The sequence below is a fragment of the Polyodon spathula genome, chromosome 1, assembly GCF_017654505.1.
Source record: "Polyodon spathula isolate WHYD16114869_AA chromosome 1, ASM1765450v1, whole genome shotgun sequence".
Taxonomy (NCBI): Eukaryota; Metazoa; Chordata; class Actinopteri; order Acipenseriformes; family Polyodontidae; genus Polyodon; species Polyodon spathula.
In genome coordinates, this window is record NC_054534.1 from 95,917,211 (window position 1) to 96,061,389 (window position 144,179).

Genomic DNA, 144,179 nt, shown 5'->3' on the forward strand with positions numbered 1-144,179 from the left:
TAATTGATGTGTTTGCTGATAGCAGTGTTAGGGTGAATTTGAAGCAAATATAGGAGGTGAATGCTGTCCGGATTCACCTGAGGTAAATCCAAACAGCAATATTGTTATTTTCTATATTATGTTGTTGTGGCTGAAGGGCTGTCACAGATGGCTTTGTGTGGTGTGTGGGTGGTGACGTCAGACCAGGAATTGAAACATAGGCCCAGGTGATACGAGGTAAACCGGCGCTGCTGCGCTCATATTTAATTTAAAATAAAAGATTTAAACAAAACACAAAACTGACACCAAAACAAAAACGGCTCGTTGGCCAAAGTAAACAATAACGACCATTTACAAAAACGAGTACCTTTGTTCTCTATGGGTAGCATTCGCTCTAGGTTCACTCTTTCTATGTTTTGTTTTAGGGACCGGACTGCTGTTAGCCATTGGTTTCTCTGTGTTTGTTTTATGTTGCTGGTTACTGACATGTTGCTTGTTGCATTGACTAAATTCCCATTGTATTGTTAACTGTGCACACACAGGTTATTTCTGCTTATATTGTTTTAATATTCCTGTGTGTGAGTTTTAGTGTTTTAATTGTTGTTCTGTTGTTGTGGGGGAGCTGTGAGAGAGCGGGCACTATTTTTATGGGGTCAGTGCTCCATAGGGGCATTGATCTAACCAATCCATTTGTATATACTTTGGGGTTTGTGGTATTTGGTTTTGGTTACACTTTAATACAGGATTGAGCACTATATGTACTTCCTTTCTTTTTGTGGATTTTTATTATTAAGTTTTATGTTAGTTTCATAGGTGGGATTGGTTGGTGATCAAGGCCTTTTGGGCAGAGGAACCAGTTAATTATAATTTGGACTCTCCCTGCTCTATCTCTCCTCTCTTTTTGTATGGGAATTAGTATTAATTAATAATTATTGTAATTATTGTCTGGAGTTTACTTTCGGTTTCGAGCCGGATTGGGTGATATTGCCCTTCATAACAGTTAATCAAGCTGACTCAAACAGCAGCAACATGACAATATTTCTATAATTACAGTTAGGGATATCATCTCAGCAACATTATATTTTGGTTTATTTGTTTCTTTGCTCATTGCAGTACTTACTGTATTTATTATTTGTTGTATTGTGGGCTGACGATGTTGATTTAAGGTATGGCTACTACTTTTTTATTCTGTTTTACCCTTTGTTGGGTTTCCATTTATTTGCGAGGGGCTTGTGTGGGGAACATTGGGGTGAAGGTGTTGTAGAACCTAGTTAAGGAGGTGCTAATCCGGTTAAGTCAGCTGGCATAGTCACCAATTGAAGCATACCCTGTCTGGGTTAAACCAGAGAGGGGTTCCGCAAACCAGAACCGCACCTCGCCAAATAAGGAAACTTCTATCTCTGAGTCCTGTCTCATGGCGTCTCAACTTTTTAACAGCTGGAGATGCAAACAATAATGACGTCACCGTGGCCCCAGCTACATGTATAGTAAAAGTTAGAAATCTTTCAGTCTTTTGTATGCATAAACTAGCAGACATTAGATGCAGAAGACTACACTTTAAAAGGTATATGCTTTGCACAGTCTAATGAATAGCTGGCTCTCATTTCATTTAACTTTTTTTTCTGATTCACCTCTATAGACATTTTTAAGTGCAATGACACTGTGGGTGCATAAATAGTCACAGGCGCAAACTTTAAATTCAGTATTACTGTATATAATTAAGTATTTTTGCAACCTTTTTAAATCCAATACAATTACTGCATGAAGGTTGTCAACAATCAGTCCTAATCTATTTGGTAGGTCTATATTTTAATTATACTAAACTACAATTAGTGTTTATTTTAATGGAAAACACGTTGTAGCTAATGCACCACACTTTTTCCTTGTCTCGTCTAACACAATATTGAAGAATGGTAATATGTCCTGAGATTATTTTTAAAGTCTATGAATTGGTCATTTAGCAGAAGCTTTTATCCAGAAGTGACTTGGGGGTGAACTATGCATCATCAACCACTGCTGTTGAGTAACTTACAATAGGACCTCAGTTTTATATCTTGATCCCAAGGATAGAGCACAAGGATGTTAAGTGATTTGCTCAGGATCGCGCACACAGTGAGTTAATGGCTGAGCTGGGGTTTGAACCAGGAACCTCCTCCTTTAACAAGCCCCTTTCTTTAACCACTGGACCACCAAGTCTGCTTGGTCTATTACATTTATTCAACTCACTGATGTGAAATTTGGTTTAAAAAGAAAGAAAAGGACAGTTATTCATTTAACACTTAAACTAGGGTCTTGTAAATATAAGTTAAGTTTAACTATACTTGTGCATTTTCCTTCTTCTTCGAAATGATTTAGGCCAATATGTTTATACCCATTTAAGCTAGTCCTAAAATAAGCTGTTATGACTGTACCACCAGTTAATTTGAAGCACATTTCTCCACACATTCGGTGGAGCCAGGGTGCTTCAGTGGAATATTAAAGGAGACTAGCTGGCCTTCACCTCTATGGGATGGACATGGCCCAGCACATTGTGGAATGTTGCTGTGCTTTCAATAGCAGCACACCATGCTCTTTCATTTAGTTTATACAAAGGAGCAGCCGATCAATAATAACAGATCGAAAAGATATTTTGCCCATACTTATAAAACATTTGTGCTGCATTTACCAAATAACAAAAGGGTTGTCTTCTATTGTGTATTTTAACTCTTGGACAATCAATAATTACAATTTAAAAACAGTATAATAATTTGAAATAACTTTTTTCAATATCATACATTTTAGAGGCACTAATGCATATAAGGTTTACTGCAATATATTGTATATATTGCAATATACTGCAATACTGTAAGAGCACAGTGAAAACCACAGGCAAGCTTTGTAGATCACAGAAATATATGGTAAAGCATAGGGAAAAAAAGGTTAAACAAAAATAAATAATAGTGTCTTGTGCAGAATGTAATTATCCACCAAATCATCTGCAATCATAAACATTGGATTGGTAAGGCAAGAGCTGAGTTGAGTTTCATTTCCCAGAATGCTCTTTTGAATTTTTGTATCACAAACTCATGCTTGCTCATTGAACAATATCAAATCCATAGCAGACGTTATGCCTCAGTTTTTAAAAATAATTAGACTATTTGCATTTACCAATTCTCATATATCTAGCAGGTTGGTGTCTCTGAATCCTAAATAACCTGACTTTGCTACAAGGCTAGGATAAATTATGTAGCTTTAATTCCATCATCACAGAAAGTCAAGGCACACGATTTGCCTGTCATCATCATCATCATAATAATAATAATAACAAGAAGAAGAAGAAGAAGAAGAAGAAGAAGAAGAAGAAGAAGAAGAAGAATACAATGATACCAAGCTGAACAATCTGAAGATACCTAACACTACCACTAAGGGTCACTCTGGAGCTGTCTTTGTTCTGTGGAACTGAAGATTTTAACACAGCAATTGTTCAATTTCTGTTCTTATTGTTTACCAACAGCATGGCTGGTGCTGATTGTAGCAAGTGTTTGAATCACTCAATGAAAATGTTAACATACTATTGAGCCCTATTCGGACAGTATAATCATAAATCCCAAAAAACTACTCACTTCTAAATCTTTTGTAGTCATTTTTGTATTACTTTAGTATAAATACATGTTAATTTGGATTCATATGTTGTTTTTTTCTGACTTTATGTGAACGAAAAGACACACATTTGCCCGTTTTACCATTGGAAATAGTGATATTTTGAAATATCACTGTCCTGGTCACAAAAGAAAAGTTTATGGGGAATAATAGCCATTTTCCATACTTTTGAGGCATAAGCAATTAGGAAATGACACTTAATACCCAGGAACAAAAAAATAAATAAATAAATAAATAATTGTTACATGGTATAATAGGTTGTGTAACTAAAAGGAAGGCCAGCAGAATCAAGGTTGTTGCAAGTGTGTTACAACGAATCCTTTAAAGATCACAGTGACCTGATTACCAGCTTTGTGAATGAGTAATGATTTTTGAATATGTTTCAACTGTATAAATCTCACTCAGTTTTGAATAACGTTATGTATATTGTACAACATTTCTGTGTTTTTCTACCAACCATATGTGCAGAATTCGTTTTTGCACAGTAATCAGTGTGAAGACACTTTTTTTTTTTGGCAATGATCATGACTTTTCTCATTTGCATAACTTTTAATAGAAGATGATAATGTGCATGTCTTGATATTTTTGTGTTGTGCACTTGTTAATGCTTTTAAGTGAAACTGAATTGTATGAATAATTATCAGTCAGTATGTCTGACAAGTATGTCTCGGATATTTCCTGTTTTGTTTTTGTTTTGTTCCGGAGAAAAACTATTTACATTCACTAGCATTTCAATTCATAAATAATAACATTTCAACTCCAAGATAATCACGGGAGGGGTTTATATGACATGAATGAAAATGAAAGGTGGAGCACATTTTGCATAGTTATGTTTCAATAAAACTGGACTAAAAACTAGTTATAAGGAGAAGCTAATAATGCATGAAAATGTCTCCTCTGAAATGTTAGTTGTGGAGGCTTGACCACCTCCAATTCCTTTCGGCAAGTTGGAGGTTGAAATCAACAGCAGTCTCTTCTCTGAACTGGCACATAACTTTTAAGACTGTTGCTTGTGGAAAATATGTACTTTGTATGTTCCTCCCAAATAAGCGCCTATTAGCCTCATATCAAGCTTATGTCTGTCTCAAACACAAATCTGACTTTCAACAGAACCACAATATACATATAGAGATGTCCAATGGTTGTCTCATGAGCTCCACAATATGCCCCAATTTAGACATGAAGCGGTATATTTTCAGTGTTTCCATAATTGTTTTATAAACTCCTATTTTATGAAAGAAGATAAGAAAATAAGCGTGTTAATGTCACAACATGAGATATAAAACACTTTGGTAGTGCTTAGTAGAACATGAAGCATATAACTCAGTTGTTTGTAAAATTAAAAGGTGTTTTATCTCTTTCACACTATATGAGTTAATTAAAGACTGGCATAAACGCTTTGAAATATGGCTTCAAATATTGCATTCACGGCAAAATGGGCTTCAAAAAACTACTGAGAAACAGACCTTTATTAGAACAGTTAAAACGCCATGCAGTTGATGTTGTGATTAAACACAGCAGTGAGGGCCCGATTTTCCACAACATAAACATACCTGAATCTAAAGTTAATCTAATGCTATTTGGGTCACGTGAAGAGGCAACCTCGGGACGGGTTTTCAAAGGGACGTGTGTGAGCCCATGAAAAAAAGTAAAATTGAAAACAAATAAAACAAATTCAAGATTCAGTCAGGCAGATAGCAGGTCGTCATAATGTGTAAATAATGTAAATAAAATCCAGGTGAAAGATTAAAATGCCCCAATCAGCAATATCAACAGAAATTATAACTCACATGTATTTTAGAATATTATTTATGCTTTTTTTTTTTTTTTTTTTTTTTTTTGGGGGGGGGGGGGGGGGGGGGGGTTCTATTTACATATTTTCTGGTTTGCCAGCCACTTCCTAGATCTATGTATGCTTTGAACACTACTTGTTTATTTAAGATTCGTAAGTCACCATAAGCAGTAATATATGTGTTCAGAATTTACGCTTGCGTACATTTTAATTGGCCAGGCGGTAGGCATGGGATCCTCTGTTATGTCTAACAGCACATCTTGCATATGAATGCATCTGAACAGAAACTTACACCTCGCCTGCGCGGATATAGAAAAGTAGTGTTCAGACGTCATTATGTGCAGCAGAATCCTGCGGGTTAACACGCCGTCAAGTCGCGTCCGCAGCACCTGCCAGTAGGGTGCCCAGAATTTCTTTATCACTGTATCAGCAACTGTGGGAGAAATAAGTCTTTCAGTCGTTTCATTGAAATACAAGCTGCGGTCTCTCTGCCTCCGACTCGCTGTTTTAATAGTATCTTTTGAAAAATATATCAAATTATTACATAGAAGGGGCAATTTCTGTCAAAGATAAATGGATCGCCCTAATTTCCGAGAATAATTTCAAACACAAACCCAGGACACCTTTTTGTTCTCGGGCGCTGTGGTGGAAATGGTTCAGAATCGCATCTGGTTAGGCTTGAAACAGAGGTTGTAGTTCGAGACCATGGGCAAAAAAGCGTGACTTTTCTTTTTGCTATAACAACGATTAAAGGAAGATATCGCATAAAACACTGATATGCAACTTTTCTGAAAGGAATCATACTACAAGTTGTTGTTTTTTCGTGGGATGCCCGTGGCTCAAATTAACGAAGATTTATTTCTGGAGTTGCGGAAGAAGCTCTGGAATATGGGCGCTAATCACTCCCACAAAACTCCAGTATTTGATGAAAATGAAGACGGTAAGGAGCTGTCCAACGTGCTGTTTTAATGCAGTGTATTTGTTGATTCCCATTGAAAGCTGTACCCTTTCATTTCACGCAAAAAACAAGACTTTTCAATACCAGTAACCGAATTTGACACGTATACATTTAAATTGTAGCTTTTTTTCTCGGTTAATTTATCAAGGAGTTACAGTTCACTGATACACGTTAGACCAGTTCTATTTATGTACTTTTTTTTTCTTATCGTAAATATAATGTAATCGTTATATTTAATGTGAACTTTACCAATTGTTGTCTAGTTTATTACAAGTGCCAGATTCTAATTTACCTGCATATCAGCTTTACAGAACAACAACACCTCTGAATCGAAGCACATTAACGTGTTTATGTCTTAGATTTAGCTTTTACACAGTATCGAAATGCTCACAGTCTCACATGCTCACCTATTTTTTGGGGGGTTGGGGGGTGGGGGGTGGGGCCGCATAATTTTCAGATGAAAAGCAATACTGGGTTTTTTGGCATATTAATTGATTGCAAATTGCTTACTTATTTGCATTTTATGTTCATATTTAGTTACGATATCTTAACCCATTGTAAACTAAAATAAATAAATATATAATACAGTTACATTTGTTAAAATCGTCAAGAGTGTCTGTAACCACATTTGAATGATGTGATCGATTTGAAGTTCATAAACCAGATGTAGCTGTTTGATGAACAGTTTTAGATTACCTTTTTAATGGTTTATAAACAGGTTACTATATATAATCAAAGTGCTTTCTTTATCCCAGGTATGTACATTTCAGGGAAAATAGATTTTGCACTTATAATGTAATTCTGCTGGAAAGTTTAATTCATACAGGTTATACCCAAATATTGGTTCTCACCATCTCTGTGGACTCTCTTATAGCTACCGCATGATATACTTTCGACCATACAGACACCAGTAACTAGCAAATTCACTGATGGCAGTAAGTCGTCCAGGTACACTAGGCAGTTCTATTGAGGGACCCCGTTCAGCATTTTTCCATTAGCTGTTTGAAGGTGTCAGGAGTGTTACACAATCCAAACAGCATGACTTTGAATTGCCAAAGCCCTCAGCCAGTGGAAAGGGCAGTCTTTGGTCAGGTTGCAGGTGCAAGTTCCACTTGTATCTGCTTTTTAAGTCCAGTGAGCTGAACCACCATGAGCCAGCAACTAGGTCCAGGGACTCATTGATGAGGGGCAGGAGGTAAGAGTCTTTATGGGTGACCTCATTCAGCCACCGGTAGTCCATGCTGCAGGTTGACTGGTGCTGTGTCCCCTGTGACAATGTTGTGGGGGAGGAGTCCGGCTCTCTTCTTCTGGCCTGGTCTCAAAGCTGTGCTGGTATTCTAGCAGCAATCCCTGCAGTTGGGCCCGCTGCTCCGGGCAAGCCACTCACAACTGTGGTTGGCTAGTACCCATGGCTTGTTCACCATAAGAGCTGAGCTTTGTTGCGGACATCTGGCAGCTGCTTGCTTCTGGGAGATGGGTTCCAAATCCTCACAAGGTCACCCCGGGGGGTTAGCTGGTTCCCCCAGTCAAGTTGGCTGCCGGTCTGACTCAAGAAATCTCAGGATGCAGGGGTCTTAACTGCAGCTACCCACACCTCATGACTCACGACATGGCCTCTGATCTGGATCTCCATCACTTCCTTCCCCCTCATTACCACCAGTTCCCTTGTCACAGTGCATATCTGGATCATGGTGCACTCCAGGCAGGCCCTCTCTCTTCCTGTTGCCTACGGGCATCATGCTTTGATCCAGTATCAGCAAAGGCTTCGATGATGATGGAGACGTGGCAGAAGTCTCACTGTCGTCCTCCCCACAATCACTGCTGGCCTGATTCAAGGTACAATCATGCTTATGAGTGGAGATGGCCCCTCTGGTGGCTGGACGTGGTCAATGTTGCTGTGGATCTGCAATGGCTTGCAGTCCCCCATCTATGCAGGCTCTGAGATTTTTCCTAATATTTGGTGGGGCTCCTGGACCCTGGATGGAGAGGCTGTAGTTCCAGCATACACGGCCCCTTAAACTGGCCCACTGGTGGTCACCGATAGTCATTGCCAGGAGCCAAGCCTGCTGTCAGTTTCAACCTTCCAGGCCTGTGCTTGGGAGCTGCTAGTTGACTCCCTGTCGTCTTGGCCATACTGCACAGTCATGCACTGGCCCAGATGCTTTCCTGTTTGCATTGTAGTCCAGCCACTGTTTGGGGGAAGAACATTAAGGGACAGAGCAGCATATCCCTGATGCAGCTCTCCAGCTAAATGGCTTTCTCATGCTCCATCTACCCCTCCCCCCAAACTACACTTGGAAATCATCACAATCCACCTTCTCTCCATATTTTGGGGGCTTGCTGATGGTTCTCCTGCTGCTGCTCTTCTCCATGGTCCCACCCGCTGCTCACAGCTCACTGTTCATCCCCACGATCCCCTCTACTGCTCACAGCTGTCTGCCCATCTCCATGGACCCCTCCACTGCTCACCTATGGCTCCCTTTCTCGTAGTGTCTGTTCTCCCGCAGCATGGTGAGGTGCTCCCTTCCACTGCCAACCTCCACCCAAGCAGTGGTGGCATGTCATTTCTGGCTGGATACACCTCTGGCTCCCTTTTCACTTTCCATGGTCACTGTTCCATCCCCCTTCTGATCACCAGTGTAATGTGGAGATGAAAAACAAACCAGGACACAGGTATGCGGCAAAACAACAAGGTCTTTATTTACAGCTCAGACAGCAAACAGTTTCAGACAATTGTCAGCGGGTCTTGCTAGCTTGCAGGCTCTCCTTAATAGCCCCACAGACATACACAGTTGAAGCATTGTAAGTGCTGTACCCAATCAGAATCCTAGCCCGATTACCTTCCCCTGTCTCTGACAGGTGCACCCCTCAGTTCTTTGTCCACATTTCCTGCAATACACTTTCTACAAGTTGTCAAGGAGGTTATGCAAGGTGGTTATGTGTAATTACTTGACCTGAGTGCTTGTAAAAAAAAAAAAAAAAATGTTGATTATAAATTTATGTTGTTATTGCCTTTTGTTATAGAGAGTAATACAATAAAATGTTGAAATGACATTAACTGTATTTGCATGGTGGCAGATGTTGGCATATAGGTGATATATTGGCTTGATATAAAACAATAGCTTTTTATTTTGTTTGCAAGCTAGTTGTTAACAGTTACACCAACAATAATATGATTAAAATCCTGTTCAAACTCCATATTTTAAGAATTGCTATCTAAAAACTTGAAAAGACCTGACTGTATTTATTAAGATTAATGCTTCTCTAAAAGCTTTCGAATACGTCTCTTATTGATTACCATCTGTTATTGATTGTTTTATCCGTAATGTTAATTGTTAAATTGACAAAAATCCCATGAACTTGACTGGTAGCCGTGAATCAATGGTATTGATTTCACCCCTGTTCCTCAAGCACCCTCAGTGGTCCAGGTTTTTGTTGCAACCATTGTCTTAAGTCTTGATTTTATTAATTAAATGTCTAGCCTTAATTAACCGCCAATTTGCCTATGTTTAAAATCTCCCACAGGGTATACATTCTTTAATAATCCTGTTTATGTTTATCAACCTTCCAATAAGTTAATTTTATTATGTATTATTACTTTAATATCATTAAAATAAAGTTTAAAGATGTCTATACAGTACAGAGGGCAGTAGGCAGTCATGAAAAATCACAGAGGCACTTACCTTGCCCTCCACCACTAAAGTATTTATAACGGAAGAACAAATATTATTACATGTTGTTTATTTAAATACAAAAGTTTAGTTAGCATTTTTTTTTTTCTGAATAAGCTACTATTAGAGAATTCTGAGTGCCCTAAATTTCAAAATTTGCAGGACCTGAGTGGTTTTACAGAGCAAATAAGTAGCTTTTTTTGCAGCATTCAACATTCAGATAAAATAAGAAATGTAGTAATTCCAGAATATTTGTTGTATATACTATATGTAGTTTTAAATCCTTATCTATCAAACGTGAATTTAACAGTAATGTCATTATCCAAACACTGAAAAGATGACTGTTTGCATACATAAAGTTTTGTGTGATATTCAACAATAAAATGAGCTAAAGCAGGTTGACAGACAGGGAGAGTTTAGCTGCGTGAGTTGTAAGCACATCACCAGACGATTCTTATAGGCTGTTTGGCTGTGTTCTGACTTATACTCATGAATATGCATTTGATTTCTATTAATGTGATTGGCCAGCTGCGAGGCTCCTTGCAAACCACAGCCCAATGAATTTGATACAACCTTCAACTCAATAATGCATTGTCTGAAATAAACTTTGAAATATCCCACTTATTCTAATGCTTCTAAATACACCTAAACGGAAATGCATTTTATTTTTCAGCAAAGCAACGTGTAAAAGGGTCTAAATAAATAATCATTAGTATGATTTTAACCGAGGCACATGCCTTGGTAAGTGCAGCTCTATTGACGTACATTAAACCATTTTTCATATTCTTTATGTTGCTGTTTATTGACTTGTCTTTTCATAAACAATTATAACTTGCTGTATTTTCATAAAATGGAGTTGTAGTTGTAATGTAACAAAAAAAAAAAAAGACGTTCTGTTGAATAACCTCAGGTTCAGTCTTCAGTGACCAGACACATATATTACTGAGGAGTTTTGTTTTTCCATTTCTGAGTACTCCAGTACTCAATAATGCAAACAATTACGCAACCCTGATTATCAGGCATTGCCTTGGTAATTGCCCACCTTGGAAAGGCAGGACCTGGGCCATAGTCAGTAAATAGTCCCTTTATTGTTATTTTAGGCACAGGTTTATTTGCCTTTTCCATGTTTGCTTTCCTGCCTTGTTTTAAAGCATTCTATCTGAAAGTTATCCAGTCAGCTACCGTGTAGCAGTGCTCTATAATGCAACTTCATAATTGGTGCGAGAAAATTCTGGGAGTCATAATATACATATGAACTTATTATAGGAGGCTGTGTGGTCCAGTGGTTAAAGAAACGGGCTTGTATCCCCTTTTCAAATCTCAGCTCAGCCACTGACTCACTGTGTGACCCTGAGCAAGTCACTTAACCTCCTTGTGCTCTGTCTTTCAGGTGAGATGTTGTTGTAAGTGACTCTGCAGCTGATGCATAGTTCACACACCCTAGTCTCGTATCTTGTAAAACACTTTGTAATGGTGGTCCACTATGAAAGGTGCTATATAAAGATTATTATTAGCAAAACAACTACACTTATAATCATGCTGTACTGTACATCTCACACTCAGAATGTGATGATAAAGCATTTTAAACATTTAAACCACAACAGGCTCTATATCAACAGATTAAGTACGGTAGTATCATAAGGTTTTCAACTGTTTTTTTAAACAGTTCTGTGGCTGCCTCTATTCAAGTTGAGAGTACTCTTTGACAAAGCAAATAAATACAGTCTCTACTTGATTAGAGGTAACCACCGCACACACATATACACATTATACTTTAGTTGTATTTTGTGGGGCACACATATTAGCTATGTTACTGTGTTGGTCTTATGTGCATGGGTGGGGGCTGTTTAACACTCATAACACCTGGCTCTTTAAGATCTCAAAATCATTACACAAGGAGAACCTGTTTCAGGATCTCGCATTGTTCTCAGATTTCAGTTGTTTATTATATTCTTGGAAAAGTGGTTTGTGAATCGGCTCTATGAAAGCTGTTAAATGAATTGAAGTGATAAACAACTCATACAAAATGACTGATCTTGACAGCTTTGGGTTTTAATAAAAAAAATACCATGAATAAGTAACTGCCTTTAGATGTATTTCATCTGGAATAATCCCTATTGTGTGTTGTCTGCTGCTAGGTCATTTAATGAAACATGAGTGGCATGAAGATCAGAGCTGTAAGTACCCACAAGTAAGGAAGGAAGGGAGGACTGTAATTAGATTTTTTTCTTTCTATTGTTATTTTAATGCTAAAAGAATATAAGGTTCTGCCACAATGCTAGAAGTCTACTTGCTGTGTTATTGTATATAATAGGACCCCATATAAAAACTGTGCTGTGCCAGGTGGGGTCTTTGTGGTGTCTGGTGGTCAGGAAGTGAATAAAAACAAGTTCTTCCATCAACCTGTTACCGTGACAGGATAAATAGGCATCATTGGAGGTTGGGGTGGCAGTAAGGCTAATGAGAAGTATGATATGGAGCATAGCACAATGTAAAAATATAACATGTGTGACTGTATTTATTGATTGAAACCTGTAGTGATCCCTTAAGAAGCATGGGAATTTTGTGGATGACTAGTCACACTAGCTCCTGTCATCCAGGCACTAGTTCCAGCCTTGCACACTGGGGGACAACCCATCCAACTGGAGTGAGAGGGGCAAGCTCAAATAATCCCTGTGGTTTGAGTTGTTTTACTGGGTTATTGTGGGTTCTCGTAAATTAGTACACGTGAGAATTAGGTACCAAGCACCATTGGTGGCTGGGTGTGACGTCAGAGATAGGACAGCATAAATAGCAGAGCTAAGCGGGAGTGACATAGTTCAGAATGGACGGGGCTATGAAGAGGATCCATGGTAGTGATACAAGGATTTCAGAGCTCCATTATATGGTATGCTATAGTGTAGGCATCTTGGCTTGGCTCCAGTGCCTGTAGTCTTTTCCAGCTGGATTAATGAACATGCGCGGTTATAGGAGATGTACAACAAACCTTGGTTGGGACTGTCATCAATTAGAATGTTTAATTTATTCCCTTATGTATTTTCTGCAGAGGGAGTTCGAATTTGATGGTTGCTGGATATCTAGTTTGATTAAAACAAGTAGATTCATATAATGTAACAGTACAATTCACAACAGGTAACAATGGAATGTTACATTGAATGGGGCTTTAGCTTTACTCTCTTGTTATTGTAGCATATGTATTTTCCCAACCAGTAGCAGAACTCATGAAATAGCATAGTCATCAAAAAATCCATTCAACCAGCGTTAGTCATTGTTTAAGAGGAAAAGATGCCCCCAGAGATGACTCATGTTTTGCAAAAATAAGAAGCTGCTATGTCTTTTTGAACACTTTCTGAGAGAGCAAAGCGCAGATACATTGGATTGCCACACCTCTGTCTGAGAGCATTTCACAACATAAGAAGAGTTGACAAGATGCAATGGCTTCTTGTGTGTGTGTGTGTGTGTGTGTTAGTGAGACCTGAAATGACCTAAAATTTGTAGTTTTTGAAATAATTTAATTAGACAATCAACAATATAGAAGACTAAAAGGAAGTAAATGGATAAATAAACTCAGTATCATGATGCCTGAAGGTTTAAATAGAAAGGAATATTAGAAAATGATTGAGTGCGAGCAGCTAATCAGCTTCCAGATCTTAGCAGACTTCTATTTTACATAGATGCCCACTGGAATGTTGAAGTGTAAATTACATTTTAAATCAATCAACGCATAAATACCGGCTTTTTCCCTTAAAATTCTAATCTACAACTACTCAGATGACATAAAAAGCTACTTAAACATACTTTCTGATGCTGGTCTAGAGACAGTGGAAATCATATCTGTGACAATTTGCAGCTACTAGACAGCAAACCAACAGGAAATACACGATTAGTCCACAATTCTGTCATCAGCTGAATCCAAACAACTCCCTCAAAACCATCCAGTCAAACTGCCAACCCTGTTTCAGTTCTTTCCGCACCAGCCAATCCACTCCCTGCCTGCTTGAATGATGTCCCCCACAAGTTTCGAGTATGTCGTTTTTCTATTCAAATTATGTTTGGGACTATTTTCCTCAGTGGAAGGTTACCCAGTGAAATATCAGAAGTTCAAGGTAAATATAGGTTTTAAAGTTTTTTTGAAAGAGAAAATGAAGAAATAAATTGTTTTCTAATAGTAATAGAGTCCTCTCGATGTGGGCTCTAACCGTGTGGTAGATGAACTTGACTTTCATTAGCACCCTCGCCTACGGCTCAGGGCGTATAACTCCAGTCGCAGTCATCTACCATACGGTAGAGCCTGCATTGACGGGCTCAATTGCTTAAGTAGATCATTACATCATCAACTACAATGTGTGGTGAATAACATCACAATCACATTAATAGATTTTAATACAAATACACGCATGTAGTTGCCATGACATCCAAAGCCTTTAAGTACATCCACTGATTGTTTTCGAGCACACTTTCCCTTGACAAAGGTATGTAAACACACTGAAATGTTTTATAGCTTTTTAAAACCCCCCAGAACATATGATTTAAAGAATTTTGATAAAAGGGATCACTATTTCAGGCATATTGTAAATGTCAGATTTCAAACAGCTTCAATCAAAAACTGGTAACTGATACAATAAATACAAGTTCTTATCGAAAAATACATTGCTTCAAAAAAGGTAGTGATAATTGTTTGTGGTAAACTTACACTGAAGTGAAAAGTTCTACTTTTTGTTAGAAAGCAAACCTTAATGCAAATAGGCAATATAGAAAATTTTAAATGCTAGAAAAGGTCAAGGTTTCAGTCTGTTGTATATTGACTTCTACAAGTTGACATAGAAGATAAGATACAAGTCCTGTGGCTTTGCCTAAAGGAAAGCTCCTTTAGTCATTCTGTCAGGTCTCTGTAGCAAAGGGTCACTGGATGAGCCCTGTCACCTCTAATTATATATAAATTGATTCTAGATTTCTCATACTGGCATCCAACTGGTTAGCTTCTTCCCTCAGTGTCAGTACTACTAGAAATAATATGTAATTAACTGAGATACCTTGTATCTCTGCATATTCACTCACAAGACATTGTTCCCTGTCGCGTTTCGCCAGCAGGAGAGATAACAATGAGTTGATCACCAGCATCAGCAGGACTTGTTGAAAAGACTTACGCCTTGATTATTTGATAAGCTGCAGTGAACCAGTTACATTAACCAGAATATATTCAATATTTTGGAGCTAGAGGGAGTCCCCTTTAGGACAGTTTTTTAATTTTTTTTTTTATTTCTGAATCATATACCTAATTTCACTCTATCGCTTTCTTTGGGATTACAAATTCTGTAAACCAGATTTAGAGAGGAAATGCAGGACCTTAAAAGATGAAAAAGAAAGATACTGAAGGAGACATTTGGTGTGCTTCGAGAAACAGTCATCCTAGCTGTTATAAAACTTTAATCAGTTTTATCTCGGAAGACAGTTTAAAATGTGACTTTGGTCCAAGGTATAACAAGCACACAACATGATTGTTCTAAAACACCTTTCCAATGAACACTGTCCATAAATGTTCTAAAACACCTATCCAATGAACACTGTCCGTAACTGTTCCAAAACACCTTTCCAATGAACACTGTCCATAACTGTTCCAAAACACCGTTTCAATGAACACTGTCCATAACTGTTCCAAAATACATGTTAGTCTTGGCATAAAAAAATAGTGAGCTTCAATTTTACATAATTTATATTATGGCCATTAAGGTGTAAATATGTTTTTGTGCAAACAATAGTATGTTAATAATAGATACAATTGTTTTGTCAACATGTTACATTTTTACCTCACCAAGCTTTGCTGAAATAAAACCTGGAATAGAAGTAAACATCGATGAGTCAAAATCAGACACAAGATCAAAGCTCGGTACCATTTAAAGATAAAATGGCCGTTAAATTATGGTTCTATCACCTGCTGTTGACAGGCTGATAAAGCCTATTCTTCACAAACCAGTCAACATTGGGGTTTGTTTCTTTCTAATCTGTTTAGGCAGATTTGATTCTGTAAATGCTCTTATAAATTAGTAATGTGAATGCTGAGACTCCCCCACGGTCCTTGCCAACTCAGATTGTCCTGAGATTTGGACAAGACCCAGTTTATTCAATCAAAGCACATTGCTGTTGTTGGTTACAATACTCAGAATACTCATGATGTATTTTAGTATTCACTTTACTCCAAAAGCTGTACATATAGACCATCTCTCATGTGTGTATTCTGGTATATGATTTTTTAATCTATCACTGCATCACATACCTAGACAGTTAGCATGATGTATTTAAGTGTAAGGGTTCTAAGACAGTATTTTACTTATAGCATTATTTATGATGCTCAGATATAGCATTGCTTGATTGAGTTGGGTATATCATAATCCAAATAACAACAGTGAAATGTCATTTTACCTAGTGGAAAAGTGGCTGGGCATTCCAAATTGGGAGAAAATAATAATTGAACACACTAAATAAATTAAAAAAAGATACATTCTTTATGAAAGTAAGAAGAAGGAAAGAAACAAATGTATATTCTGAGTCACATCACAGCAAACTCATCCAACCTTTCTAAAGAGATGGTAAACACTGCATAGTTAACTGACCTTATTTTAGCCCTGAAGTACAACATTCAAGTCAAGCAGGTGTAGTAACAGATGGAAACGTTTAATCTGTAACTTAGGTTGTTGCTAGGAGGTCTAGAAACATGAAAGAAACTTAAGACTTAAAGTCCTTGGATGACCCATGTTTATAATAAATAAACATGTATTATGATACATTAGAAGAGTATACATCGAGGTATCTTAATTCTTCATTCTGTATAATGTTTTAAAAGGCTAAGCATACACCTGTTTCAAGGTTTGACATTTAAGTTATAGTGTGTGATAATTCTGAATAAGCAGTTCTTACAAACCCTCAAGGTTATGCAAAATAGAAACCTGTGGCAGGCTGACAAGTGGATAGAGGCCCAGAGACAGTCTGCAGTTCAAAAAAATAACTATTTTATTATAAATAAACACAAAATAAACATGCACATGGGAAAAATAAAGCAATTTAAGACACAAAGACAAAAAGCAAAACTAACAAATAACAATTTCCAGGCTGGGCAATGCCTTCACTAGATTTATCAAAATTCAAAAGTCACACACAAAAAAAAACCACCAACCTGCTTCCTCAGCTCCCTCCTCCCAAATGAGAAGCAGAGGCCTCCTTTTATGTCAGGTGGCTGGGTGCTGATTGATCGTTAAGTTAATCATTTAATCAACTAATCAACCCCAGCCACCTGAACATAATAAACCCAGGCAGGTAGGGGAAATTAACCCCATCCCTGCCAATTTAAAAAGGGCAGAGCTTTGCTCTGCCACACACCTCCCCCCCATGTACAACGTACACCGGCCGCAATCGGCCAACTCCACCCCCCCCCCCAAGAGTCCAATTATGTCCCTTGGGTGGGCTGTAATGGTGGGTGGAGGTGGGTGGGGTTGATGTCGGAGCCCCCAAGCCTTCTTTGGTTGAGGGGGCCCCGGATCTCCAAGGTAGTACGGCGACGGAGGCCCAAATCCCTCTGGTGGCAGAGGCGGCAACGGCAGCGGACCCTCGGCAACCCTAGAAGACAAAAAGGAGACACCAGCAGTCCCAAGCAAAGTGCAGCAACAGGCAACCCCAGGCGATCCAAATGAGTCATCCCTGAGCAGAGTGGGCATGGCATCCCTGGGCGGTGCAAGGCAGGCATCCTTGGGCCATAGCTCATCCCTCTCTGGCTCTGGGAGCAGCGGCTCCTCCTCCCTCTCTGGCTCTGGGAGTGTCGGCTCCTCCTCCCTCTCTGGCTCTGGGAGCGGCGGCTCCTCTTCCCTCTCTAGCTCTCGGGAAGGCGGCTCACCCCTCTCTGGCTCTCCGGACAGCATCTCCACCCTCTTTGTTGGAGTGACCAGGGCATCTCCCATGTCTACCGTCAGGTAATTAACCACCATGAGGGCAACCTCTGGGAAGGACGCCGGGTGGTGTTGTTCCTCCCACTGCTCCCACCTCTCCCCATCTCGAAGCCACAGCGTGTTGATCACTATGGGGAGATCGTGGATGAGGTCTGCCTCAGGGTGCATCAACCAGTCCCAGATCTCCTGGGAAGGTGGTGAAGGTGATGGTGCTGGAGGTAGTGGGGTGGCCCCTGATGCCCGGGGTGAATACTGCACCTCTTCCTGGGCCTGATTGTAGGGGCATCCTGCCCAGTTGTGGCCGTCCTCCTCACACCGGCCACACCAGTTTGCCGGTGGCACATCTGGGCAGGACCGCCAACGATGGTCCTCCTTCCTGCACCAGGAACACCAGGGGAAGAGGCTGGCCTGGTCCTCCAGCAGTGGCTGCAGCAGCTTATATTTCTTCAGCTGCTGCTGTTGCTTTTCCTGCCTTTGCCACTGTCTGCTCTTTCCCATAAAAAAAATAAAGATTCTCCCAAAAATTCAAAAATAAAAATACTGCTATGAGCCTATAGGTGGCTCTATCCCACTGCTAACACCAAATGTGGCAGGCTGGCGAGTGGATAGAGGCCCAGAGACAGTCTGCAGTTAAAAAAAAACACTATTTTATTATAAATAAACACAAAATAAACATGCACACAGGCAAAATAAAGCAATTTAAACACAAAGACAAAAAGCAAAACTAACAAAAATAACAATTTCCAGGCTGGACAATGCCTTCACTGGATTTACCAAATTTCAAACATCACACACAAAAGTATATTTAGTATATTTTAAGTTTTTAAGTTTTCCTTAATGGCCTATAATATGGTTTTTATTTGTTTATGTTCTTTATATTCATTCTTTGTAAGGGGATTTATGAATGCCTTATTCTGTATGCAATGTGTGAAGAGCACTAAACACTGCTTTGTATTTCTGTATATGCATTTTATAAAATATTGCCAAATTTGCTGGAAATAATTCCACTGCTCTGGTAAATACCATTGTTTTGTAAAACATAATTCAATTTTAAATTCATAGTTTTGTTCATTGCCAAAGTCAATATAAGGTTAACTGAGAATCATTATGTATTCATATCGTCTGTTGATACTGTGAGTGCCTGTTAGACTAATGCACTTTTTTTTTTAGCAGATTGATGTACGTACTATTAAAATAATAGTTTATAAGATACCATAGTGCAAACTTGTTATTTAATAAAAAGAAGGGGGTTGTACTGGTAGTCCTGCATGCAGTTTCATACCCCGATTTAGACAAAAACATTGGTGTGGCATTCACTGGGCACTTTAGAAACAACACCAAAATAAAGTATACACATTTTGGTTGAACATAATGAAATTAGTTGTGGAAGTCTTAATCATATTACAGAAGAATACTGAAGCAATGTGTAATCTGGTTAAAGAGTCTTTTTTATTTCAGCTTTTTTGTTTACTCAGAATGGCTCTTTTAGCCACAAATGTTGGACATGTGAAGCCAAGTTCAAATAGTTGCTAGGAGGCTATATGTATAGAAGCATGGATTTAAGGGTGATTGACTTGTCGAAGCATCCCAGACTGTAACTGCAAAAGGAAAGGCCAATGATCTCTGTGCTGGGTGTCATTAAGGCATGAACAATGGCCTTTAAGACAACTGGATCTTTCGGTGTTAGGTGGGAAGCAAATGGTGACTGATCTGTTTGACATGTGAAAGGTGTCAGTTGCTATGCACAATAACCCACATATAAATGCAGGGGATGAGGAAGCTGACTTACAGTAACCAGAACAGCTCACATCCATTACAAAAAATGGAGAGTGTTGCCATTTTATTAGTAATGATTTAGTGCCTAATACATTTGTCACCAATATAAAACTCAACAAGCATTTCAAAGAAGCTGCTGGCGCATAGTTTACATCCTATTTTTCTTGTGATTAGTCTGTTGCTGTTTATATTAGTACTATATAGATATATATATATATATATATATATATATATATATATATATATAAGCTAGAGACTGGCACCTTGGTTATTTTTATTTGTTTTACTACTATACACACAAGAATATATTGTAATTCTGTTATACAGTAATACAAGGTGCACCAATTTCTAACAAACATTTTTAAAGACTTATTTGACGGTGAACATAGCTGCACAATGTAGTTGCTACTTGAAATTTAACAGTGATATATGTATTCTGTATAACACTGATGTGAGGCGAGAGTGTATTAAATGGAATGTCCAGACAGTAATTTATGTGTACAGAAATAAAATAATTTATTTTTATTTTCTATACACAACAAAAAGGATTAAATAACAAACGAAAAAACAAAATGGTGTGAGGGAAGGAGTGCAGGGGTGAAATCCAAAACAAACTGATGACACGTCTTTAATTTGTCTTCGTCGTGACCATAAACAAAAAAAAGACAAAAGAAATGTTAGTATTTCAAAAAAAACCGCTGCACAAAACCAGTCTCTCCCTTCACCCGTGACTCCTCCTACTTTTTCTTTCGGACCAACCCCGAACACAGTAGTACGTTCCCTTTAGTATGTAATGTCCCGCCTCTGTAGTCAGTGGAACACCAATCCCCAACTGACACGTGTCCTTATCCTTCACTTGACTCCAGTGGCTGGAATTTACATACTCGTACTTCCGCCCCTCACCAAGGTGCCGCCCCTCAAAAAGATGACTTTTGCCATGGTCACGAGATCTTGGTAAGGGAAGTCCCGAGTTGGTTTGATGCCACCTACTGTCGGGAGGCTGAATCACAGACCGAAACCCCTTTGACTCATCACATATCCCACCCCTCAGAGTGGAGCCGAAGGAACACTCGGAAACCTCTAACCCTTCCCTTTTACCTCCCTCCCGGGAAAAAAAATCAGCATTTTGATGTAACTTACCCGCACGATACCTTATTTGAAAGGCGAAGGGTTGGAGCGCCAGGTACCACCGCGTAATCCTAGCGTTTGAATCCTTCATCGTGTCTAACCACTTTAAAGAAGCGTGATCTGTGATGAGTACAAAGGGTCGTCCCAGAAGATAGTATTTTAAAGATTCCACTGCCCATTTCACTGCCAGGCATTCTTTCTCCACTACCGAATACCTCTGTTCTCTGGGCAGTAACTTCCGACTGATGTATAGTATCGGGTGTTCTATACCATCTCTCTCCTGGGACAGAACCGCCCCCAGACCAGTCTGCGATGCATCTGTCTGCAGGACGAACTCTCGGCTGAAATCCGGGCTTATTAATGCTGGGGCCTGACTCAAATTAGTTTTAATAGATTCAAAGGCTGTCTGACACTCTGCACTCCACTTAACTTTATTTGGAGCGTTCTTTTTAGTGAGATCAGTGAGAGGGGCGGCTATAGTGGAAAAGTGTGGAATAAAGCGGCGGTAATAACCAGCCAACCCTAACAGTGATCTCACCTGGGTTTTCGTGGTAGGTACCGGTGAATCCAACAAAGCCTGGACTTTTGAAACCAACGGTTTCACTCTACCCTTACCCATTATGAAACCTAAATATTTAGTTTCTTCTTTTCCAATAGCGCACTTTGCCATGTTCGCTGTGAGCCCCGCCCTCCTCAGAGACTGTAAGACGGCTTCTAATCTAGTCAAATGTTCTCTCCAGGAAGAACTATAAATGACTACATCATCGATATACGCAGCTGCATACTCTCGATGAGGTTGTAAAACCCTGTCCATTAGTCTCTGAAAAGTAGCAGGCGCTCCATGAAGTCCGAACGGCATAGTACAAAATTGAAAAAGACCCTCTGGGGTTGAAAATGCCGTTTTCTCACGAGAGGCTTTCGTTAATGGAATTTGCCAATATCCTTTCGTCAGATCCAGAGTTGAAATAAACCGAGCTTGCCCCAGTTTGTCTAAGAGTTCATCTACTCGAGGCATGGGATATGCATCAAACTTGGAGATAGCATTCACCCTCCTAAAATCGATACATAATCGTAGTGACCCATCTGGCTTGTCTATTGGTACTATTGGGCTACACCACTCACTTCGGGAAGGTTCAATTACCCCAAGTTTCAACATACACTCCACCTCCCTTCGAACAGAATCTCTCCGACTCTCTGGAATGCGATACGGTCTCTGTCTAACTCTTAGACCTGGCGGAGTGATAATAGCATGTTCGATCAAATGCGTTCTTCCAGGCACGTTAGAAAACACATCACTGAACATTTTAATTAGATTGCTTACCTCTTCACGCTGATCAGGAGTTAATTGTTCCCCCATCGGGACCTCAATTGCTGACTCTGACTCAATTGAGGGTCCAAAATCCTCTCCCTCCTGTACAGGAGATATAAAATGGACTTCCCGTTCTTTCCACGGTTTCAGGAGATTAACATGATAAATTTGACTTTCTTTCCGACGCCCAGGCTGTCGGATCTCATAATTGACTTTACCAATTGCTCGAATAACCTGAAAGGGACCCTGCCATTTAGCAAACAACTTAGATTCCGATGAGGGCAACAATAACAACACTTTATCTCCAGGTCGAAAGTTCCGAATTCTTGCATTTTTATTGTAGCTTTGTTGCTGCTTCTGCTGTGCCGCTTTGAGATTGTCATGTGCCAATCGACCGACTAATTCTAAGCGATCGCGTAACTGCAACACGTATTTTACTACATTTTTAGACTCCTTTGACTGTTCTTCCCAGCCTTCTCTTATGAGATCCAAGATACCCCGCGGCTGCCGACCGTACAAGAGCTCAAACGGGGAAAACCCCGTTGAGGATTGTGGTACCTCGCGAACTGCAAAGAGCAAGTAGGGAAGCAGTTTAGCCCAATTGCGTTTTTCTTGATCTACAAAGCGGCGCAACATATTTTTCAAAGTCTGATTAAATCGTTCAACAAGCCCATCCGTTTGTGGATGAAAAACTGAGGTTCTAATTGAACGAATTTTCAATAATTTATATAGTTGCTGAATACAGTCTGACATAAAATTAGTGCCCTGATCAGTGAGAATTTCTTTCGGGATTCCCACCCTAGAGAATATTTTTACCAATTCATTCGCTACAGCTATTGCATTCATAGAGCGTAAGGGAACAGCTTCTGGATATCTCGTTGCGTAGTCCACTACTACTAAAATATACCGATATCCTGACTCTGTTCCCTCCAGAGGGCCTACTAAATCTACACCAATCCTTTCAAACGGTACCCCAATAATTGGAAGTGGAACCAGAGGTGCGGGGCGAACTGACTTAGGGGCAGCTAATTGACATTCAGGACACTCCGATACATACTTCCGCACCAGACCATAAACCCCAGGCCAAAAAAACCGGGCCAGAATTCGTTCCTGAGTCTTTTCAGTTCCCAAATGACCTGAAAATGGAATGTCATGCGCCAATCTCATGATTTCTGACTGAAAAGGCCTAGGAACCAATAACTGTTTTACGAGCTGTCCCGTCCCGGGAGCCCGGGTTATTCTATATAATAAGTGCCCAGATACAGAAAAATGCGGAAATACCACCGGTTGTCCTTCCTGCATATCCTTCCCCTCGATATATCTAACCCGTTTCCAAGCATACTGTAACGTGGGATCATTTTGTTGTTCATATCCCAAGTCAATATCTCGGTCCCAATGGTTAGGTACACAGAGAGGAGTGTCTTTTATTACATGACCTTCCACCTCAGTAACCTCGCAGCCCCGGTTACACTGAATACCTACTCCCTTTCCTTGCCGTTTCAGCGATTGGTTTACTTTTGTGTCAGACCCCTCCCCTTGTCGTCTCAGAGTTCCCTCATATTTTTCCACCCGACGCTCTCTTTTTGTTTTTCTTGGGCGGATTTTAGGGTTAAACAGGTCGGATTGCAACGGAAAAATCTCGCCAATTGTTTTCTCCTGTTGCTTTAATTGTCCCCTGGTAGAAACTAAGACCATTTCCCGACCTAAAATACGATCAAAAAACGGCCAGTCTCTTCCCAGGAGAACAGGGTATGGTAAACATTGCGCTACAGCCACTTTAACGCAAGCTGAATAATCACCTACAATAAGTCTAACTTTAGTGGTGGGATAAACCCGAGTTTCTCCATGAATACAGGAGATAGCCACTTTACCCTGTGGCTCCCAGGCTACCCCATCCAAGAGAGCTTGCCGAATCAATGTTTGTGCACACCCAGAGTCCGCAAATGCGTAAGTACTCTTTCCCCCGACCTGTACTCTTAACTGATAAGGGCCCTCCCGACATTCCCCAGTGTTCCTACCTGTTACTGCTGACCAGGATCTTGTCGCCAGGTCCACCTTTATTACTGGACAATTCCTGGCAATGTGTCCAGGCTCATTACATTGGTAGCACACTTGGTTAGGAGGCATCAACGGAGTTAATCTGTCCTGCGAGTCCGCGACCGGCAGGTTAGGGGGATTCTCTCTCGCCCAGGATGGGGCTAACCTCGACCTCCATGGTCTGAAGGTCCGGTTACCCCCTCTGGGCTTCATTGGTTGGTTGGTCCGAGTTAGTTTAGGGGCAGGAGTGGGGTCTGACCCGGCACCTTCGTTTGCGTCTTCGTAGGCCTCCGCCAGGAGGAGGGCATCCTCGAGAGTGGTAGGTCTATTCCTCTTAATCCACTCTCGATTCCCTGGCGGTAGTATAGACGCAAACTGTTCTATAACTATTTTCTGCACCAGTTCTTGGGGTGTATGTTCTTCTGGCCGCAGCCACCGGGTGCACTGATCTAAAAGATATTGTCCCGCAACCCGGGGCCGCATCCCCTTGGACAGCTGGTATTCCCGAAAACGGCGCCGGTATGTTTCCTCCGTGATCCCGAGGCGTGAGAGAATGGCTTCTTTAACTTTAACATAGTCCCCTGCATTCGTGGCCGTCAGGGCTCGATACGCTGCCTGAGCTTCCCCTGTCAGGCAGGGTGCCAATTTCATGGCCCAGTGTTCCCTAGGCCACTCTGCAGCCTCTGCCACTCTCTCAAAAGTAATCAAGAAAGCCTCGGGATCATCTTCCGAGGTCATCTTCTGAAGATTAGGCTGAGCTGCAAACATCCGGGCAACCGCTCTCTCTGATGTTGATATTGATAGTTTTTCTACCAGCTGTCCCAAGAACTGGGCGAGCTGTTCCAGGTGCCGTGTCTCTCTCTCCTCTCGCTTCTCCTCCTGCTCCCTAAACATTGTCAAAACTGTAGCTGGATCCATTTTCACTTCTGACACCACGTGTGAGGCGAGAGTGTATTAAATGGAATGTCCAGACAGTAATTTATGTGTACAGAAATAAAATAATTTATTTTTATTTTCTATACACAACAAAAAGGATTAAATAACAAACGAAAAACAAAATGGTGTGAGGGAAGGAGTGCAGGGGTGAAATCCAAAACAAACTGATGACTCGTCTTTAATTTGTCTTCGTGGTGACCATAAACAAAAAAAAAAGACAAAAGAAATGTTAGTATTTCAAAAAAAACCCGCTGCACAAAACCAGTCTCTCCCTTCACCCGTTACTCCTCCTACTTTTTCTTTCGGACCAACCCCGAACACAGTAGTACGTTCCCTTTAGTATGTAAAGTCCCGCCTCTGTAGTCAGTGGAACAACAATCCCCAACCGACACGTGTCCTTAACCTTCACTTGACTCCAGTGGCTGGAATTTAAGTTGTCATTTTTCGCTGGTAATTCCACAGGGAGAAACACGGCAAGACTGTTTGTTCTCAATGTGTTTCGGTGAACTCTACTGGACAGACAGCAGGTACTGTAAGCTCAAAGCGTACACCTGCAAGGCTTGCCTTTCTCCTCCAAGGGTCAGTAGCTCGCAGACACCTGCCATGTGAATAGAGTAGTGCATGCATCAAACTCCATTCTCCACCTATGCATTGGTATATATACAGTATATACAACATTCTTAGCAAAATGTTACAATCTTGAGAACATTCAAACAATAATAATTTTAGACCTTTAACTTGTGAAAAAGAAAAGGATTGTCTTGTGCATCCAGTTAATTTGTTTTCCTCTGTTGAAGTTTATGAAACAATTTGCCAGGGAAAACAGAGACACATGAAAGATCTTCTGCCTACTTCACCATTTAATTCACTAACTTAAAGACTATTCCCACTTGATACCCCCTTAACATTGAACCACTACTATCTGAAGTAAAACATGTGTTTTGAGATTAAGAATTGCATTTCCAATATTATTTAAAATGCAATTATTGCTATACAAAAATATAATGCACACTTACCAAAACTCAGTCCATATCATATTTAATCAGCCGTCTGTAGCTGATACTGTAGGACAAATGCAGTGTATTTGTAACATTGTGACATCTTTCTGTTTTTCTATTTTTAGTTAACTTTGATCACTTTCAAATACTCAGAGCCATTGGAAAAGGAAGTTTTGGAAAGGTAAGTCTGAAGATTTGTGTTATTATGGGGGTTGGGGGTTGGGGGTTGGTGAGGGGGTGCTCCTCTTCAAGCAAAACGTTTCAAATGAAGCCCTGACCAGACTCAGAATATACAGTGGAAAATGTTGAAATATGAACTAAAATGGCAGCCCATTTTACAGTGAAAAAAAAAGAATGTATAAATCCAGATAAGATACATGCTGAGTGTTTCTTTATACTGCTTGGAGGAATGTCGACTGACTCCTGTTTTAATGGCTCTTCAACAGGGTGATTGTAACATTTCGCTCAGTTATTACCTTCACTGTCTAAATGTTTTGCTTCCTGACTGTGTCTATGCAAGAGAAAGGCAAAGGTCACATTAACTATTTATACACTGTGAGATGCAGCTTAAATTGTTGAAAAGAGATCCCCTGCACTGTGTCGTATGTCTTTATTGGTTGTTTTCTGTCTGTGTTTCTATTGGTTTCCTTCCAGTGCCTTAATTTGCATAATTTTATCACAGTGTTTATAATTTTATGTCTGCCTGTCTCCAACCAGGTCAACTAGCCTGTCTTCATTTCCAGTCCTGTCTCCAACCAGGTCGACTAGCCTGTCTTCATTACCAGTCCTGTGTGTTTCATTAATAAAAAAGGGCTTTGGTTTATTTAAACACTGTTTCTTCAACTTTCTTCCACCTACATATATAATACCCTTCCGTCTTCTCATAGCATGTAGATAAATCAGATTATCAGTTGATTAGGTTGTGTATGCTAAAGTTCACACACTTGAAGTTTGAAAGATTGTTTTTACCACAAAATGTTGTATATTTGCTGTTCCATTCTGATGGTTGGGTATGTAAGTGCACAGTTTTCTGTTATTTTCACGGAATCAACTGCCAATAGCTTTGCTTGCTAAGTCAACCTATATCTAGTTAGATAAATGTGTCAAATCAATTTAAAGATTCTTCTACACAATTCACACAGACACTTTAGAAGTGTTATATTATGTCTGTATTGGCAAATGATAACTCCTTGATCATAAAATGCTTGAGGATATGAAATTGTTTGAATTGTATTGATTGTGAAATTATGGATTCCTATGTGTAAGTGGAATAGACTTACCACTGACTTTTGTCCAATCTTATTTATTCTTTATTTCTACAACAATGTACAAATCACCTTTCGATTTCCGGCTATGCAACAAAGCAATAGTCAGGGGAGCTTCAGATAACTGATTCTTTCCCAAGAAGTATGTTTTTTGAGTCTCAGATCTAAGGCATATAGGGTTTGAAGAGTTTTTTGTTTGTTTTCATGTAAAATGTGTTCTTACTTTAATGATTTGACGGCCATTTTATAAATGAGTGAAAATACAAACAATTTATAAATGAGTAGCAAATACAAAAGAACACATTTATAGCTACAAAACCTAAAATACATTTTAAACCTTAGATTTATCTATACCTGTCACGGATTGCTAAAATCTTGTATATTAAAAAATAAACCTAGAATAAAAAGGGCAGGGGTTCTCTAGGGAGCCTTGAAGAGGTTTCAAGGGGTCCTCCAAAAATAAACCAGAGAATGTGCAGAAATTAACGTATTCTCATGTTGTTTAGCACGATCTCATAAAGGGTAATACAGCTATTTCAGCGGGAGCACGACAGATTAAAAAGCAGAGGGAAAATCAATGGAAACACACAAAATAAATACAAGATCTGGATACATTTTTAATTCAACCATCAGCATCAAAACAAAAAACCCACAGAATGACAATACAGAACAAGCTCAAGCGTAAGGGCTGAAGAACAGCGAGGTGGTGGTGTTGTGAGTAAAAGACGTCAAGCCGTTATTAACCCTTCAAAATTAAGGAAATACTGTATGAAGACAGCACCTTGAATTTCGGTTTTATTTGTATGAAAGTGGGGGTATACCTCAACCGCAGTGTGGAATTTATGCACAAGTACTGTCCAATGAATGTCTGAGACCCGCTAAATTACAGAGACATTTAATTGTCAAGAGTGAAATATATATATTAAAAAAGCAACATTAATTTTTTGAAGGAAAGGCTAAGGAGCTGCTTGACATATTCAGTGAAATGAATAAGATCAATAAAATTATGCACTAATTTTATTGCCCAGCATGAAAGAACTGACACATTCAGAAAGAAACTATAGCGCTGGAAAGTTTGTGTTTGTAGGCTACCAACCCCATTAGTGAGAATATTGAAGCTAAACTGCCACCCTCTATCCCATCAAAGCTGTTAGAAGAGCTCACTGACATTTCATCAGACAGCTCCCTCTGAACCAAGTTCAGTGAAATGCTGCTGGAGACATTTTGGTGTGAGTGCTCTGATGAATACAGCACTGCTTCTTCTGCAGCACTGAAAGTGTTGGTCCCATTCAGTATAACCTACTTATATGCAAAATCGGATTTTCAGCCATGACATTGATGAAAACAAAGTACTGAGCCAGGATAAACCTTGACCATGACATGTGTATGTGCTTAGCCACCTCCCCTCCAGGCCTAAAAAAACCCACCAAATAGCATAATTATACACAATAGGTGACACCATGCCATCAATGCAACCTGATGGTGCTGGATGCGGGGCTGTGTCTAAAAGCTAAGCTGAATATTGTGGAGTTTTTTTTTTTTTTTTTTTTTTTCACAAACAAGGTGTCACAGTCCTGAATTTGATGTGATGCATTTTAAGGAGAAGTAACAATGTGACCATATTTTACATCCTACCTTGTGGATTTTGAGCATGAAGTTTACTGGAACAAGAAACGTTTGGCGACAGTGGTTTTTAGGCGATTCCTGTAAGAAAGCTTTCCTCCAGAACCCTTGACTGGTCTACGTTAATTCAGAGATGGCCATGTGTATATAGATGTGTGTGTTTGTGTGTTTGAGGTGGGTTGTTGAACGGAGAATGAGAGAGAAAGAGCGGAGGAAGAAAAGTAAAACAATTTCTGCACATGCTTTTTTGGGTGGAGGTATTTGTTTTTTGTGTTTTGTTTAAAACTTTATTTTGCTCTGTGAAGGTCTTTTTTGTTTCAATAAATACTTGCTCCAGTGCTTTCCACTCACAGTATCTGTCTGTGTCTTTCTATTAACTTCCTGGTCTGGGTACATCCCTCACTCAGCGTCCATTGCCCAGAAGGGAGGATCCCAAGCATCCATCGCTCAAGAGGGGGAGGATTCAGACACACACACACACACACACACATACACACATATATATATATATATATATATATATATATATATATATATATATATATATATATATATGAATAACTTTTCTCCTGACTGTATGTTTACTACACTGGTAAGCATTTTTTGGGTGAAGATAAGTACATGCGAGACAAGTACTTGTTAGAAGTCCCGTGGTAATAGTAATTAATTTTTTGAAAACAAAAACAAAACAAAAAAACACCTGTTATACTGAACCTTTTGTAGCGGTGGTCCAGCGAATTGACCTTGTTCATCTTATATCTTTATTGGGTACATGAATCACAGGACGGTGCGCTAAAGATCTTTATTAAGTACACTGGAATGTTTCATACAGCTTTTTGACATTTGTTTAGTGTTTGTTTATCAATACTCAAGAATGCAGCCATCATTGAGGCCTGTAACTAGTTAGTATGCAAGCTTCTGCACTCTGCTGCTTGTTTATTCATAATTTGTTTCTTTTCTGTCTTCTCCTTTGACAATTAGGTATGCATTGTGCAGAAGAGAGACACCAAAAAAATGTATGCGATGAAGTACATGAATAAACAGAAATGCATTGAAAGAGATGAGGTTCGGAATGTCTTCAGGGAGCTGCAGATTATGCTAGGTCTTGAACACCCTTTCCTTGTAAATCTTTGGTAAGTAAGGACACTGTACCTTTTTAGTGCCATTAGCTCCCAAGATTTCTACCCCAGAAACTAAGACAATGCAACAATTTACAGTCAGTTATGTAATGCACACAGAAATTCTGATACCATGGGACAGAGTTTTAGAGTTTCAAACAAGTGTTTAAACTAGGAAAAGGTTTATAAACATTAATGTATACTAGATATGTTACATTATTAGTCATGCTTGCTGTCAGGTGGTTGTTTTGTTTTAAAATCCATCTTTTTTAATTTTCTTCAGGAAAAAACATATCAAGACATATGGAACATGTACCTAAAATGATCACAGCTGCCAGTGTATTAAATGGCATGAACATAACCTCTGTTTAACTTTTCCATTGAACCCTCATTAAGCATGTAATGTCCTCATTAGTACCTTTGAATGGATGGTTTGGATTGAGCAACAAAGCACTAACATAGTTTAATCAATCCCATAGGCCTGTTTGGAGAATCTAAAGGTCAACTGTACAGAAATGGCAGTGAAAAAGGATTGAGACGTTGTTGTAAATGACTCTGCAGCTGATGCACAGTTCACAAACCTTAGTCTTTGTAAGTCACCTTGGATAAAGGTGTCTGCTAAATAAATTAATAATAATAATAATCCAGCAGCATCACCTGTTAGCCTCAGGAATTATTAGTCATGGCCAGCAACAACAGTTGCCACTGGTGGTGTGTATTTATTCCATTGGTAACGAGGAGGTCCTACATGATTATTATATGTACTGTACATACATTTGCACCAACAATTGAATAGGCCCATTGTCACCCAGTAATATACCTGGAATTGACTGTTGGTGCTGAGGCTATGTTCACACTGGTTCAGTTTTGAGAGTTAGTTCAGTACTCTGTATAGTTTGATACGTTTGGTGTGAAGTGTGAAAAACAAAGTCTTCTTGGAAAACGAACCATAACAAATCCACCTAAAGCTCTCGGTCTTGGTCCGTTTGACAAATGCATCAAATCTGGTCCGCTTGCTAAATCTCAATGTGAACAACTAGTGGACTTGGTCGTTTTGCACTTCGGTAATAAACTATACAAGGAAATAAACATGTTGTGCACAGTTTAGTTTATATTCTGAGGAAACTAGTAGAGCAAGAAAAACAAAATGTTTTGGGGAACTACATTAGGGTTGTCCCAGTTTTCAGCCATGTTTTTTGTCCTGGTCAGAAACAAACATTGTTAAATCATCCCAGTTTTGCTATTGTATTCACATTTGTAGTGTATTAAACTGTATCAGTGTGGTCAGTTAACAGCAGAGTAATTTGTTAGGTTGTTTTAGCCATTAAAAAATAAAAGTTTTTCAAAAAATACTGAAATTACACAATTTTATTTAATTATTATATTTTAGATTATATATATATATATATATATATATATATATATATATATATATATATATATACATTAATATATATATATATATATATATAATTTTATTTATGTTTCAATACTATCATTAATTGTCTTAATTATATTAAATGTCTGTTACATAATGGTACATTAAATCGTATTACTTCACAGCCACATGTAACCATAACATATGCACATGGTTCGGTGTACGAAGTAAAAATAGACTTAAACCACTAAAAGACAGAAAGGATTAGAAGGTTGATTTTCTTTAAGAAAACAAACCACTAAAATCGTAAGTACATCTATAGCTATATGTATCCAATGAGTATATGTTATAGATATATTATTAGTTAGCCCTCTATAAATATGGATATATATATATATATATTATATATATATATATATATATATATATATATATATAATATATATATATATATATATAGATATGCACTTGGCTCTTTATTACCTTTGCACTCTGAAACTATGGATGAGCTTGTTGATAAATATAATGTCTTTCTATCTAGTACCCCTAATGCTATTGCTCCAGCTAAGGTTCGAAATTTTTTACTAAAAAAATACTCGCCATGGTTTAATGACATCACTCAAAATCTTAAATAGAATGGTCGAAAATTAGAGCATAAATGGAGAGGTACTAAACTACGTGTACATTATCATATATGGAAGGACCATGAAGTAAAGTATACAGAGGCTTTGATAGTAGCCAGATCAACATACTAATCAAACTTAATTAGAACTAACAAAGATAATCCTAGATGTCTTTTCTATTTTGAATAAACTAGTTAATCCTCCGTGTAATCGTTCTGCTTTCACAGTCTCTTGCAATGACTTCATTGACTATTTCCGTAGTAAAATTATAAACATCAGAAATCAAATTTCATAGATATCTTTGGTGATGAAAGACTTAACCCCAGTAGAACCTATAAGTCCTGGTTATTTTTTATTCCTTCTCTCTCAATAGGTTTAAATGATATAGTCATGCATATTAAACCTACTACCTGGATTATTGATCCTATTCCAACTAAATTATTGAAAGAAATATTGTGTTTTCTTAATACCTATATTCTTAATTTTATTAATGGTTCACTTTCTTCTGGGCTCGTTCCATCGGCTCTTAAGGTCGCTGTCATAAATGATCAAGAAACATAATTTGGATCCTACAATTCTACATAATTATAGGCTTATTTCAAATCTTCATTTTCTTGCAATGATATTAGAAAGGGTAGATGCAAATAAACTGCATCAATTTTTGACACAAAACAACATGGTATTCGCCATGCACATAGTACCAAGATAGCTCTTATTAGAGTATTCAATTATCTATTAATTGGCACTGACTCTGGTTATATATCAGTTTTAATTTTATTAGATCTAAGTGCTGCTTTTGATACTGTGGATCACTCTATCTTAATCAATCACCTGCAAAATGTTGTGGGTGTATCTGGAGTTGTTTTTATCCTGGTTCAAGTCTTATCTATCCGATAGGTCTCAATTTGTTTTAATTGGGAATGAAAAATCTGCATTGTCTCAATTAGTTTGTGATGTTCCACAGGGCTCTCTTTTAGGTCATTTATTATTTTCCAGTAACCTATATATATCATATATCATATATGATATATATATATATATATATATATATATATATATATATATATAATATATGTGTGTGTGTGTGTGTGTGTGTGTTTGTATATAGTATATAGTATTGTGAAACAAGATACACCAATTATATATATAAACTTCTATATAGAATAATAGTGTAATCGAATGACACCACCGTTAGTTTGCCCTTTAAACAACATTTTCGACTAGCACTCAAAAAATTCATTCCGACGCGTGTTTGTTTTGTTTTTATAAATTTGACTTTTTCTCTTGTAAAGTGCTTTGAGATACAGCTGTATGAAGGGCACTAAATAAACTTTGATTTGATTTGATTTCATACACTTGTTTAAATAGTAAAAGCTGATCTATTTTTTTTTTCTAATCCCCTTTTTGTATATTTAATGTTTTGATTATATGACAATAGAAAGAAAACACTGAGTTGTTATGATCTGAAATAAATACATCAAATGTTTAATTTATAAATTATGATTATGTCATTGTACACTGTTCTTTTAATGACTTCGGAGTTGCTATGGTGACAGTAAATTGAAGAAAAAAACCAAAACACCCCAGCAGTTTTTCACTCTGGAAATCTGTTAACCCTAAACTACATGGACAGTGCGAGAAACTGATACACTGCTAGAAATTTGGTTAGACACTAAAATCCAGGCAAACTGGACAAAGCTCACAAAAATAGTTGCATATACTCAGTCTTTTCTGAAATGACTTTGCTTAATGCCTACAGTTGCAGAATAGGGCAGTATTGGGAAAAGGACTCCGCCCCCCCAAAAAAAGCTTGGCCCCTTTGCTCACAGATAAGTGTGAACAGCAAGCAAATTGATACATTGTTTCAAGCAAAAATAACCAGAATGAGTCCGTTTGAAACAGACCCAGTATGAATGCAGTCTTAGAGGATATAATAACGGGGCTGCAATAAATTCTAAAGTATCCTTGTGTACAAAGATCATATTTTTTATTATTATGATAACTATGCTTCTAGCCCAGGAAAACTGCAGGCCATATAATTATGCAACTTTAAGAGTATGCTGTGTGACTCAATTGACGTCCGTATATAATATATATATTGAAAGTCTATAGTTTACACCACTAGTAATCAACATACGTTACATATATATATATATATATATATATATATATATATATATATATATATATATATATATATATATATATATATAGATTATATCACATTTAGCATAAATATATGAATTACTTATGCTCATCACATTACCTCACACAATTTTCCACCATATCACTGAATGAAGATACTGCAAGACTCATTTTTAATAAAACCTGAGTGCATTTACTCCATACAAACTGCAGTAAAATGTCAATTGGACCTCACTTGAATATAATCACTCACAATTATGCGCATTGTTTTCAATTTCTATTTTGCTTCCCGAGTTCTAAGAGATATTCATACATTGCCCAAGACACAAATACACCTATTTGGCGCACACAAATAGTTACTATAGTGCACATATACAAACATAAACTTCTTACCATATCTTAATATATAAAGAAGAAAGTTTGTCTGTCTGTTTGTTCCTTTATGCATTCAGACCATGCATGAGCCAGTGCAATCAAACTTTGCATGGCCTCCTCTTTCATCTTTGGCTATGCTTGGATCCAATATTTTGACCCCAAGGTAATTTATTTAGTAACCCCATTGCTGGATCACTACAGTAGCCATGTATCTCAAATTAAAGAAACACACAAAAACAAAAAATAAATACAAACATAAAATAAAAAAATAAAAATGACAAAAAGCAAAAAGAAATTTAGTTAAAAAATAGGGAAAGGGGTCTGAGCACATTGTGCAACACCTAAGATTGTTAACTTATAAGAAACCATAAGGATATCGTTCCACAATTTGTCATGCATGAAATATTGAATTTCCCCAAGCAACACTGTGTACTTCAGATAGTAACATATAAAATCAAGCTAATTAACTTGATTATACCTTTATTGACGAAGATAAATTAACCCAAAAAGCAATCTCTAGATATTCTGCAGTTATCTACATGTTTTATTGGCCTGTTAAATAATTTCTTATATCTAGATAACATTATTGAAACACATATTGTAATATTCAATGTAGTAATATGTAGTGTGTTGTTTAATTTAGATTAAAATACTGTGAGTTTTACCAATATATTATCTTTCTAGATGAACAAGGAACACTATAAGAAAATCTTGAAAGAATCCTAATAAATTTGTTTTGCCCATTATTTTCACAGGCTGTTGGCTTTTTGATTAGGCTGTCTCAAGTGTAGCAGTAGGATGAGGGAGCCACTGAATTACTTGGGATTCAATCAAGTCTTTTTTCAGTGTTATTTTGCTTTGAGCTAAAAAGCGGCTTAGGGAAGTAAAATTCCACAGTGTTGTACAAAAAAAGTGTGACTGATGTATTCACAAAGACTACATATTTATTTGGCTGAATAACCTCTTTTTCATTGGTGAATGTTAGATTTTTTCTTTTTCTACCTCTCTGTTTCCCAGTAACAATTATTATCAAGAACAATGAGTAAGATACTGACTGGAGATTAAATCTGAAGCTTTGAGTTTACCAAAAAAAAAAAAAAAATATATATATATATATATATATATATATATATATATATATATATATATATATATATATATATATAATCTTTATAATTTCCAGGTCATGTAAGTACACCGCCTGTGCCTTATACTATGTTCTACTGTAGCCATATATTTTTAATGTCATAGTGTACTGCTTCAGAGCACTTTCCAGTTCCTTTTGTTTAACCTCAAATATGGTTTATTTAAAGCAGTAAAGATTACACTGTGTTATTCACATGTTAAACTCATTAATGTTTTTGTTTAAATTGTGCTGTCTAGTATAACATTGTATTTTTTTCTTTTAAAGAACAGTTTGTTTGATTTTTGTAGTAAACAGTGCCTATAGAAAGTCTACACCTCCTTTCAAGATGTTCGCTTTTGTTGCCTTATAGCCTGTAAGTAAAGTGCATCAAAATAGCTTTTTTTTTTTCGTTTATCTGCACATCCTATCCCACAGCTTCCAAGTGAAAAAAATATTCTAGAAATTTGTAGTAAATTAATGAAAAATAAAAACTGAAAAAGCTTGGTTGGATAAGTGCCCCCTCCCCCCTTGTAATAGTAATCCTAAATTAGCTCAGGTGTAACCAATCGACTTCAAAAATCAAACACCAAGTTAAGTGGCCTCCACCTGTGTAAAATTGTTGTGATTCACATGATTTCAGGATAAGTGCAGAAGTTACTGTAGCCTCCCTCTGCATGGTAGTGCATTTCAAAGCAAAGACTCAACCTATTTGCACCAAGGTGCTTTCAAAAAAACTCTGGGACAAAGTTTTTGAAAGGTACAGATCAGGGGATGGGTATAAAAAAATATCAAAGGCCTTGAATATCCCTTGGAGCACGGTCATGATGATTATTAAGAAGTGGAAGGTGTATGGCACCACCAAGACCCTACCTGGATCAGACCGGCCATCCAATTGGATGAGCGAGCAAGAAGGAGACTGATCAGAGAGGTTACAAAGATGCTAATGGCAACTTTGTAAGAGATATAGGCTTTTATGGCCAAAACTGGTCAAAGTGTGCATGTGACAACAATATCCCAATATCTGGCCTGTATGGTAGGGTGGCAAGAAGGAAGCCCACCTTGAATCCCGTTTGAAGTATACAAAAAAACACCCTGAAAATTCCATAGCCATGTGGCAAAAAGTTCTGTGGTCTGGCAAAACTGAAATTGAACTTTTTGGCCTAAATGCAAAGTGTTATGTTTGGTGCAATCCCAACACAGTGCATCACGCAAAGAACACCATCCCTACTATGAAGTATGGTGGTGGCAGCATCATGTTATGGGGATATTTCTCATCGGCAGGGACTAGGGCACTTGTCAGGATAGAAGGGAAAATGAATGGAGCAGAGTACAGAGAAGTCCTTGAGAAAAATCTGCTGCCTGCTGCAAGAAAGCTGAAACTGGGATGGAAGTTCACGTTTCAGCATGACAACTACCCAAAGCACACAGCCAAAACTACACTGGAGTGACTAAGGAACAAAAGGGTAAAAGTTCTTGAGTGGCCCAGTCAGAGCCCCAACCTAAATCCAATTGAAAATTTGTGGCATGACTTGAAAATTGCTGTCCATCAACTCTCCCCAAGGAACTTGACAGAGCTTGAACAGTTTTGTAAAGAAGAATGGTCAAATATTGCCAAATCTAGGTGTGCAAAGTTGGTAGAGACCTATCCCAACACACTCACAGCTGTAATTGCTGCCAAATGTATTTCCACTAAGTATTAACTCAGGGTGGTGGAGACTTATCCAATTATGATCTTTCAGTTTTGTATTTTTAATATCTGATTTTTTTCTCAATAAAAACTTTTTTCCCCTTAACAGTGTGGAGTGTGGTGTGGAAAAAATCGTCATTTTAATGTATGAAACTGACGCACTGACACAACAAAATGTGAAAAAAGTTCAAGGGGGTGTAAACTTTCTACAGGCACTGTATGATGACAAAAAGGTTTTTAACTAGCTACAGTTATAACAGGAAAATGTAGTACGTTCATCAAAGTGTACTGCATTCTCCAGCCTGCCCCCCACCACCTGAATATCACTACAGATGACCTTTGAACTTTGTTTATTTTCCTAAGTTCAATACAGTGAATCGTGCACACGTTAGGGTTTTGGAATTCTAAAAATACAACATGAAACATTCATAGCTGTTGAAATACAAATTTTGTATTTTATTTTTGTAATGTTATTTTTGTTTATTTTGTAATGTTATTGTTATTTTTTAAACATCCTCTGTGTTTTAGATCCTACTACTTCACCTGGTAGGCTATGTCATGCATGTATAACTGTGTAAAAAGGTGCTTCCTACCTTCTGTTCTAAACTTACTTTTACTCAGTTTCAATTTATGCCCTCTTGTTCTTCTCTCAGTGCTAAATTTGATGTAGTGTCTCGGGTGTATTGGAGACAAAATGTTGTCAAACAGCGATCTCCGATCCTGCGCAGTCTGCAGCATAACCCCATATCCAAGCAAATTCTGATCAAGCATTGCATTCAACGGATGTGATAGGGTGTGGGAGGGTAGTGGGCAGAGCTTTTAGGGAAGGACCAGAAATGACAGCACACAGGAGCCGGAAGTAACGTTTAGTCCTGGAGCCCTGTACCAACAATGGTATCTGGGCTGGATTTTCTTTTAATACACTGAAAGTAAACAGTCCAGTATTGCAGAAAACAAACAAGAAAACCACTAGGAATACTAGCAATGGTAAACTCAGGTTTCAAATAAAAAGAGTAAACAAAAACATTGCGGTTACAAAAAAAAACAACAACGAAGGAAGCACTGGGTTTCTCTATGCTGCTGCAGTGGGTTTCCTCTCACCACCTCTTGGCTCCCTTCCATGGAATAACAAATCATCCTGGGTTTCTCCCCACTATGGTCATCCACCAAGTTTTTCCAAAGTTTCAGGTTTCTGTGAATTACAGCAGGTTGGTGAAAACAAAACAACAACAAATAGCGCATCTCTTCCGTGTTTTCAGTTCAGGACAGGGAGAGCAAATGGCAAAACCATGCTGCTTAAATACTGCCAAGTCCCGACCCTGCAATCAGCACGCTGCCCCACTTCAGCCAATCGACAAGCACAGCACAGCTGATTGCAATAATGGTACTCAGCGGCTACATGGTTCCACCTTGGGCCAAGATGGCTGCCAGAACCAGAACTTTCTGTCTGGTCACATACCACTAGTTTGATCTGAAGTTATTGTACTCCTAAATAAACATATTGTACCATTTCTTTTTTTTTTTTTTTTTTTTTTATAGCAGGATAACAGTATTTGCAATCTCAATGGAAGTGAATGGCGAAGTGATTTCTTTGGTTATGTAAGCTCAAATTAAATGATTTTGTGTGACAGGCTGGAGAGTGGATAGAGGCCCAGAGACAGACTGCAGTTCAAAAAAAATATATACTTTTATTATAAATCAACACAAAATAAAAGGGCACAAGGGCCAAAATAAAGATATTTAAACACAAATAACCAAACAAAAAGCAAAACTTATAAAAATAAAGATTTCCAGGCTGTGCAATGCCTTCACTGGATCAAAAATTCACCAAACCAAAAATAGCAAACACCAACCTGCTTCCTCAACTCCCTCCCCCCAAATGAGAAGTAGAGGCCTAATTTTATGTTAGGTGGCTGGGCGCTGATTGATCGTTAATTAAGTTAACCATTTAATCAACTAATCAACCCCAGCCACCTGAACATAATAAACCCAGGCAGGTAGGGGGAATTAACCCCATCCCTGCCAATTTCTAAACAGCAGAGATGTGCTCTGCCACATTTTGACACAGCACTAATTCTCACATAGAGTAAAAAAAGCATGTATGCAATTAGCCCATGTGACGAAGTGCCCACCCCTGTGTGTATTTTCTGTATATGTTGCGTGTGGTGTGTTAAATGTTGGTGTATAGGCATTGGTACACGGGTATTAAACAGGTCTGTGTTTCACGTGTGTTTAAAAATGTATATTTGTATTTAGGCACGAGGATTGCACAGCACTTCATGTGCAAGTAAAAAGTAATAATATGTGAGTACAGGGAATTGCACTTTATTAATTCACGTGCAGTTGTACCTAGACTCCAACTGAATGATTGATTAGCAGTCGAGTCTTGGTACAACTGCATAAAAACAATATGTTTTCACCCACTCGCGGTTGTGTGTTTGGTGAGTGGAGAACGGGATTGGAGACGGAGGTAAAGATAATAAGAATAGTTAAAAAGTATTAGTAGTAAAATATCTGCTCACCATGTTTTGTTTACTCCGTTTTGTTTGTCTGGTTATTTTGGTGAATGTGCCATGTCCTGTTTTTGTATTGTTACAACCCTTTATTTTCTGTCTGTCTGTTCATTCATTAAATGCTGAGCGAGACCATTCGCTCAGCTCCACCAAACTCTACATCTCTCTCTGTTTATTTTCCTGTTTCTGGTCGGACGTCCCCCCACTCCGGCCGTCTTTGTGACACCCATTACAAACAGAAGACCACCAGCAATTAAATTGCAAGCAATATTTTGTTTCAACACATAGGTATCAACTCGTCATAACTCTAATGACTATAGATGTTAAAGCAAGAAGATTAATAAGTGCCATTTACATTGTGATTGCCATAGCACTTATTTCTATGGTAGCTTTTCTACAGAAATTGTTTGTAGATTGTGAGAAGAGAGTAATATACCTATATCTGCTGAACTGACCATCACCTACATTTGAGAAGCTGTAACAGTCGAAGCAGAAAAAATAGCTTTCGAAAGGCACTCTCTGTGCCATTGTGTATTAACTCAATGTACAAAGATTACAGTACATCCCAAATCCCTGCACTCCAGTTTCTCAAGCAGATTTTTTTTTTTTCCTGGGAAGGGGCCAGTGAGAGGCTGAATCTTAAATCATGGGTTGTCCTGATATCCTTTTAGTATCTATAACCCCCTATTTCCTAGTTTACTACATTATCAGGTATGGTATGCTAAAACTGTGTCTAGAATCCCCCCCCCAAAAGTAACATTTGGTATGACCCTGTTGTTCCAAAATAATGATAGGTTGTAATGGGCACATTCCCCTCCATGCTTTTAATTGCAAAGTATATTTGGCACCCTTTTTTTTTTTAAAGAAGAGACAATTCCTATAACTCTAATGTAAGAGCACTGGACCCCATTAGTTTCCTGTGATGTGTATAATGTAGCATGTGTAAATCTGAGTTGTGGTGGTCTTTGCTAGTCCTAAAGTGATGTATTGTTCTATATTTGTGAGTTTTCCTGTTGCAGTTGTAATGGGCTATTTTGTGTGATGAAATACCATGACGAATTCAGAATAAATGTCTGTTAGGGGCTATTTTAAAAATAGATTATGTATTTGTTGTGTTTGTCGTTATGCAAAACTGTACATCTTTTTTCTTTGCAGGTACTCCTTTCAGGATGAAGAGGATATGTTCATGGTAGTGGATCTTCTACTAGGAGGGGACCTGCGCTACCACTTACAGCAGAATGTACATTTTACAGAAGAAACCGTGAAAATGTATATCTGTGAATTAGCACTAGCCCTATACTACTTGCAAAGCTGTCATATAATCCATAGGTGAGTACCTTACAATTACTTGCTTATATTCCCTGTTGCTAGCAGTACTTATATTGACTGTCCACAGGAGACACATATATAATATGTAAAACAGCTCTTATGTAACTCTTTTACAACATCTCATTTGGGCCAGGGTTTTGTGTTACGCAAGAACTTAAGATTGCACTCTTTTTCATCTCTTAATCATTGAACAGTTGGCTCATTAAAATGTCATAAACCAGAATTATTATACTTAATGTTATTACTGCCCAGGATTTATATGTAACCCTATCCCTAATCTTAACCTGAACTTCATTGTGAGGGTAGATATCCTGTTCTTCCAGGCAAAATGCCAAACTGTATGTATTGAGGATTTAAAATATATCTGGAACACTGGACAAACAAAGAGCATGAGTGGTCCATCTAAAGCGTAAATAAATAATAAAAAAAAAAGTTAATTTCTAAAACCAACCCTAACCTGAACCATTGTAATACAAATAATTTAACAGGAGGCTACTAGTGAGCTTCCAATGATCATAAAGGTATTTTTTTCATGAATAGTACCTCCAGGTTTTCTGGAACAACCTCTAATATCAAAACGACAACAATCAAAGAACAAAACTGTACAAAGTAGCAAATGTTGATGTAAGTTAAGGTTGCTTTAAATTGGCTACCAATTAGCAGGGTAGCAGTTCCATAACAGCACAAACAAAAAATACATCAGCAAAAAAAAAATAAAAAAAAATGAAGAAATGGGAAATCAGTAAGAACACATAAGCAAAATCAATAGGTGGTATGCATGATCAAGCCATAACCATGGTTACATACAGCAGTAATTGATTAGTTGTTTTATGTAATTGTAATTCCTATTACAGTTTGTTTGTTTTGTTTTATATTTGGGGTGCAGAAAGATGTTTAATATTTTATATAGAGCGTGGTATTAGGATGAATCAGACCATGAATATATTACTGGGAGTGATCTAGAATAGATCCAAGTCTCCTATAGTTCGTTCTGGAGTTAGGTGAACTGGCTCCCTGATTTCACTCTGTTGTGAAGGCAAACAGTTGCAGGTTAAGCCTGAGGGTGTCCTCGCTATCATATAAATGTGTTAAAGAAAATCCTGCATTGTTTACATGGAATTACTTACTGCTGCATATGGCCCAAACAGTTTTATTTCACAATATGTAATAACCTATTTTTAGGTCTCTAAACTAAACAAAACCTAGATGTCTGTAAGAGAAGTGATCATATCAATCTAGACTTATCATTAAAACTGGAAAATCTCAAATTTCTGCTTGAATTTTCTTTGATGCCACATTTCTTTGGACTTGAAGACATCCACACACATTAAATAAAAATGATGTTGGAGAAAAATGTCATGCTGCGTTCATAAACGGTAACTGGAGATGGAAAGCAGCTCTATTGCATCTGACAACAAGTAATATTAAGATTATTCTAGGACAGGCCAATACGTGCATTGTGTTCAAAGTAACACATGGAAATTTAAATACAAATAAAAGCTATCCCATTCTTAAACAGTTGCTGATAACATTTCTTAATTTGATTTCATATCTCGGTCCTGGTGATACATTTATAATTTTCAATATCCTGTTCTCAACAAAGCCACTGCTATTTCTGTCACTATGTCCAGGGATATTAGGTTACACAGCCAGTGTCATGCATCTGTTAACATTGGCAGCTGTTCTTTTTTGTTTGTCGATGTGCAAAACCCATTAAATAGAAGCTTTTCACTATCTAAAGATTCTAATTTTTTTGTGGCTGTTTGTAGTATCAAGTGGGTACTTTTGACCGTATGCTTACGTAATAAATATTTATTTAAATCTTAAAGGACTCCTGATATATAATAAGTTAATTACCTGAACATGGATTAGCAAATGCTACTTTATTTAGAAAAGTGAATCGAGAGGAGTGGTAGTTACAAGTTGCAGCGAAGCGCGAGAACTGCCAGTGACTATACAGCACGGATCGTTTACCCTAGTTTACCTTTTTCAGGGTATTAGCGCAGCAAAAGTAAATCAGCCAAAAGCACCATTCCACATTTAATTTGTAGTTCCCAACACTCTTACATGAAATGTAGAAAAAAAGTAAATACCTGTCATACAGTAAGAGAAGTAAGTTGCCAAAGGTAAAAATGTCCATCTCCCCTTTCTCCATATTTTGTTGCAGATTTTTGCAGACTCAGACCGGTGATATGATCAACCAGTCAAAGACCTGTATTTTCTCTGCCGCAGTCAAATAATAAGTTAGCTGAGGCAGGACAAACAGTTCTGTTAACTGTTATTTCTGACCATTTTTATGCAGCTGCGTGTCCAGTCTGCTGAATGTCAATGTTGCCAAGTGTACAGACTGTTCATTTATTGAGAAATCATAGTAGGCTACAATTAACATTTTAGGAGTGTATTTAGAATTAATTATTATTCTGACAAAAAAAAATGTCATAACGAAAAAAATCCATTCCGGCGACACTCAAAACCTTACAAACTGGGCTTAATCATGATGTTCAAATGGGTGAGTAGAATAAATAACATAAAGCATTTCATGCCATTACTAATGTTGACTGCCCATCATTCTGCATTCTCGCTTGGCTGTTGTGTGCAGTTGCTATATTGGTAGTGAATGCGCAAACAAATTTGCGAATTGCTCAAAAAACTACTATACTCCAATGTCGAGCAACTGCTTTGTGCCGTTTTGGAATATCTTTCATTTTGTACCAAAGCACTATTTTTCTGCGAGGCACAAATTTAGCGAGGGGGTTGCGTGAAGATCGGGCTCATAGTGTGTTACAATGACCTTAAATACTAACTCCATGATCTTGTTGCTTTTCATTGATTTAAACTGAAGATGGCTGATTTGATTAAGATATGATGCAACAAAATGTACAGGTTATGTTGTAACAGGATAAGAATGATGATAGGTAACACTGGTCCTGGAGAATCTTTCACAATGTTTAACATGGAATTTTTTAAAGTTTAAAAAAAAGTCAATGTATTGCTAATGTCAACCACATCTGGAGATTTAAGTTTGTTCTTTTTTATCTGATGGATTTTGTTGTTGTATATGAGCTTATCCAAGCACGTTGAGAATGTCAGTATTATTGTCATTTGATTTCTGACACCTATCAGCAAATCTTTATAACTATTGTGCAATTTTCTGGTAAATGGAAATACCACATTCAGAGTTTTCTCCCCGCCAAATCCACATCTAAATAATCTCCTGCTGAGTGCACTGAGATGTAGTATACACACTGACAGCATCTATAGTAGTGTTTTTAAATACATACTGTATAGCTAACAAAATAAATCCAGGCATTCTTACTTTATTACCATCACTTTGTAGATCCTACATTTTCCTATAGAATCCTCACTTTATTCTAAACATGTTTTTATGTTTGTTTTTTAAGCAATTAGGGACAAAATAGGCAAACGCATTTCATATGTATTTGAGTCATGGTGGTCAAAGCAGCAATTCATTCCTGACACAGCATGGAGGAGTTGGTGCTTGTTGTTGAAGTGAAAAATAATTCAGACGTGTAGGTATTTTATACTTGGACTTTTCTTGTGTGTGCTTTAAAGAGTAAGCATCTTCAATCAGAACAACCTTTCTCATTCAAATAAATCATGTGACAATATAACATTTAAACTCTGCCAGTCCCACCTACTCTACATCTAAAAAAACAGAGAAAACATGGGTCTGGCAAACTTTAAAGTTCACATTGGCACATGATTTCCATGGAGTGAGAGCATCTGTTCAGTCCAGGGACTTCAGGTTAAAAGCAAGCTCAAAGCTAGGTAAACAGAGATTAAAGAGACAAATCATATCAACCCACCATCGGAGAAACAGAACTCACCATCACGCATAATGACTGCAAAGAGAAGTTTCCTTCTCAGTTACAGACCTCCGCTCTTCCAGTGACGTATGTTTTCAGTTTTGACTGCGTTCCTTCAGATGTCCCTGGTTAATACTGTAGAAGGCGGAGACACAGAAGTATAGCTTGCATGTTAGGTTTAATCGGTCAATCAATACATTTGTCCACTAATAGCTTTGTAAAAAATACCAAGGAAATTGTGAAACCTACACAGTAATGACAGTACATGCTAGGTTAGATTCAGTGCATTTATTTTGTTATCTCAGTTGTTTAAACAAGTGGAATAATAGTGTCAACACTGTGGTTAACACTAGTGCCACATTTTGTTGCCGAGCAAAAAAACCCCACAAAAACCAAAACAACCATAATAATGTAATATTAATAATATTTTTTAAAATAATTAAACCAAAGTAAATAACTGGGGTAATACACCGTACACAATAATCACAGCCAATGAAGAAATGCAAATCAACAAAGTAGGACTTATCAAGCACTACCAAGATGATTTGGGTCAATTGATTTGGGTCCTGCATATTAATTAGAAATGTTAAAAAGTTCTGTAGTCTAGAATATGGTGTCAGTTCTGAATAGTTGACATCAAAATAAAGAACAGCTCTGAAGGACTGTAGGTGTGAGGTATAATATCGTTCAGCTATTGGATAGGATATCCACCGAAAGGTTTTGTAAAACACCTTTATATTTTAGGATGATAACCCTAATAAAACTCTCATAATTAAAAACAAAACAAAAAAAAAACCTATATGCAATGCAAAAAAAAAGTTGGCATACAGAGAAGGTATATTTAATGCATCCAAAAAACTGAAATGTTATCTAACTCTAGGAAATGTGCATTTATTTTAAACATTTATGGAAGTATTTGAATAAATGCCGAGATCTACTTGCAAGCCACTGATGAAATATCATTCCTTTCGGTAATTCATTCGCTGCCAGCAGACTGAAATAGTTGGCAATAAATACTGAAAATACTGAAAATGTTTTTCTTTAGGTTTTTGGCGTTTACGAAAAGAAAGGCTGAAAATGAAGAATTAGCTACAGTATAACAACATGCAATGAACCCAATTATAAAGTTGCCTGGCCTTGTACAATGGTTAAACTGTAAGACCCCCCCACCCCTCCTTCGCTCCTCCCATATGAGTCCTCCCTTCCTACTGTATTTTCCAGAAATTGGTCTAACTCCCCCTGGCCATCCCATCATAATACAGTAATCGTACGAATCAAGGTTGTAGTTCGATTTTCGGGGTGGTTGTGTCCAGATATTTCTGATATTACAGGTACAGTCAAAATACACACAATGTTTTTTGTTTAAACATGAGTTTAATAAAAACAACTGAAGCTATGTCTTGAAGTCTGGTTAAACATCTTTATGGTTTTTCTTTTGTAAATTTCCTGTCTCGGGACACTCTCCTGGGTCTTGTTGTGCTGGCAGGAGGTGTCACGAGGTTTAAACGCAGTGTGGCTTGTTTCCACATTTCTGATATTGTGTTTAATGTCAATATCTAAATGTTTCTGGGGAAGGGGACAACATTACATATAAAGGGGGCAGTGCTTTGAATTTTTTGTAAATTGTGTTGAAGGTAGCTATAAATACTATACAGTTCTAAGAACTATGTTCCACTCTGAGGTCCCATCTGGTACAAGCAATTCACTTATAAACTTTATTTCAGGTACTTTTGTAAACAAAGCATTCATACTCAGTGGGAAACCAAATTAATTGGAAATATTTGCATGCACGCATCTAGAACTCATGAAACTTAAACTTTATCTCCAAGATACTATCCAAGTTTGTATAACATAATATAACACACTTATATAGCACTTTTCATAGTGGACCACCATCACAAAGCACTTTACAGAGGTAGGCTGTGAACTGTGCATTATATGCAGAGTCACTTACAATAGGACATGACCTGACCCTGATTTAACATCTCATGCGCAGGATGGAGCACAAGGAGGTTAAGTGACTTGCTCAGGGTCACACAGTGAGTTAATCAGTGGTAGGGGTGGGATTTGACCTGGTGACCTTCTGGTTACAAGGACTGGACTTTGACCATTGGACCACACTATAATATGCGAAATACATTATAAACTTGATATGCTCTTATTCTTTCAGGGATATTAAACCTGATAACATTCTTCTTGATGAGCACGGTAAGTGGTAAACCATTTTTAATTATAACAATGTGTAATTTTGTTGAAGAGTATTGTGGGAGTCTGGAACCAACTCTCCAGTATTGTTTTTGAAGCTGACACCCTAGGGGATCCTTCAAGAAGCTGCTTGAGGAGATTTTGGAATCGATAAGCTACTAACAACCAAACAAGCAAGATGGGGCGAATAGCCTCCTCTTGTTTGTAACCTTTCTTATGTTTTATTGTGAATTAATTATTGCTTTGTTGCCACACTGTGCTGCTAATTATTATTATTATTATTATTATTATTATTATTATTATTATTATTATTATTAACTACACCGTGTAACAATTTTATTTTTTATTTTTTTTGTTCCTGGGTAGTAAGTGTTATTTCCTAATTGCTTATGCCTCAAAAGTATAGAAAATGGCTATTATTCCCCACAAACTTTGCTTTTGTGACCAGGACAGTTGATATTTCAAAATATCACTATTTCCAATGGGAAAACGGGCAAATGTGTCTTTTTGTTCACATAAAGTCAGAAAAAACAACATATGAATCCAAATTAACATTGACATGAATTAAATGTCTAAATTTACAGACTTACCCCCCAAAAGTTTTTCTAAGAAATATTTAGTACTTAATGTGTTTTTCTGTAATGTTAATCTCGTTTTATTGTTTTACGTAACTGAAGTCAGGATGATTTTCGTCTTCTGTTTTGTGTATACTAAAACTATCACCAAAGCAAGTCTCAGTGCTATTGTACCAATACATCAATGCAAGTTCACGAGCTCTAATGCCACAGTTGATAGTTACATCAGGGTTAGATACGATTGCAGGTGAAATACAAAGTACTACAGATTGGATTAAGTGCGGGATTACATACAGTAAAATAGGGAGCAGATAAGTGCAAGTTAAAGTGCATTAAAGGCAGAGTGCTAGAGTGGCTCTCAAAAGTATTCACCCACCCTTGGACTTTTCCACATTTTATTGTGTTACAACATGGAATCAAAATGGATTTAAATAGGAGTTTTTACCACTGATCAACACAAAAAAGTCCATAATGTCAAAGTGAAAAATAAAATCTACAAATTGTTCTAAATTAATTACAAATACAAAACAGAAAATAATTGATTGCATAAGTATTCACCCCCTTGAGTCAATATTTGGCAGAGGCACCTTTGGCAGCAATTACAGCCATGAGTCTATTTGGATAAGTCTCTACCAGCTTTGCACATCTGGACACTGCAATTTTTGCCCAATCTTCTTTGCAAAATTCCTCAAGCTCCGTCAATTGGATGGGGACCTTTGGTGAACAGTAATTTTCAACTCTTTCCACATATTCTCAATTGGATTGAGGTCCAGACTTTGACTGGGCCACTCCAGGACATTGACCTTTTTGTTTTTAAGCCACTCCAGTGTGGCTTTGACTGTATGTTTGGGGTCATTGTCCTGCTGGAAGATGAATCTTCTCCCAAGTCCCAGGTCTCTTGCAGACTTCAGCAGGTTTTCCTCCAGGATTTCTCTGTACTTTGCTGCATCCATTTTGCTCTCTATCTTCACGAGCTTTCCAGGCCCTGATGCAGAGAAGCATCCCCATAGCATGATGCTGCCACCACCATGCTTCACGGTAGGGATGGTGTTCTCCAGATGATGTGCAGTGTTAGGCTTGCGCCAACTATAGAGCTTAGCGTTGAGGCCAAAAAGCTCTATTTTGGTCTCATCAGACCACGGAATCTTCTTCCACTTGGTCTCAGAGTCTCCCACATGCCTTCTGGCAAACTCTAGCTTTTTGACCAACACTCCAAATACTCAACAAAAGTTGAGTTACCGACTTCAACAATGGCTTTCTTTTTGCCACTCTCCCATAAAGGCCAGTTTTGTGAAGCACCCGGGCTATTGTTACCGTATGCACAGTGTCTCCCAGCTCAGCTGTGGAAGACTGTAACTCCTTTAGAGTTGCCATAGGCCTCTTGGTGGCCTCTTTGGCTAGTGCTCTTCTTGTCCAGGTACTTAGTTTTTGAGGACGGCCATATTGTGCCATATTCTCTCCATTTCTTCATAATGGACTTTATTGTGCTCCGGTGGCTATTCAATGCCTTGGAAATGTTCTTATATCCTACCCCTGATCGGTGCTTTTGAAGAACCTTATTCTGGATTTGCTTTGAATGTTTCTTCGTCTTCATGATGTAGTTTTTCTTAGGAAATGTACTAACCAACTGTGGGACCTCCCAGAGACAGGTGTATTTAACCTGAAATCATGTGAAACACGTTAATTGCAGATAGGTGGACTTCTTTCAACTAATTATGTGACTTCTAAAGACAATTGGTTGCACCAGAGCTTATTTAGGTGTGTCATAGCAAAGGGGGTGAATACTTATTCAATCGTTTATTTTCTGTTTCATATTTGTAATTAATTTAGAACAATTTGTAGATTTTATTTTTCACTTTGACATTATGGACTTTTTTTGTGTTGATCAGTGGCAAAAACTCAGAATTAAATTCATTTTGATTCCATGTTGTAACACAATAAAATGTGAAAAAGTCCAAGGAGGGTGAATACTTTTGAGAGCCACTGTATATAGACCAGAAGGGAAGAGTTGAGTTTTACAGGTGTGTCTTGAGGAGGCGCTGGAAGGTGGTCATGGACTAGGCAGTCCTGACATCCATAGGAAGGTCGTTCCGCCACTGTGGGGCGAGGGTGGAGAAGGAGCGGGCTCTGGAGGCAGAGGAGTGTAGAGGAGGTACAGCCAGTCTTTTGGTGCAGTCGTGGCAAAGAAGTTGGGTGGGGTGTAGGGAGAGATGAGGGCCTGGAGGTAGCTGGGTGCAGTCTGGTCAAGGCATCGGTAGGCGAGTACAAGAGTCTTGAACTGGATGCGAGCGAGGCGGCACCAGGCGAGCAGCGGAGTTCTGGATGAGCTGGAGCGGACAGGTGGCAGACACAGGGAGGCCGGCCAGGAGGGAGTTGCAGTAGTCTAGGCGGGAGAGTACCAGGGCCTGGACGAGAAGTTGCATGGAGTAGTTAGTGTATATATATATATATCCTATATATATATATATATATATATATATATATATATATATATATATATATATATATATATAGTAAAGTTAGGTAACATGTAACTGGTGGTTGCTTTCCCATAATGAGATGATAAATGCTAAACTTCAGATATAGGTGAGAGTTATACAATATTTGCGTTGTGTGTCTGACTAAAAGGACTTTCAGCAAAACTTGTATTAAAAAAACTAATTTAACACTCTTTTAGCTAGACTGGTGGTGAAAGATAGACACAGTTTATCTATGTTCTAAAACGTTTAAGATCAACATTTAAACAAGCTATACCAGAAAATATACAGTACTGCTTATCACTGCCTATAACAGGCAACCCATAACGAGCAGGTATTCTAGTAACATGTGAATAAGAAAGCGTGTTATGAAATGTGTTTCCAGTAGGGTGTTGGGTAAGTGAGATCAGCTGGTTACACTGTGTTGGCTTACCACTTCATCAGTTTTTCTGCTTGTCAGCATTATTTCACGTGGATGAGACTCTGTTTTAGTTGAGTACATAATAAAGAATAATAAATAGATAAATAAAGAATAATAAAGAAAAGCATTAGGCAAGATCCTTTCATGCTGCTATAAGCAACTTCAACAAACACAGCACTCTGGGTAATTAGATACTGTGATACTGTAACCTTATTTTCTGGTGGAATAATTCAATCAGAAGTTCTTGTAGAAAGTCAGGAGGGAGCAGGGAAGTATAAAATCATTTTTTAAATTGTCAAATGCCAATTTGATGTGCTGCAAGGATTGTTTTTTTTTTCTGATTATTCATACTGATAAGCTATTAATGCTTACCTGAAGCAGATCTCAAACTACAGGTAACAGTCACCTTGACAGTGAGCAAAACATGCCATTCAAAAATATATATTGAACTAGCTCTTTTATAATTCTTGCCATACTACTAATAGTAGTTTAAAAAAAAAAAATTATAATAATAATCTGGGAATTGTTATAAGCAAGGTATTGAGATATTAAAGTTTATATTGGACCAAAAGAAAATCTGTGTTCCACAGTTGAGAAGATTCAATTGTTATCTTTAATAAGAGCGTATAAGCAAATCTTATTATATGTTTGTTTTGCAGGACATGTGCATATTACTGACTTTAATATTGCCACTGTATTGAAAGACTCAGCAAAGGCTACATCTATGGCTGGAACTAAGCCTTACATGGGTAAGTTACTTAATTTAGACTTCTGTGAAAAAATAAATACATTTATTCCAAAACATTTTGACCTTTTCTTAAAGGGCAACTTTGTATGGGTTATCTTCACACATTTTTACTTGAGCAAATGTGGTGTTTTTTACAAGCACCTGGGATTTTGCAGGGGGCAGTCAATTATTACAATGTGTGCTTCATGTACTCAGAGTTACCACATGGATGCTTGGGACTTCTGAGTTTTAAAAAAGTGACCAGGTTGTGTTGACAGAAACAGAAATCAATATACAACGTTAAACAACATGAATAATGCCGGAAGCAGTTCAGTTACTGGTTCACTGCCAACAGTGTTGCTCCCAACTTCTTTCACATCAACTAGGGAAATATCTTCTGTGTTGCTTTGTTTTTGAACCCCTCGCTTAGCTGATAGCGGGAGAGGACAGCCAGCCAACTGGAGAGATTTACTTAGCACAGGAGCCCTTTCTGAGGTACTTGAAAATAAATCATTTACAAAAGACTTCTGAACGTTGCCACCCTCGGCCTCTGAGCTGGAGCTTGAACAGAAGCCTGATAATGTGCCTTGGGAGAGCGACTGGCTTTCACAAGACTCTTCAGTCTTGATTGAGATCTGAAGAATTGCGTTTAGCTCAGAAGTTAGTGCTTCATCTGCAATTCCATCTTCTTGCTGGTCTTCATCTTCTAAGCCAGCAGGGTGGTGCGCATTGGAGGTCCCCTCATCTGTCAGAGACACATGACTCTGCTCATCAGCCAATGGAGCAGCCAAAGATTCTGGTCTGCAGGCTAAGGATCTCTGTTCATTTTCTGCAGGAGTTGGGCTTGCAAACAACACGTGTTCCCAGTCCTGCTTCCACAGCATCGGCTGAGCAGGGACTGCTTACAAAGCAGGAGTCATCTGCTGCACCTACTGGACACTCGCCTTCTGTGTGTTGTTCATATATTTAATTTCCATACCAAATTGCTCTGAAAGTACATCTTGATTACAAGAAATGGATGCCCTGGTACTGCATCCGGTAAATGCGCTCCGCGTGGAGTGCATGATGCGTCCTATATCCTGGATGTTGCCAGTTCGAGTCCAGGCTATTCCACTGCCGACCGTGGACAGGAACTACCAGGGTGGGTGGTGCACAATTGGCCAAGCGCTGCCCGGGGGAAGGCTTAGGTTGGCCAGGGTGACCTCGGTTCACCACGCATCAGCAACCCCTGTAGTCTGGCCAGGTGCCTGTAGGTAGGCTTGTCTGTAAGCTGCCCAGAGCTGTACTATCCACTGATGCTGTAGCTCTGAGGTGGCTGCATGGTGGGCCTGCAGTGTGAAAAAAGAAGCAGTCGGCTGACGACACACGCTTCAAAGGACAGCATGTATTTGTCTTCACCGCTCCCGAGTCAGCGCAAGGATGGTAACAGTGAGCTGTGCTTAAAAATAATTGGCCATTCCAAATTGGGAGAAAAAATTATTAAAACAATTGGTGACTACTAAATTTTAAAAAAAGAAATGGATACCCAAGAGCATGTTCAGGCCTGGATAAAGCCATACTAAAAAAAAAATAAATCTTGTTATTCCTGACTTAAATTGACTGACTCAAGCTGAGAAACTGAAAGTAAGTCACATTGGTTCTGGCAAAAGCATGAGTGCACATTTATTGTGTCCGAGGGTTTCACAGTATGCAATATTATCTTCAGTGGTTCTTCATTCATGTATTTGTAGGTGTTTGTATTTGCTGTAAAAGTAAAAAAATTACTTTTAGTTTCCATGCTATGACGCTGTTTTTAGTTACCAATTTACTTTCAAGACGCCAACAAAGGTACAAGAAAACAGCAATGTAAATTTGCCCTGTGGCATTAGTTCACATGCTGGGATTCAAGTGAATGATTAATCCTGGCACAGCTGTATATATAGAGGCACGAATCACTCATTCAGGGTTGGTGTCTTCAGGGAAAGAACGGGAGAGAGCGTGAGAATTGAGAGGAAAATAAATCAAACAATTGCTACTCATGCTGGTAGTTCTCTGTTTTGGGGTTTATTGTTAGTGTTTTGTTTGTCTGTTTATTTTGGCCATCTCACCTTTTGTTTTGTGAAGTGTTTTGTTTTGTTTAACTATTTACTTAATTTATTTAATAAAATGTGCAGCAGTGAATTTAATCACAGGTGTACCCAGTGGAGGTGGGTTGTCGAGGATTTGTGGTACACTCCACAACCTGGTTTCACAGAGACATCGGATTCAGTGGTTAAGAGCTGCAACGCATAGTGAAGAACTTACCTGAAGCAGCAGAGAGGAGCAGCAACTGGCTGTGGTTGAGACAAAAAGATTCTGGTTGGGGACCGCAAGCACAGTAGAATTAAAAAAAAAAAACAGGGATGTAGAGCAGTGTTTTTCAAACTGGGGTACTTGAGCTCTCCTCGCGGTACGCGAGAAAAATCCTGTAATGGTGGGCAACTGATTTTATTTTATACCACATTGTAGTACTTTGCGACTTAGCAATCGAATTAACAATGCTGAATCTCCTTTCAAATAAAACCACATGTGTACCGGTGTACGCTTACTTTCTATTGGGCGAGGTTAACTCTATAAACACCCAGCCGGCTGTTGACAGTGAGTGAGTGTTGAGCCTACACATGGCTGATTTACATATTTAAATAGCAGGGGCGGTGATTCTGCAGTCCTAGAAATAAATAAACAAATAAAATAAAAATATATTGTCATTGTATGATGTTGCTTCTTTTAAAACTGTGTAGTATTTACTAGGTACATTCTGGCATTTAAATGTTCAGTGTTAGTAGTTTAATCAGTACAGTGTTTTATCTAAGTTTATGTTTTAAAATAACAGTATTATTGAGTTGAACAGGCAGCTGGGCAACCCTACTTTTAGACAGTGAAACCACTCACTTGTTCTGCTCTGGAGCTTTTGCTTTATGTGTTTTTTCACTAGCTAACTTTTTGAAAAACTCCTTTGTCGTGTGATTGTATTACCTTATGCATGTATGCCGCTAATTATTAGGCTAATAAAAGCAAAAGCAGTGTATTATTATTACAAAAATGGAATCACACGATTAAAAAAAGAAACTAATAATCCAAAATCCTGGGATTGGGAAAAGTGTCTGGAATTAGATTCCATACTCCAGACCTATTGAGTGTGTTCATATCATACAGTGAGCACCCATCAACAAGCTTTGCAGCTCATTAATGGGAACAGAAGACCGCTATAAACAGTTTACATGTAAGCATTTTGCTAAAAGTTGTTTTTGACTGCATGATATAGACATCACCTTTCTACTTTCAACAAATTTAGCTTTTGGAAATATTCACTTCAAAACTGTGGCTTATTCTGGCTGAATTCGGTACTGCACAAGACACACATAGCATTTTAAATGTTTAGCTCAGGTGTTAAACCATAACATTCAAGCTAAATAAATAAATAAAAACACACATATTCAATGTGGTATTCAATATTCACACACTTCCACATGCTGCCCGATTTTTTGTTTTTTAAATGCCTGTAATTGTACATTTTAAATTGTTTTTATACAGAATGCCCCATTTGTTTTCTCGCTACACGTCTGTATTTGTTGGAAGAAATGCAGGAGTTTAGTTGAGATTTGCTTTTTGATCTTGCTTTAAATTAAAACCCTAGTTTTGTTTTTCAAAACGCAGCATAACCTGTTTTTGGACTTGTTTTGCCATACTTATTGGTCTGGATTTTGAAATAATTTTACATAGCATTTTTAGTTTTCATTTTATTTTATTCCGTTAGTTTAACAGCAGTTTTCCATGTACAGTAATTGGCTGAACTATAGCCCCTCCTCCTTCCCTGTGTGCCTTCTGAGCAAGCAAATCAAAGCTTTTTTTTTTTTTTTTTTTTTTTAATGATCTGCTTAAAGCTTTTTGTAACTTCAAGTCCTATTGGCTCATTTTAAAATACAGAATCACATACTAATTACTAATCAGATTGTAGGCTTACTGAAATCTGTGATAAAAAGCAGGCATGTCCATCACATTGGTAGGTAAGCATTTTTAAAAAAATATATATTTTCAGTTAACATCAATAAGTACTTAAGACTAGTAATTAGAAAACACATTATTATTATGACCCTATCTCAGCCGGTGGTACACGGTAGACTAGATTTTTTGGAAAGGGGTAAAAAAGTTTGAAAACTGCTGATGTAAAGGAAAGTAAGTAAGCTGGGCTTAGCTGAGTGGGGGACGGAGGGGGGTGACGCTGGGACGCTAGACGAAGAAACACCAAGGATGGAAGGTGCCCACTTGAAGACCCCAGAAAAGTACTACTCAGCTCATTCCAGATGGTTGTCATGCTGATGCGCCAGGATGGCAAAATAGGCTGATCCCTGGAGGCAGCATTACACTTCAGCCATCAACACCAGGCAGAAGGATATCTATATCACCAGATGGAAGGAAACGCAGATGGATCACATTAGTTTACAGTAAAATAAGCTATGTCTTAGTTGGTGCTCATCTTGGTGAGAGCTGAGTCCAATATCAGCATGAAGTTTTAACACCTACTCTCATGTAATGGAAATCACAAAGAATGTGTTATTGTCTGTCTTCTGTGTGGATAATATTCTTTCTACTGTGTTTAAACTTTTGAAATAATTTTCTCATGTCTTAAACATGAAAGGATTTAAAAGGATATTTGTGCATGCTAACCTTTTAAACTTGGGTTTCATTGGCCAGGGCAAGTGCTATTGAATTGGACTGTTGTGTTGTGTCATTTGCATGTAGCATGTTATGTTATGACACTTCAGCAACACATCTCTGCTTACTCTCTTAATCAAATCTCTTTCAACAATTAAAACTAGTTCTATAGTTATACAATGAGAAGCAAATTCTGAAAAAGAAAATACACATGCTTTTTATTATCGAGAAAACTGCAGACTTCAGGCTGTACCGATGTTGTACTGTTGAGAAAATGATGTTAGCACATTAGTGGCATTAATGGTTTCAAGGTGGAAAAAGCTTGTGTCCCTCTACACAGAAACTACCTTTAGTTGATGTGAACAATCTGAATTCCCAGCACAATCTGCTTTCTGATAAATTAGAGCACTGAAACTGTGAAAAACTATGGAAGATCATTCTAATGATTTGGTTTTTTAGACTGCTTTTCAATTAATGATTTTTTTCTGTTTCTCTCTCTGCAGCTCCTGAAGTGTTTCATTCTTTTATGGAGGGAGGCCCTGGTTACTCCTATCCTGTAGACTGGTGGTCATTGGGGATCACAGCATATGAACTTCTGCGAGGCTGGGTAAGACAATAGCTACAAAATATGGCCTCAGGATGCAAACGGCACCCTAATGGTAGAATAACCCAGCTTTGTAAGGCAAAAACATCTTGTTTTTCTGTATTCACTCGTCACCTCTTTGGGTTAAGCAAAGGGTTAACTCTCAGTGCTCACAAGGTCATTTTTTAAAGCTTGATAACTTATGTAAGTACATTTTTGGTGCTAAAAAATAAAATATTCTGTGAAAATTTACTTAAACATTGTCACTTAACTGAGCAAAACAGAACATATACAGTACAGGGGGAATGTTAAAATACAAATAACAGCTTAATTCTACTCCTTAATATATTAAAGGTTTGTAAATTGGGGGTCCCCAGTGATTCCTCTAATTGCCTGAAGTGTAGGATGAGTCATGCGAGAGGAAGACGGATTGTTAATCTTGGCTCTATACACTTTCAATACCAGCTGCCAGTAGTAGCATTTTGTGATGGGACTCTGTTATATTTTGTATATTTTATTTTATTTTTTTTGTATCAGCGACCTTATGACATTCATTCCATCACCCCAGTGGATAACATTCTCAACATGTTCCGAGCAGAGCGAGTCCACTACTCCTCCACCTGGTCCAAAGGCATGGTGTCGTTATTGAGAAAGGTTAGTTACAAAAGCTTATTGCATCTTATCTGATCTGACAGAATATAGCTGGGGGAATCTGACAGGGTGACAGTTCTCTCTGACCTTCAAAAAATTCAGAAGTTTGACATTTATTCTGGCTGAAATAATGAGTGGCCTTATAAAGTATTTTTAATCTTGTATGACCTTCATAAAAAGAAAGGATTATGGTAGGAAGCTTGCCATCTTTGAAGGAAAACATGTTGAGATACTAAGAACTTACTCTGATACTGGTATTTCCAGGTCAAAGCCTTCAGTAAGGCATTATTCACTATTATATTATATCTATATATCTATATATATATATATATCTATATATATATATATATATTATATATATATAAAACAAATATGTTATATTATTAAATATGAAGTAGGAAGAAGATCCAAGAGATTTTTTTTTTTTTAATTTGTGTTTTCATACAATGCATCCTGTACAACACAATAAATATAATTTTATAGGGCACTCTCTATGATAGGTGTTTATAGTATTCCTATAAATAGTCATGCCAACTACTGTTCTCTTATAATATTCATTGTACTATGTGTAACAAGACCTTTATCCATCTATTTTGTTTTAACAATCATCAAAATGGTAACTTATACAGAAAAAGCACAACATTAATGCCAAAAAATAATCACATCTTAACATAATATTATACAACAATATTGTAGTTTGAGATAATAAATAATGCTACTCCCGTATCAGAGTCAGTGGTAGTCTTGGCTCCAAACATTTTCTCTGTAAACAGTACATCTTCCTGGACCTGCAAGACTCAACTTTATTATTTAAAGTTACAGTACACATTTAAATGTGTTGTCTGCCACATTGCACACTTTCAATATTGATGGAAACACCAAAGGCTGTATTTTGATGTGTGTCTCAATACTAATCACATTACATTATTATACAGAAAACAAACCAAACAGAATCTAAATCAATGGGCCTAAGTTGCTAAGGTTCGACTTTACAAAAATATGCACAATTTTCAAAGAAATTGGAACAGTTTGAAGGGAGGGGTGTATAATCAGTTTCTCAGCATGAAACTTTAGAAATATCTAAGGATCAAGGGTAACATCTTGGTATCTTGGATTAAATTGGGGGGAGGAGTAGACTCCTTTTCACACTTTCATCCCAGGATAAGATGTTTCTGTTTGAAGCAGGTCCAGTTCTCCCAGTATCCAGCATATATAGCAAGTTGTTAATACATCTCTTGGTTTAAAGTTAAATGCTGATTATTTGTGTTTGTTTTATTGGGTTTGTTGGCATGGTGCTAATATCCCACAGTGTACAGTTTTTCATCACTGCGTTGCCAAACCAAACAGGCACTAATGATTTAGGCAATGATTTTAATTTTTTTTATTTTTTTTTTATATATACACATATAGCTTCTTGCCAAAGACCCAGAGTGCCGTCTTTCAAGTATTACAGATATCCAGAGCTCCCCCTACCTGGCTGATGTGAACTGGGATGCTGTTCTGGAGAAGGCTGTTTCTCCTGGCTTTGTTCCGAATGTAAGAGTTTTACCTTATCTTTTTTTAACACCATTTTAAATGGATAATTTAGATAGGAAATCAATCAAAGTACAGCCTATCCTGTGTACGATTTTAAACGCAGTAAGAAAAACACTGAAGTAAGCCTATACTGTTAAATTGGTCTCCTGCAAACATCTATATTAACCTTACATCCTGAGTGTTATATCGATGCCATGAAGATATCATTTCGTTGTGGAGCTAAGCTCATGTATACAGTGCCAGGACACTAACTGATATAAATCTATATAGTCAGTCGAAACACACAGTGGAAGCCTATGGCACTACTCTAGATGTACTAAGTTTGGGAAAAAAACAAACAAAAGAAAAAATAGTTCTTGGCACTGGTCCAGCTCCTGAATGACCAGCATTGGCCGCTGCCTGCATGTTGCAACCTGCTCAGCTAGACGAGACGGCCCCTGTGACATCCCGACCTAGTGAGCCTGCAGCTGTGGGTATGGCCCCTGACAGACTGTAACTAAGCCAGATCGGTCTCTTGAATGAGACTGCAGCCCTGCAGAATGCCAGGACCACTTCTACGCATTCCCTGTACAGGTTTAAATGAGGAGTTTTCAAGACTTGGTGTCTGTCTCATGGGCTGGACTTCATCACTTTCCCCATGGCAGCCATACTGACATTTTTGCAGGACCTTTTTAACAAGGTGAAATCTCCCTTTACTCTTAAGGTCTACCTGGAAGCTATTTCAGCTTGTCATATTGAAATAGACTGCCTCGTCAGGAGCTCACTTCCTGGGGGACAGTTTGGAAGGGAGCTTGGAGGTTGTTTCCTCCTAGGAAGAACCGTGTCCCTCACTGGCAGTTAAACTTGGCCCTTAACGTGCTACAAGACCACCATTTGAGTATTTCAGGGAACCAGGGTCATGATATATAACTGAACACTCTTTATAACCTCATTATTTAGATTTATTTTCAATTCCTTTCTCTGTTCTTTATAGTAATTTTCATCAGAACAGATTGTTTTTTATTCTTATACCTAATCCTTTTAGAATGGCTCTTAGTATGGAAAGGCTGTGCAGATGACATATGCATGTACTGAAAGATTATTCTCCATGTATCCATATTCCACATATCGTCCTCTACCAGATGCAAGTGAAATGCATTGAGCAATGCTTGCAGCTCAATGGCTGATACAGCTGCGGCCATCAGACCCAATTGTTTTTGGCACAACACCAAGGTAACCTCCGATCCCTGTCGAAACAGGGAGAGGCAACCTCGAGTAGCTTCTACTCTGTTGTCTTGACAGGTATGCAGCATCGTACTGGAGTCCAGCCAGAGCCCCAAATATGTTGTGCACGTGCACCATGCAAAATAAGCGGACTCTTTGCATCGTTGATGGTGAGGCCCAGCCCAGATGCTCCGTCATAATTGCTGTGTGGGCCATTGGTCCCTCTCGCGACAAATCAATCAGTAATCAAGACAGTTGATTACACTGATCTCCTGCAACTGCAAGGGGACCAAGATAGCATCCACGCACTTGGAAAACCTACAAGGAGCTAATGAGAGGCCAAACTGCAGCACAGAAAACTCATAAACGTTTCCCTGAAAGGCAAAGCGGAGGTACTTCCTGTGCTCTGGATGAATGGGAACGTGAAAGTACGCATCCCCTAAGTCCACGGTGGTAAACCAGTTGTCCAGCCGGACGGACTGGAGAATATGATGGTGAGTCAGCATTTGGAACCTCTCCTTCAAAAACTCGCTGAGGAGTCTCAGGTCTAGGATGGGGTAAAAGTCGCCATCCTTGTTGTGTACCAGAAAATATCTTGAGTAGAACCCCTCTCTGTAGGAGGTGAGGTCTACAAGACGAATGGCTCACTTGCACAGCAAGGCGGCCACTTCTTCCTGAAGTACCGACACCTGAAGAGGGTCTGTCACGGATGTATTCATGACAAGTTGGAAGGGAGGAGGCCCCAAGTGGAACTGTAGCACATAACCATTGTGCATGGTAGCAAGCACCCAGATGTCAGAGGTGCATGCGCGCCAGTATTGTAGCTGGTGTGCGAAGAACGGATGGTTCTGAAGCCACAAGCCTTCAGGGCCCCTGCCAGGGCTGTTGAGGTTGAGGCAGCTGCCTAAGGCAATAGCCCTGGAACTGCCTCCTGGAATGCTGCTGCATGGACGCATCACACCCCATGTTGCCCCTACCTTGAGGGAGGGGCTGGTTGCCTGTTGCCGCTGTGGCCTGTAGGCACTGTCTCAGGTCACCCAGCAGAGCTGTGGGAACCATAATCGTCCCGGTAATAGTGCGTGCCTGGGGAGATTGCCAAAAGTTCGACCTGCCCCGTGCTAGAACACGAGGAGGGAGTAGTGTGGCCACTTGCCGAGATGCCTCACGTTCCCGGTGGGATCGCTGCAGGATCACAGCTGTCTGTGAACTACTACTAGGCTTGCCAGGCTCCGGCCTAGGGCTTTCCCTTGAAGGCTGGAGATCTGGAGCAGCATGCCTGACAGGAGGCACAACTCGGTAGCCACTGGCTCTGGGAGCGGAGCTTCCCTCAGTATGCCATCCATATAGGTGGTCAGTATACCCACTGTGTTTACAAGGCGGGTCACCTACGCCTCTGCTGCATACGCCTGTTTGAGTTGCGTCTCTGTAACCCTGCACTACTGGTTTGGGCACATAGGGTCCTTGGGTAATCCTCCCACCGGCCAAGCCTTGACCAAGGCCGCAATGGTGGAATCAACTTGGGGGAAACCGGCCAGGCCTAGCTTCTCCGCACCTTCCAAAGAAGCAAGCTATGAAGCTTGCTTCAGCACACTTGGCGCCGAGGCCAGGTGATCCCAAGAAGAGCGTACCTCCTCCATGAAATCAGGGAAAGCTGGGAAGGGCTGCGGACAGGGAGCCACGGCCTGCGTCCGGAACACGGACCACCGTGGCTTGGCCACTGTCGTTCAGGGGACCCAGTACCGTGTGCACAGAGCCCCGCGTTCACCGTGCACCGGGTGTACCGAGCAACGAGGGCATTAAGCACTGTGCGCACCAGGCACACCGAGTACAGTGGTTTGCGAAAGTATGGAACCCCCTTGGCATTTTTCCTATTTTGTTGCCTTACAACCTGGAATTAAAATGGATTTTTATTTGGATTTCATGTAAAGGACATACACAAAATAGTCCAAATTGGTGAAGTGAAATGAAAAAAATAACTTGTTTAAAAAAATTCTAAAAAATAAATAACGGGAAAGTGGTGCGTGCATATGTATTCACCCCCTTTGCTATTAAGCCTCTAAATAAGATCTGGTGCAACCAATTACCTTCAGAAGTCACATAATTAGTTACATAAAGTCCACCTGTGTACAATCTAAGTGTCACATGATCTGTCACCTGATCTCAGTATATATACACCTGTTCTGAAAGGCCCCAGAGTCTGCAACACCACTAAGCAAAGGGCACCACCAAGCAAGCGGCACCATGAAGACCAAGGAGCTCACCAAACAGGTCAGGGACAAAGTTGTGGAGAGGTACAGATCAGGGTTGGGTTATAAAAAAATATCCGAAACTTTGAACATCCCACGGAGCACCATTAAAGCCATTATTAAAAAATGGAAAGAATATGGCACCACAACAAACCTGGCAAGAGAGGGCCACCCACCAAAACTCACGGACCAGGCAAGGAGGGCATTAATCAGAGAGGCAACAAAGAGACCAAAGATAACCCTGAAGGAGCTGCAAAGCTCCACAGCGGAGATTGGAGTATCTGTCCATAGGACCACTTTAAGCCGTACACTCCACAGAGTTGGGCTTTACGGAAGAGTGGCCAGAAAAAAGCCATTGCTTAAAGAAAAAAATAAGCAAACACATTTGGTGTTCGCCAAAAGGCATGTGGGAGACTCCCCAAACAGTATGGAAGAAGGGACTCCCTGGTCAGATGAGACTAAAATTGAGCTTTTTGGCCATCAAGGAAAACACTATGTCTGGCGCAAAATGAAAAAAATAACTTGTTTACCTCTCATCACCCCGAGAAAGTGGTGCATGCCCACAGTGAAGCATGGTGGTGGCAGCATCATGCTGTGGGGATGTTTTTCAGAAGCAGGGACTGGGAAAATGGTCAGAATTGAAGGTCACATGGATGGCGCTAAATACAGGAAACCTGTTTCAGTCTTCCAGAACACCACTGGGAAGGAGGTTCACCTTCCAAAGGACCATGACCCTAAGGATACTGCTAAAGCAACAGGTCGAGTGGTTTAAGGGGAAACATTTAAATGAATGGCCTAGTACAGATCAATCCAATTTGAAGAATGGGTTGGATTGTTATAAAAAATATCCACTTTGAACATCCACACGGAACCCATCCAACTTTAAGGAGCTGGAGCAGTTTTGCCTTGAAGAATGGACAAAAATCCTGGTGGCTAGATGTGCCAAGCTTATAGATACATACCCCAAGAGACTTGCAGCTGTAATTGATGCAAAAGGTGGCTCTACAAAGTATTGACTTTGAATACTTATGCACGCTCAAGTTTTCAAATTTCTTGTTTGTTTCACAATAAAAAATATTTTGCATCTTCAAAGTGGTAGGCATGTTGTGTAAATCAAATGATTCAAACCCCTAAAAAATCAATTTTAATTCCAGGTTGTAAGGCAACAAAATAGGAAAAATGCCAAGGGGGGTCAATACTTTCGCAAGCCACTGTACCATGTGTACTAAGGTACTATGCGCACCAAGACACCGAAGTACTGTGTGCACCAAGGCACCGAAGTATCAAGGGTTAAGTGTGCACCAAGATACGGAAGCATCGGGTGGAAACTAAAGCAGCAGTGCTTACCCTAACCACGTGTAGTCACACACCTGATCAGCGCACAGTATACACCAGTGAGACACACAGTCTAAAGCCGTGACATGCAAGCTGAAAAGCAACTGCAAAACAACTGTGGGAGAGCGCATGTCTACTCTACAGCAGGGTAGGTGAAAACACCCCGGTGGAGGAAAAATGCGGCTGACTGGCTGTTGTTTTCTAAAATTACGCTGCAGCTATCCACAGCACAACACAGGCAAAGCGGTGTTGCGCGAACGGGTAAACAACAGACAAGTAACAACAACAATAAATACTTTTATTTCATCCAACTGCACACACGGAGTGACGGACAGCAGGGGTAGAGCAAAGTCTAGTCTTGGTGGAGGAACTACGTTCTCCCCAAGAGTGTAGGCTAGACAAGACAATACACACACTCCTTTAAATCAATACTGAACAGGCAGTTGCTCACATATGACAGACAATAAGAAAAGGCAGTCTGCAGGCTGCTGAGGAAAGAAGAAAGGAAAAAAGAGGCTTTAATTTGGAGCCACTGATTCCACGAAAGCGGCAAGCCAGTTTTCAGCAGGAAAGCAGGGGAACAGCAGTTGACTTTTCAGAACACGCTCAGTTCAACACAGAGGTCTTACCTTACCGTCTTGAGAGGCAAAAAGAGAAATGGCTTCCATGGGATGGCACATTTAATCCCTTGTTTGGCAGCAGCTCTTATATTAAGAGCTCAGTAAATACCTACCAATAGGCAGGCGTATCCCATAAGTAATGTTTTTGTCGTCGTCTTCGAATTAAAAGGGAACGAACCGGCGGCTATCCTCGTCTGAATCATCTGAATGAGTGAAGTGGTTAGACTATTGTAGTGTAACAATAACAGCACATACAGGGACCAACTTTACTGTGTTGGAATTATTCTCTTCATCCATGATATTGTATATCTGCTTGCAAACGACTTTGCTTCATGTCTAGCGATAGGCAACAACTGTGGAAATTAGCGCTGTCATGTCACATTACCGTGCCATGTTTACAACGCGGTGCACTGAAGCTTGTCATGGGTTAAACACTTTGTGCATCAAAATAGCCCATCACAACAATAGGAGGGGCTGTAAAACATAACAAAAGTATTTGGAAACATTTTCTATTGAAGTAATTCTATATCCACTTTCAGTTCACCACAAGTACCCTCTAGAAACCTATGTTCCTGAATAATACAAAATAATTTATGAACTAGTTGTTTTCCCATTTGTGAAATTCATATTGTAAAAATATTTTACAAGTGTGAGTATTTTTTTTATTTCTTTAAGTATACATGTTATGTTGTTTTTAGTGATAATGAAATACAATAGATTCAGGTCCTCCTGGTTCCAATTTAATTTCTTATATATATATATATATATATATATATATATATATATATATATATATATATATATATATATATATATATATATATATATACACACACACACACACACACACACACACACATTACATAGAGAAGACCTACTGTATATGATACAAATAGTTTAAAACAATTATAAAAAAAGAACCAAGTCTCATTTCATTTGACCTTTCTTTAAAAAAAAAATGTAAATAAGGAAACATCTCTTTTTAATTTGGTTACCCCTGATTATTATTTCTCTGTTACATGTATTATAGAAGAAATATATTTTATCCTGCAAAGTTTAAGAAAAATATAGACAATGGAGTACTCCTATTTCAGATTAATGCTATGTGTTGCGTATATGTGATAGCTGTATAAGGTATTTACTTTATCACAGCTATTAGTTTAATAGAAGAAAAACAACTCATTGATAAAAACATGTTTGTCCTTCAGAAAAAGAGGCAAATGTCAGGCCTCGAATTACTGGGGGCTGGGGGGGGGTCGATCCCTTTGAGTTTCTCTAAATAGTTTTATTTCCAAATTTCCTTTTTCACATGTTTTAAGCCCCCAGGTATCACTTAAAACAGAAAGGAACCTGTTAAAATGTGTTAATTGTATGATGACATTTCCTGCCTTGTCTATGCAGCTTTTCAGTACCAATCAATTATACATTTTTTCAGTACCAATTAATGACAATGAGAAAACATCTCCTGACAGTCTGAACATGTATCTGTGCATTTTAAATAGGCTAATTCTTATGCTTATATTAAGGGAGATTAAATAGTATTCTTTTCATAAGTAAAGAAGTGACAGCATTTCATTTGATCAGAAAAGGAATATGATTTAATCTTATTACACATTTATCCATGTCTCAGTCTATACTGTTCACTCAAAAAAATGAACTCTAGCCAAGAATCAGCAAAGAAATTAGCCTTTGTAAAAAGCATAGTTATGTAATTCAGATTGTCAGACGACGCTTTCTCATGATCATTGATTGGTACCAAAATATGGAACAGACAGGAAATTTCATTATGCAATTAACACCTTTTTAACAGTCTCCTTTCCATTTAATTTGGAAATAACCCTATTCAGATAAATGTGAAGTGTTTGCTTACATGGGTTACTCTTTATCATACTTAATAACTACTTCAGAAGAGAATTCACATTTCTGCAATCAGGGCAGCTTCTACAAAACTCAGAAAAGCTGATGAGTGGGCTTCATTTATTGCACAGTCAAAAGATAGGATATGTAACACATTTCATCACCTATAATAGTTTAATACTAGAAAGCGGGTGAAAAAAAATTCTAGTATCTATTAAGCACGACACACTAATGAAAAAGAATTGTAACCACCAAAAATGTAATGTGGTATCCCAGCTCATGATATTGACAGGGCTGAAATTACTCCTTAGCATGACATCTTGCATCAGCTGAAATGGCATTTTGTGTGTAGGAGCCAGGTAGTTTCAATTTCTTGAAGTAACTAACAATCCCATTTGACATGAATATGTATTTTTCAATATACAGCTATGGCCAAAAGTTTGGCATCACCTAGAATTTTAGTATTGAGACAATTAACTTGTATTTAACATCATGTAAAGGCCAGTGAGTCTGTCCTTGCTGTTGTTTTTGCAATGAAAAAATGTTGCAAGCAAAACCAAGATAGACAATCTGATGAAGTGCATCAGGAGCAGTGTCTGTTTATCTTCACACCGAATTCCATGAATCCCACGTGGACAAAAGAAACCAGTTCTTTTCAGACTCGAAACATCACAAACATTACCCTGGAATATAAGGACAATGTGTGCTGTATCACTAGCCAAGGCATTTTGATCCTTCTGGGACATTTTCTATCAGGAAATATTTGGGGCTTCCTGACAATTAAAGTAATTATATCAAATGACACCAACGTTTAAAGAGTAGGCTTCATTGTATATGCAATCATGCTGAGGGATTCTGGGTTCTCCTGCTCACATAGTGAGTACCTAACAGTACTCCTTATTCTATTCACATGGTTATAATGAAACTATAGTATATAAACAATTTACTAAAATGCACCAGTGTTATTTTTTTTCTTAAATTTCTTGTTTTATTTTCACAATTTTTTCTATAATCTGTTGTAATCAGTATAGGGCTTGATTATCTTTGTTCCATTTCTTTTTTTTTCATCAGAAAGGGAGGCTGAACTGTGATCCTACTTTTGAACTGGAAGAGATGATCCTGGAGTCTAAACCTCTCCACAAAAAGAAGAAACGGTTAGCTAAAAGTAAATCTAAAGATGCCTCTAAAGAATCTTGCCCACTGGTGAGTAACACTATTACTAATAAATAAGCAAGAACACACGACAGGGTGTTCAAATATGGTTCAATATCTGCAGGCCCAGGAGTGTTGTTCAGTGTGAGGCGAAGCCATGCCATTTAACAACCTGGGCCTGCAGATATTAGACCATACTGTATTTGAACACACTCGAGTGTATTTTTGCTCTTATAAAATGCCACCCTGAGACAGGGTAACATCACAACCCAGATGTTATCAGCGGGAAGGGACTCTGACAATGAACAAAAACACATTAACAAATAAAAAGACACAAGGGGCAAAACAAAAGGACTATACTCACACACAATACAAACAGAACAGCAACACGAGCATGAAACATGAAACATGGAACACTGCCCTCCAGCTCCAGCTCCAGCTCTAGCTCAAACACGAACACCAATCCTAATCCTTTTCTTCTCTAACACCCATGATCATCCTATTTATACACCTGTGGCCTTAATTAATCATTGAATCACTTATAAAATTCACAGCTCCAGCAACATTCCCACATGTTTTGATAGGGAGAAATTTAACTCCCTCCCACGCTTTCACCCTGCCACACACCCCCACCCAACTTCACTCCTCCCAAAATGAATTGATTGTCAAGGGAATTAACCAAAGTTCCAGCTCTGTGCTATGGTGACATACCTGTGCAGGTTAGAACACTTGTTAGCCAATAAGATTGCTCCCTCTATTGTTGCCATTGTATTAGCAGTATTATAAATCACATATCAGAAAACAACCAATGCAGTATTTGCCAAAATCTTAGTACCTCTTATTCTGTGTGCACATGTCATCCAATGCATAGAACACCACACCTCATTCCAATGTTACAAAATAAACAAACAAATAAATAAAACACATAACTGGTACCTTTTGTAAAATGGAGCATCCTATTAACTTCACTCCTTATTGCAATTTCTATGCACTTGACAGTAGATTCTCAGACGAAAATTATACTGAAATCGCTACAAACATTTAAAAACAGTGCTTTTTTTTTTTTCAGAAATCCTGTAGTCTCACCATGGCATGTTGATTTTGGATTGAACCATAACACAAGCAGGGGAGGGGGTCTCTTAGTGTATGAGAATGTTATTTTCCTCTTGCTCAAACTGCCTGAGATGACATGCTGTATTAACTTATACTATAGTAGAAGTCACTGAGTAATATAAATTACTGTAGAACCTTAAAGAATAAATAGCAGGATTCTGAAAAATATAGGGTTATATGTCTTCATGTGTTGCTAAAACTTTTTAAATAATGTACCTGTCATTTTTCTTTTCATTGTTAACATCCTGACAACTTTTTACACATATACTGTAACTGTAAAGTCTGTTTCAAAGCTCTTTTCAAAATGTCCGCTCTAGTGCACTGGGGTTTGAGATATATCCTCTAAATCACTGCAGGAAGAGCGATAATACAAAAAAAAAACATAACAAGTGCTCGACCTTTTCTGTTCCATACCTCATCATGGATCATTATTGCTGTGTTACCTGTTTGACAATGTGGGATATAATCCTTACACTATCAGTGCATTAGGGTGGACATTTTGAAAAGTGTTTTGAAACAGACTTTAAAGTTGTTAGTGTAAAAAATTGTCAGGATGTTAACCATGAAAAAAAATTGGCAGGTAAGATGTAGCAACACTTGGGGACGTGTAACACTAGATTTTTTGGAACCCCGCTACTTTAATTGTTTTGGGTTTTTTTAATATTGTATTCTTATTTCATTTTGTGCATATTTTCAAAGCCTGCCCATTTGCAGCAGTGTCTCGAAACGGTACGGCAGGAATTCATCATATTCAACAGAGAAAAGTAAGTACTTTTGTCATTTTTTTAAAGAAACAGTACTAAGTCATGCCATTAACAATTTGTTCTGTTCCATTCTTTTCACAGTTCTTTCAGATGAAAACCAGGGATGACTTTACGTAATGTAAAAAAAAAACAAAAAACAACAAGGCTAACCCTAGACATCATTTGTGAGCCTACTGCACATGTATGCTTTTCTAAGCAGTATTATAGAAATTGAACAGTATACTCAGATTTCTTAGGGTGTCAGGGATTGCCATGGAATAGTTCTAATGATAACTTCAGAAGATTAGACACTAGGCCTAATTACACAAAAACTAGTACGATGCAGTATATGCAGATATTTAATATAGAATGCTATAGAAACAATGCTGGTACCTGGCACTCCTGTGGTTATACTACTACAGGGAATTTGAACAACACATCTGCAAGCAGGGCCACTTTTCTCCTAACCATTGCCTTTGCAGTGTATGCATATTGTAAGCATAAAATATAAGAATATAACCAAATATATTCAAGGGAGAGGGGAGCATTTATAGCATTTAGCAGTGCCAATACAAGGTAAGAAAATTGATTTTAAAATACGGTTTAGGACACCTTTAAATTACATTTTTTTTTTAAACTGACTGTGGGCACCAATGGGGACTGCAGCTGGCTAAGAGCTGCCTGTAGGTATCAAGACTGTAGGTCAGTGGTGTGCAAACTGTTTATGAGCCACTCCCCTTTCTTAGTATACAGTTTCCTGATTTCAGGTAAATCATTTATTTTTCCCTAAGTTAAAGTCCAAATTTAGCTAAATACATAAGCGTATCACAAATTCAACATTTAAAATCAGTCTATAAATCCTTTATTATTTTTTTTAATGTTTTTTTACACTTAGCGAGTGAACATATGTCTGGTTTTCTTACAAATAAATCTGTGAATTTAAATATTTTTTTACACTTGGCAAGTCAACATTTAGCTAACGTTGCTAACAAATAAATCCGTGAAAAAATACATGTAACTTAAATCTTTCTTTTTTTTTTTTTTTTTTTTAACTTGGTGATTCAACATTTACCTAACTCCAACTTTGAAGAACATGTTTGTTAATTTATATATGTTGGTAAATCTGGCCTTTTGTTGGTTAAATCTGGGAAAAAATGTGCGATTTATATTAAATCCGGGGAAAAAAACAGCTGTTAAACATTAGTGTTTTTTTTTTTCTTTTAATCCTTGCCGCCCCATACATGGTAGCCGTCATTTCGGCTCTGCTCACTGCAGTTTTACTCACACATCAAACATCATTTATCCAGATGTACAATCCTTGTGCAATCATCAACAGCTCATTTGAAAGGTAAGAGCTTGAATTAATTAGCTGTCATTTATGTATTTATAAAAAAAATTCTATCCTTTGTGTACCACTGCTGTAGGGGATAAGCAATACGATCTGACGCAGTGGTTCTTAACCTTTACTGCAGCCTGCACCCCTTCTCAAAATATGTTCTCGCACTCCTTATCAAAAATCGTTGAAGTAGGTCAGTTCTTTAAACCTAAGATATATCATAAATATAGAATGAAAGAGATAGAAATATATATTTATTTTAATTTCGCAGTAAAATTAAGAATACATGAAAAATTACACTTTTTTTTTTTTAAAGTTTACCGGCTCAGTGACTCTTCTGCTTTGCTTTTGTTCAATGATGGTCGAGAAATGAGGAACTTTTTTTAAATAGCCACACGCATGTCATCACTTGCATTTAAGCGCTTTCTGGCCTTTGTTTTGATGTGTAAGAGTGATGAAAATCCTATCTCACACAAGTATGTAGTTGCAAATGGCACATGGCTCTCCAGCGCTGACTTCGCCAGTTGTGGAAACGGTACTAGTTGAGCACACCAGAATTTCTCAAGCTTCATTGTCTCAAATTCCATTCGGATTCGGCCATTGGCTCGTAATTCAATGAGATCATCATTCATCAAATCACTATCGTCGATGGAATCCAGGTAAAAAGAAACTGATCCAGTATCCATTTCTTTGCCACATCAAGATCTCCAGTGGAAAAATATCCTTGGAAAGAGTCACTCAGCTGTTGCAAATGCTTTGTCAGTTCAGTTACGATGGTCATTCCATCATTTTCCGAAACAACTGTTTCTTCAAGAAAAAGAAAGTTAGAGAAATTTATTTTCTCAACACCCTTTAACCAAACTGGAAGTTTCTGAATAAAAGCAGATAACTTCTCTCTGGCTGTTACCATGTTCATCCCAGTTATTTGCATAGATGTTGTGGCAGAGCAAAGCTCTGCCCTTTAAATTGGCAGAGATGGGGTTAACTTCCCCTACCTGCCTGGGTTTATTATGTTCAGGTGGCTGGGGTTGATTAGTTGATTAGGTTGATTAACGATCAATCAGCGCCCAGCCACCTGATATAAAAGGAGGCCTCTGCTTCTCATTTGGGGAGAGGGAGCTGAGGAAGCAGGTTGGTTTTTTTTTGGGTTGTTTAGAAAGTTTGAATCCAGTGAAGGCATCACCCAGCCTGGAAACTGTTATTTTTGTAAGTTTTGCTTTTTATCTTTTTTGTGTTTAAATTGCTTTGTTTTGGCCCTTGTGCCCTTTCATTTTGTGTTTATTTATAATAAAATAGTTATTTTTTTGAACTGCAGTCTGTCTCTGGGCCTCTATCCACTCGCCAGCCTGTCACATTTGGTGTCAGAAGGGGGATAGCGCCACCTAGAGGCTCAGAGCAGTATTTTTTTGTTTTGTTTTGTGGAATTTTTGGGATAATTTAAAAAAAAAAAAAAAATGGGAAAGAGCAGACAGCGACAAAAGCAGGAAAAGCAGCAGCAGCTGAAGAAATGTAAGCTGCTGCAGCCACCGCTGGAGGACCCGGCCAGCCTCTTCCCCTGGTGTTCCTGGTGTGGGAAGGAGGACCATCGTTGGCGGTCCTGCCCAGACGTGCCACCGGCAAACTGGTGTGGCCGGTGTGAGGAGGACGGCCACAACTGGGCAGGATGCCCCTACAACCAGGCCCAGGAAGAGGTGCCGTGTTCACCCCGGGCATCAGGGGCCACCCCACTACCTCCAGCACCACCACCTTCACCACCTTCACAGGAGATCTGGGACTGGTTGATGCACCCTGAGGCAGACCTCGTCCACGATCTCCCCATAGTTATCAACACGCTGTGGCGTCGAGATGGGGAGAGGTGGGAACAGTGGGAGGAACAACACCACCCGGCCTCCTTCAGAGAGGTTGAGCCGCCTTCCCGAGAGCCAGAGAGGGGTGAGGAGCTGCCGTCGTCCCCAGAGCCAGAGAGGGGTGAGGAGCCGCCGTCGTCCCCAGAGCCAGAGAGGGGTGAGGAGCTGCCGTCGCCCCAGAGCCAGAGAGGGGTGAGGAGCCGCCGTCGTCCCCAGAGCCAGAGAGGGGTGAGGAGCTGCCGTCGTCCCCAGAGCCAGAGAGGGGTGAGGAGCTGCCGTCGTCCCCAGAGCCAGAGAGGGGTGAGGAGCTGCCGTCGTCCCCAGAGCCAGAGAGGGGTGAGGAGCTGCCGTCGCTCCCAGAGCCAGAGAGGGGTGAGGAGCTGCCGTCGTCCCCAGAGCCAGAGAGGGGTGAGGAGCTGCCGTCGCTCCCAGAGCCAGAGAGGGGTGAGGAGCTGCCGTCGCTCCCAGAGCCAGAGAGGGGTGAGGAGCTGCCGTCGCTCCCAGAGCCAGAGAGGGGTGAGGAGCTGCCGTCGCTCCCAGAGCCAGAGAGGGGTGAGGAGCTGCCGTCGCTCCCAGAGCCAGAGAGGGGTGAGGATCTGCCGTCGCTCCCAGAGCCAGAGAGGGGTGAGGATCTGCCGTCGCTCCCAGAGCCAGAGAGGGGTGAGGATCTGCCGTCGCTCCCAGAGCCAGAGAGGGGTGAGGATCTGCCGTCGCTCCCAGAGCCAGAGAGGGGTGAGGATCTGCCGTCGCTCCCAGAGCCAGAGAGGGAGGAGGATCTGCCGTCGCTCCCAGAGCCAGAGAGGGAGGAGGATCTGCCGTCGCTCCCAGAGCCAGAGAGGGAGGAGGATCTGCCGTCGCTCCCAGAGCCAGAGAGGGAGGAGGATCTGCCGTCGCTCCCAGAGCCAGAGAGGGAGGAGGATCTGCCGTCGCTCCCAGAGCCAGAGAGGGAGGAGGAGCCTCCGTCGCTCCCAGAGCCAGAGAGGGAGGAGGAGCTGCCGTCGCTCCCAGAGCCAGAGAGGGAGGAGGATCTGCCGTCGCTCCCAGAGCCAGAGAGGGGTGAGGAGCCGCCGTCGCTCCCAGAGCCAGAGAGGGAGGAGGAGCCGCCGCCGCTCCCAGAGCCAGAGAGGGAGGAGCCGCCGCCGCCGCTCCCAGAGCCCGAGAGGGAGGAGGAGCCGCCGCCGCTCCCAGAGCCCGAGAGGGAGGAGCCGCCGCCGCTCTCAGAGCCCGAGAGGGAGGAGCCGCCGCCGCTCTCAGAGCCCGAGAGGGAGGAGCCGCCGCCGCTCTCAGAGCCAGAGGGAGCCGGGCCGCCGCCGCCGCCTCCGCCACCAGAGGGAGCCGGGCCGCCGTCGCCGCCTCCGCCACCAGAGGGAGCCGGGCCGCCGGCGTCGCCGCCTCCGCCACCAGAGGGAGCCGGGCCGCCGCCGTCGCCGCCTCCGCCACCAGAGGGAGCCGGGCCGCGCGCCGCCCGCCTCCGCCACCAGAGGGAGCCGGGCCGCCGCCGCCGCCGCCTCCGCCACCAGAGGGAGCCGGGCCGCCGTCGCCATGCTACCTTGGAGATTCGGGGCCCCCTCAACCAAAGAAGGCTTGGGGGCTCCGACATCAACCCCGCCCACCACCACCCACCATAACAGCCCACCCAAGGGACATAATTGGACTCTTGGGGGGAGGGGGGTGGGGAGGGGGGGGGGAAGGGGGGAGTTGGCCAATTGCGGCCGGTGTACGTTGTACATGGGGGGAGGTGTGTGGCAGAGCAAAGCTCTGCCCTTTAAATTGGCAGAGATGGGGTTAACTTCCCCTACCTGCCTGGGTTTATTATGTTCAGGTGGCTGGGGTTGATTAGTTGATTAGGTTGATTAACGATCAATCAGCGCCCAGCCACCTGATATAAAAGGAGGCCTCTGCTTCTCATTTGGGGAGAGGGAGCTTTTTTTTTTTTTTTTTTTTTTTTTTTTTTTTTTGGGTTGTTTAGAAAGTTTGAATCCAGTGAAGGCATCGTCCAGCCTGGAAACTGTTATTTTTGTAAGTTTTGCTTTTTATCTTTTTTTGTGTTTAAATTGCTTTGTTTTGGCCCTTGTGCCCTTTCATTTTGTGTTTATTTATAATAAAATCGTTATTTTTTGAACTGCAGTCTGTCTCTGGGCCTCTATCCACTCGCCAGCCTGTCACATATGTGTTGAGTTCATTTAGGTGTGTGAATACATCTGCCATGTACGCTAGGCAAAGGATAAACTCTCTATTTTTTGAAGTCATCAGCTTAATTACTGCTTTGGTTACAAAGAAACTGACCTATTTCTTTGTGTATTTCAAAAATACGAGTAAGCATTCGGCCATGGGAAAGCCACCTCACTGCTTATGGAAAAAGACAGTGTGCTCAGCACCAATTTCTTTGCAAAAAGTACAGAAAAGGCGATGATTTAGAGCACGTCCTCTGATGAAGTTTACTGCGCTCACTGCAGTAGACAAAGTATCCTTCAATTTTATAGGCAAAGTCTTTGCAGCAAGTGCATGACAGTGCAACATACAATGTGCGGTCATGATATGAGGTACTTCTTTCTTTACATAGGCAACCAATCCTGAATTTTTTCCTAACATGCAGGGGCACCATCGGTGCAAATTGATCCACACACATCAAGGTTATCTTTTGCTTCAAAAAGAAGTCTTTGACGAGATTGAACACATCGATTCCTTTCGTAGTTAATTGCAATGGTTCACAGAATAAGAATTCTTCTAAGATTTCTTTCTCCTTTATGTACCGCACAAACGTCAACAGCTGACAGCAGCCATCAACGTCAGTTGACTCGTCAAGCTGAATACCCACTTAAGAGGACTAGCTTTGATATCTTCTATAACTTGCTGCAAGATATCTTGGCTCATCTCATGAATTCTAGAACAGATCACATCATTTGACAAGGGTACCTGATGAAGCTTCTTTTGTGCATCTGGTCCCAATACTATTTTGTCATTTCTAATCCACAAGGTTTCACTAATTCCTCAGCTACTGTATGAGGCTTATTTTTCTTGGCACATGTCAAGTCAAACTATATGTGACCCATTTTGTTTGGTTTATTTAACTTTGATAACAATAACAGAATATAAAAAAACTCATTCATATACACAACTAAAATAAGTTCTAACTTTTATTTTTTACAACTTAACCTAATCTAACCTGACCTAACCTAATATTGTACTATAGAAGAGAAACCTTTTACAGCATGTTTTTCGGTCAAGAAAAGTAACAACAACACACATATAAATGGAGGTAGGGGGCTTATACACTTTTAAATGCATTGCGGAAGGGGTGTGGGTAATTCACTGACCAGGAGACAGACAGGTGTAACTGAAAACACCACACAGGTGCCCAGTTTTATTTCAGGGGCGCGTTGGGTTTCTTTAGCCCGCAGAGGGCGCTGTTGGTCCGTGGTCTGCTTACCAACTATGGTAAACAGAACCACGGGAATACCAAGCAATGGTAAACAGTCCAGGCGCACTCGCAGGTGCTTCAAAACAATACTGCAAAAATCGAAGGCACAAAGAAACAGGGAAAATAAAACAGTAACAAAACTACAAAGAAAAGGTGCTGCACTTTGCAGCAATATCCCGGTCGCCGCTGCCCGTGCGACCCGGATCACCGTCCTACGCTGCCGGCTACCTAGCCTGCTCAGCTATACTTATTCAATGATCTGCCCAAGGGTTCCCCGCCCTCACAGTCTCGCTCTGAACCTCCGTTCCGTTCGGTCGTGAACCAGCGTTTCCGCGCACTCTGCGCGTTTAAAAGGGCAGACCTGAGGAAACAACAGACCGTTAATTTATAGGGCTAACAATCTCCCAAGACGCACCTCTCAGCCATTCAGAGAGGGGGAAAGTCCACACACCCACTTTCCCACCTCCCCGTGTCACTGCCATGACTCACAGGCGGTTGTTGGACGACTGTCGCCCTCTTCCTGCAGCCCTGTGAACGCTCCAGCAGAGTCAGCACAGATCTCTCCCTGTTACATGCATATTAACCCTTAGCGGTCCAATTTATTTTCACACACGCTGTTTATTTTACACGCGCTGTTTAAAATACTTTTTTTTTTCAGAGTAAAACAGGTTTAAAAGGCACTGCATAGCAAAAGGACACTCAGTACTGCATTTCCAGCCCCGCCCCACCCCTTCTTCACTGTATTTTTCACATACCTCTTCATAGTCATGCATACTGATAAATCCTCTGATCTCAAAAAGCTCTGCAAATGTCTGTGATATTCTTTGAGTGCTGGATGCGGAAGCAATTATCTTGTTTGTTTGTGTCCATGTTATCTTTGTGGTGTAGGGGCTACGTGTATTGCTCAGATCTGCCCCCTTTTTTTCGGCTTCTCTTGGCTCCTATCGGTCTCACTCGGCCATTGAAAGGTTTTATTGCTTTTTCCGGAAAAAAAAAAAACGACTAGAGACCTGTGCTTGACGTCTTTTTGATGATGTCAGACAGGGTCTGACATCAGACTGGAAAAGGAAAATTGTAATGTCGGACCTGGACCGCAAAGGGTTAAATATATGTAAAATAGTTTTATGTTATTACTCACCACAAATAATAGTACAGTAGGCACACAATAATAGGCAAGTACTACCCAGAGATGTTGCAGTGTTTTGCTTTGGAAGTAAACTGTAACCGACGCGCTAACAGTTAGCGGCTAACTGAATTCAAACAAAGCCGCGGCAGCGATGCCACATCATCATCTGTGCATACGTCAAGCAATACCCTGCAACATGGTGGTACACTGTATTTTGTAGAGAGGTAATTTCACTACAATTAGCTTGAAAACTCAACAATATTTTTTTGTTTGTATATTACAGTAATGGTTAAATGTATACTGTTAATAAATGCACAGGCTTGATGAAACAGAGTAGTTGTACTTACGTGCCTGTGCTTAATTTGTGTTTTCGATGATTTACCTTCTAAAAAAATCTGGCATGTCTCACACCCCCAGAAAGGGCATCTCACACCCCCAGGGGGTGCATGCACCCCAGGTTAAGAATCACTGATCTAAATGAGTTACTTCATTTTTACTAATATCTGCCTTCCAAAAAGTATTCAGACAGAATACACAGTGGAGATTAGTCTGCAATATATGATGCCCCTCACACAAAACTGAAGTTTAGGCTTATTGGCACTCTATGCAAGTTTATGTACCACCCACCCCCCCTCCCCCTTCCCTCCCTAAACTATATATTTAGCTGATTCGTGGCCTAAAGTTAAGTGATGATACTGACTGTCCACAAAACATTTATAATTCCCTCACAGAAAATAAAATTCTCAGTTCAATTGAATTATTCTTAAAAACAAGATATGTGACTTGATACTCGCTTCTTAACAAGGTACACTGGTTAATGTAGCTATGCTTATTTTACAAAGAAGAAGAGCGGGTAGTGTTATTTTTTTTTTTGTTTTTTTTTTTTCCCAGCAAATTGGACAACCCAACAGCGTTGCCTGCGTTTGACTTCTCTAACTCACTGCTACTACGTATTCAAAACATTACCAACTTTGTAGAATGGTGGTGTACTAAACTGAGAGTGGAGTTCTCCTCTATTGAAACTCGTAGCTAAGCATCTGGGGGATTGTTAAAACGTGTGGGGACAAGTGTTCAGTTTCCTGTTATTAATCCAATCACATATTCTTTCAGGTTAAGAAGACAAGGACAGAGTGTGCCGACAGCCAGTCCTGACAGCAAAACTACTATTTCCACGCAGGGGAAAGTGCAGGACGGACATAACAACAATATGCTTAGACTAGTTGAGGCCTCTGCAATCTGCCGCAGATAGTTGCAAACACAAAGCCCACAGCACATCATCAACCATTGAAAGATCCCACTAGACTGAACTCTGTGCATGTCGTCTTTTTTTAGAAAGAAATAAAGTTCTCTAAAGAGTTAAAATGGGAACAGTCATTGTAAGCCTATGAAAATTCTGGTTCACCATAAACCAATTCCCCAGTAGGTTACCTTGTTCTGTTTAAAGACACGCTATGGCTGCACACTAATGAATAAGAAGCTCTGATCAGAATCCATTCCACAAATAAATGTCACATTTTAAAACACCTGCTGCTTAGTCTTTAGAATAGAACCTTCAAAGTCCCCTGAACCGCATGAATCTTCCCATGCTCCATGGATGTGTGCTGCATGAGATAATTGTGCCCAAAAGACCTGTATCTCTGCTGTGTTTTTTATTTTTTATTTTTTATATTGGCAGTATTTCTCACTTGAGTGGTATACAGAAATCGATGTATATAATACTACACATACAGCCTTGACAGCATATCAGCAGATCACTTCATTATCAATATGATTGTACTACAATGGACTATTCTCTGTCTTAAAAAAAAAAAAAATCAAATATGTATGTAATTTTCAGTTGGTTTTAGAAATGTACTAAATGAAGTTTAGAAACTGACGGCACATGCAAGGTTATCTAATTCACCCCTGGAAGTAAAAATAAGCCTATTTTTCTGCATTCCACATGCATTGCATCCCCAAATAATTAATTAACAGGCATTGTACCATTCTTCAGCAGCAGAAACCCCTGCTTCCCCCACTGTATTAGGGTGCAAGTATTTGTAAAAATGTCTACTTCAGAAAATGGTGTTTCTTTGATTTTTTATTTTTATTTATTTATTTTTTAGACATGTTAACATAACATTCAGCAGGTTTCATTCCACTTTATGAAGCAAAATAAGTTAATTCCAAAGGGTGATGCAAAGCTTTTGGCCATAGCTGCATATAAACAGAGCATAGGAAGAACTCTAAATGATTGCAAACACTATAAAATAGTAAGCATTAACAATGTTTTTGAAGTTATTTTTTTTTCTATGTGGAATTTAAGCTTTTCAAGTCTTGATTCTGGTCACATCCACTTCTCTCACTATGTCAATTAAGTCTGCAACTGCAACATATGTGATCTGAATCCAAGATTTTGACAAGTCTAAAATACACATCAAATATAATTTCAACTGCACAGGGATTGAGAAAGGGTGACAATAGTATACTGCTAATAAAGTAGACCTTTTTAAATGACCACTTTAGATAAATGAGGGAAGCAGAAAGCTAGCTGATTGTGTGGGCATCTGAGCTGAACACTGTACAAAAGTATCTGACAAACAACAAATTGACAAAAGTTCAAATGAGGTTTGCATCTAGTGCCGGTAACTGCGATTGATTTGAAAGCTGCCACATTGACTAACACAGCGGTTTGCTGGTGGGCTCGCTGTTTTGGCATCAGGAGGTAGACAGTGCGCTGCAGTATATAGATGGGATCTGAACTCCCCTGTAGACATTCAGACAGCCACAAAGAACTAGAAAACTATAAAGGCAAAATTAGAAGTATTCTGAAAGTATTATGCATCCCCAACAGTGATTGCATTTTCCTATGACCAGTTTTTTCTCGGTTAAATTTATGGAGTTGTAATGAAAACATAAAGCAGATATTTTATGTGGGCAGCCCTGAATGTTTGGGTCCTCTCAGAAAAGGCAGTAGGTAGTCCTAAATCTGTATCTGTGTCACCCAGACCTGGCACTGGATAATCTTACAGCGACCATGCTGCAGGAAATCATGTAGGTGTGTATTCCTTCTTGGTATGATACAAATGTTAGGCTGGGGAAGTTAATTACTAATTTTAAAACATTTTGCACCCCCTTCTAATAAAGGAGGGATTTTTGCATGGTGCATTACCAAGCAACTGTTTTACAATTGACAGCACACCCACAAATAACTTAAACATCAAAGCTTATTGGCCCACTGTGCTGCTGTACGCAGTATAGGTGCTGACTTTCATTTGTTTCTTTGTAGTTGTGGTATTTCTTGAATCTTGTGTTATTTATTTATTTATTTATTTTTACTACAGTACAGTATAAAATGTTATTTAATTCCAAGGGGTTTCCAGTTGGTTCTATCACCTTGAAAAAATGTCTTCTGCAAAAAACAGGGAGAAAAAGCTTGCCATTGTTTAATGAAATCATAAAACATTTTGTGTGATTATCATATATACATTGTCTGATTCTGTTACATTGTATATTAAAACTGTTTACAATTTTTATAGTAGTTTAGCGAGCAAACAAAATGTAAAGCATTGGGTGATATTTTTTAAAAGAAATGTGTCAACATTTGATTAAGACCCTAAATAAACACCAATGACAATTTGAAGAGAAATGTGTATTTCATTGCAGTGTTACTGAGAAGATACACATGAATACCAGATAGCTTACTCTCAGCCTGTTCTTGGCTTGTTTAACAACAATGTAGATAAAAAAAAAAAGCTTAACGCAGTTTTGAAAGGATGTATGAGTAAATAATTGTTTTGGACAGAACTCCTAGCTCCTTTATTACATTTACTTACCAAGAAACCAATCAACTCCATATACACCTGCCTCGTAATTTTCATATATCCCGCACAGTCTAAGGATGCACAAGTCGTGTGCTGCGACCACATTAAGAATCTTCAGTTTCGCATCACACACCATTTGTACATTAATGGAGAGGTAATGCTTCCTGTTACGAAAGATATGTTCTATATCCTGGGCAGGGTGACAGTGCTAGGTGGGTGCAATCAATAGTCTCTGTACGTTTGGAAAGCAAGATACTTCGTAAAAGGCCACTTTTATATGATGGAGAGTATCTGTCTCTCTGGGATAATAGATACACATCCCATTTTCAACAGGGAATTCAGTACCAGCTGTAAACCAGGAAAACATGGGTTTGCGATATCCCACCAATTGCTGACACAGCTGTCTGAAATGACCTAGATGCAAAATAATGCAGTGTGCACAGCAATTTCACTAGACCTGGCACTGCATGACTCCTGTGTGTAACTGGATCTAAACTGGTGCTAAATCTAAATTTAGCACCCATAAGTGAATATGGTTTGCATATCAAAGAGGTGCTAGGTTGCCTACCGCTGGTTAGTGAATACAACAGGTATACAAGGTGCTTACTGCATGCAAAACACATCACTGCTGTTTCTCTCAGTGATTCCTACCCTTACTGTATAACAGTTTACCACAGTGTTTGTTTTCCTATATTTATACTATACATTTTTAGTGGTTTGCCATAGTTTTAATATGCCTTACCCAATCCTATGTACGTGCTTTGCAACAACTGAATTATGCTTTTACTATGGAGATAGCTATGGCTGTAATACTGTAGCCCCTAACCAGCGAGTTGGGTGGGTGATGAAATATCATTCATGTCCATTAGAGCATCACAATCATAACAGTGCAAATCATTATGCTTTTACAGGTGTCTTGCCTTTATTTTTATGAGTATGTTAGAGTGGGTAAAAAAAAAAAAAAAAGTTCAATTCAATTCTCTGAAAATGAGCTCATGAAACCCTTCATGTTAAACTATGATATTGCACATGTATTTAACCAAGCCCCAATTTAATAAACAACAAGCTTGAATTAACATTAGACCTTGTATAGTTATGTTCTTCATTCAGCCATAATAATTATACCGTACAAAATCTATAAATCATACTGATGCACTGAATGCAAATTAAAACTTAAATTACACAGTGGTGTATTTAAGAGGTATCTTCCTGTGCCTAGAAGTTATAATTAAAATGGAGATAATGCAGTAATTTTATTTATTTATTTTATAACTGATTTTACACTAAATGATACAATGCAATGTTCAAGACAAAAAAAATATTGATTACACTAGGAATTTTTCATAAGATAAGTCAACATAACAGTCCACTATTGTACGTCATCATACAATTACTGCATACACTGGAAACTCAAGATCACTACCAACGATGCTACGATAAACATTCATTAAAAAGCAATTTATAGTAAATGCCAAACACTAATTGGTTCTTTTTCCAGAATCAAAACATCCATCTATTAATTTAGTTCCTTATTAGTTGTACTGATCTTTTTTTTTATCATCATGGGCTCCATAAATAATTGCTGTCAATTAAAAATGCAACATGTATTTTTAGCCCTTACATTTCAAATCTTGAACTACCACTGCTTACAAAGAGCTTTGAACTCTTTGAACCAACTGTATTTTAATAACTCGGGACAATTCTTTACCGTGGCAAGCGTGTTGCTATGGTTTTAACATGGTGTAAATTCATCTGTCCTAAAAATATAAAGCAAGCCATTCTAAAGTATTGCCCAAGCTTGTGTTTACCTACGTTTACCTGGGTTTATGCATCTCCATCCCAACTGGCATTTGGAATTTCATTTACACTGCCCAACCAAGGACATTTCATTTCACACACAGCATGAATCATGTTCAAGGTTATTATAAGCAGAATCTGGATGTTTTATTTCTATACCCACTTGGTTTTCTTTAGTTTTTTTTTTTTTTGATTAAGCATATTATTGGTCTTGCTTTCACAAGACTCAGCAATTATTACATGACACAATAATCCCTTCCAGAAACCCAATTCAGCCAAAGTTTCTAGATATACATTAATGTTAACCCAACTGTAACTTTTCCCTTGTCCCTGGGTCTGTTGCCATGTAGTGAAGGGAGCCAGTGTCAGCTTCTCTCATACCCATGTTGCTGCTGTACCAGGCTCCCTTGCAAAACTTAAAATATTAAAGTGGCTTATTTAATTTTTTTTTTTTTATTTTATCCAAGACAACTGCACATGTTACACCACAAATGAGCAATGCCAAATAGTTGTGTTATTTGGACATTTTTTTTGTTTAAGGATTTTCAGTGTTTTGTACTAAACAGCCAGGGAATAATAGGCTTATTTATATGAAATCAAAGATTGTAATTCCAATGATGTGTTCTATCTAAGCCCAGGTTTCCATAAACCTCCTGAGACATGCATTCAATTCCGAAAAAAGTATTTAATTCAAACAATTTGTTTGGGAACTACAGCAAAATATTGCAGTGTTTGCTCCTGCTATCACAAGCTAAAGTAGTTTATGAAGTGCCACTATCAAGTAATAATGATTTATATTAACAATATCTTGGCTTACTAGCACAGAGGTCAACAACAGAAGAAAAATGAAGGCATGAAGGTAAAACTGGGCATGGTTTTGATTGTTGGTTTTATTTTTGTTTACATTTAATTACTACTGTTAATTATGAAAGCTGATTTTCACTAAAACAAAGAGGTAGCCAATGGACTATTTGCCATTGTTTAAAATTGAGTTTTATTACAAATTATTGATGTAAACTTTACATATGATTCCTGGTACCTGATGTAAGCCATTTCCTCTAGACAGTTTCTCTTAAATCAGACGTCAGCAATCAGAAATTTATTTTTTTTTTTTTTTTACTTGTTTGCTTTATTGTTTCTGTGTTACATTTATTTTTTTCTTCTTACGCTTCCTGTTTCACATGTGTGAACTCATTCAGTAGCACAGCAATGCCATCAGATTAAATGCTTATCATCCTAGCTTCTGTTAATAGTTTAGTGCAATTATTTGTTATAGATGTTTATATTAAAATGCCCTCATTGCACAAAACAACCTTCAATGTGTTGTGCTAAAGGTGTGCTAATACAACTAATTGCTTTTAAATGTTTAGGTCTAACCCTCATCCTTCAACCAATGCAAAATTAATAGAAACTTTAAGTTAAAATATATGTTGTCAGGTAAAAGAAACTCCAAATCAATGCAATTTTTAAAGAAAGGCTAACACTACTATTATTATGAGTAATATGTTATAGAATCCACATTGCCTAATGATTACTTATTTACTTATTTAAAACAATTCTGTTTTGTATTTTTATTTCATTGCTTTTCCAAAAGGTATGATTAACACACTCACCCTGTGTTCTAATCTTTGCCTGTGATTACCAGCTGACAGATGCATTTTGCTTACAATATCGTCTTTACTTTCAGGTATGTTATTACATCTATTTTTCCTACACAACTAAGTTCAGTTAATTCTGCTCTAGCCACAATATATATTAAATGTAGTTATTTTCAGTTAAGCTATTTATTTTATTTAGCTAGATACATTTTATTTTAATATTATTTAATCCAGATTCCAGAAAGACAGCTGCTCTCACTTAAAAAAAAAAAAAATATATATATATATATATATATATATATATATATATATATATATATAATATAATTTCAGGATAAATAAAAAGGTAAATCACCATGATCTCAAAATGTACAAGTAAATCCAATAAATTAACAGACAGGCCACCAGATGCCCAATAATGAGAATGCCCTTAGCAAGTTTCATCACAGTCTAGCTCTACAGAATATGTGTGCCAGATGTAAGGACAGACCCAATATGCTCTATATCTCTGTCCCAGGAGATAAGTTGGCAAATTCTAGTAACTGCTTTTGCCAACCCAAGGTTATCGGCCCTTTAAAATAAGGAGAAATTGCCACTCTCAACTCTGCACATCCTGTGTTCCTGGTTTATGGAACAAATTCATAATCCTCAATATTTTTTGTTGATTTTATTTATTGCTGTCTTATGTTCTTTGCTGGGCAATCAACATGCTAAGCATTTGGTTACATGCTTCATTGGGTTTGACTTCCCTGCTGAACCTAATGAAAATACAATTGCAGTAGAATGATCAGTATTTCTGACTTGTGCAATGCGATTGATCTCTAAATGATGAACAGCCTGTATTTTTTCTATTTTATCTTTAAATGGAGTGCAGCAGTCTTTTTCTTTGTCAACACAGATTACAGAACAACAGCTGTAACCCTTTTATATAGATGTAATTTTAGAGCAATGATATTTACTGGAAGACAGGATTACAGATGTTTTAATTGCTGTACCCCACGATTGCAGTACCACCAATATGCAGAATGATTGGGATACACCTAGTCTTCCTTTTACCCCTAGAATTGCAATGGTGAATGCCAAGACTGGAACAACTGATGTGTTCCATGGGATCTCTACATCTATACAATACAATACTATGTAATACAAAAAACGGTTTGTTTTGCATCTCCTTTGCTATAAATCACCAGCTTGTTTTAATGGATCTATGGTTTGGATCCATTAAGGAGGCTGTGTGGTCCAGTGGTTAAAGAAACGGGCAGGGTGTCCCTGGTACAAATCCCAGCTCAGCCACTGACTCATTGTGTGACCCTGACCAAGTCACTTAACCTCCTTGTGTGTCTTTCAGGTAAGACATTGTAAGTGACTCCGCAGCTGATGCATAGTTCACACACCCTAGTCTCTTATCTTGTGAAGCGCTTTGTGATGGTGGTCCACCATGAAAGGCTCTATATACAAATACAGATTATTATTATTATTATTATTATTATTATTATTATTATTATTATTATTATTTATTATTATTATTATTATTATCCATTAAAACCATTCTTTTTTGAAAATATTGGCTTCTTTGTCCAGCTTTTATTCAATATTCTCAATCAACAATACTGCCCCTCTATAACAAAGAGAAGCCAGAATCAAGCAGCTATGTTAGTAATGAATCTTTCTCTTTTGGCACTGCACAACTTGACATTCAATCAGCAGCCATTACTTATTTTGTGTTTAGAATGCTGACGTACCTACCCAGCAGTTCTGAAAACAATTTGATTGCAGGCCTTCTTCACAGCAGCATGGAGTGTATTTTCCTGTATGGCTCAGGTTCATTACTGTTGTTTAGTGGATGGATACAGTCTTATAAACATTCAAAAGAACAGGAAGTTGCACAGTGTATTGTTCACTGTGCAGTTATCTAGCTAGAAGGGTAATTATTTGGAGAAGCCACTTGCAAGAACAGCATGGCTCACGGTTGGAAATGCACTTAAAATAAAGTCAGACAAATTTAAAAACAAGTTTGTTTGCCAACTATCCATTATCCGCAATAGATGCCCAGCTAAAACAAAATGTATATGTATGTAATGTGCTTCCAGTTTTCTCTAAACGGTCCAATACCTGCTGTGAAAGAAAAATCAATACTGTGTTTTTATTTTCTAAATGGGCCTTGCATTGGTGTTGCCTTTCACTGGCTGAGTTTCTAATTGCCTTTCATTTTCTACCACAAACCAAAAGCAAGTAAATAAGAAATAGCTTTTGTGTTGATGCCAACAGACTTGCATTCACTGACAATAGTACTAACAGGACCATTAAAATAAAAGCACCCCATTAAATTAGTATTTGTGAAGTAATATTTATTTGGATAAGTTATTCAAACATGACCAATGGGGTGTTTAATGTTTGGACAAATATGGGGGAAAAAATTAAATGATTCTCTCACCTACATGTTATTCGTGTTTTATGGCTTCCAATATTATTTTGTTCCCATTTTTAATTATATCAATAAAACAGATTTTTTAAAAACCTTGAACTCATCAAGGTTATAGCAATATTTTCTCCAATAAAGATTATTAAAAAAAATGTTTTTAATTAGTTCCCGCGCACAGACTTTTGGCATATTCAATGTGAGATCAAAGGTAAGAGAGTGAGATTCATTTGACTATTTTATATTCGTCTCACCACCTGTGAGTACCTACGAGTATCTTCAAGCTTCCCTGTTATAAAAAATAAATAATATTAATTATGCATCTCATTAGCGGCAGCAATTAACTTAACTAGCCCATCAAATTAAATCACAGTTGTACCAGGAAAACTTGCACTGGTGACATGGAATCAAATTAGTCTTAGTCTCTTTAGTCGAAAAAGGCCCTTGTGAGGAACGATAGAGTCATGATTTAATGGTCAATTTCACAGGTACTAGAAACAAGGTTTTTCAAGCTGTTTATTTTTTAGCATGTATCCAACTCAGAATGTAATATTAGGAGCTAACCAAATAATTATGTACAAGTTGTGTACTTCCATGTAGGTCTCAAATGTGTATGTGACACAATGGTCGATTGGTGACGTCACAGACCAGGAAGTAAACACACAGGCAAGGTACTACAGGTGAGTTGCAAATGTGCTCGTTCTTAATTATAAATAAAACATTTAAACACTTTACAAAAGAAAATGGCATGGTGGCCAACATTCACAGACACAATGGTTTAAACAAAACAAGTACCCTGCTGGCCGAAATCCAGCACAAGAGGCAATTGTATTTTTTATCTATATTACGTTCCTCCTCTCTGAACAACCAACCTTGATGAACAGCTGATCTGCTCTTTATATATACGCGACCATCTCCAAATTGGTAATCACTTAATTAATTTGGTGATGGCCACATTATGCACGCATTTAGCTGGATGGGGAATTTTAACCCCCTCCATACTGTAAAACAATATTAACAAAGCATTGTGTTTTAAAACACAAAACAATACATTTAAATCATAATAATACAACAAAAATACAAATAAACACAGGGACAGGGTGTACCCGGTTACATAACCCCCTGCTTGTGTGTAGCACACATGGCCTGAAAGGCCACCTCCCGCTTAAAGGACCAAAAGTCTCAGTCCGGGTCCTGGCACATGAACAGAGGCACCAATGGGCCCACGGGCAGCGGCAATAACAAATCCACAGGGATCAGCAGCAAAAGATGGTAACTGGCTTCCTGGTTGCAGAGGAGGAAACAGCAGCTCTATCTGTCAGCCCGGTGGACACGGTATGAGGCCCTCCCATAATGCCATGCTGTCAGCGGAAATGCTGACACCAGTGCGGGGCCCTCCTCCAGTGGCAATGCTGGCAGCGGAAAGACTGACAGTGGTGTAAGGCCTTCCTCCGTTGGCAACACTGGCAGCACTGAAAGATCCCAGGGCGGTGATGAACAGGCATCCCTGGGCCAAGATAAACAGGCAACTCCGGGCCATGCTGGCTTCGTCCCCAGGCGGTGCAGGCTTGGTATCTCTGGGTAGTGCATGCATGGCTTCTCCAGGCTTTTAGGTAGTCGTCCCAGCTGCCCTCCTATCAGGCCGCTTCGAGGGATTCAGAGTATTCCGGCAACGGCAGTGGCTCCATCCTCTTGGGTGATGGAGACGGCTTCCCTGCTTGCTTCCAGGCATGGCCGCTCCTCTCATTCCTCTTCAGGGCTGGCAGTTTTTCCTCCTTTTCTACTTCTGGGAGGGGGCAATTGAGCACAAAGTGCCCCCGCTCCCCACAGGCCATGAGAGTGCTGCTGTAGGAGAGGAAAGGAAATACTTCTTGGCCAAAGTAGGTCTCCTTGAAGAGTGCCCATGGGCACTTCCCATAGACGTGCCCAAATTTCCCACATTCGTCACACACAGGAGCCTCTTCTGCCTCCAACCAATGCTGCTGCTCCTCCACTCTCTCGTCCTGTCCCCTTTTCTTTCTCTCCATCTTCTTCTTTGGGGTAGGTGGCTCCTCCGTTCCACCCTTAAAGGGGCAGCACCCGGTGCAAGCACCACAGACCTTCTTCCATCCTCCTCAGTCCTTTTCCCTGGTCCATTTTCTTTCTTTTCTTTATTTTTCTCAAAAAAAAAAAAAAAACAACCCCCCCCCCCCCCCCCCCCCCCCCCCCCCCCCCCCCCCCCCCCCACCCAAATAAAAAAAATATGGTGGTCATGGAGAGGACCGGACCATGTATCTCCGTGACACAAATAGGTGTGACGTTGTGGTTCATGTGTGACAGGATGGTCGGTAGCAGCACAGACCAGACGTCACAGACATAATGGTTCAAACAAAACAAGTACCATGCTGGTCGAAATTCAGCACAAGTAGCAATTGTATTTTTTTTAATCTTACTTCTTACTTTCCTCCTCTCTGAGCAACCAACCCTGATGAGTGGCTGATTCGCTCTTTATATATACGTGGCCATCTCCAAACTGGTAATCACTTAATTAATTTGAAGATGGCCAGATTGTGCACACGTTTAGCTGGATGGGGAATTGAAACCCCATCTATGCTGTAAAACAATAACAAAACATTGTGTTTTTAAACACCAAACAATACTGCATCACAGTGAACTTTTGAAAAAACAAAAAAACAAACATGATATAGTAAATATTTTAATTAAAAAATAAATGTTTATCTATTAAGACTTTTGCAAGTCTTACTTTCAGGTTGTCTGCGCTTCCTTGCACTCGGAGAGCGAGGTTGTCTCTATCCCTTCAACACTTTCTATCCTGACACCAGCCAACTGCTTCCTCCGTTTACTTACATGCTTTGTTGTGTCAAAATATGAAATGAAAATGTTTGTTTGCTGTAACAAATTATTACACATGTGAAACCTTCACATCGAATGGAAATGTCTGACAGGTTAAGATTTATGGCATTATTTTAGCAATCAGTTTTTTGTTAAAAATCCATTCACTACTGTAAGTGGCCTGTGCAAAAAATTGCAAGGTTCAGATCCAGCCATCACTAACCTACAGTTTGTGGGTGAATTACTTGGTGAAATATCTATACAGAAATGCAGTTCCTGAGTTTTTATAATACATAAACAAGACTGTGATGCATTGGGCAATTAAGACTCTACAGCCAGTCACCGAAGAAAGCAATTAGAACCGATTAATATTTAGGTGATATGAACTGTTAAATAGGCTATACATCTTGACGTAAGCCTGGTTAAATGACAGTCCCCGATAGTATGGGATCTGCAACATAGACTGTATGCTCCAATTAATCAAAGCTAATTAGCATGGATAACATTTTCTAGTGACTGCACAGATATAATGATTTATATGGGTGATCAGATGCTGCATTAGGTTTTAAAATGTTTTTCCTTCCATTTAGGGACCCGATAATACTGAATGTATCGCTGCATGTTTCTGCAACTGTTTGCCATTAATTTCAGTTTGGAATTGTTTTGTTGAGTTCATGAAAAAAACCATCATATCTTCTCTGCAGTAGATATTCACATATCAAGGGCATGAAAGGCAGTTGCAGTGTGAGCTTACCTACATTGCTCCATGCTTCTAACCTGCCCTGAAGATATCTTCAGACATCTTGATGAAAAAGTGTAATATCTCCTCCCATCCGTTTCTATATGTAACTTCTGTTTTAAGGTGCCCAGTGTAGTTTGTGTTCAAGTCAGTGATGGTTTTATGAAGTGGAATACTGTTCACAAAAGACAAAAAAGTAAAAGACAACCAAACTACTTTTCTTTGTGTCATAACTCAGATTCAAACAATGGCTTCCAGGTGTAGCCTTTAAAGGCTACTGATCATGTCTGGCAAACCTCTTAGACCTCTTTGAAGAAATTACTGCAAGGGTTGATGCAAAAAGAGTGGATGAAGTTATACTTGGAATTTGACAAAGTTCTGCACGAAAGACTAATCCTAAAGCTGAAATCAGTGGAAATACAAGGAAGTACATGCCCATGGATACTTAGCTGTTTAAAACATAGGGAGCAGAGAGTACTTGTAAGAGGAGACATCTCTACTTGGGGCCATGTACTCAGTGGGGTGCCACGGGAATTTTTCCTCTGATGCCTGTTTTGAATCTACATCAATGACTAAATAAGGGGATATTTAGAAAGCTTATGACATTTGTAGACTACACAAAGCTTGAAATTCTTTCAGCCATCCTGGAAATCCAAAGGGATTTAGAACACATAAAGAAATGGGCAAGAAAAACTAGCTAATTTGGTATAATGTCAACAATTGTGAAGTGTTACACACCAGTCTTTTTTTCTTTTACAAAATAGAAAAACATCATTCTGCATTTAATGTAGCTAGCCCGCACGAAAATAGTCGTTGTTAATCAAATCAAAGTTACCTCAAAAGACACTTGTACATCAGGTTTAAAAGTGTTTTGGTTCAATCAACAGTCCTAAAAGAGGCTCTGGCTGCAGAAAAACAAATCTGATAATGTGATTGTAGCATGACCTTTAAGACAAAACAAACTATGAAGACAGATTGTCGCTGTGTGCTCATGAGCTAATCTTCAGAAGTTCAAATCCAGTTTAAGAAACACTCAAAATAACCATTCTAACTGCTGCTTTTCTCAGTCAGGATATTATTGAACCTCAGTTAAGTTTGTAATACTACTGTTTATAATTGCAACAAAATGCAGTTAAAACCCCAGGTGATAGGGTACCTGCAGGTGACCTTTCTGTCTTTGAGTTCTGTTTAAGACTGACAACAAGGTACTGTAGTTGATAATTACAGCTATTGGCTACTGTTATTTTTTCAGAATTGAGTACCTATTCACCTGAGAATCCCTCCAAGACCAACAGAAGTTAATTTAGCAAAGAGCCAGTCCTTGAAAAAAAAAAAGGTTTTAGAACTGGGGATTTGCTATCAATGATTGTATTCAACCTATATTATTTACATTATTTTTTTTTAAGATGAATATATTCAGTGCTATAACAACTATGTAAACAGGTTGACGCTTTTAGAAATGTTAAAAGGCTGTTCACTTTTGTGACAGACTGTCACTAGGCTTAGTATTAGACCTGGTCATTGGACTTTTTGTTTAAGGACCGTTGAATATGGACTGTGACAAGGATTGTTTAAAATAAATAAATAAAACCTTACCTGGCCAGTTTGAAGATCAGCAGGAACAGACCATGGAAAAACAAAGATAAAGATAATCTTTGTTTAAATCTTTTGTTATATAGTTATAAGAGATGTTTTCTTTTTTTGTGAAATCTACAAACTGTACAGGTTGTGTGTGTATGGGTGTGTGTTAAAGTGCCCGCGCCCCTGCGTGTATTTTCTGTTATATGTTGCGTGTGGTGTGTTAAATGTTGGTGTATAGTCATTGGTACACAGGATATAAACGGGTCTGCGTAACACGAGTGTTTAAAATGTGTATTTGTATTTAGGCGCGAGGACTGCACAGCACTTCACGTGCAAGTAAAAAGTAATATGTGAGCACGGGGAATTGCACTTTATTAATTCACGAGCAGTTGTACCGAGACTCCAATTGAATGATTGATTAGTAATCGAGTCTTGGTACAGCTTCATAAAAGCAGCATGTTTTCACCCACTCTGGGTTGTGTGTTCAGTGAGTGGACAACGGGATTGGAGACGGAGGTAAAGAGAAGAATAATAATAATAGTAATAATCGTTAAAAGAAACTCACCGTGTTTTGTCTGTTTGGTCCGTTTTATTTGTCTGTTTATTTTGGCTACCAGTGCCGTGTCCTGTGTTTTTAGTTTAATAAAGCCGTTTATTTTCTGTCTGTTCTGTTCACCCATTAAATGCTGAGCAAAGCCATTCGCTCAGCTCAACCAAACTCCACCTCTCTGTTTATTTTCCTGTTTCTGGTCTGACACCACCCACTCCGGCCGTCTTTGTGACAGGGTGGAATAAAATAAACACATTTAGAACATAAGAACATAAGAAAGTTTATAAACGAGAGGAGGCCATTCGGCCCATCTTGCTCGTTTGGTTGTTAGTAGCTTATTGATCCCAAAATCTCATCAAGCAGCTTCTTGAAGGATCCCAGGGTGTCAGCTTCAACAACATTACTGGGGAGTTGATTCCAGACCCTCACAATTCTCTGTAAAAAAGTGCCTCCTATTTTCTGTTCTGAATGCCCCTTTGTCTAATCTCCATGTGAGACATAAGAACATAAGAAAGTTTACAAACGAGAGGAGGCCATTCGGCCCATCTTGCTTGTTTGGTTGTTAGTAGCTTATTGATCCCAAAATCTCATCAAGCAGCTTCTTGAAGGATCCCAGGGTGTCAGCTTCAACAACATTACTGAGGAGTTGATTCCAGACCCTCACAATTCTCTGTGTAAAAAAGTGTCTCCTATTTTCTGTTCTGAATGCCCCTTTTTCTAAACTCCATTTGTGACCCCTGGTCCTTGTTTCTTTTTTCAGGCTGAAAAAGTCCCTTGGGTCGACACTGTCAATACCTTTTAGAATTTTGAATGCTTGAATTAGGTCGCCACGTAGTCTTCTTTGTTCAAGACTGAACAAATTCAATTCTTTTAGCCTGTCTGCATATGACATGCCTTTTAAGCCCGGAATAATTCTGGTCGCTCTTCTTTGCACTCTTTCTAGAGCAGCAATATCTTTTTTATAGCGAGGTGACCAGAACTGAACACAATATTCAAGATGAGGTCTTACTAGTGCATTGTACAGTTTTAACATTACTTCCCTTGATTTAAATTCAACACTTTTCACAATGTATCCGAGCATCTTGTTAGCCTTTTTTATAGCTTCCCCACATTGTCTAGATGAAGACATTTGAGTCAACAAAAACTCCTAGGTCTTTTTCATAGATTCCTTCTCCAATTTCAGTATCTCCCATATGATATTTATAATGTACATTTTTATTTCCTGCGTGCAGTACCTTACACTTTTCTCTATTAAATGTCATTTGCCATATGTCTGCCCAGTTCTGAATCTTGTCTAGATCATTTTGAATGACCTTTGCTGCTACAACAGTGTTTGCCACTCCTCCTACTTTTGTGTCGTCTGCAAATTTAACAAGTTTGCTTACTATACCAGAATCTAAATCATTAATGTAGATTAGGAATAGCAGAGGACCTAATACTGATCCCTGTGGTACACCACTGGTTACCACACTCCATTCTGAGGTTTCTCCTCTAATCAGTACTTTCTGTTTTCTACATGTTAACCACTCCCTAATCCATGTACATGTGTTTCCTTGAATTCCAACTGCGTTCAGTTTGAGAATTAATCTTTTGTGCGGGACTTTGTCAAAAGCTTTCTGGAAATCTAAATAAACCATGTCATATGCTTTGCAATTATCCATTATCGATGTTGCATCCTCAAAAAAATCAAGCAAGTTAGTTAGACACGATCTCCCTTTCCTAAAACCATGTTGACTGTCTCCCAGTACCCTGTTACCATATAGGTAATTTTCCATTTTGGATCTTATTATAGTTCCCATAAGTTTGCATATAATAGAAGTCAGGCTTACTGGTCTGTAGTTACCTGGTTCAGATTTGTTTATTTTAAGAGCTCCTAGTCCCTTTAACACTTCTGCCTCAGTTATGCTAAAGTTATTTAAAACTGGATAGGAACTGGATGACATGTGGGGCATGTTGTCAGTATCTTCCTTTGTAAAAACTTGTGAAAAGTAATAATTTAATATATTTGCTATTTTTTTTTCTTTCCTCTACGATTTTGCCATTTGTATCTCTTAAACATTTAATCTCCTCTTTGAATGTTCTCTTGCTGTTGTAATATTGGAAAAACATTTTGGAATTGGTTTTAGCTCCCTTAGCAATGTTCATTTCTATTTCTCTCTTGGCCTTTCTAACTTCCTTTTTGACTTGCGTTTGCAGTTCTGTGTACTCTTTCTGCGTACTTTCTTTTTGGTCCTTTTTTAATGCTCTATAAAGTGCCTTTTTTCGCTGAATATTTTTTTTAATTGATCTATTAAACCATTTTGGCAATTTAGTTTTACATTTAGATTTGTCTACTTTAGGGATGTAATTGTTTTGCGCCTCTAGTACTACATTTTTGAAGAACAACCATCCTTCTTCTGTGGGTGTTTTCTCTATTTTACTCCAATCTACTTCTGTTAGTCTCTGTTTCATACCTTCATAGTTTGCTTTCCTAAAATTGTAAACCTTAGCTTTAGTCATTACTTTTGGGGTTTTAAAAAACACTTCAAATGAGACCATGTTGTGGTCTGAGTTTGCCAGTGGTTCTCTGACCTCTGTTTTAGTTATTCTATCTTCGTTATTTGAAAAGACTAAATCAAGGCATGCCTCCCCTCTAGTTGGTGCCTTGACAAATTGTGTTAGGAAGCAGTCATTTGTCATTTCCACCATTTCAATTTCATCCTTCGTGCTACCCACCGGGTTTTCCCATTTTATATGGGGGAAGTTGAAATCCCCCATTAGTATGGCTTCTCCTTTGCTACACACATTTCTAATGTCATTGTATAACAGATTATTTTGCTCACCGTCTGAATCTGGCGGTCTATAGCATGCTCCTATTATTATGCCTTTTGAATTTTTGTCCGTTATTCTGACCCATATTGATTCGGTTTTATTTTCTTTGTCCAGGTTTAACACCTGGGCTTCAAGACTGTTTCTTATGTATAGCGCTACCCCTCCTCCTCTTCTGTCCTGCCTGTCTTTCCTATACAGTGTATACCCACAAATATTATATTCGTCCCCATCACTCTCAGATAACCACGTTTCTGTAACACCTATCACATCATAGTTACCTGTTAGTGCAGTAGCTTCAAGTTCTAGAATTTTGTTTCTGATACTTCTAGCATTTAGATAAATACATTTAATGGTTGTCTTACCTGAGTTGTTCTTGTTTTGATGCGGTCTCCCTTCTGTTTTTTTGTTGATTTCTACCCCCTTCCTTTCTAGTTGAAATGCTTCTGAACCTGCTCGAGGATTTTTTCTCCAAGTAGACTGGTTCCATTGTTATTTAAGTGCAGTCCCTCCCGTCTCTACAGATAGTCCTCGTTGTAGAATGTGGTCCAATGATCAAGATAGGTGAAGCCTTCCCATGTGCACCACGTCTTCAGCCATGCGTTTTGATTAATTATTTCCAGCTGTCTATATGGTCCTTTGCAAGGTGCGGGAAGTATACCAGAAAATACCACAGTTTTGGTTTTCTCTTTTAATTTCCTTCCTAGCTCTCTGAATTTGTTTTGCAGGGATTTTGGTCTGTCTCTTCCAATGTTGTTTGTACCGATGTGGACGACTACTACCGGGTCCTCTCCTGTTCGTTCTAGGAGCCTGTCCACGTTCTCAGTGATGTGCTTGACCGAGGCTCCCGGAAGGCAGCACACTGTTGTAGTAAGGGGGTCCAAACTGCGAATTGAACTTGCTGTGTTTCTCAATATGGAGTCCCCAACAATCATGACCTCCCTTCTTTTGGTGTCTGGTCACCACTGTCAATAGGGTCCTGGATCTTGTTCCTTTCATTCTCTTATTGTTGGTTCCGCTCATCAAAATTCTGAAGTGGCTCAAATCTGTCGGTTGCTTTGATTTCTGGTGGTTGTGTTTGACCAAGTTTCTTTTTTTCCCTGCTTCTGCCTACCTGAACCCAGCTGTTCTGACCTTCTATCTCCCTGGTGGCTTTCAGTCGGTTAGGGGTGATGCAGACTTCCATGAATTGTGGGTGTGCCAGTTCCTCAAAATCATGTTGCTGTCTCACTTCTTCCAGCTCCATTTCTAGCATACTTACTAGTTTATGCAAATCCTGGATCGCGCGGCACTTTACGCACACTTGGTTTAGCTCCGCTGGGTTTTCTCGGATTTCCCACATCAAGCAGGTGTCACAGATTACTGGCTTGAAGACCAGGTTGAGTTTTTTTTTTTTTTTTGAAGTTTAGTTTCTTCTGCAGCTGTCAGCCTACTTTCAAACTGTTCTGTACTTTTCCACGCCTGTACTTCTCCCACTCACTGTGCTTCCACTCGCTGTCGCTGGGAAGACTGCCTCGTTTAACTGCGTTGTTCTGCTGTGCTGTCGGCTCCTCCCCTCGCCCGTGTCTCAAAACGGCGCTGAATTTGAATCAGCTGCTCCGAGTTTCAGCTTGTTTGTTATCAGAAAAACAAACGCGACTGTTTGACTGCTGCTGCGTTTCCCCAATGTCCTGTGTTTTCTGATTAAAGCAATTCAAGATGCAATTTCTCCTTACTGCTTCTAAACTGCTCTGTACTTTTCCACGCCTGTACTTCTCCCACTCGCTGTCGCTTCCACTCGCTGTCGCTGGGAAGACTGCCTCGTTTGTGTTTTCACCGCACCTTGCAGTGTCTTTCCATTTTTTAATAGGTAAGAAAGAACATTATTAGTTTCTAAAGTAAAATGGAACTGAATTACTATAATTTTCATAGCGAGGCTTGCTGTTGAATAGCTCAAGTAAAACAAGAGCTTGAATAAATGGATAGATGTGTTTTAACAAAATAATGCTGGATAAAAACTGTGAGAAGGTGTCGCAAAGACGGCCGGTGTGGGTGGCGTCAGACCAGAAACAGGAAAATAAACGGAGAGGTGGAGTTTGGTTGAGCTGAGCGAATGCTTTCACTCAGCATTTAATAAATAAACAGAACAGAAAATCAACGGTGGTAACAAACAGAAACACAAGGACACAGCACATTCGCCAGAATAAACAGACAACCAAAAACGTACTAAACAAAACACGGTGAGCAGATATTTTACGATGCTTCTTATTCTTATTCTTATTCTTATTATTCTCTTTACCTCCGTCCCCTGTCCCGTTCTCCACTCACCGAACACCCAACCGCGAGTGGGTGAAAACATGTTGCTTTTATGCAGCTGTACCAAGACTCGACTGCTAATCAATCATTCAATTGGAGTCTCGGAACAACTGCACGTGAATTAATAAAGTGCAATTCCCCGTGCTCACATATTATTACTTTTTACTTGCACGTGAAGTGCTGTGCAATCTTCGTGCCTAAATACAAATATACATTTTAAACACTCGTGTTATACAGACCCGTTTATATCCCGTTTACCAATAACTATACACCAACATTAACACACAACATGCAACATATAACAGAAAATATACACAGGGGCGGGCACTTTGTCACAGAAGGTTAATGACAGACTTTTAAGTTTGTAGTTATAGATTCAGTTATTTTCATCCAACCCCCTGGTATAGAAATATAGTTAAATGTAACAGTCTGTGGCAAAGTGGTAAGTGGTACATGCAGGTGCAGTGCAGTAATCCAACAAGAAACGACAGACAAACAAAGTATGGGTTTAAAGGTTTATGTTTATTTTAATCCAGGGGTCTGATGACCAAACACAAACAAACAATGATGGCTGGCAATACACAATGCTGTGTATTGCACAGTAGATGATGATGGGTTGCAGTCTTGTTTACAATAAACAATTATCCCACAAGAACAATAATCCCAATGCAAATACCCAAACACAAACATGGTCACCTCTCCCAGTGAGCGCTCTAGTGCTGGTCGTGAATTTACAATGTTATTTTAGTGAACAGTCAGTGCATTGTTGTCCGGGTTTTGTGCTGGCCATGGGCGACATCTCCGGATCATGTTTAGCCGTCTAGTCTAAATACACAAGACAAACAAGACAATATAGACAGACTGACAAAAACAAACAAAACACACTCTTTAAACACAGAAATACATTCCTTTTGGTTCATTTGCATAACCACAACAAAGGAACAGATTACGTCGCTTCAACCCCTACTTGTACTGTCACTCATGACCCCTTGGTAAATGACTGCAGTCACTCCTCCAATCCACAGCTGCCACATCATTTCCCTTTCGGGTCGTAGAGTTAGTGTACCGAAGCGCTGCCCCTTTTCTAAATATCTGACTTCCTTTTAACCCTAGGAATGAAGTGTCAGGCCAAGCAGTCCAGGGTATTCTGTTCCCATTATTTAGCGCCCTCACAGGTCGGGAGGGAGATTTACCACAAAGAATAATTGTCTTTCTGTCACAGTCTCATGTTTGATTTTCAATTCTTGAACTAAGAATGATCTTTATGTTTCTAAAAATCCCCTGTGCAAGCAGGTTTCAGACACCCTGTTACCTGCCAAGGTTAGTTTTAATTAATATGAAATTCTACTGTAGGCACTTTCCTAAATTTATTATATTTAAGTCATATTCTGTCTGGATCCAATAAGCTGTCTCATGCTATTATGTCTTCTTACTTAATTCTGCAAAATTCTCATTAATTTCTATAATATAATTAAGTAATGGTCAATTCACCATTGACTCCTTTCTTCAGTTACCAAAAGGTACTGTCACAGACTGTTCTGGCACATCCTTTTTGTGCTATAAGTCATTAGATCATTTTGAATGTTGCAAGGGTGTGTGGTTCTTTGATAGACCCAGATTCAGTTACAATGAGTCTGCCCACTGATGATGTGCAAGAGGAAATAGGTTGGAAACCAAGTGATATGAAAAATAGTGAGTTTTGGCCTACACCTGTATTCGGGTGGGGTTACCTCCTAAAATTAACCTCTGTGAAAAACATGAAATGTATCAAGGAAACGGTTATAGATCCAGAGCTGAAGAGAGAGGTCAAAAGCAAACCTTTTGTAAAATGTAGATGTGATAAGTGCCGGGGTGGATTATCAATTACAGTCAAAACCTTGCCGGCCTGTAGTCACTTGGTCAGGCACTGTCGAATTTCATTTGAATATAGTGGTCCTGAAGGAATATAATTTTCACACTTAAATGTGGACCCAGATGGTGTGAAAAGAATTGAATATGCGAGCTGTGAAAGTGATCATCCAGTAAAGTGGGCTTGTTTAGGTGTGCTAGAATGTAAGGAGGGTGTTCCTGCCAAAAATTATACAAGTGTCTTGCAGGTATCAAGTAAAGACCCTGGTCGCCCACACCTGTGATGTAAAACGTTGGATCCACAGACCTGTTGTGTTCTGAGAGCCACTCGAGCTGAGCCAGGAGGAGAATTCAAATCTTGCTGGGAACAAGCTGACTTATTAGATATGGATTGGATGCTATAAAATGAAGTACATTGCTAATAGTAATGCTGTAGGATTCTGTATTTTGTATCCTTTTGAATAAGTCTGTGTAAGGTCTGAAAAAGAGAGCTCCTGGTATCAAAAGGTCAGGCTGACTTGCTGAAAGTCTCAAACCTCCCTTATCAGGCAAAAGCTTATATATATATTTTTTAATTAGAGCCTCAAACATTTTAATCCAGTGAGAACAGAATGGCAAAATCTATGGAGCACAGTTAATATGCCAGGAACAATTGAAATATAGGTTTGTGGTTCTACTATAGTAAGAAAAAAACAAAAGTATTTAAATAGAAGATTGTGAGATTTTACAATAAGAAACTTAATATAATAACTTTAGTAAATGCATGAAGATTTTAGTCTATACCAAAGTAAAGCAGTCCTCTGTTTTAATATTCAAGGTTGCTTTTGCTGCTAAGCAGGTGCCTAATTAAAAATTAACCTCTTGCTTTCTGTGTGTATCAATGAAGTAAAATAAAGACAATTTACAAAAGAGGTTGCTATATTGAAGTATCTGTATTAGAAATACATGTTATAAAATCATTTAACATTAAACTGTTATACAAATAAAATTAATATTGTTGAAAGAACATATCACAGTTGAAAATGAGAGTTCAGTACTAACTGACACTGTCAGAATATTGTCATAGTTGTACTGTGTTTTAAAGATTATACAACCAGTGGACATACTATTGTAGCAAATTATGAGCAGAATAACAATTTGAATTAAGAAAAATGAATAAATGTTAATGTTAGAAAAAAAGGCTTGTCTGTGTGCCTTTGTTATTAGAATGCACATACTCTCTTGAAAGCTGGACCGACTTAAAAATAGGGTCTTCCCCTATTTTTAATTTAGTAAGCACTATCGCGCGCAACAGCCTGTGTTAACCTTGGCAGAAGCAGGCATTTCATTTAATTAACACTAGAAGGACCAGAGATATACTCATATCTAGAAGCCCTGCAGCAGTCTTTCTGACGGCTGTATTCAAAACACTGAAAATAGTATAACAAAAGGAGAAACAGTCAGATGTAATTCTTTTTTAATTTTTTTAATTTTTATTGACTATGCCACAAACATCTGAAAAACGGAAGCATATATATATATATATATATATATATATATATATATATACATACACACACACACAATACATACATACACACAGACACGCACACCGACACACACAACATTTTTTTTTTATTTTACAAATCAAAACAAGAAAATGTAAATAAACATCTGAACAGACATCGCTTTACAACATATTGTACATAATTATAAAACTGAAACGATAGCAATACATGTTTTACTTTTCAACAGCAATTGGTTTATTATCAGATGAGCAAAAGCAACTGAACAATGTAGATTTCAAAAAAAAAAACATTTAACAGAAGCGCACAGCATAGAAAAAGTCTAATTATTATTATTTATTTATTTATTTATTTTTTTAACAAAAGGGTATTCCTTTACCTTGAGTCTAAGGGTGTTCAAAAGCAATACAGATAATGCACTTCTCCATGACACCTTTTTGCACAGGGCACAGCTTCCGAAGTTTTATTTTTATTGCACTTGCCAACCTGTTACTGGTGTCTCTTGCGGCTCTCAATGGGGTTAATTGCAACTAAGCACAGAGGTTTTAAAAAAGTATTTTGATGTAACAAGGAACAGAATGAAATAAACTCTGAAGAGAAATAATATGTTTTAAGTAAATAGAAGCAGAATATTTGAACTAACAAGTGTTTTTGCCGGTTTGGGGCTTTAGTGTAATAAAAGTAGTAATAACAAGAGAAGTCTTAATAATGCTGTTATATTTCTCAATACTAACAAGCCTATAGCTTAATGGCTTCACAGTCATTTATTTTAGTAAGACTTGATCTACTAGCCAAAACTAACAGTCAAGTCCTCATGATGCATATACAGAAGTACCAATCGCTACTCTTAGGTTGGTCAAACGTGTTTTAGATTTAAACAGAAACAATCTTTTTTTTTTTTTTTTTTTTTATTAATCAGTTTTAACCTAACAAAGATATTTAAACAAAAATTAAAAATACATACCTAGAACTACCGCAATCTTTTTTACGTTATATGAAAATGCATATAAAATTACTGCAGTTTCATATGCTACGAAACCTTTCTCAGGGGCGGACAAATCAGACTACCAAAAATTGTGTAGTTGAAAAAATGTGTTTTCCTTTGCACCCCTGCCATTGTGTAATGAACTAATCGGTCATTGGGCTTTTAAAGTGGATTACAGAGTTAATGATTTTTGCTGGCACAGATCGCAAAACAATGATCACAAGCAACGTCCATTTATTCAACGCTTATTAGGCACGTCAAGTCCAATTTATTTTCACATGCTGTTTATCTTACACACGCTATTTAATTTTTTTTTTTTCAGAGTAAAACGGGTTTAAAAGGCAGTGCATGGCAAAACGACATCAGTACTGCATCTCCAGCCAAGCCCCACCCCTTGTTTGCTGTATTTTTCACATACCTCTTTATAGACGTGCATACTGATAAATCCTCTCCTGATCATTCATTTCATCACCAAACTCCTCAATAATGCGATCCAAGTCATTATTTTATTACTATAACCTCTCAAAAAGCTCTGCAAGTGTTTGTGATATTCTTTGAGCTGAAGCAACGGAAGCAGCTATCACCTCTGATCTACAAATATCCTTGAGTTAAAAGCAGATATTCTAGAAAGATTCAAATAGCACAATTATTAAAGTATTATGTTTAACACTATAACCGCCATGCGGGTCATTGTGACCAATTTTGCATTTAAAATGTTAATTATTCTTCAATTGTAAGTCTTATGTGTATGTCCGTTTTTGACTTTTCCTAAATATATTAAAGTATCATTCAACTTGGTAATACAAGCTGACATGATCCATGCTCTGAAGATCTTTGAAAAGCTGATTGCTGTTTGGTCATATTCAGAAGTCTCTGCCTTTTGAAGACAGTTCTTATTTTTGCATATATTCTACACTACACTTCCATATACTGGAAGATAAGCATATATTTGAATTTATATCTCATTTATATTGATGCATTGCTATAAGGTATAAGAATTATGTTATAGCTTTGGAGAGTGATATAGCTGTCACTTTAGCTTTTGCATGGCTAGCCTAATGGCTAAACATATGATAAACATATTTGTATTACTGCATTGAAATATAAATGCTATTAAACTTGTACAGGCACTGGATTGCTCAGATTGCCTATTGCTTGGGATTTGTTGTGGCCTGCAAACACTCAATCCATTTTTAAGCATTTAATAAACAGTAGGAGCACTATTACTGCTCTCATTCGTAAAAATTTCAAATTAAATGAGTCTGTTTGATTTTATTGATTCTTAAAAAGTTGTCCAAAACATCTCTGTCCACCTTAAACGTCTCCACTGAGTTTAAGAGAGTGTGCTAAGAGCAATAAAAGAAATTTATGCGAAATCTGACAGTACTTTTTGTGAGTTAATATGAAAAAATCATTCATAGAGAACTCATCGCCACAAATGCAAGGAAACGTGGAGTTAGGGTTTTTAAACCTAACTTGCCATTCTCACTCTCACACAAGCAGCCAAAAGAACCAGAGAACACAAGCAAACACAGACTTAGGTAAGACATAGAACATGCAACTCCTTCCAGATGACACAAGAGATCCATTAACATGGTCCACCAGTGCTGTAGGCTTCAGACTGCAGAACCGTATCAGTTTACAAAAAATAGAGCTATATTTGCATGCATATATTTTTGCAATTTTGATCTCAATGAAAGTATGCAAGTAATTGACATGACTCAATGCACTATTACCATTATCTAGCATTTCAGAGCTGCCTCTGCCTCTGGGAAGAGCAGCAGGAGCTTCCTCTGCCTCTGTGCCTCCACCACCGCCGCCACCTGTAGGAGCAGAGCATCAGGAGCTGCTTCTGCCTCCACCGCCAGGAGCAGAGCAGAAGGAGCTGCCTCTGTCTCTACCACCTCCACCGGTAGGAGCATAGCAGCAGGAGCTGCCTCTGCCTCCACCACCTCCACCAGCAGAGGGTGAATGCCTGCTGGGTCCCTGTCCACCAGCAGAGGGTGAATGCCTGCTGGGTCCTCATCCACCAGCAGAGTGTGAATGCCTCCTGGTATCACTTCCCCCACCGTCACCATCACAAGGAGAGGAGCTGGAGCTGCCTCTGCCTCCATCACCACTAGGGGGAGAGGAGTAGAAGCTGACTCTCCCTTCACCAGAAGAAGAACCAGGACGTGATGCTGGCATTCCTCAACAGCCACTGCATAGTCTGCTGAGGGGAACATGGTGGAAAACAGCTCGGCCGCAGCGGCCAAGAAGAGGGCTAGCACCACCGCAGCCACTGCCACAGTGGCCAACTACAGCACCACAACTGGTCGCTCGGGGATGCCTGCATGACACCGCCCAAGGATGCCACAAGGAGGGGGGATATGTGGCAATGTTCCCCGCCCCTGTGTGTATTTGTGTGTTATATGTTGTGTGTGCTGTGTTAATGTTGGTGTTTAATCATTGGTACACAGAATATAAATGGGTCTGTGTAACACGGGGGATTTAAAATGTATATTTGTATTTAGGCACTAGGATTGCACATCACTCCACGTGCAGATTAAAAAGCATATATTGTGTCGATATGGGAGTGCACTAATTTAATTCACGTGCAGTTGTACAAAGATTCCAATTAAATGGAAGCAAGTTGCAAAGTTTGAATTAATGTATATCATCAGATGCTTAGCATTGACACCATTACTCATATGAAAAATTAAATACACCATATTAGTATGCAGAGAACACTGCACTCTAGTTACAAAAACAGATTTCATTGTTAAGTCAGTGACTAATCTGTGATCTCTTCCTAACCAGAAAAATGTCCTGAGCCTTTATAACAGCTTTAAATAATAAACAAGACATTTTTTTATACTTGAAGATTATTTAACACTAAGCCACTCATTAGTAAATCAGGCCTGTCATCACTTACATCACCATTTCATTTAATATTGTGAATGACTACTAACATTAAGTTATTATCATAACCCTAGTTCCCTGAAATAGAATTGTAACCATTACCAAATTGGTATTTACTTTTTAAAGACCAGAATCCTGAATATTGTATACCAAAGCTGCTCTTTGAGCCTGTGGTTACATTTCTATTTCAGCCTGGGTGAGTGTACCAAAGCTGTTGCAGCGGCAAGATTGCAGAACACTAGAATGCTACAAGGCTAAGCCAAAGGCTGCCCTGTGCATTACCATTCAGAACCCCAGGAACAAGTAGCTAGGGGGAAAAAAAGGGAAATTTTCAACTGTGTGTCTATGACAATGGAATACTACAATGCCATCAAGTTCAGTGTGGATGTGCTGGACCAGGTGGCATGACAGTATTCAGTCAAAGGTGGATCTTGTCGATTGCCTGTGGATGTATTTTATAACATTTTGGAACTGACAGCCATCAATGCCTATGTTTTGTATAAAGAATGTACTGGGGAAAACTACAACAGGGGGGACTTCATCTTGTAATTAGCCATGGAGCTTCGGTAATGTGGAGAGAGAGAGATGCCCCTTCTGGCAGTGCTGCAGCCGTTGCACCCACATGCAAGAGGAAACAATGCCAGGCTGCAAAATTCAATGACAACAAAACCTGTCTGCGGTGGTTGTGGAAGGGCAGTGTGGGTACATGCTCAGGGAAAGTGGAGAAGCATCTATTTTGTGTGCACTGTACAGGTTAGAAAGCTGCTAGGTATGTAGGCTAAATAAATATGTTATATAAATAGTTTACTGTATTATAGTTATTTATGTTTTTAAGTAGTGCATTATAAACTTTTTTTTTTTTTTTAAAGACCGTTTGATGTTATTTTTACAAACAAATAAAATGTTTATAAAATTTTGTATGTACAGAGACCCATTACAAAACAGTTACTAGTGAAATGTTTATTTTATTTATGGTTTATTTAAGTTTTTTTTTGTTTTGTACAGCTCCTTTTGAAAAATAATATTTTATGTTTTGTTTTCCATTTAAATATGGCGTTTTTGCTATGCAAATGTTTGATTTAATGTTCATAAATAATACTTTTGAGTTTTAGCCTTAAAGTAGAGACAGTGTCTTGTCCTTTTAAGATGTTTGCCTTTAAGAGATGCCCCTATATAAGGATGGGGTTTGCAAACCAAAAGAGCAGGGGTGGGATCAGGAAATGCAGCACAGCACATGGAACAGAGCTGAAATGAAGGAATGAATGAACATTACGAGTATCAAACGAGTGAGTAAACCAAGACTGTTGAACTGTGCACATTAATAAAAATAGATTGTTAATTACAGTATGAACTAGAGATGCACATAAGGCCAAGGAAGCCAGTTGGGAGCACAAAGAGGAAATGTTTGTGTGATTAAAGAAGCCTCTAATATGGGACTGTGTAGATAGGCAAGTCTGATCTAACAGGAGAATATTTATCAACAAGTACAGAAAAACATCATCAGTAATTGACAAACACAGGACTGGAAGACTCAAAAAGCTGTCTAACAAGGATGTACAATACTTGAAGATAACATACTTGAGGAATAGAAATAAAAATTGAGAACAGAACAGGCAGAATGCACAGGTGTCGTTGTCCATCAAATCAACAGTATGAAGGTCACTCTTGAAATTGGGACTTAAAGGATGTGTTGCAGTAAGAATACCTCTGTTAAGAAAGGGGAACAAGACTAAAATAGGCACAAGAACACAAAAATTGGACTATGGAACAATGGTCAAAGGTGCTTTGGACTGTTGATGGATGGACAACGACACCAGTGCCTTCTGTCAGTTCTAATGTCAATTCAACGCTTGTCTTCTTTATATTCCTTAAGGATATTATCTTCAAGTATTGCTCATCCTTGTTAGACAGCTTTTTGGGTTTCCATTATTGGATTTGTCAATTACAGATGATGTTTCTCTGTACTTGTTAATTATCCTTCGGATACCTCACCGACAATGGTTATGCTGGCTTTCTAGAGCAACAAGAGCTAAGAAGAGGAAAAACATTAGATGATATGTGTAGGATTACAGAAACCAAATACAGTTTTGAGCATTAAGCAAAGAGAAAAAGAATCAAGCAGCACATTCATTTTGAGAAATGATTAGCAGAGAGTGAAAAAGCTTCAAATTGAATAAACAAAGATTTCAAATGTCCTGATAACAGAATAGACAGGAAGGTGATCAGAGACTTAGAAGTGAGCTAAAGAACATGTGTGTGATATATATATATATATATATATATATATATATATATATATATATATATATATATATATATATATATATATATATACATATACTGTATATGCCAGTGCTCCTTTGTACGTCTGGTTTGATTCCTGTCTCTGCTAAGTGTGTTACTGTCCCTGTAAGGATTGTTGGAATTGATTGCCATTAAAGAGGTTCTAAACTTGAAGTTGGTTCCCTGTCTCTTCATCCTGAACCGCGCAGAGCAAGAATGTTACATTGGTGTCAGAGTGCAGGGAGGAATGAAAACAACATCTCTCAGGAAGAAGCAATGGCCAGAAGTGGCATGAAGAACTGGGGAAGAGACCTCGCCGCTTCCTTGGAATGGGAAGACAGCAGACGGGCACTGCTGACTGCAGGAAGGAAGACGCACTCCCTGTGACCCAGAGCGGTAAAGACGGCAGGACACCACTGCTGCCCTTCCTTAGAGCAGACAGCGGGCTTCCACCAAGCAGTCTGAGCACGCCGACTATGCCGGAGGGGCAGTTGTCTCCCCAGAGCTCCAGCCGCAGCTGGCGGGAGCCTTTTTCAAGGCTCCGGCCCAGCAGTAGTCAATGTCCCAGCCTGAACGCTGCCCTGAGGCTCAGCGGCAACTGGATGCAGATGCAACCTTCACCCCAGGTCGGGCCATCGACCGTAACTTCCTGACCAGAAGCTGAGGGGAGAGCTTGGCCTGGAGTGTCGGCTGATGCTGGACCGTAACCTTGAAAAAGGCTTTCGCCATCTGCTGCTGGAGTTCGGGTGAGGGCTCGGCCTGGAGACAAAGGAAAGAGTCCTCTACCTCCGCAGGCAAGACCCGGCAAAAGATCACTACTGCTGGCAGCTGGTGGTCCCGTGGAGCTGCCGACCCTAAAGTGCTGCAGGTTCTTCGTGGAGGCCCAGACATTGGACACTTCAGTGTCTCCAAGATGCTGGCCCGCTTCCAAGAGCACTTCTACTGGGTCCACTGCTGGGCCAACGTGGAGGCCCACTGCTGCTGGTGCAATCCCTGCACCACCAAGAAAGGACCCCAGGACCAAGGCTACTCCACCTTGCAACAATACCAGGTGAGAGCTCCCTTGGAACGTGTGGGGGGTCTGTGTCCTGGGCCCTTTTTACCCAGACTGACCAGGGTAACTGCTACATCCTCGTGGCCATGGACTATGGACACAATGCATTCCTTCGTCCTATTCCCAGACTTCTACCCTTAATGATTTCTCAATTGTGCTGCATCAACTTTGAGGCAATTGATTTATCTAGCAGGTTTTACAATTGCGTTATTTAGCAGGTTTGTTGTTATGTTAACATATCAGCTCATTAAAACCTCTATAAAATTATACACACCCTCTTGAACTTACCTTTTCTCTCTCACTTACTGTCAGTCTGTGCTGGCTTGGGGCAGACTGGATCAACGATGGAAATTATGTCAGCTTCTGAGGATGTGGGAAGCAATAAATGCAGGACTTAAAGTAACACATTTGCTGGTATCTGAACCTGCTTGACCAAGTAAGCAACAAATTCAAGATCCTGGAACCGACAGGAAAGATTTGGACAGAGCCTTGATAACCAGACTCCCCCAGAAACAGACTTGCTCTAAACACAGACATACAAATATAGCAGTCCAGTTCTGTATATGCAATTCGATAGAAAGCCAGGAAATTCAGTATGGTCATTCTAACCACATGCTTGGCTGAATGCAATGTTAAATGTTCATAGCCTGACTTCTGAACCAGCTACCATATTAAAATAACCCATCAGGTATTATAAATGAAGAGCTAAGCATCACATTTTCCACTTCCGTTGTTGCTGGTCATCACTTGGAAATGTTTTTTTCATTAGCTAACCACACATGTTCCTTATTCATTTCCCCTCACTTGCTAATCTGCTAGTAGACAAATGTGTCCTCTCTTTACAAAGAAATGGATCAATATGCAAGAGAGTGAGTGATTGGATTTTTTTCTGAGTAAAATAGTATACACATATGAATATAAAATGTTTGCAGGAAACTGTGTGTAAGCAATATATATTGATTGGGAGTTGAGGGTTATCATCAGTCACTCACACTGCAGGAAATGCTATATGATTTGAGGTATTGCAAAGAACCCTTTATCTTTACAAATAATGCACCCATCCAATGGTAAACCACACCCAATGCATACCGAAATTGCATTTGGCTTTTATAATTTTTTTCAATTCATTGTACAAGAAAAGGAAATATAATCCACAAATACTTATTGTATCATGTGTCAGAATAGCGAGAGGATATTACAAAAAAAGATTACGTAATGTTGTTTATAATACTAGAGGAAGCATATATGGGTTGTTTCACAAATCCTAATTAATACTAATCTTGAACTACTTTACCTGATTTAATATCAAGAAGTTTTCTTTACAAGTTTGCCCCAAACTCTTAAAAAATATTTTCAAATATTCAGTTTGATTAATCCATCGTTGAACCCAGAGCAGTACCTTGAATTTGCCAATAGAATTGATCCTCAGAGAAAATTATTTTTAGTTAATACTAATTCTGCAAAATTATGAAGTAATTCAGTTGGAAAATCTTAAACATTTTGACTTCGATCAAAAAAAAATTTCATTGCCAATAGACAAATGAGTGTTATTCGTATACAAACTGGAGATGTCAAAAGTAGCAAGAAATACATTAGAATTAAGAGGACCCAAATCGTTAAGGCTATCTAGAAAATCTCCTGTATCATTCAGATAACTAGGAAGTTCAGTGACCAAAGGTCTTAAAAAGAAATATACAAAGTTTGAGACAGGTTTAGTGAGGGAACCAATATCAGCTTCTATTGGATGTCCAAGGGAATCCTCCAAGGATTTATGAACCTTCGATAGAATACAACATACTGGTAATACTGGCTCAACTGCTGACTTCTGTGGGCGAGACGAGGTCATGGTATATAAGGTTAGAAGTAATGAAATTGTGAGTGGTGTTCCAGTATTGTAGGGCCAATCTGCTTCACCTCATTGAATTTTCAAGTTTAACTTTGGCACAATGGGTTTAACAGAACATGTTTTACTTGACAAAGTAATAAACTACCACTGACAGTAAAATGTTTTCAAGATGTTTACAATAAGAGATACAGTTACTCAGCCTATCCAATTTCATCAAAAATTGGTTCCAGTGAGAGCCCTTCCCTCTTCATTAAGAACACAGCACATCAATTTTGGTAATTGCTCAGCAAGGGAAGGCTTATCTAAATAATGTCAATGCATTAACAAAAAAGACACAGAAAGAGAATGTAAATCCCAGTAATCCTCTCACCTTTGTCTCTGCACACACGTCACATGCTGACATTTTGAGCGCATGCTGCAGACTGACAGCTATCTGGCTTTCCTCCTGCCTCTCTGGGTTTCACTTCAAGGTCCTTCAACAGCAGTAGCCAAGCTACAGTAGGTTCCTTCATTAAAGCATCCCACTCAACTAATTCCTTCCGCTATGCTCACTCTTGTTCTTAAACCAGTTCTACCAGTTCCTGAAACCTTCCAATATAGTAAATAGATCTAATACCCAAATTCACGACTGTATTTCTTTATTTATTTATTTATTTTAATAGCATAGCAACACTCTTCAGATTTATCAAAATGCAGGGAACACAAAATATGGTAATGCTATATCATAATATATTTGTGTCATTGCAGTTAAATCATGAAGACCAAAAATAAATGAAAGTACTGCTTATTATAAAACCTGTTCGTATCTTAAATTCATTGGTTTCTCCAATATCCAGTCTAACAAAATATACACTGAGAAAATTGTACTACAGTATATCTTATATGAAACAAGTTCCTTATATATGGCAGCCATTGTTCATTATACAATTCAGTTTATTTTATCGGGACATTGGTTGCGATTAATAAGCTGCAGCTATTGGCAGCAAAATAAACTTTATTAGCAACTATTTAAAGATTATTTAAAAATAAACAAATTACAGTAATATGCTTCAAACATTGGTTTCAGATCCCTCCACAGTTAGACATTAATAGATGGGTCAGAAACCAACTTCAAGGGCATGGTTCAGAAAAACAAAAACAGAATAAAATTAACCACAGTAGGAAACAAGATCAAAGTTAGGCCTGTACTCCTTTTAAAAAAAAAACAACTAACATAGTTAACACTGTAATGCCGCAGTTTACAATGCATTTGCTAGGTTTTATCATACTTACCTGTGCTGTTTCGTGGTTGTCTGCTTTACCATGCTAACTCTTTAATACACTTCATTACATTTTTACTCTGCAGCAATACTTTTTTTTAAAGGCTAATCCAGATGGCAAACGTCAAGGTCAGCACTTCAGGACCAGGAGCAAGACACCCAAAGGGTATGTGTTTGAGATAAGGTAGAAAATGAGTTGTAGGAATTTTTGAGTTTCTAATCTAATCTTTAACCTGATTGCATTGTAACCATTTTACACTGGGAAACTAAAATGTGACATCGAATCTGATCATGAAAAATCAATGCAACGGTTTGATAGTTACATTTATTTGTAGGCAGCGAATATATTTACAGTATGTTTTACATTTAAAAAAAATCTAATACATATATTTGTATTGTAAGAGGTGTGATGGATTTAGGTACTGCACATGAGAAATCACATTCTGCAAATTTGAAGATTTAAAGAATGAAAACCCTGACATTGTTTTTATTCAGAAAAGGAGAAAGTAGCAAAACAAATAACTATGTAAGCTATAAAATAATAACTGTAATAAATGCTATAAAACTCAGAACAGCAGAAAATAGTTAGGAGTGAATGGTAGAAAAACAAAGAGTAGATGCACACCCAAGCAGCATAGCCGAGGTGCCGAACAACGGAGCAAAGCTTAAATCAACAAAGAAGAAGGGAAGCTGCACACTCAAATGCACTCCTAAACGTTTTCAAAATGTATTGAGAAAGAAACAAACTTTTCGCTGCAAAGCCTTCATCAGGGTAGCCTGACGTACAATTTGCAGCATATTCAGGAAGCCAGTAGTGTTCTAATCACATGACTGTGTTTCTAGATTATTTGCAGAGTTTCTGACCCTGTCATTGACCCTGACATTCTCAGCTCCTCCACCAGCAATATCTGCAGACTGCAGCATATGACTCCAGGGCCCTCATTCTCTTTTCAGCTTTCTGAAACTGCAAAGCAGCCATGTGCATAACTGGCCTTTCCTCCTGAGCCTTGAGCTGGGGCTGGGGGGGAGGGCTCTTTCGTGCAGCATCTCCTCCAGGACCTAGAACAGAGTTCACAAAGAAATATCGAACTATACTCTGCAGTAATCTGTAATTTAACCCTTTACCATGCCAATCATAGACCCTATTTTCAAGGAAGTGTAAAACCAAATATTTATTGAGAATATTGATTACCATAATGTTATTTACAAGATCTACAAAGACTGAAAAAAACAAACCTCATACTTTCTAAGAAATTAATTAATTAATGTTCATACATTTCTTTGTTGCAGCTTATTTTGAACTGGTGCTGACATGTACTTCAATTCTAAGTCCAGGTTAATGTTTTCCTGTGTTATTCAACTACAGGTAGTGGACAAAAAAATGTAAACACCAATGTAAAGTCACTTAATAGGGTGTTGGGCCACCATGTGCGGCCAGTATGGCCTGTATACGCCCTGGCATAGAGTTTACCAGCCTCTGAAATTCTGCAGGAGGGATGAGGCACCATTCTTCCATGAGAAAGTCAATCAACTTGCGACTGGTTGACAGAGGTAGAAAACGCTGTCTCAGGCGTCGTTCCAGAACATCCCATAAATGCTCAGTTAGGTTCAGATCTGGTGACTGAGAAGGCCATGATATATGGATAACATCAGTCTCATGCTCATCAAACCATTGGACGACAACACGTGCTCTGTGGATGGGGGCATTGTCATCCTGGAAGACCTCCCCCCTCTGGTAGGAAAGAAATGCTGCAACATGAGGTGAAGATGATCACTTAGTACCATTAAGTAGCAATTAGCATTGACCTTGCCTTCTAAGGGAATGAGTGCACCCAAACCATGCCAGGAAAATGCGCCCCACAACATTACGGAACCACCAGAACCCTTCACTGTTGGAACCAAGCACTCAGGGCTGTAAAGTTCTTTAGGTTGGCGCCACATAGGCACTCGTCCATTTGTCGAGAACATGATGAAGGATGATTCATCTGACCATATCACATTTCTCCACTGCTCGGTAGTCCACTGCCTGTGCCCTTTGCACCACTGGACTCACAAACATGCATTGCCAGGTGTGATGAGCGGTTTGTGCACTGCAACCCGACTATGGTATCCTGCCCCAGGTTGAAATTTGCAGTGAATTGATCTGCAGCTGCTCGCCTGTTTTACCTTGCACTTCAAATTAATGCATGGATATCACGATCCAGGAGTATGCACTTCCACCCATCGTTCCCCTTTGCTGATGATGTCTTTCCCTTGGAGTTTCATGCCGACATCACCTTAGACACTATTGCTCATGAAACATCAGCAAGTTCAGCTGTCTTGGTCATTGAAGCTCCTGCCAAACGCGCCCCAACAATCACCCCTCTTTCAAAGTTACTGAGGTCTCCTCTTGCAGCCATGCTAGCCATAATTATAGGCAACTGGGTCTGTCCAGCATTTTTATACATGACCCTAAGCATGCTGCGATGTTATTTGCTTAATTAGCACATGAGTCACACCTGTGTGGAAGACATTGCTTTCAATATACTTGGTGTCCCTGATTTACCCAGGCGTTTCAGTTTTTTCGTCCACTACCTGTATGTTTATAACAGGTAGTGACTGTCTGGCCTTTGCCGCTCAGTAGTTAGAGAACCAGAGTTGCAAAAACTGTTTTACATAGCGAGTTATCCCAACAACATGCATAACTAAAGTAATCCTCTGTGTTACTTGGTCACACATTTGATATTAAAACTAGCAAGAACATAATAAGAACAACAAATTACCTGTGCCTACAGTTTCTGCAAACACATTATTTACTGCTAGTTTTGTACCATTAGGTGACGGAGAGAACTTCCATTGCTATGCTGATGATACCCAGCTATATTTGTCCCTAAAGCCAGGATTGTTTTCTGCCCGGGTGTTATTAGCTACTTACCTTCCAGACATCAAGCATTCGATGTCACAGAATTTTCTAAAGTTGAGTTCAGATAAAATGGAGGTTATGCGAATAGGCTCACAGAACCAACTAAAGGGAAATGTGGGATTACATGAGCTCTTTTGGGGGCCATCTTTGATACTGATCTATCATTTAAGATATTAGGGAAGATAATAAAGTACCTTTTTACCATGTGAGAAATATAGCCAAACAGACCAATTATTTCCCTATCTGATGCAGAGCGACAAATGCATGCCTTTATTTAATCTAGAATTAAGTTTTGAATTGCACTTTTTTCTGGTATCTCAAAACGTGTGGTATCCCGCTTGCAGCTTATTCAGAATACCGCTGCTAGAATTCTGACTAAAACCAAGAAAAGTGAACATTTTGGGCTCTTTACACTGGTTCCCTGTGCACTAGACAATTGACTGTAAGATTGTGCTGTTAACTTATAAGACCCTGAATGGATTAGCACATACTTATAGTAACTGACCCCATATCTTTCAAACCGCACTCTGAGATAACAGGATGCGGGGCTGTTGCTTATTCTTAGGATCAGCAAAAGCAACACAGGAGGTAGGGTTTTTTCTTGTAGAGCTCCTAAATTATGGAATGCTCTGCTTTCGTTTGTCAGGGAAGCTGACCACCAAGACTAAAAACGCACTTTTATAAAATGGCTTTCTTATCTTAAGATTAACTTTAAATATAAAAGCGTTGCTTTTGTATTATTATGATGTGTATATGTCACAGGGTGACTGAAAAATGCCACTACTCATGCAATCCTTTTATATGAACTTCTACTTTGAGCACGTTTTCCTCTTTTTTGATGTATTAGATTGGAGCACATTTTATAAATGTGTGTTGTTGTTGTTTTATTATTAATTACACTTAATGTTACATATTTTGCTTTGTCACAAAGAGGATTGTTTGTTTTGTATAGGCACGGGGCTGTGTGGGTTGGGTTAGATGTGGTAGAAGCGAGGATTCTGGGATATGTGGTTTTACTGATGTGGTTATAAGTAGATTAATGATTGGATTGGGTACAGATTTAAGTAATATCAGTCGGCTGACAATATGTCGGCAGGGCAGAAGCAGAGGAGTGTCTTTGTATTTAACAGGAAGAAGAGAGAGAAAAAGGAGGAATGGGAGTACGGAAATAAAAACTGAGAAGCCAGGCAAATATAGCAACAACAATAGGGATGACTGAGGCCTGCAGAGAACAAAGGAGAAAACGGAAGTAACCACGGGACGGGAGCGGCATGGATCCAAGTTTGGAACCAAGCATAGAGAAGTTAACAGGGAATCAGCGAATCAAGCAAGCTCAATAGAAATACAGGGAAGGGATTACTGTTTTTCTCCCCCTGGCTGTTTGCTTTAACTGTATCTTTTAAACTGTGGTGAGCACTTTTTTCTTCTTTTCTTCCTAGAAATAGAGAGCCACACAGGACCAGTCCAGCCTGGTAGAGAACCTCTCCTGACATGAATCCCCCTCCCCCTATGGTCCTGGACAGATGATTACCCCGGTCCTGCAGCAAGTGGGCGTGGCCTCAAACCTTCCTTTTTTTTTATTTGCTACTTTTCCACCCTAGCCATGATGTAGGTGGTGGTCTTTTGGTTTTAAACCTTTGTTTTGTTTTATGAAAACAAAATCTGTTTTACCTTTTAACAATTGTGTTGTCTGTCCCTGGGTGTGCAGGGCTCTGGTCCTGCATTCTGCTGTCACAGTATTTAACGATCCTGTACAGAGCAAAAGTTGGTAAAACATAATACAGTTATACTGGGTCCTGGAGCCTACAACCACCAGGTAGCGTAGTCGACTATAATTCTTGGGTGTGTCATGTGACACCCACTGTTATTAAATCTGTTATTTAAATTGTTTGATTGTGGCAGTTGTATGTGTGACATGCTATACAAATGCATTGTGGTTTGTTCTTTTTTTCTGCTATGCACTGTACAGTGCTTTGCCATAGTCTTGTATAAAAAGCACTGTATAAGAAAACTTACCTTGGCATTTGATTCCAATTATGTCACTTAATGTACTGTTACCATTTTCCCACAATAACGCTATTTATTTGTTTTGTTTCGCTGTATCTGAGACTGTTCCTATGGAAAAAACACCATATTTGTGACGACAGCTGCAATGCCTGGGCTGCATTTTGCTTTAAATATGTTTTGTACTCTAGAGAGGTTACATAACTAGTAATAAGCAACCATAGCGGCAGATTCAATTCTCTTGGTAAACGTGAGTCACGCATGACACCTACATTTCCAACAGAGCACCCGGGAATCATCGACTGACAGCCATCTAATGAAAGAGGCAGAAGCTGAGAGATGCTAAGTAAGAAGAAAGCCAAGGAGTGGAATGTTTCACTTAAACCTCAGATGGTTTGAGTATTGATTTAATGAGTATTGATTATTCAAAGTTTGTACCCAAGAAAGTATCTGAAGCTTGCTATAATGTAGAGACAAGTTTCAAGTGAGTGATGAAATTATACATTTTCAAAGCAATTTGGACACTAAATGGATGCTGGATGCCAAATGCTTATGGTGTTGATATTAGTTACTGTAGCTATCGTCAGGACTTTATAACATGTAGGATAAGTAGCATACAGCAACCTCTAACTAGCACTAAGCCAGATAACAATACCATTTCTTCTTCGTATATATGCTCATGTATGAGCAAGCTGTATTTAGATTGTCTTGGTGAGCCACCATTGCAGAAACTAATTGTATGGGATAGTTAATGAATAATGTTTGGGGTGCCGCTGCACTTATGAAATAGATCATTCTTTTGCATATATTTGAAGAGATTATATATATATATATATATATATATATATATATATATATATATATATATATATATATATATGTGTGTGTGTGTGTGTGTATGATAAGTGAATAAGTAAATGTTTAGCAAGTTATTGGTCTGCGTGGAGCAGACGTGGAAGCAAACGTTAAACATTCCACAACTATGGCCAAAAGTTTTGCACCACCCTATAATATTAACTACATTTGCTTCATAAAGTCAAATGAAACCTGATGAAAGGCTACGTTAACATAATATTGATTTACATACCGTTTAAATTATACTTAACGAAAAACTGACGAAAATTTGTAGACTTACCTACGATATAATTTTGTAGTTTCTTTGATTACATGATGTTAAATAAAGATACAAATGATGTTCATTTAGTTTTTTTAATGAATGTATCAATCCTATAATTATAGGTGATGCAAAACATTTGGCCATAACACAACACACTAAAATACTACACAGTAAAATTGTGCATTTCCACTACTAAGAAATGGGTTACAGCTATTTGCGTAAATCATATCCCAATTAAATGTTTTGTAACTATAGAATGTTAAAGAAAATGTGATTGAATAAAAACCTGCTGCATGACAGACAAATAGATTGCAAAGTTGAATTTGCAGTCACCATCACTTTATAAACTCTGGCTGGAAGAGGACATCTAAATGGAGACAACACCATCTCTTTCACAAGCTTCTCAGGCTCTGGCTGCTTGAAAGAGTTTGTTGTGAAATATCAAGATTAAAAAGGATCCAATGTGCCAAGAGTAAAAAGTCCATTGCAAAATACAAAAGCTGGTATTTGAAGTGTGCTTCTCTTTATTTTTCACCAAACTGTTGTTTTTCTATAAGCCTTCAATTGCTTTGTAGAAGTTGCCACTGTATGCATTGAAGATGATAAAGCCACTCTTCTGGGAAATGGCTTTTATTGCTTGGAAATGTTTGAGGGAGAATAACTCAAGGGAGATGTAGATAAAAGACTAACCCCGTGGGATACTTCTTTAAAAAGGAATCAATGCATTTTACACCTTTATTGTTTGGTAAAGCTAATCTTCAAAATGTACAGAAAGTATAACAAATGCCGACCAAAATCAGAACTCACTACAAGATGCTCTGAGGTGTTTTTGTCATTGTATTTAGTTAGAATTAAAAACAGATTATGTAGTTTTCTCAGAATTTTGTTACCTAGCTTAATATAAAATTCACTAAGAAAAAAACAGCTTCAAAGACAACATCATGGTGTTCAAGCCAAATATATTTATTAAGTATTTATTTTATTTATATAATTTCTAAAGCGCATCATTAATACTAATTATTGCAGGATATATCCAGCATTGCCACTTGTGGCAAAGTGGCTGAGTGGAGACAGGTGCAGGAGTGATGCAGTGTGGTAATGAAACAGACAGAGCCTTGTAATCCTGCTTGGAAAGATTTTTTTTATTTATATCCAGGTCTGGTGACCAGAAACAATAATCCCCCAGCAATACAATGTGTACTGCACGGGGTAAACAATAACAGGCTTGCAGACCCAAAGAAAAAACAATGAGTATCTGCCCCACAATAATACCCACACGGTCACCTGTCCTGGGTGCATGCAGTAGTGCTTGTGGTGGGTGATACAGTTTATTTTGTGACAGTAATGCAGTGCTGTTTCGGCTTAGTGCTGGTCCTTGGTGACAGCTCCAGAATCTTGTTAGCTGTCTAGTAATTTACAAACAAGACAAATTACACACAGACAAATAAACAAAACACCCATGATACTGACCTCTGTATAGAGGGTCTCTCACAGGTTCAAAACACAAACCAAGCGAAGGAACAAATTGCGATTCTCTGTCCCCTTTTATGTCATCACACATGACCCCTTGGTAAACGAGTGCAACCGCCTCTCCAATCTGCAGCTGCCACATCGTATCCCTTCCGGGTCAATGCATTATTGCAATGGAGTCCCGCTCCCTATCTAGCTGGCCAACTTCCCTTGAAAAGAACTGTCAGGCCAGCCCGTCCAGGGAACTCTGTTCTCACTGCTTAGCGCCCTCACAGGTCAGGAAGGAGATTTACAATCAAGAATCATTGTATTTCTGTCATACCTCTACAGAAAAAAAAAAAACACATAAACTGCAGGATTAGTTTTTAATCAAAATCTCATTAAATGTATTACGTATACTGTTTTTCTAAATGTCCTTTCATTTAAATTTGTAAAAATTTCAAAATATATTGTATTAGTACCTGTGGCAAGATGACAAGTGGTGTGATGTCAGGCAGGCCAGAAAGTAAACAAAGACAAGGCAGAAAAGGTAGGTAAGGGGAATGAGACGCAATTGCTCTCGGCTTTTAATAATAAATGAAATAATACACAAAACAAAAGGGCTCAGTGGCCAAAACAAACCAATAAACAAATATCGTGTGGTAGAGCGGTAACAGTTGCTTCTCTTCTATTCTCCAGCTCAACACAGTACTCCTGTCTCTGGCTCAAAAACTGCCTCAATCAGCCTGGAGCGGGTTCCTTTAAGCTGTTGCTGAAGCCTTAATTATCAATAAAACAATTACCTTGTTGAGGCTCCAGCCACACTCACAGATTTTAATTAAAAACAGACAATAAAACACACCTTTTTTGCCATCATAAATACAAATACAGGGACACGGTGTACCCCATCACAGTACCTCAAATGCATTTCTTAAAGCTAACAGCAAAATGTAGATGCATAAAATGGTAAATGGTTAAATAAATACAAGAGGATTTTATAGGCTGCAAGTGTATGTCCTTCAGTACAAGAATCATAACAGAATTTGATTAAGCAGGGATATAATCAAACAATTTGTATGCAATTGTCTGTTTTTTTATGTGTTCTGTTTCTTGTTCCCAGTCTGTAATGATTTTAATGCTAATGAACCCTAGCACAAATGTTCTGGACATTTTTCTCATCATCAAAATGGAACCAAATTCATAATCTGTTCATTTTCTGTAAGAATCAAAGTAACTTTTATCATGGGCCATGCCTATAATAACAATAGTAAATGTTCTATTGATTCACCAAATATCAAATAAAAACTGTTTTTAGATTTTTAGATATGCTGCAGTACATACTGTAGGACAACAAGATGTTTCAGGACACCTAAATCTTTTAAAGCTCTTGACCTATACTATAATGATATATATCCACTAATGTTCATTCATATACCTAATATATCAGACTATTATAAAATAATATATATATATATATATATATATATATATATATATATATATATATATATATTATATATATATATATATATATATATATATATATACTGTAGAGCTGCTGCACTTGTCATAAATATGAATCTGTTTATTTTCCATTTCCACATTTCATTTAGTTATTGCAGGAACAGAGAGTTGGACCTTTGCAATATCAAGCGAGTTGTATTATATGCCAGTGAAATTATATTGTGGATGTCTTGATTCTCAGCATCAAAACTCAATTGAATTGATTATGAACTTATCAACGCTCACCATACACCACGGTATGTCTAGAATCAATTTCATTTACAATCTCTGCAGAACAATGCGCAAGAAATATTGAATTTAAAAAATAAATACAAAGTTGTGGGTTACTTCATTACAGTTTATCTGACTTCCACTTAATCTCTCCATGTTCACAAACATACCAGTGCTTGTTATTCATATAGGAAAGACAAACAAGGAAAGTGTAACAAACAAAAAAAGGTTTACCATTGATTAAAAAAGAAATAGGAAACAGCATGCTCTTACCCTTTTCATGGATGTGTTTTCAGTCTCTTTTTCTTGTTCATACAGATTAATTTTCTCTTCTATTCTTTTTTGCAGAACCAGAAACTCAGCATGGTCTTGGCTTATCTTGGCCTCATGGGATTGTTTTTTGAGTTTAAAATTTTGCTATCAAACAAACACAAAAAACAATCTAAGAAAACCATCTCCTGAAATTGAGTACTTCTGTTTTAATTATTACTCTGCCTCATAAGCATAAGCTGTGTCATTCTACATCTGTTCTCTTCAAAGTCAGCTACTGGATTCAAATTTATATTCACGTTGATATCTCGTTTTTAATTGTTCATCATGTTCCTTCTGTTCTTTGCAAATGTCATCAGGCTCCTGACCAACAGTGGTCTCTGAAGCACAATGAGGCAATCAGCCTCAGTCAACTTTCTTCCCTAGAGGCAAATGTATCACATTAAACAGAAACCTGAACCCCAAACATCAGTATTTGGCCACCGCAAAATTATCTGTAGTTGTATTGCAGCTACAGGACTTTGTGTGTGATTTCTGTACATATAGAATAATATAATTTCAACAATGAACCCCACCTGTTTGTCCTGCTTTACCATCTGACTGTAATCCATCTTCAATAAAATGGCTTTCCTCCAGTCTGACAGGTAGGCCTGCAGCCTGGACCAGGCCTGGGCTCCTGGAAGCACCAACCGTTATCCATCATTGAGAGACATTTCTGGAACTCCAGCTTCATCTTCAGCAGAGCCTTACAAAGGTTTCTGTTTCATGCAAGTAAAAAAGATATTGATCCCTACAAACCTACAAGAGTAATAATGCCTCACAATTTTTCTTGTTAAAAACCTTATGTAACAAGGTTGGTCGAAAAGATTCTCCCTATGTTTGGGAGAGTTTAATTGTATGATTTCTTAGTTACCAGCTCCGCCTTGAAAAATAAAAATCCTCTATTCCAAGTTTATCTGATGCTGAGGTCAAGCTAATATATTACTAATTTTTTAAATGTCATTTAATTTAATAATATTTAGCTGGTTGAAATTAGAATTGATCTTCAAAGGGAATATGAGGGCTTGTGGTATTGCTAAAGTAGCTGTGTTCTTCTTTAATCCTTTTATCCCTATCACTGACAAGTCTTCAACAGGCTGTTAATGACTTGCATAGTAATTTATCATAATTTATTTTGTTGCTGATTGCTATAGGTTGGTCTTTAACATGAGGCTAAAACAAGATGTTTTTTTTTTTTTTTTAATAAAATTGAAAACTTTATACTAAACAAAATCTCTGAACTATCATAGTCCAAGCCAGGCTTTTATATTGAACAAGAATATTAGGAATAGACTTGAAGTCTCTCTTTTTGTTTTTCAAAACAAACAGGAGTTTTATTGTATTGTCCAATGGCCAGGTGTGTTTGAAGTTTAAAACGAAACCCAATACATTTCATACGTTCATTCTCATTCTGTTCTTACACAAAAAACAATCTTCCTCTTTGCCTCAGTGCTTGTTGTTCCTTCATCTCCAGGTCTAGCTGCTCCTGAAGTTTCTCTATGATCTTCTGTAGGACTTTGAGATAATTCTTTCCATCTTTGTGAAGTCTCTCCTGGACTTGAGAGAGCATCGGCCATCAGCTGGTGTTTTGCCCCTGCATGCTGAAGTGCGTTCCTGGGTGCACCCAAACTCAAGAGCTCCTATCCCGGGCTGGATGCTATTGATCTCACTGCTGGCACTTTGAATCAGATGCACGGTCACTTTTCTAATGTCTGCAGCAGCCTCATCAAGGTTATTAATTAGGTTTCTCACTTCTATGCACTGAGAGGTTAAAAGATGTTGGCATCAGTTCAGGTAGTGATACAGACTTTTTTTCTGATGCGTTTCAAACAGTGGCCAGAACCTTCTGTTTTTGTTTCTGCTTGTGCCCAGGATGGCTTGGTGGTGACATCAGACCAGGAAGAGACAGACACTACCACTGCGGGTTGAAGCGCTGGGCGTGCATTTATTATCAATACAGGTTTGAACACAAAACAAAACTCTGACCCCCAAACAAAATGGCACATTGGCAAAAAAAAGATAAATAAAAAATACAGAGAACAAGTATCGTTCCGGTTTACAGCCAGCATGAGTAGCACTCCTTGTAGCAGAGCAGCAGGAGAGGAGCCCTGCGCATGAGAAGGGGCAGGGCAAAGCCCTGCCATGCATGTATAGTGCCGTGAAAAAGTATTTGCCCCCTGTCTGATTTTCTGCATTTTTGCACATTTTTCACATTGAATTTGGTCAGATCTTTTTGTGGGTTGTAGTAGTATATAAAGGGAGTCTCAGAGAAAAAATGACACCAAAGTTTGGTGCTTCTTTCATTTGTTTGGTGTGCAAGATAATAAAACATACAATCTTCAGGTGTGAAAAAGTTATTGCCCCCAAAGTTAACTCAACCTAAGTAAGGGATAGTTAGGGTAAACTGTTGAATACTTTGGTTAACAATCAGGCCTGATTTGGGCTAGTCCTGCCCGATATAAATCTGACTAACTTTGGCCCTTATCATCAGAGTGAAGTTGTCAGCACACAGGTTCTAGAGGCACATCATGCCACGATCAAATGAAATTCCTGAAGGCCTCCGGATAAAAGTTGTTGATGCCTATCAGGCTGGAAAGGCTTCATGGCAGAATAGCAAGGTGGAAACCACTGCTCACTAAGAAGAACATGAATGCTCATCTCAAGTTTGCCAAAAAACACCTGGATGATCCTCAAGAGTTCTGGAACAATGTTCTATGGACAGATGAGTCAAAAATTTAACTTTTTGGCCAGCATGGGCCCTGTTGTGTCTGGCAAAAACCAAACACTGCATTCCATAGTAAGAACCTCATACCAATGCTCAAGCATGGTGTTGGTTTTGTCATGATTTGGGGATGCTTTCCTGCATCAGAACCTGGATGACTTGCCGTCATTGAAGGAACCATGAATTCTGCTCTGTATCAGAGAATTCTACAGGAGAATGTCTGGCCATCCGCCCGTGAGCTGAAGCTGAAGCGCAGCTGGGTCATGTAGCAAGACAATGATCCAAAACACACAAGCAAGTCTACATCAGAATGGTTGAAGAACAAGAAATTTAAACACCATTGAGATGTTGTGGCAGGATCTGAAACGAGCAGTTTAAGCTCGAAAACCCACAAATGTCATTGAGTTGAAGCAGTTCTGCATGAAGGAGTGGGACAAAATTCTTCCATGGTGCTGTGAGAGACTGATCAATAACTGCAGGAAGCATTTGGTTGCAGTTGTTGCTGCTAAAGGTGACGTAACCAGTTATTCAGTCCAAGGGCGATTACTTTTTCACACGGGGGCATTGGGTGTTGCATAACTTTAACAAATAAATGAAATAAGTTATTTGTTCACTCAGGGTACCTTTTTTCTAATATTAGATTTTGGTTGAATCTCTGATAACATTCAGTGTCAAAAATATGCAAAAATGCAGAAAATCAGACGGGGCAAATACTTTTTCACAGCACTGTATTTGTTTAATTTAGTTTTTTGTGTTGTGTTTTACCCCTCTGCTCCTATATATAGTTGTTTGGTTTTGTTTATGGAAGACGAGCGAGGTGCCGTCCACCACATTATTGTTTTGTTTTTATTTTGTATAGTTTATTTTATAACAGGGTACTCCCAGCTCCTGTGCATATTTTGTATTTACTTTGTATTATGATTTGTTTATAGGTATTTATAAATATGACGGCGAAACCATAAGTTTTGTTATTGTTTTACAGCGTGGATGGGAAGCCCCATCCACATTAAAAATCTTGTGCAGAAGGTGACCATCTCCCTAGTTACTTAATTGTTGCTAATTGGGAGATGGTCAGCTGCATATAAGCCTGCCATTCTCTGCATTCTGGGAGGGAGTTTGGAAGGAGGAACAAGAGCGCGAGAGAATCAACACGAAACTGAAAGCAAAACCAACCATTCTAGGAACAGTGGCAGCAAATGCCCAGCCTGACTTAGGATTGTTATTTTTGTTGTTTGAAGATTTTATTTATTTTTGTGTTTGAAAATAAAATGGCACAGCAGCACCTTTACACCTACAGTACTTTGTCTGTGCGTCTCTCTGGCCTGAAGTCACCACATGGCTACCCTATCACACTCCTGTAAGTGGTTTTACCCACTGGACATGCTATATGTCTAGACAACTTTTTAATCATCAAAAAATCACACATGCTCATTTAATTTGAAGTTTTAACGAATCAGGGCAGTAATAGTACCCCTTCGGTTTATTAGATGCTTTTTGGATTGGTTGGTTGCGCAGACCATCATAAATCCCATTTAATAAGCAGTCCACATGATCTGGTGCCTTTACAGCTTTAACAGCATTAATACTTCAATATAGTAATACAGATATGGTTAAATTATATGCTTAGCCCTTAGGCTAGCCATGCAAAAAGCTAAAACACCCACAGTTATGTTCTAAAATGTTCAATATATCACTTTCTACAGCTAAAATATAAATCATATACCTTATAGCAATGCATCGAATATAAAAGAGATATTAAATTCAAATATATGCTTACCTTCCGGTATTTGGAAGAGTAGTGTAGGATATATGAAAAATAAGAACTGTCTTGAAAAGGCAGAGACTTCTGAACAGCAGTCAGTTTTCAGAGACCCTCAGAGTATGGATCACGTCAGCATGCAAGATCAAGTTCAATGATATTGAATGTTATGGGCTTGTTGCGGGGTTATATAGGAATATTCCCTCCATTGAATATATCAGGTGTCCAAATTAAAACTGATCATCAATCTTGACAGTTCCTTTGAGTTAATGATATATTCTAGAAGGATCTGGTCAACTCCTTTTGAAGCTAATTAGATGCAACTTCTTTGCAAAAAATATTGGAACATGGTTTAGCTCTCTTTTTCCTAATCCCTCCTTTCTCTAAAAAGTCAGGTGAAACAAAGTTCACAGGATCCCCTACAATATAATGCAATATGATACAGGTTTATATGTGTATTAAAAGAGATGCTGTTTTATGAATATAACATCAACATTCTGTGTGATTATATTAAACTGAGTCGACAATATACTCCTTCTGAGCAACATATCGCATCACCTTTTCAGTTTGGTTTACTTTCATATACAGATATGTTAACAACATGTGGAATGAAAAGACTGTAGAGGTTAATGACAAGCCTTTGAATAAGCATACAGTGGTTAATTTAATTATTGCCATTAAACCCTTTTGACCCGACTCTAGTTTCCAATTAGCTTATCATTATCATTATCTGTGTAATATTTTTTTTTTTCTTTTCCTAAGTTGGGGTCATGAACTTATGTACAGAAAACAGAACCTTTGTTTTAGAATGGGTTACGTATACAAATAAGATGTTTCGGGTCACTGTGACCCGTGGCATTTATCAATGTAGATTTGTGTGCAAGAATAAAACAAACTTCTTCCATTTGTTATTTTGTTATTATTATATTTGTATTATTATCTCTGGAAATGGCTGCACCTGTCTGGAGATATTTATAAAAAAAAAAAAAAAAAAACAATATAGATCTACAAGGCAGAGCCTAATTTTCTCTGTCAGTATTGCAATAGCATTTCACTGGTAAAGACATTCCAAAATGAGGAGCTCCACATTTAGCAGTCAAAGAAGTTTTTATCACAGCTCCTGGACTAAAAGAGCATAAAAGAGTAAAACCTTTGCAAATAAAAACAGTTAATCAATTTAAGGTGGTTTAAATTAGTTTGAAATTGCATCAGGTCAATATGATCCAAAACATAACAGAGGTACCAAAATTCTAAACATAATAGGAGGGTTAAATTTTAGGTATATAAAAACCTGTTAAATATAGTAGCCTTACATTAACTACTACAATGCTTGGAATAAAACTCACCTCTCTGTTTCTAAAAGTTGCCTGCACAAGCAGGTTTCCACACATCTTGTTTACTTGCCAAGCCTAGTGTTTTAATTAATATGAAACTCCACAGTAAGCACTTTTACAAATTCCCTGGATGAAGTCATTTCTGGCACTCAAAAAAATATACCAATTAAAACCACTACCTATCTGATAAGGACTGATACTGTAGATGACATTTCTAGTTTAATCAAATGCTCATTTGGCTGCCAAGTGTTCATTAATTTCTATAATATCATAAAGATAGTTAATTTTGAAAGACCTTGGATTCAAAACTGCTGATGACCAGTGAATCTTGCTTTTTAACTTGCCAACAACAAATCCTGCTTTGAGATGCCAAAGACCAAGTGTGACAGGGATGGACTGAGTGGTGACATCAGGCCAGAATGCAGGAACAGACCCAGGCACACGCTTGCGCCATTTTATTTTAAATAGCACAAAAATAAATAAAATATTTAAACAAACAAACACTTACTCACAGAGCACAATAGAAAAGGTTTAAACAAAAATAATCACGAACACTAAACAATAACAAAACCCAGGTCAGGCTGGGTAATCGCCTTCACTGATCCTATAAGTTTGTTTATTTTAAATTTCTCTCTCCTCTTGCTCTCGCTCTCCCATTCTTCCATTCCTCCTCTGAACCCCCACCACGAGTGCCGAGAGCTGCAGGATTTTATAGCGGGTGAATTTAACAAAATAATTACAAACACTTAAACAATAATTCAGTAAACGGCACCAACCACATTCTTACAAGATGTCTAGCAGATATGAACAGCTATCATCACACCTGCCAGACCACATCCAAACCAAACAATAACAAAGAAAACATTGTATTTTCAAATAATACAACATTAATTCAAATCCACAACAACACCACACTTGGCTATCTTTATAAATAAATACAAAAAATCGTAATAAACAAACACAAAATAATACAGGGGTGGAGGGGGGGACCCCATTTTAAAAATAAACAAACAAATAAAGTACAGGGCTCCTCGCCCTGTTACACCAAGCCTTATCTTTTGAAGGTCTAATGCCTTTCCAGAAATTATACTGTGTGTCTGAGACAAACATTTACAGAAAAACTGTAAAGTTTAAAATTATTTATTTCAGTTAAAAACTATAGCTTTTTCTGCAAATAATGACCTGTTTATTAATACAGTAAAATCTTTATATAAACTAAACATGTCTATTCTTTGGTTTAATTGATATTGTAATGTCTAAAGACTTTTTGTTTAGTTAGAGAAATGCAACTAATTCTTAAATTGATTAAATTAAATTAACATTATTTCAAATGTGTCTTAACATCATTAATATATTAGAATGCCATAGTGTTATAGTGACTGAACTAAATCTGGCCTTCTTCACTGTTCATACAAAATCCAGTTAAAGCAGGTTTTAAGACACCTCTGATTTTTGCCAATTTTAGCATTGATATATATGAAACACTATCACAGGCATTTTTCAATACTCATTATTTCAAACCGATATCTAATTTAACGTATTAACATGTCCTACAATTTCCATTCCCCTCTCTTCCTGTCATGTTCTAATTAGTTTCTGTTATATGTAGAAAATGATTATTGTAAGATAAACTCTTATCTTCTGTCCATTAAAGAACCTGCCATGCAAAGGGACCCAGTGATTTACAGCACAAAAGATCTATGTCAAAGCTAGGTGTGACAAGTCTCTGTATAATTGAGGTGTTTCATTTGTTCAGGCTTCAATTCAGTGACCACTTAAATTATTATTTTTTTCTTCAGCTTCTCATGTGCCACTGTAGACTTACAAATACAATGGCCCTGCAGATAAAACTATGATTGTCAAGAGGATCTACTTTCTTATATTGTAAAACTTATATTGTAGAACTCTATCAGAAAGAGTGAACAAACATCAGCAAGTCATACATTAAACACAGTCATAGATTATAGTTCTCAGAACACTGTACACCAGGCAATCATTTGTGTGCGAATTTTACCAAGAGATAGTGATCGACAAGGAGAGAATGCCCAGCACACTTGGTTTAATTTGTCAGTAATGCAGTAATTTTGTATAACGGCACAAAATCTGGATTGCGTATGTAAATCCCATGGAGTTGCCTAGGGAACAAAACTGTGCTACTTGAAAAATTGAAGATAGTTAATGGTAAAAGGAGTACAAAAATAAATAACACAAGAATGGATGAAAGGAGGTAAAAACAGTAAAAGAATGAGACAGCTCATATTAGTTTAATTAAAAATTGATTAAAACTGCCCATGGAGAAAGACTGAAGTAGCGCTTGGAAAACCACAGGTCATTCAAGCATGTAACAGGCTGGAAGGTATATTTAATGAGACTTGTTTAATAGTATGCCAAAGGGAAGCCACTTATATTACTGATACCATACCACAGAGAAAAGATACAATAACCTTTAGAAAAAAGAAACAGTAACCTTTACGAATTAGTATATATAGTTATAGATATATTATATATATATATATATATATATATATATATATATATATATATATATATATATATATATATATAAATATATAAACTGTCACAGAACCTGAGATGGAATTGTTTTCCTGTAACTCACTGAAGAAACACATCTATTATTTTTTATAATACATGAATATCCTTGTGATGCTAATATTAAAGAAGACAAGGTTCAGCAGCACAGTTGGGTTTTTTAAACTTAGTGTTTCAGTGCTGTACAGACGTTTTAAGTCGTTATCCATTAGTGCTTCAGCTTTATTTGGATGATTGCCTTTACCTTGTTTTAATTTCCTGTTCCTCTCCAGTTTCTCCGAGATACGAATGTACCAGCTTTAACATCATTTCTTAAAATGTATTCTCATTTTGTTGATTGTTAATGAACACTTCTGTAGTGTAGATGTTGTCGAGTGATTGAAAACAAGACATTTTGTGTTTGAATTGAAAGTGATGGTCTCGCGGAGTCGAATGGGTCATAGTTCAAGTATATTTCCTCTAGAAGAATTTGCACTTTTTGATGTCACTACTGTGGTACTATACCTTTTTTTCCTCCGAATGACTCAGGATGGAAATATAGCCTTGTGACAAGCTGGCTTTACTAGTGACATCAGACCAGAAATGAACACACAGCTCTACGGGTGAAATGGTGAATGAAAGTGCTGCTGTGTGGTTTATTAAACACGGCAAAATAACAGACACAAACAAGTACCGTGCTGGTTTTCCAGCATGTAGCAGCAATTGCTTATTGTAAATATAAATAAATCTTCTCCTCTCTCTCACCCGTTCTCTTTTGCAGCTATACCGAGACTCGATTGCTAATCAATCATTCAATTGCAATCTCAGTACATCTGCTCATTTGTGCTCCCCATGCTTCCATACTAAATACACACTTAACTGTGCAGGTGAAGTGATGAGCAATCCTCGTCTCTAAATACAAACATACATTTTAAACACTTGTGCTCATTACCCACATTATATCCTGTGTACCAACTACAATACACCAGCATTAACACACTACACTCTCACACAACACACAAATACACACAGAGGTGGGGCACATTGCCACAAGCCTTCATCCATGTATATATATTCATCCAAGTCCCTCGTAAAAAAACTTTAGAAGCTTGTCAAAAAAGCATTAGATAAATCAATACCAACAGCAGAGGTGCTGCACACCAATAGGACTTAAATTAGGAATACATTTTGCCAGTATATACATGGGGAAATGGGAAGAACAATTATTTAGAAATTTGGAAAGAGAACCTTTAGAATATATTTGGTTTGTAGATAATATTTTTGGGGTTTGGACACATGGAGAAGAATCTCTTTTCCAGTTTCATAAAATGGCAAATGAAATACACAGTAATAATAAGGTGGGCCTTCGATGGACAAGAAAATAAATATAATTTTTAGATAGTAAAACTTGAAGAGGGTTCAGTTGAGACAGACCTCTTCTGTAACCCTACTGACATGCACCAGTATTTATACATGTCCTCTGCACATCCAATACACACTAAAAGGGCAATCCCAAAGGGTCTAGGAATAAGAATATGCTCTAAAGAAAGTGATTATGTAAAACAAAGAAATGTATTAAAAACAAATCTAAAAAAAAGAGGAAACAAAGAAAGAATTAGATACAGAGTTAAGAAAAGTGGATAAACTAAAAAGAGATGATCTACTAGATTATAAGAATAGAGATGAAAAGGTCAAGAGTCCCATTAGTAATGACTTACTCTAAACTTTTGCCCCATATTTCTAAGACAGTTTGGAAACACTTGCGGATTCCACATTATTCCGAAAAATTTAAAGTATTTCTTAAGGCCCCTGTTGTAGCATTCAGAAGAAAAGCTAATTTAGGTGATATTTTAGTTCACAGTAAACATAAAAGAATAACTGACAGAATAGGTTCTACAAATACTTGCACTAGTACATGTAAATTGTGTAAATACATGGACAAAAGTAAAAATATAATTAAACATAAGAACATATCCACTAAATATTAAAATTTGTTGTAAAAATAGCAATGTTGTTTATGGAATATCCTGTGAAAAATGCGATGAAATAAAATAGGTTGGAGAAACTGGAACAACTTTATATAAAATAATTCAGAACCACCTTTCATTAATTAAAAATTAATGAAATTAATTAATTTTAGAATATAACATGCACCTTTTGTATAACGTGGATTTCTTGTATAATTCTCTATCTAACCTATATGGAATACTGTTACCCTAGAACAACATTTCCCAAAGTGGGAGTCATGACACAAATATGGGTTGAGACAAGGTTTCTAACGGGCTGTTTCACTGTACCACTTCTTGGGCTTTGTAACAGGGAGAGATCTGTGCTGACTCTGCTGGCGTGTTCATGGGCTGCAGGAAGAGGGCGGCAGTCGTCCAACAACCGCCTGTGAGTCACGGCAGTGACACAGGGAGCTGGGAAAGTGGGTGTGTAGACTTTCCCCCTCGATGAATGGCTGAGAGGCGCGTCTTGGGAGATTGTTAGCCCTATAAATTAACGCTCCGTTGTTTCCTCAGGTCTGCCCACTTAGACGCAACGAGAGTGCGGAAGCACTGATCCAGGACCGGGAATCAGGCGAAACAAAGAGAGTTTCATAGCGAGACAGAGAGAGCGGGGAACCCTTGGGCAGACCCCGGCGTATTGTGACAGAACAGGCTAGTTAGCCTACAGAGTATGACGGTGATCCAGGTCGTGCGGGTAGCGACGTCCGGGATAACGCTGCCGAGTGCAGCACCTTTTATTTGTAGTTTTATTACTGTTTTATTTTCTATTGTTCTTTTCGCCTTCTGTTTTCATTATTATTTCTTTGAGCACCTGCGAGTGCACTTGCTGTTCACGTACCAGCTGTGGTATTTCTGTGGAGCTGTCTATCATCGTTGATAGGCAGCCCACGGTCAACAGTGCCCTCTGCCGGAAAAAGCAAGAACTGTTTGAAAATAAAACTGGGCACTTGTGTGGTGTTTTCAAGTACACCTGTCTGTCTCCTAGTCAGTGAATTACCCACACCCCTTCCACAGGCTTATATTAAAAATAAATGTAATTTGCATACAAATCATTAGCAGTGATTATGTAAACAATGTATTTTTTTATCACCAGTCTTCTGAGTTAAATATGAACATTTTATCTGCAATTACTTGTGATTTTGAAGACAACAAAAAATGTCTAATCCTACTGCAGCTCAAAGAAACAAAATCTCACAATTAACTACCTTCTCATATTAACTTGGAAATGAGGATGATCCAAGTACCCAGTGTGTCATTTGTTGTGTAGTATTGACTCACAAATAGCTAATGGCTTAAGCCTACAAATTGAAGGGGCATCTTGGAGACAGAGCAACCAGATTACATTGGGAAAGGATGAGTTTTCCAAAAAGAAAGCTGATCAATTAGCTAAACAGCAAGACGTTCTAAAAAAATCAGTCACGGTCTCAGAGAAGGCAATGAATGTGTCCTACCTAGTTGCAATGCATATTGCAAAAAAACTAAAAATGCCACACAATTGCTAAGGAACTAATATTACAGACAGGAATTGACATGTGCAGTGAAATCCTGGGCACCAGTGCTGCAGAAAAGTTAAAAGTAATTCCACTGCTTTCTACACTGTAAAGCTCTGACCTGTAAGAATATGTCTGATGAGCTTCATGATTTTTTAAATGCAGCAATAAAGGTTGTGAACTATATTGAGACCGGTGCTTTAAATGCCTGTTGCTTTTAGGCTTTGTATTGTGAATTAGGAGCTGATCGTGAACAACTATTAATTATTCACGCAGCTAAACAAATTTCATTTAGCAATACAAGGAAAAGTTGATAATATTTTTGAGCAGCACTGCAAAACTGAGGCATCCAAAGTAAAGCTGCAACTGTGGCAGAAAAGAATGACAGAATGCCATTATGAAATGTTCTGTCTGTATTTTTTTAAAAGAACGAGGAGTTTGATGTCTCCATTACCAAACCGGTAATTGACTAGCATTTAAAAGCCCTTTACAATAAGTTTCATGACTACTTTCCAACAACCCCACATGATGAGTATGGCTGGTTTGCTGATCCTTGCCGTGTGGGCAGCAAATCTCTCTTTGCTATACTAACTGGAGTCACAGCTCATCAATCTGTCATGTGACCTCTCAATAAAAGGTACATTAACAATTTACCTCTGAAGGCTCCTTGCTGTAGGCAAACACCCAGAACTCTCTGGTATGGCAAATTCAATCTTATTTAATTCAATTAAAAAACAAAATACAAAAAACAGACTGCATGTAGTTAATGTGTAGTGTAGTACATGTCAGTAGTGACTCGCCTAAGCTTTGATAGGATGTTAGTATGTTTGCAGTGCTTGATGTTGAATTGAAAATTTAAACTGGTATTCAGTGTGTTGCAACACAATTTAAAATTGATGTTAGTTAATACCATTTTGTACTAATAATTAATTTGATAAAAGTAAACATTTTAGCAAGCTGTAAAACTATGAAAGCCTGAATGCTTCTATAGTGTAGTGTAGTTACAAATAAATGAAAAATGAAAATCAAAACATCCTAGTAAGCTAGTTATTAACAAATTATGAAGTGTTACCTATATCAGTATGGCTGTGCTAAATGTGCAGTAAAACAACTTTTCCTGACCCCAGACATGATGTATTTTTTAATCTAATACACACCGTTACTGAAGAAAACGGATAACTATCCACGGTTACCCATATGTACGTTAAGACAGGGTGAGTCTGCACATTCCATGTCCGGGTGCACTACAGCAAAGTTCCGTTTATGTTTTAGCAAGAATTTGAAGTTGAAAATAAATCACTAGAAGCAATGACTTTCAAACAAAGTCCCTTGAAACTCTGAAAAAGCGGCATCATGCTGGCTGCCAAGAAATGACAAATAGAAATCAATTGAACAGAATTCTGAAAGCTTTTTTGTGTTTCCACATAATAGCTGTATTTGTACAGCAACTCCACTGCCAGGATATAATCACAGTGTCCCCAGAGACAAGATATTGCAGGCAACAGATAAATGTCATGATCCCAAAGACTGGGCATGAATAATGTACCAACAGAAGTTACTCTTAGTCTTAGGTATGGTGTTGGATCTTTGAATGCGGTGTCCTGTGAACCAAAACAAATTTGAATTTCTTGTTGCAGTGAACACATAATACACTGCAGTTTAAATCCTTTCAACAACTTACTGGGCCTTTTCTTGTCAGAGATATCATTATGTTTTACCTGCCAAATTTGTTTCAGATGTGTTTATATTAACTTACTTAAACCACTTTGGGTACCCTAAAATTATGCTTTTCAAAGCATTTTTCTTGCAGCATGAAAGCCATTCATAACAACAAAGTGAGATTAATAGAAATAAAAAAATCTAATATCACAGATCCGATTCCAACAATACAATTCACTCAAAGCATCTGTCAGATTTATTATGCAAAACTAATTGCTGTAAACAAAGGCAACTGATTTTGATCTTTCCTCATATACTAACTGGCTTTGTGTTGTAAAATTGTGTTGTATAACTGTTTTTTTCACGGCTCTAGGATAAAGAAGGCTGAGATAAAAAAAAAATAAAATAATAATAATAATTTGCAGCACTAATTTTTATACCCTTGTTCCATAGGCAATTGCATTTTACAATTTCAAGCGAGGACATGAACGTGGATGATGATGAAACCCCTGAAGTTTGTAGGTTTTTAAACAAGGAAATATAATACATGAATGGAGTAACTGCAATAAAAAAGGGTTTTTGTAAAATATTTTCCCCCGATTACTTTTTTTCCCTGGTGAAGGATGCTGTTGTCAATGAAGTAGATTGAAGACCATTTTCTCATAATACATAGCTTGGGCTTCAGGTGTGTCAGCTGCTACATTCTGTATGTTCTTCAGCCGGCTCCAGCTTCCATATTAACAACTATTCATAACTGTGCACACCATGGGTGCCCAATCACGGTCCTGGAGGGCCATTCCACTCCATGTTTAACAGTAAAATTAAAAAATATTACTATTGGGGTCTGGATAAGAGTTGAATTAAATACATTAGAAGAGGGTTGTAACAAAGACCAGGACTGGAAGGGCCCACTTTCCCCACCACCGGTGTACATTAACTGCAGTAATTGTACAGTGCATATAGGTAGTATTCACGTCCCTTGGATGTTTTCACTGTTTGTTGTGTTACAACCTGAAATCTTGATGCATTTAAATGGGATTTTTTTTTTTCCCCCTTTAATTTACACAACCTAATCAACACTTTCAAATTAAAAATAAAAACCTGAAAAGTCTTCATTAGGTAAGTATTCAACCCCTTTGCTATGACACTCCTAAATAAGCTCAGGTGCAACAAACAGCCTTCAGAATGGGATAAAGTCGTGGAAAGGTACAGATCAGGGGAGGGTTATAAAAATATTTCAAAGGCATTGCATATCCCTTGGAGCACAGTCAAGTCGATCATTAAGAAGTGGAAGGTATACAGAACCACCCAGAATCTGCTTAGAGCAGGCCGTTCTCCCAAACTGAGCAGCTGGATAAGAAAGGCATTGGTCAGAGAAGCCACCAAGAGGCCAATGACAACTCTGAAAGACCTACAGCGTTCCATGGCTGAGATGGGAGAAACTGTCCATGTGTCAACAATAGCTGAGGTACTCCACAAATCTGGCCTGTAGGGAAGAGTGGCTAGAAGGAAGTCATTTCTGAAAAAGCCCATGTAATATCCAGCTTGGAATTTGTAAAAAGGCATGTGGGAGACTCTGAAAAGATGTGGCAAAAGATTCTGTGGTCCAATGAAACAAAAATTGAACTATTTGGCTTAAATGCAAAGCGCTATGTCTGGCGCAAACCCAACACAGCACATCAACCAGATAACACCATCCCTACTGTGAAGAATGGTGGTGGAAGCATCATGCTATGGGGATGCTTTTCATCGGCAGGGACTGGGAAGCTTGTCAGGGTAGAGGACAAAATGGATGGAGCTAAATACAGGCAAATCCTTGAGGAAAACCTGCTTCAGTCTGCAAAAGACATAAGACTAGGATGGAGATTCACCTTTCAGCAGAACAATGACTCCAAGCACACAGCTAAAAACAAGAAAGTGAATGTCCTAGAGTGGCCAAGTCAAAGCCCGGACTTGAATCTGATTGAGAATCTGTGGCAAGACTTGAAGATTGCTGTACACCAATGATCTACATCCAACTTGACAGAGCTTGAACAATTTTGCCAAGAAATGCATCAAAATTTCAGGTTGTAACACAACAAACTGTGAAAACATCCAAGGGGGATGAATACTTACTAGATGCACTGTAAACTGTATCATTTAGACATGTTCACTTATTGATTCTGCCATATTCTTAAAGAAAATAGTACTATTTCGGGACCAATGTCCACAATTAAAAATTTAAATAAACATTTAGAAATTGTGTGATTAAACTCTATATTGCTAAAACAGTGCTCCCCATCAATAATTCAAAATGTACAAAGTAAACTTTTGAAGAAATATTACATTTAATATATACCTTAATGAATTACAAGGCACTTATCCGGTTTTAGTTTAGCTTAGTGAATGACTAAACATTTAGAAGTAGTAACATGTAGATATTTAAATGTGACACTCCTTACAACTACCCCCCTTTCCTTAAAGGCTACCCACCTATAGAAATTATCTGAAGAGGAGGTTTAATGAGGTTGACTTAAGAAGTCTGATGGTCCATTTTGGCTGCTGAAAAACCACCAGTTGTAAATTACTTTTAAGCATACACAGGTGTCTATTTTTAGGGGTCCACATTCTTAAATTCTAGTCAGGAAGTGAATGAGGTCCTCCTGGATCTTCTAAAACCTAGATCAAGGTGTGAAATACACCAGTGAGAGACAACCAACCTGACTCTAAACTGAGTAAATGTACTTTTTCCAGTTGTGTTATGCAAGATTCCTGCAGTACATTTAAAGTATGAAGAAAAAAGGTTTTCTCCAAGCATGCCTGGATGATTAATCTTTTGCGGTCCTATGTCGGACCAGATCCAACATTACAATTTTCCTTTCCGGTCTGATGTCACACCCTGTCCAACATCATCAAAAAGACATCAAGCACAGGTCTCTAGTCGTATTTTCTCAGGAAAAAGCTGAGTGAGAGCGATAGGAGCCGAGAGAAGTCGAAAAAAGGGGCGGATCTGAGCAGTACACATATTCCCTACACCACAGACCTAACATGAACATAAACAAACAAGATAGCTGCTTCCGCATCCAGCGCTCAAAGAATATTATGGACATTTGTAGAGCTTTTTAAGATGTTATAGTAATAAAATAATGACTTGGGTCACATTATTGAGGCGTTTGGTGATAAAACGAGCGATTAGGTGATGATTTATCAGTATGCACGACTATGAAGAGGTATGAGATAAATACAGTGACCAAGGGGTGGGGCTGGTCTGGAGATGCAGTACTGAGTGTCCTGTTGATGTGCAATACCCTTTAAACCTGTTTTACTTTGAATAAAATTACTTTTAAAGAGCACATGTAAAATAAACAGCATGTGTGCAAATAAATTGAACCTGACGTGCCTGACAGGCGCTGAATAAATGGACCACTAAGGGTTAAATCATTCTCCCCAATTAGTGTTCTACTTCTGAGGTTATACTGTCCAAAATACAAGCTTTGGGCTGTCTAATGACTCACAAGGCTATTCCGGGGAGTGCAATTTTAAATGAATCACAAAACAGGTGGTGACCCACTTAGGTTACATGTTTTTATGTGTAGCTACATAAAGAGCTCAAATAAGGATGTAAAAAAAAAGTCTTGAGAGTAAAAGCTAGTATTTTTCTGTTATTTTGAATTTTATTTTTAGTAATTGCTTTTTAATGCCCATTTCAAATGTTGTCTCATTGCTGCGACTCACTCATTGAACAGCAAAACAAAAATCAACCTGCGACCTCTGATCCTGACGTCTATCAAATCATTTATTTTGCCGTGTCAAACTAAAGCAATGGATGTTGCTAAACTACTGAACATTTGAGGCAACAGCTCAACTGGGGATGTGTATGTCTGGACTAGACCAATGACCTTCTTAACTCATTGACTCTCTGTGACTGAGCCTGAGCAAGGCACTTTACAAAGGGACCAGGAACAAAGTACACATAACGAGTACTTGGAACTGCAAACAAAAGTCAAAAGGGAAGTTAGAAAGGCCTTGAGAGAGATAGAAATGACCATTGCTAAGGGGGCTAAAACCAATTCCAAAAAGTTTTTCCAATATTTTAACAGCAAAAGAACATTCAAAGAGGAGATAATATGTCTGAGATGCAAATGACAAAATCATAGATGGAGAAAAAAATATCAAATTTATTAAATGACTACTTTTAAAGCGGTTCTGGCATGTCAATTTTGTGCTATAAGTCATTAAATCAGGGGTGGGAAATCCTGGTCCCGGAGGGCCAGTGTCCCTCCCCTTAGCTTTTGTTCCAACTGTGCCCTAAATTATTTAATTGGACCGATTATTACCAATTATTGGTCAAATTAAGTAATTTAAGGCACAGTTAGCACAAAAACCAGGAGGGACACTGGCCCTCCAGAAACATGGGTTCCCCACCCCTGCATTAGATCCTTTTGCATGGAAGGCCTCGGTTGCAAGGGTGTGCGGTTCTTTGATTCAGTTCAGTTCAAATGTTTTTGCCTGCTGATGATGTGAATGAGAATGTAGAGATGAGAGCCCAGCTAACTAGGTTCAAGTCTTTGCAGGTATTATTCTTTTAAAGACTGTCACCACTACTGGAAGCAGGATGATCTTTGGGATACAAATTGAACATTTGTGAAACTGCAACAAATATTGTAATAACTGTAATGTGTTTTAAAGAATATAAAACCAATTGAAAATATTATTAGCAGATCAGTGTAAGGCCTGTTGTTGTGTTCGCAGAGCCACTTCAAGCTGAGCCAGGAGGAGAATTCGAGTCTTGTTGGGAACAAGCTGATTTATTAGATATGAAATACATCTGTGTAAGGTCTGAAAAAGAGAGCTCCTGGTATCGAAAGGTCAGGCTGACCTGCTGAAAGGCCAATCCTCCCTTATCAGGCAAAAGTATATTTTTTAATTAGACTCAGAGCCTCAAAACATTCTGATCCAGCGAGAGCAAAATGGCAAATTCTATGGAACAGAGTTAATATGCCAGAAGCAATCGAATTAGGTTTGATTATAGTAGGAAAAAACAAAAGTATTCATAAGAAACTAATATAAGAACATTAAGTAAATGTATGCACAGTTTTAATATTCAAGGTTGCATTTGCTGCTAAGCAGGTGCCTATTTAAAAATGAACTTCTTGCCCTCTGAGTATATCAATGGAGTAAAATAAAATTACAATTTATAAAAGAGATTGCTATACTGAAGTATCTGAATTAGAAATACAAGTTATAAAATCATTTAAAGTTAAACTGTTGAAAGAACATATTTCAGTACAACAGTAAAAAAAAAAAAAAAAAAAAAAAAAGTATTACAGAGTCTGTGTAATTCTGTGTAAAGAGAGTGCACTGGCTTGAGGTCACGCTGACCAAAAAGCACCTGTGAAATGAAGCCATAATTTTTAAAGAACTAAACATAGAGGCTAGGTAGTTTAACTTAATAAAAAAGAAGAAAAGTAACCCTTTCTAGACAGAACAAATGTTCAAAACTAAACAAGCTATGTTATACATATTTGATTTTATGAGATTGTATTTTTACTAAGCATAGAGGTTTTAAAACAGAATGTTTAAACAAATAAGTGTTTTTGCTTGTTTAAGGCTAATACAAATAGACTGTAAAAGAAGGAGTGAGCATTTAATTTAATCAATGTATCTTCCACTAAACAAAACATCTTTTGGACATTACAATATCAATTAAACTAAAGAATATAAATGTTTGGTTTATGTAAAGGCTTTACTGCAATAAAAACTTAACAAAGGAACTGTTAAGTTTGAATATAAGACAAAGTGTAATATGTATTTACAAACTTTAGTATACAGTAAACCGATTGAAGGAATACAATTCATTTTGTGATCTCGTCCTTACCTGCCTGAAGTAAGAGCGGTGCCGGGCATGAAAAAATAGGTTTTGGGAGATAAAGCGGGACTTGCTGGTCATCAGCAGTTTTGAATCCAAGGTCTTTATATAATGAGCAAAGTTAACTACTGAAATACCTTTTGGTACCAGAATAAGAGAGTATACAGGGTTATGTCCATTCTCTTCATTATATTATAGAAATTCATTAAAACTTGGCAGCCGAAACAAGTATTTCATTTAAATTAGAAAAGTTATCTACAGTATCAGTTCTTATCAGACAGGTAGCGACTTTAACTGGGATGATGTTTGTGAGGCAAAAATAACTGAATGTGGAAAAGTGCTTACAGTGGAATTTCATATTAATTAAAACACAAGTCTTGGTAAGTAAACAGAGTGTCTGAAATCTGCTTGTGTAAGCATGTTTTTTGAAACAGAGAGGCTGCGCTTAGTCTGAGCATGGTACAGTTAAATATAAGGCTATTATATTTAACATGTTCAGTATAACCTAAATTTAAATAAACATAACTGAACTAACCACTGTATTCTTAGTGGTTTTTATTGAAAGGTTTATGAAACCCCCCTACAATTCCTATTACCTATCCTTATAGCACATTTGTATATGAAGTTAAACTGGCCCATTGACAACACAGTGAAAAGGTAACATAATATGCTACTCAGAGGGAATATATTGTAGACCCAGGTTAATATAATCAAACAAAAAGTTGATGATATACATATGTATAAAACAGCATATGTTTTAATACACATATAAACTTGTACTGTATTGTATTATAGCAAGGATCCTGTGACCTTTGGTTCGCTTACATTTTAGGGAAAGGAGGGGTTGAAAATGAGAATCATGAGATCATGTTCCAATATTTTGGAAAGGAGTTATATCTAATTAATTTTGAATTTTATTTATAATTCCAATTAGTTTTAAAAAGAGCTGACTGGATGCTTCTTGAATATATCATTAACTCAAAGAACTGTCAAGGCAGATTGATTGACATATTTAATTGGGACTCATGATGTATTCAATGGATGGAAAATCTTATATAAACCCAGAGCAATACTCCATTCCCTACCATTGATCTTGATCTTGCAAGCTGACATGGTCCATGCTCTGAGGGTCTTTGAAAAATGGATTGCTGTTTGATCAAAGTTAGAAGTCTCTGCCTTTTGAAGACAGTTTTTTATTTTTCATATATCCTACACTCCACTTCCATATACTTAAAGGTAAGCATATATTTGAATGTATCTCTCTTTTATATCAGATGCATTGCTATAAGGTATAGAAATTATGTTGAGCACTGCATTGCCCAGAATGCTTATTACTTGGGATTTACGGTGGTCTGCCCAAACAACCAATCCACTTTTTAAAGCATTTAATAAACTGAAAGGGCACTACTACTTCTCTGATTTTGTTATTGTTAAAACGTCAAATTAAATTAATCTGTTTGATTTTCTTGATTATTAACCAACCTACAAAATCCCTGATCACATAATATTGTAACATTAGGTTTCTGTAACACCTTTTATTGGTCTCTTGTGCCCTCTGCTAGATATTGACTGAATTACATATAATTATCCCTGTCACAAAAATGTCAACAGTGTTTGTAAACCAGCAAATATCGCTCAGTGAGAAAGAAGTATTAGTAATAATACTGAATTCAGATTCCGATTTAAATTCAAATGCAATTCTTTCATTGAATCGGATGTCAGCAAATGTGTCAGTGAAGACATAAACAAAGATTATTTACCATCAACATCAAGTGACAGCAAAGAGGCGATGCCAAGCTTTGTGCATTGCTCCATGCTTCAAGGAGTGTCATACGCTGAAGCATTAGACACTCACTCCCTCTGCCCACACAACCTGTTTACCTGTTTTATGATTTATTCATGTCCTTTTCTCTCTCGCTCTCTCTCACCCTTTATTTGTTAGGACATGTTGTTGTGGTTGTTCCACCCTGTTGTTTATTGTTTGTTGCCTACATGTTATTTTTTTTTATATTTTTTTTTATATCCTCATCTAGGGGCATTCAGAACAGAATATAGGAGGAATTGACCTGAAAAAAGAAACAAGGACCAGGGGTCACAAATGGAGATTAGATAAAGGGGCATTCAGAACAGAAAATAGGAGGCACTTTTTTACACAGAGAATCATGGGAATCTGGAACCAACTCCCCAGTAATGTTGCTCAAGAAGCTGCTTGATGAGATTCTGGGATCAATACGCTACTAACAACCAAACAAGCAAGATGGGCCAAATGATCTCCTGTCGTTTGTAAACTTTCTTATGTTCTTATCTAGACAATGTGGGGAAGCTATAAAAAAGGCCAACAAGATGCTCGGATATATAGTGAAAAGTGTTGAACTTAAATCAAGGGAAATATTGTTAAAAAATTACAATGCATTAGTAAGACCTCATCTAGAATGCTGTGTTCAGTTCTGATCACCTTGCTACAAAAAGGATATTGCTGCTTTAGAAAGAGTGCAAAGAAGAGTGACCAGAATTATTCCTGGTTTAAAAGGCATGTCATAAGCAGACAGGCTAAAATAATTGAATCTACTCAGTTTTGAACAAAGACGACTACATGGCGACCTGATTCTAGAATTGAAAATTCTAAAAGGTACTGACAATGTCGACCCAAGGGGCTTTTTCGACCTGAAAAAAGAAACAAAGGCAAGGGATGACAAATGCAGATTAGATAAAGGGGCATTCGTAACAGAAAATAGGAGGCACTTTTTTTACTCAGAGAATTGTGAGAGCCTGGAACCAACTCCCCAGTAATGTGGAAGCTGAAATCCTGGGATCCTTCAAGAAGCTGCTTGATGAGATTATGGGATCAATAAGCTACTAACAAGCAAACGAGCAAGATGGGCCGAATGGCCTCCTCTCGTTTGAAAACTTTGCGTTCTTACTCAACCTCCTAGTGCTCCATCCTCCGGATGAGATGTAGAACCTATTGTAAGTGACTCTTCAGCAGCAGTTGTGATGCATAGTTTATCCCCCTAGTCTCTGTAAGTCACTTAGGATAAATGCCTCTGCTAAATGACTAATTATTAATAATAATAATAATAATAATAATAATAATAATAATAATAATAATAATAATAATAATAATAAGATTTCAAACCAAGCTTGCATGATTCACCCTGCACTCCAAACCAGTGTCTGACAGGATAAACCACTGTGAACCTCTTTATTACTGCATTCGGCAACATTTCAATTGATACACATGCATGCTAAATATGTGCAGAAAACAAAGTGGAAATGCTGTGGGTACAAAAACAAAAATACAAAAACACAAAGTATTGATTCATTTTTAGTTCTTAAAATAAATTAAAATAAACAACCTCTAGACCTCTCATAGGGAAGCTCAGTATATTATTGATGTTTTTCATCTTGATTCTCAGTGCCTAGGCTGAGAAGTAAGGCTAACTTGCAGGAACTTGGTTTCATTACTGTCATTTATTATTGTGGAGCACAATTGTAATAACAGAGCTGTAACATGTTGGTGAATAATTAACTGAATATATTATACAGCCCCAACAACTCTTTAAAACACTGAAGCAGAAATTGACAGATAAGGGTACAGTGGGCAGAGATCTGTAACGCATAGTTAAGTAGAAATCCCACAAGGAGACTTAAAAAGAATGGTGTCAATGCAGTTGGCTCATGATGTAGCGTTAGCTAAGATGTATGTGTGTGAGCAAAGATTATAAAAATTGAGGAACGCCTGATAGAATCATGTCTGTTAATTTCTCATTTCAGATCAGAAGTGAATGTTGATTAATTCTGCTGAGCATTTCAGTCAGCCAAAGAGCTCAAAAGAGGTGTTAAAATATGGAATATATATTATATATATAGATATATATATATATATATATATATATATATATATATATATTATAATAATTTTAATTGTTGTAAAAGGTTCATAGCCCCTTTTCATGCAGACCCAGACACAAGATTTGTAGTTTAAGCACTTTCGTGCATTTTTATTAATTACAGAAATAAAAGAAAATCAAAACAAAACAAAAACCTAACTCACACATGGAGTATTAACTAAAACTTTTACAGTCACTAACTTAGCAGAACTGGACAGCAAAGCTGTTTACCAGTCACCAAACACAAAACGGTACAACACAAACAAAAAGGTTTACACACTACCTTTTTTACAACACACAGGTT

General features: G+C 38.4%; 1 protein-coding gene across 1 annotated transcript; it reads left to right on the forward strand.

Annotated features, from left to right (window-relative positions):
- The first annotated feature begins 30,029 nt into the window (after positions 1 to 30,029).
- On the forward strand, positions 30,030 to 80,616 carry LOC121324681 (serine/threonine-protein kinase 32B-like). Its single transcript, XM_041266797.1, has 10 exons — positions 30,030 to 30,181; positions 41,169 to 41,342; positions 47,340 to 47,377; positions 51,507 to 51,596; positions 56,752 to 56,855; positions 57,369 to 57,485; positions 58,893 to 59,018; positions 67,351 to 67,482; positions 69,244 to 69,308; positions 78,128 to 80,616. Exons 1-10 carry the CDS (start codon positions 30,063 to 30,065, stop codon positions 78,264 to 78,266), a joined length of 1,104 nt encoding a protein of 367 aa, XP_041122731.1. The 5' UTR covers positions 30,030 to 30,062; the 3' UTR covers positions 78,267 to 80,616.
- The last annotated feature ends 63,563 nt before the right edge of the window (positions 80,617 to 144,179 follow it).

Excerpts from the sequence above, each read along its gene's own strand:
- LOC121324681 (XM_041266797.1), top strand. The coding sequence starts at position 30,063 with ATGTATGCGATGAAGTACATGAATAAACAGAAATGCATTGAAAGAGAT. Across the intron at positions 47,378-51,506 it reads CATTCTTCTTGATGAGCACG|GACATGTGCATATTACTGAC; the intron begins GTAAGTGGTAAA and ends TTTGTTTTGCAG. Across the intron at positions 59,019-67,350 it reads CTCCTGGCTTTGTTCCGAAT|AAAGGGAGGCTGAACTGTGA; the intron begins GTAAGAGTTTTA and ends TTTTTTCATCAG.